A 104,827-nucleotide genomic window follows, 5' to 3' on the forward strand; every position below is an offset into this window, starting at 1 on the left:
GTGGTGTGCCGTAGAATTATTTAGTCGAAAAAGTGTGCTGCGGCAGAAAAAAGGTTGGGAAACACTAGCCTACATGACTCCATCTTCATTCTATTCATTTACATGACAAAAGTAAATGCATTATACATACTGTGTGTAATCCAGATAACAAATGAAGTGTTGTACTATAATTCCATTAGATATAATATTGATGGTAAACGTCTCACACAAGAAAACATGACTTAGGAAATGAGGAAAGTTAAGATAGCTATGAGGCTAAACTCAGAGTTTCTGTATACTGTATATCACTACAACTACATTGTATTAAGAACACTGCTTGACATTGTTTTGCTTTATTTTATATTACAACCATGTCATGTGTTAGTTTAAATTACCAAAAAGTAACAATCATGGCCCCACTGCTATGGCAGTTTGCTTGTCCCACCACAGCTACTGTAGTTGCATCTTTCAGGTAAAAGATTTGATGAAGGCTCATTTTTCAGGTTGTCCTACAGATTTGAATGAATTGAATCAAATAGTTTGCAAATTATGAGGAAGTCATGGTGTAAATCTGTAAACAAACAGCATTATATGATCTAATGGTGATGCATGTGACTCTCATTGTGCACAAAACTCAGCAAAAGTCCAAATGATCTAAATCTTGTTCCAAATACATAGATAACCAGTCAAGAGATTTTCAGTTTTACAAAATGCTGATAAATGTCTGTTAAAATAAATCTGTGTCATTTGTATTAATGTGAAAAGATAAGTTTGTAAATGATATTTTTCAGTGTAATTACAGAAACTAAGTCAGAATACTTGGTAGCACTTTACAATAAAGTACCATTAGTTAACTACTTTAGTTAACATTAACTAACAAAAGAACAATACTTTTATAGTTTTTGGTCTTATGGAAGGAAATTGGTACTTTTATTCACCAAAGTGTATTCAATTGATCTCAATGTATAGTCAGGACATTAATTACGTGAAAATGTACAATTACAATTTACTTCTTAAACTACGTTAAAGTTTTCTAATAAAATCCTCCACATGCAGCAATGACAGCTTTACAGATCCTTGACCATTTTCAAGCATTGTATAGCCTTAATTCCTCAAAACAATGATTGACTGATGAGTTTCTAGAGAAAGCCGTTTCTTTTTTACATTTTTTACCTAATATTGAGCTTAAGACACGCCAGTCTATTGCATACTGTGTCAACTCAAAAACAAACACAAAGACAATGTTAAGCTTCATTTAATGAACCAAATAGATTTAAACTGTGTTTGATATAATGGCAAGTGATTTTCTAGTACCAAATTATCAATTTAGCATGATTACTCAAGGATAAGGTGTTGGAGTGATGCTGCTGTCTTGATTTTATAAAAAATGACTTTTTTCAAATAGTGATGGTGTTTTTTTTACATCAGTAATGTTCTGACTTTGACCAGTTGAATGCCACTTTGGTGAATTAAAGTACCAATTGCCTTCCAAAACAGCAAAATCTGTAGTTTATTCCAAACTTTTGGCCACCAGTGTATACTGTATGTTAACCTTAGATAATGCACTATAAACTAACAATGAACAATTGTATTTTTATTAACTAAAATTAAAGATGAATAAATGCAGTAAATAATATTATGTAAAATAATGTTTTGTTAGTTCATGATACCTAATGCATTAATTAATGTTAACAAATGGAACCTTTCTGTAAATGTTACCAAAATAATTTTCCTTTTGTAATTAATATGACATTCTTCACTGTATTCCAGAACATTCAGTAAAACCCAAGAGTCTTGCAGAAAAGCTTGTGATGAAATATATCCTTTATATATCTTCTCTGGGGGTTTTGGAAATGTTCTGGGAGGTGGTGGGGGATTCAGGTTCAAACACATCATCTTCCATTCCTTCTTCAATCGGCTTCATAGACGTGGATGCTTTTGGCAGAGTTTTCTCTGTAAAGAACAGGCACAGTCAAAACACTTTCATTGCATTAGAACAGTATGTGCTACTACCAGTCAAATTTTATTACACAAATATCCATTCTTTATTAATTATATTTTCCACATTAGAATAATAGCATATGTTATAGCAAATTGAAGAATGTGAATTATGTATTAAGCAAATATTGTTTATTTGAGCTACTTCAAAGTAGTTCACCTGTTGGCTAATTTATGTTCACTATCCGCTCCAACTCATCCATAAAAAAAATATCACATTTGTTTGGACATTTTCTTGTGAATAGATTGACATGTAGGCACAATTTATATTTTTCAAAAAAATTAATTTCAAGCATTAAAGCAAAATACCTTAGATGTTTAAGATCATGAGAAAACACACACATTTAGTCAAATGTGTCTAAACGTTTGACTTGTAGTGTAAAATGTATTATAAGGTCAAATAAATACTTTGTAATACATCATCATAATAAACAACTATTTACGCAGCATGGATGATACAGAAGTATTTTTCAGAAATCATTCACTTTTTGTACTGTTTTACATTTCTACATTAGCATCACAATAATACTGTGATGGAAGAAAACAAAAATCACACAAACAATAAAATTACAACTTTGTTATATACACTCTGTGCGTGTTATGACAATAAGAAGAACTAAAAATGTGTGGGCTGGGAATCAGTTGAGTTTTGTGCCTGACAGAAATAATTAGTACAGTCCAACATTTCTTATGCAAATTCTAGATTGGTATATTTTGGAGTTAATTTGTTTTAACCTTACAACTCAGGAAAAATCAAAGTTGAATATGATCTATTTATGAGATTTAATAACTGTAACCCATGTTTTAGGAAACACTGCTTTGATTCATTGTACAAATAGACATTTTTAGATGTCTATTAATGGAGGAAGCAAATGTGCTACATTTACTGGAGTCAAAACAGTTGAAATATTGACAAGATGAATTTAGTTGAAATTTATATGAAGATGAATATGGTATTGTGCAAACAATGGGCTCAAATGCAGTTGTTTGGATGTTAATGGTTAACTTCATAACAGGCCTGTTATCAGAGGTCACGTCTGAGCACTAAAGGGAAGTTATTCTACAATCTGGTTATGTTTAAAATGATAATTGGTTCATTTTGGTGGGGTTGGGGAAGAGAAAGACAGTGAGAATAAAAGAAACCATCTTACACCCCATCAGGCCCGATCTGAGGTCACAGCTAGAGGAGGAACAGGAGGAGAAAACATTAGCTGACACTCGATATTAATCATTTTAAATCAAACCAATGTGTTGAGCAACACCACAAATTTAGTGTCTATTAGCAGCTCACACTGGAACAGATGCAGTGCAGAGTGGAGATGAGAAGGAATGAAAATTAGAAATGACATGACTTGAATTTAAAGACCCCATGAAATCAAATTCAAAGTTTTTGGCTTTTAGTTCATGTAGAGTTGAGGAGTAGTTAATCAAACGTAGCAATACAAATCACTTTTTTTCACTTTCATGACAGTAGCGCAGCTATTTTCACAATAGTGTAGCTTTTCCAGCAACAAGCTACATTTTCCAATGATTAGCATCAGGAAACACTACATTTGTCACATTTAAAACGTAGCAATGGAGCTGCCGGAGTAATCAAACATGCTCACCTTACCCGTCCTCCAAATCATGTAAGTGAATCGGTTCTTTTGGAAAGTTCATATACAGTTAATGAACTGGTTAAAATAAACAAATCACTTATTTTTTATGTGCATTTTTATTCAATTAAATGTTCGCTCCATTTTTTGTTTAAACCGTATGAAAATTAACCATGGCTTTACTGTATGAATACACTGATAAGCCAAAACATTATGACCAGCTGCCTAATATGCTGTTGGCCTCCACGTGCCAACGTGACACTACAAGACCCCTGAATGTGTGGTAACAAGACATTAGCTGCAGATCCTTAAAGTCCTGTAAGTTGCGATCTTGAGCCGCCATGGATTCCACTTGTTGATCCAGCATATCCCACGGACGCTCATTTGGGTTGAGATATGGGGAATTTGGAGGCCAGGCCAACACCTTGAACTCTTCATCATGTTCCTCAAATCATTCCTGAACAATGTGTGCAGTGTGGCAGGGCGCATTATCCTGCTGGAAGAGGCCACTGCCATTAGGGAATACCATTGCCATGAATGGGTGTACCTGGTCTGCAACGATGTTTAGGTAGGTGACACATGCCAAATTGATGGCCAGGACCGAGGGTTTCTCAGCAGAACATAGTCTAGTGCATCACAGTCCATCCACCGTCTTGTCGTGCATCCTGGTGCCATCAATTTCCCAGGTAAATGGTGCACACGTACATGGCTGTCCACGTGATGTAAAAGAAAATGGGACTCATCTTCCACTGCTCCAATGTCCAGTTCCAACACTCACATGCCCATTGTAGGCACTTTCGACGGTGGACAGGGGTCATCATGGGCACTATGATTGGTCTGCGTCTATGCAGCCCCATATGCAGCAGGGTGTTATGCACTGTGTGTTGTGACACATACCTCCCGTAGACCATCTGTCAGTTCCGACCAGATGGGATAGCCTTCGTTGCCCTTGTGCATTGATGATTTGATGATCTCACTGGTTTGTACCTCCTTGGACCACTGTTGGTAGGTACTCACCACCACTGACCAGGAGCACCCCACAAGCCTTGCCATTTCAGAGATGCTCTGACCCAGTCATCTGGCCATAACAATTTAACCCTTGTCAAAGTCGCTCAGGTCTTCACTCCTGCCCATTTGTCCTGCATTGGACATTCTCCTACGTTGACTACAATAACTGATTGTTCACTTACCATCTGGTCTACCTACACCTTGGCCTTGTTAAAAAAATTATACAAAAAATGTTCTCCCCTTTTCTCCCTGTAACGTATTCAATGGAAAGGAGGAGGCGAGAACCGGCTTGATAATATAAATGATAGTTTAATGGTAAACTTAAAACAAAGACACAAACACATATGACAGACATGTCCGCTAACGATCTCTCTCTCCCGCACGGCCCTCTGCAGTCACCCTTTAAACCTCACGAGGCATAATTAGCCTAATACAAGACCAGGTGTGTAGTATCACGACCCGGCCCCGCCCTCCGCCCTGCCACACTCCCCAATTTGGAATGCCCAATTACCAATGTGCTCTAAGTCCTCGTGGTAGTGTAGTGGCTCGCCTCAATCCGGGTGGCAGAGGACAAATCTCAGTTGCCTCCACGTCTGAGACTGCATCTTATCACGTGGCTTGTTGAGCATGTTACCACGGAGACCTAGCATGCTGGAGGCTTCACAATATTCTCCATGGCATCCACGCACAACTCCCCACCAAGAGCAAGATCCACATTATAGCGAACATGAGTAGGTTAACCCAACATGACTCTACCCACCCTAGCAACCGGGTCAATTGGTTGCTTAGAAGGCTTGACTGGAGTCACGCATCACGAAGAAATGCTAAAAATCGCTTCACCTGTGAGTGGTCATAATGTTTTGGCTCATCTGTGTATACTGTAGTAATCATGACTGTAGTAACCATGGTTAATTTTGTGGTGACTCTGGTTTTACTACAAATACCATGGTTAAATTATGGTTACTGTAGTAAAACCATGATTAATTTCTGTAAGATAATGTCACCCTAATTCTGCAATCTTGCTGAATTCAGTCATATCATCTAAATGTTACATATCTAAAATATTTTATTCTTTAGGTTTTTTATGCTTCATGTAGTTAGCTTTTTTTGTTATAAGCATGAAGTGTAGTTAACTACCTTTTTAAAAGAGTAACTTGACTGTGGTTTAACTACTTTAAATTATGAGTAGATTGTAGCTTGGGAAGATACAGTGACTACATTTACATGGACACCAGAAAGCGGGTTTTTGTGTAAAAGCAGAATTCCCATTTACATGCACTGTATAAGTGACATAGTAACATAATTTCCCAGAAAAAACATGGCATCCAAAGAAGACTTCATTGTTTTTTCCCACGTTGCATAGTTTTATTTCCAGATAATCCAGAGCTGTTGCTGTGTTTGTTTTCTTAACTTTGTATTGTGACCTGCAGCGGAATTGTGCCACAATAGTGGGGTTTCCCTCTTACATAAAACTCTGATATTCCCTGTATACAGTATAAGCGAGGGACTGTCGATAATTTACACTGGTGTGTATAAATATGTATCATTTATAGTGTATGTGTTTTTCCCAGTGTAGTACAAGAAATATTGAATTCTATCTGCTGTGTTGACATTTTGCCTCCATGCTTCAATCACCCATCAGAACGTCGCTAATGTGTTTACATGGCCACATAAGCCGCGTTCTCTGGGAGAAAACCTGGTGTGTTAAACCACTTTCTCTTTATCCCTTAAACAACGTAAGGAAATTGGCATGCTTGTTTACATGACGTTTCAGAATGCCAGTTTCTGCAAAAATCATGGAATAAACCTTTTTCAATAGTGCATGTAAATGTTGTCAGTTCCAAAGTAACTTCCCCAACACCTGAAACCATCTATCTAGTGTAGTCCTAAACTGTCACAAAATTAACTTTTAGCAGAAATATGCATTCAAAATGTACAGCCGAGTTGCCTTCTTCAATAAATACATTACAAAAGCATTGATGACTCATACTGCACTCATTCACTGTATCTGATCCAGTGTTCTTTAGAACAAAAATTCACCTCCACCTAATACCACCTTACACTGACTAGTGATAGCAAGTAGCAAATCATGTTCATGGCTGTTATGTAAACTAAAGGCTTTTGGCTATTTAAAAAAAGGTGAACAAGTCCTTCAATATGTCCCATCCAACTTCCTGTTTCAATAGGAAATAGGTCAACACTGCGCTTGTCAAGGCGATTCACAGGGAATTTAAACAAAGCTTAGGAGAGACGGAAACAGGTGAGAACTGTGTTCTGGTTTAGATCAGCAATTGTGGTTTTAAAGAGTCTGATATCAGGGTGTATTGGGTGACTTTTGGTTAGTGCTAGAAATACAGCTTAGCACTGTTAGTGATGTATAGTTCAAAAAGAGTTCTGCTGAGACTTACGGTGCAATGACCCGGCCGACCCGCCTCTCAGGATCTGATTGAGCACATCATCAGTGTCACTGGTGCTGGCCATACTGTTCCTCATCTGCATCATAGAGAGCTGAGAGCACAGGCTCGGCTGACGGTCCATCTTCTTCACAGCCTGAGATTCAAGCATCATCATTACACTCAATCTCTAGCACATCAGCATTTTCTCACCACATTTTTCTAGTTTATAAAGCATTTGCAAAAATGGACAAATCTTGTGTTTTTTATTTAGTTGCTGGTGTTTCTAAACTAGATTACAAAGCTTCTAAGCTAAATTAACCAGCATGATTTATTTGCTCAACCACCTTCAACAGAAACACTGGTCTTAATTTAATCCAAAATTAACATGACTAATAACACACTACAACCGGTGAAATTAAGTGATGAGATATAAAAATTCACAAATTCAAAAAAGATTCTCCAAAACGTACAAACTCATATTTAACATAGATACTTCCATAACACTCCCAACTACAATATGGGGAAATGATGTAGCTGTCTCTTCCAACTCTGAGATCTGGACACAAATCTGCAATAATACTTTCTCATTGACCACTAACACAAACTTGCAACTCATACAATATAAAACTATCCACAGAACACACATCACCCAAGACAAAATGTTTACAGGTATTTGTTCACAATGCACTTTAGGTAACACAGATAATTACCTCCATTCCACTTGGACCTACCAACCAGTTCACTCCCTCTGGACAGCAGTAACTAACAAACTTTGTCAGATCTTGGGTTGCAGAATTCCATTATCCCCATCACTCTGTCTACTGGGTGATACTACACAAATTACTCTATCAAATAAATATAAAAACCAGCTACTCGTTTCTCTAACTGTCGCTAAGTAAATAATATTTAAAAACTGGAAAACAAAGAATTCTTGTCACATCACTCACTGGATTAATCTACTCACAGAATATATCTCAATAGAAAAAATAACCACTTATAAAACAAGCAATATATCAGCCTTTAATGAAACATGGAATATATTTTAAATCAAATCCACCCCAAGACCGAAGCCACATACATATCCACAGACCCCAGCTATAACATCCAATTCCCAAATAATATAATACATCATACCCAAGAAGCACATTCACAGACAAATAATTTCCACTTATTACTCTCTTTATATATCTCTTAGCTTATCATTTGTATCAATTTGCTTATCAATGTTGTATTTTCATTTTGTTTTTCCCTTTTAATTTGTTTTCTTTTTAAATTGTTAACATACACACCCAATTCTTATGCACACATGCATACACACATATATACTGTATATATGTACTATTTTGTTTGTTTGCTATCTTATTTTTCATATTTTCATAACAATTGTCTGTTTTGAAACATGTTATTGTCCTGTATGTTCTAACATATACCCATCTTTCCACTACATGTACCTCCAATCTGATTGAAAAAAAAGTTGTCCTCTGAAGAGGGGTGGGGGAAAGGAGAAACACTGGTTTGATTGACCAGCATTCATCCAGGCACTAACCAGCATAAATCAATTCATGCTGGTGTAAGCTGGTATTTTCAGCTAGGAAGTCATCAAAAAATGTTGTTTGATATTGAGTCATTACTGCTGGACTTGTTTTAAAGGAATGTTCCCGTTCGATACATCCGAAGCACAATCAACAGCATTTGTGGAAAAATGTGGAATAACCAAACTCTTTACTAATGTGTTTGCTAAATAAAAATTTTACGATGTGATGCAATTCATACATAAAAACAATCTCAAACTGTTACACATTGATGTTAAAATATTGCTATTCTCATTAATAGCACAACTGATGCCTTTCTTATGGCTGTTTTCATGGCCATGGATTATGATAATTGTGAATTTATGTGCACATGCCACCTATTTAAGAATATTTGAAATCCACTAACACAGGGGAGTTTGAAGCATTTGTGAATCCAGCAGAACGTTTTCAGGAAGGTCCATTTTACGTGCAAGTTACTCTGAATTTACTCATTTATTTATGAATGTGGGTGAGAGGGTGGACTGAATTTCATCTGTTCCCTGTGGTGCTCTGGGGATGACCACATATCTGCACTTCTGTGTTGTAAACACGACAACGCATGTATTTGTCTCCTGTGTGTCAGCAGATGGATGAGCCATTTTTCACTGTTTCACTATACCACCAGTAAGTAGATTATTTCTATAGCTCGTTGTGCCTCATCAGAAGCACATCCTTTGAATTATTGTAGTGTGTACATAAACAGTACTGCTTTTGATTGTGTTTGTGTATTTGTATACTGTTCACAAGCATAAAATAACCATTTGCTTCACTACACCTTTTTCAAGATGGAGTTTCGCAATTTTTTCGAGTGAGCCGTTTAGCCCTGTCTGACAAGCACGAGTGCTGTTTTCTCTTATATACACTTGTTTATGTCAAGCCCACACAGAGGTTCGGTGAGTCAGGTTGAGTTCACTGCACATGAATGGCACTCAAGACCCTTTGCTCATGTATCACCCTCATTCTGTGGGAAGCTGCCGGTCCCTTGTCCTACCACCATATTCCCTCTGTGGATCTTGAGGGATCACATGAGGGAGACGTGCAATTGCGGGATGATGAGATTGGAGATTTTAAGTAGGAAATGTTGCTGCCGCAAGCCTTGCCTGCCTCCTCTTCTCTGCTTGAGCATCTTCACCTGTGGAGTATGCCCGTCAATATCTGTATCCCGCTATTGAGGCACAGGGCTCCATCACATTCGGTGGTTACTCCAGAGACAGGGACGATATGGTATCAGAAGGTGAGGCCTTGCAACAGTTAGTGGATGAGCTCAACGGTGTTTCTCTCCGAGGAGAGGAAGACCATGCTGCAATCTCTGAAGATGAGCCGTTACAGGTACTCATTCGGGTGGTCAAGAACCTCAAACTGGAATGCCATTCTTCCCCAAACAGCATGAACAGCTACCCAAGACAGGGTGTTTGCCATGCTCAGTTTGAATTCTTGTCTTGGGATCACAACCTTCACAACACTGGACCGCGCTGAGCAGCGTAGTTATATGGTTATTCCCCTGGTTAAAGAGGCAGTAGCATCCCACCTGTGCCCCTCCTCAACCCGGAATTGGAAACTCCGGTCCACTCAAGAAGACATAGGCGCTATCTATGTCACTGCTTGGGCTACTAATATCACCGCCCAAGCCATCGGCAATCGTTGGGTAGCCTGGTGTCCTCCAAGTGCCATCTCTGGCTTAACTTGTCAGAGATGCATGAGAGGGACAAAGCCATGCTGTTAGATGCACCGATGTCTCAACAGGGCCTGTTTGTACATTTGCAGCATTTGGGACAAAAGCGTCAACTTGTCGAAGAGCATGCTGACACCCAGTTACCAGATCTCATACCTGAGAGTGGTTATTTTGACAAAATAACATTCAATCCATTCTCCGGTGCTTGAAAACTTTCAAGATGGATGTCTGGCTCAAACTGACCTGGCACATACGTTTTCTGGAACTACTTGCTGTATTTTTGACTTGATAACCTTCATGTCCTGATCTGTTCCGACAACACGGCGGTTGTGGCAATCATACTGTATATCACCAAGGGGGAGTATGATTACGCTCAATGACAAATTTGCCGCATTGTACAAGGAGAATGGAGACTTCGTCCTCAGACAGTTCTGGGGATATGGGATCTGTTCGGGGAAGTTAAAATAAATCTGTTTGCATCCCCGGATACCAAGCATTGTCCCCTGTGGTACTCCCTGACTTATGCACCACTAGGCCGGGATGCTCTCTCACAAATGGCCAGTCCCATCCCTCCCGTCCTCTTGCTTCACCAAGTGCTTCTTACACCAGCACTTTTCTCTCTTTACATGCTCCCTCTGGGTTCCATTATCAATAAGCATGGGATCTCCTACCACTTATGCGCTGATGACACTCAATCTACTTACCAGTTAAATGAAATTATCACATTGCATTACAATCTCTTCTAGCTTGCCTGGAGGAAATAAAAGGTTGACTAGCCAAAAATGTTTTGTTTTTGAATAAAGATAAAAAAGAAGTGATTGTCTTTGGTCCTACAGAACATGTTGATGTCCGTAATGCTGATTGCAGAAATCTCTATGCTTTCCTCTCTCCTCAAGTATGGAACCTGGGTGTCCAGTTTGAAGCCAGCTGAAATTTGTCAAACATATTAGTGCTGTCATAGGTTCCAGTTTCATTCAGCTATGTCTACTCTCTAAAGTTAAACACTTTTTGTTGGAGAAAACGTTGGAGATGAAAGCAGTTCATGCTTTCATCACTTCTCGTCTGGACTACTGTAATTCTCTCTATTGTGGAATTTCCAAATCTCTTATTGCTCGACTTCAGTTAGTTCAAAATGCAGCAGCAAAATTTCTAAAAGGAGGTCGGAAGTATGATCATGTTACCCCATTTTAAAATCACTTCACTGGCTGCCGGTTCAAGCTAGAATTTATTTTTAGATTGTATTGTTTGTTTACAAGTCATTACACAACCAAGCTCCCAGATACTTATCAGACTTACTACATCCTTACAATCCACCTAGAAGTCTGAGATCCGGTGATCAATATCTCCTTGATGTCCCACGCTCGAGGCTAAAGCATTTTGTGAGTCCTATTTTATGGAATAGTCTGCCTATCAATATCAGATTTTCACATTCATTATCTATTTTTAAATCTTCTCTTAAAACTCTTTTCACTGGCATTTATTAGCATTTAATTTGCTGGTCTTAAATTGTTAAATTGTGTGTTTTTATAACTTTGTATTTATAATTTTGTATTGTACAGCACTTTGGTCAGCCTTGATGCTGTTTTTAAATGTGCTATATATTGTAAATAAAAAGAACTTGAACTTACGCAAAATGTAACCATCTCTGGTTTCCAGAGTTAATAGAGCTCTTGGATCTGCTCATGCGGGGGCACAATTTGGCATTCACAACTGGAACTTCATTACCACAGGAACTTCCTCTGAATAGTGCCTGACTGAAACAGAAGGGCTCTCGCAGACAGTGCTCAACACCATTTTACAGGCCACAGCCCCTTCGACAAGACGTTTATACACTTTGAAATGGAATGTTTTTGCTGATTGGTGTTCCTCTCGAGGCAAGGACCCTGTACATTGCACTATACTACACTTTTTACAGGTGCATTTAGATGTGGATCTTAATAATCTTGTATGTCGCAGAAAAAGCAACTGGACATGTCTCCTTCATTAGTGGGCAAGCTCCCTCTGCTGATAAAATTCACACTTGGTCTAAGGCAGTTGAGACTATATCGCCTTGTCATTGTTCCGGTATGGGATTTAGTGCTACATGCCAAAGATTTTGACCAATCCTTTCAGGGTCCTTCAAACTTTTTCTCAGTCCTTCAAACTGTCGCAGGTTGCTCAGAGGGTCAAGCTGTTTCCAAACAAAAGCTTTTAGTTTGGATCGTGGATGACATTGCGCTTGTGTATGACTTGCAAGTCATACAGTGCCTTATAGGCATTAAAGTTCATTTCACTAGAGGCATGGTCCCTTCATGGCCATGGTCTAATGTTATTTCCCTAGAGGATGTAAAATGGACCTTCCTGAAAACTTTCTGCCGGATTCACAAATGCTTCACACTCCCCTGTGTTAGTGAATTTAAAACATCTTGCATGGTTTCCCAAATCAGTTAACGTCATCGCCATGTACGTATATCCATCTATGCATCATTTTGCTCTTTCCTTCCAATGATGATATAAAGATAAGACTCTGTCTGTGCTTTTAAACTACCAAGCTATTAGCTAGTAGGTATTGTTTGGGCATGTGAATATATACCAAGGTGTGATGGTATACATTCCCTATAGCATCAACTATGATGCAGCATCTAAATTAAACAAAAAGTGAATGATAAAATTACGATTGTAACCCTGGTTCCCTGAAAAAAGGGAATGAGATGCTGCGTACGCTTGGCACGCTACATAATCTTCACTGTGATGGCTATCACTCTGTAACCTTTAGTCGAATATTCTGATCAGATAGCAATGCGCACCACCGTATATACGACCGATGACTGTCAAAGACTTTCAATCCTTATTTTGGCCACTAGGTGTTTTTTACCATTCTTGTAAATCGTCATTTGTTTCATTCGTGTCTTATTTTGCCCTGTGTATTTAAGTTGGCTTCCTCTGTTGTTACTCTTTATTTAAAACTTTTTGATAAATTTTTTGTGAATGTTTTTCATAGCTCTGTATGAGTTTTTTAGCTTAGAATTGAGATTTTTTTTTTTGTCCTCTACTAAGAGAGAAGATATAAAATCACATATACACTTTGAAGTCATCATTGCCTTTGTGATGTCTCTGCATTCTGGGTCCACCACCTCTCCAGTGTCTCACTTCGAAGGCGATCAACATACTCGGATTCAAGCCCGGCACTGACAGATGACATTCGTGAAGGGGGCTGAGCGCAAGTGCTACCTACCCATTAAATTGCCTTGATTTTAAAGACTATCAGAGAATGTCTGTGCCTGCGGAGAAAACCCCATAGTATCACCTACACGCCGTAACAACGATCGTGCCAAATTAACAAAATATTTTAAAAAAGAGAGGAAAAGGTTCTCCGAAATGCCGTAGCTTGGTCCTCAGCCACTACTCCACCCTCTTATGGATGAAAGCCACGCCTCCCCAGACGGATCGGAGGCAGTCCTCCGGCCCCTGGTGGACGGAGGGGTGGATGGTAGCGCAGAGAAACCCACTACGGCGCATCCCTCCTCCTTTCCGGGTTTCGCCACCAGTGTAAAGGGTTTAATGGAAAGGAGGAGGCAAGAACCGGCATAACCACCCTTATAAATAATAGTTTAATATATAACTAAAAAGACAAACACACACACAGGTGTCGGAAATGCTGTCCGTAAATCTCTCTCTCTGTCGCAAAGCCGTCTTCGGTCGGCCTTTATCCCTCTCCAGGGCTAATTAGCCTGATTAGGGGCCGGGTGTGCGGAATCACGACCAGGCCGCCCTGCCACACAGTCCTAACCTTCTTGTACCTATCTTGTACAATGCAAGCCAATAGGTTCCAAAACTTGCAAGCTTCAAAAGAAACAAAGACAGCATAAAAGTAAGCCATCCAATTTGAGTTGTGTCTTCTGAAGTGATAAGACTGGTTTTGGATTAGAAACAGACCAAAATGTAAGTCCTTATTCACAATAATTCTGGCTGTTTGGAACCCATGGGAGGCATCAAGAGGATAATGCTTTGATATTCAATCCCTTTAGCAGTTTCATTTTCTAGTGTTTATCATCAACCTAATTTTTTGCAAAAAAACTGAAATGTGACTATTGTTAGGAATAGATTAGGTGCACTTTCACAATGCACACTCCATCCACTGGGGAAAGTACTGCTTCATCACTTGCGATTCCCTATAAACAAAGGCAATGTGCCTATTTGAGACAGGACTATGACCAAGTGAGAGGCCGATCCGGTGGTGACGGCAACAGGTGGTGATGGTGAGAGACGCTCTGAACTAGGAGTGAACAGTGCCTTCGGGAAAAAGAAAATTGTTTTCCTCTCTTCCCCCATTCTCTGTTGTAGTGAATGTATAGGACTATGGGACTTTAATTCTCCCATTTGAACTGCACATGACGCTGGGGCTAGCCAACACCGGAGTCCTCATTTGGGCTTGCCGGGATACTAAGGTAAGATGAGCGATGCTCCTCCTTTCACAAATATAAACATCAGCAATATTTTCATACATATCACTTTCATGATATGAAGTGTGTGAATGAGCTTCTCTCATGAACGTGGCAAGGCGACTGCGAATGTCAAGGTTTATAGTGAGTATGGACTTAAATTGTTTCTCACACAAAGCTATCAGAAGACATGAATTAAACCACTCGAGCCATATGGATTACTTTTGTGTTGCATTTAAAGTATGTCCTTTTTGGAGCTTATTCAGAAATAAGAAAGTCATACGAGTTTGAAATGGCATGTAATGAGATGGTGAGTAAATGATGCGAGAATTATAATTTTTGGGTGAACTATTCCTTTGAATTGTTTCTTAAAGTAATTTCATAATGTGGAAGAGTTGATGATATCTGGAATATCTCCAGAATTTGAGATTGTCACACATAGTTACGTCATGCCACTTGAATTAAATGAAAATAGTCTACAAACAATGAGAAAAATGTTCAGTTGTAATAGAACCTTTTGATGTTCAACATTACAGCATCCTAAATATGATCATGAATGTGTCATTTGCTTCAAGTGGTTGTGTTTTTTCAGTAAATTGTTCATTGTTTTCCAATCAATTTAGTACCAGAGAAAAGTGAATATTGTCTAACCTTGTCACTCAGTGTTGGATCATTGAGGGAGTAAAGCTTGTTGGTGATGTCTTTACCAATGAGATACTTGAACACCTCGTTCAGAAAAGAATCTGATTCCAGGAAGTACGTCAGACGCTCTCTGGACCAGCACAGAAGCTTACAGTTCTCTTCAGCAGTTATCGTCACCTGTTCATTCATTTACATAATACATATGACTATATTTGAGATGTATTCTAGTGTACTCACAACATGAAGGTGTATATACATGATGACATCATTTACATTTTTAACACATTACCTGGAACCTTTCTCCTCTGTTTATCTGAGTTGACCTGAACTCTGGAGAGTCGATGAAGGAGTTGGTGTAAATATTATGCAAGAAATGACCTCGGTAAGATACCCTCATCCTGTGTCAAATGCATAAAGTTGGCCATTATATTCAATAGTCATGCAACATACAGGGTATAAAAGGTATAAAATATATAGATATACAGTAATAGGGTACCAAGAAACAGAATTGCACATACTTTCCTTTGAGAAGAACGCTAAGTCGCTCATCCACAGAGGTCTTATCTTCTGCTGCATACACCTGGCCCTTTTTTAAGGTTTGGATTGTGCAGAACTGGCCGGTCAGCTTCTGAAACAGAGCCTCGCGTACATGCAGGGGCTCGAACATGCGCTTGTATACTGATTTAAGCTCCCTGTCAATCTTAATCTGAAATTAAAGAATATAATCAGACATATTGAGTTCAGCAAATTTCTCTGAATGACCCCTAATCATGAAGACATCAAAGACAATGACAGATATGAGCTGGAAAGACATAGAAATGAAGCCTCTATTTTCTCACAATCATTTATGGTATTTAGTACCTCTGATGCAGTTTAAGTATCTCTTAACCATGAATACAGAACCAGGGTCTATCAGTATTATATAGCATTTTATGTCTTGGTGTTGGATATAGTCTTGTACTCACCGGTCTGCGTTTATAAACCAAGAAGAAAAAATGCATGAAGTTCACCAGAAGGAAAACCACATTCCACACCATTACATCCAGTGTACATCTGTATAATGTGGCCCATGCTATGAACAGAGAGCAGCCTGAAATACAATCAAGACGATGTTTCAAAACCAGAAAAGCTGAGAGATGTATTTCAGCACAACATCAAAAAGACCAATTTTGTCTTTTAAATATTCTGTTACAAAGCTATTATTCAGTATTTTGTCTTGCACAAAACAAGATTGCGTATGAATTGTAATTTTCATTTTAAAATGAAGTTGAGGAACTATAATACTTTCAAAATTTTGCAGTGTTAAAATATATATAAAACATTTTTGTACAGTGACTTTACCCATTTAGACTGTTAAAATATCAACAGTGATATTGTTACGAGAAGTAAAGGAAGGACCCAAAGATGCGGAGAAACTGGGAGAGAGAAACAAATAAAAAAACAAGACCGACTGATGGGAACGACTGAAACGCTGACATGAAACAACAACCTGGCACTGTACACGATAAACGGAGGGGAATAAATAGGCAGGGGAAAACGAGGGACAGGTGGAAAGTTAAATTGTTACATTCTTTTAAAATCTTAATTTATACTTGTACATCCCCATACTGTATATTCACTGTATTCAAAAGTACCTGTTAAGACACATCAGTGACACACACACACACACACACACACACACACACACACACAGACACAAATCCTAATGTTTCCATTAGGAATGAACGGATAAGGTTACAAAAAAAACAAAAAGTGTTCAGGAGCCCGTCCAACCGTTAGATTTGAACATACACACACAAACCCTCTTCAGCTCCACTCATTCCAGCGAAAAAGCGGTGTCTGAGCGGTATGTGTGTGTGTGTTTATCCATTTAGAATTACAACATGTACATGAACACTCCCCATACTAAACTATAACTTTCATTTTCAATTAAATTAGAAGTATTGTGTTTTTATGTATGGGGGAGAAGTGTGTGTATGTTTGTGTGTGTGTGTGTGTGTGTGTGTGTATGTGTGTGTTTATGTGTGTGTGTGAACATGTGTGAATGTGTGTGTGTGTTTTTGTGAATGCGTGTGTGTGTGTGGTGTGTGCGTGTGAGAGTATGTGTTTGTGCGTGTGAGTGTGTGTTTGGGGAGCGGTAGTGTAGCGGTTAGCGCGCTTCGCTACAAACCTGGTGACCCGAGTTCGAGTCCCGCTCATGGCCAACACCAGTGACGATTATCTGAACCGGTTCCGGGCCTCCCCTAGGTCGACTCAGCCTAAAATGAGTACCTGGTGCGGTGTGTGCCTATAGGACTTTTTGAGTTCTAAAGCTAGGTCTGGGGTTAGGCACCATTCCCGTTTTCTGGGGACAGTCTCCGTTCAGAAATATCAAAACAGCATCCCACACGCCATCACGTACTGCCACCCCTTCCCCCTAGTGGCCTTTCGTTACCTTTAAAATTCACCTTTAGTACCTTACAACATACAGATATTTGATTGGTGTAACTGTGTTAAACTGAGCGATTTGATTGGTTGAACTTTGACTTCTACGTGTGGAAGCAGCTTTGATGAGACAAGGCTCACACCTGGACATCATCTCAGCAGAAGTGCATTCTCTTTATCAGATATAACTCTAGGTCTTGTTTGCTTGTTTTATTTATTATAATGTGCATTTTACTATAAGTTATTTTATATATAGGCTATATATAATACTTTTTATTTAAATAGGTGTTGACAGTTCTTTGACAATTCAATCATGGAAGGTAAACAAAGTAATCAAACATTCTTAATAAAGGAAAAGTTTTTTTTGAAAATGATTTATAACAGATGCAGAAATAAATAAGGTGTTGAGGGCTGCATGACTGTAATAATAATAATACAAATGATAGTTGTAATAATAATAATAAAAAAGGCTACACCAATTGCAAATATTATCTTTGAATTGTCTGCTTAGTAGCTGTTTTAATCAAACTTTGTGCTTACGCCTATGTGGAATGCTTAGAAATGCATGTGTAAATGAAGGATATTTGTCAGAAAGGATACTTTGATATTACCTGTTAGTTGATTCCTCGACTGTTCTGTTGTTACTTGTGACAGAAATTCATTCATTAATTCATCAAAGTTGCACGTGCTGCTATTGAGTAAGGATTGTGCGCATACATGCATATCGGGTCATTATATCGAGAAAGAGTGCACAACCACAGTGACAACATTCATAGAAATAAACACAGTTCCTTCTGCTTGGTGTTTTATGGTTAGAAATTAGGAGTTTTTTTTTTAACTAAAAAACGACAAACAGAACGCAGACATATAGTCTCTAACGCAGTTGTAAAAACTTACTGCAACTTTTTTCTTTCACTGGGAAAATCTTTAAATATATATATGGTTTACCCTAAGACTGATAGAAAAACAAAGCCATAAGTCTAACCAAGTTGTGTTCCATATTTTGGATTGATATAAAAAATTACGTGCATTTAAAATTTGTTTAGGCGCCGTATGGGTGACTGTAACCCGCACACACAAACACAAGACGAGACAGTCACAATGTCGGAGAAAACTGCTTTATTCCAACAAAGCAGGCAACAGTACAAAAACAGGGCAAATCCAGTGAAGAATGGTCAGGGTGAGCGTTAAATCGAAGCCGGGGAATCAAGATAGGGTAAAGGGGCAAATCCAGGAGAGAGTGGTCAACGAGAGCGTAGGGGGTCAAAGCCGGGGTAATCAGAATCAGCGAGACGGGACTAGAGGGAGCAAAAGACAGGGGAACAAGGGGAGCTCGAAAGCCGGGGAATCAAGAGGAAAATGACGAGACTGGTGGGAGCAAAAGACAGGGGAACAAGGGGAGCTGGCAAGCTAATAGGTGAAGGAGAGGAGGTCAAAACTAGACGAGACTAGCGGGGGGCAAAGACGAGGGAAACTAAATACAATAACCAACAACCGTGAGACGAAAGGGTAGTGATATATATAGGGGCGAGTGCAGGTGTAAACCATGACAGGTGATGAGACGAGTGCAGGTGAAACTAAGGTGCAGGAGTGCAGATGACGCGAGTGCAGGTGGTCATAATGTTCTGGGGGATTGGAAACTCCAGGAAGGGAGATTGCCTACGAGCATGTGAGCGAGTAGGAGCAAAGTGGGCATGAGGGCTCGAGCGAGCAAAAAGAGCGTGCAAGCTCGAGGGGGCGGAACGAGCGTGGGAGCTCGAGGGGGCGGAACGAGCGTGGGAGGGGGCGGAGCGAGGGAGCGGGGTTCGTGACAGTGACCCACAAGTTCCATTATTGATAATGATTAGTTTATGATTTGTATGTTTTGAAACATAGGTAAACAAACTCTACTTGCAAATTAATTAAATTACCGTTGTAATATCATTTCTATCACAAAGCAGCAGTAAACTACATTATTAGACCGTACCATGTTTTTTTAACACTGTTGCATCTAGCTATTGCAGTTGTTGTGTTCATTCATTTAATGTTTACTGTAATTGTTAGTTGAGGTATATTACTTTAAAAAATAAAAATATTCAGTAGCTGTAATTATCCCATACATTATTATTTTGTACATTTTATTATTATTTTTAAATAAAGTTTATTATTAATAATGAAAACACATTAGTATACTATGATTATAATTATATTCACTTTTGATTGGAGAATGACAATAATAGATGAACTGGATGAACAGAATCATGTATTAAACTGATTTGTTTACATTCACATATATCTTTGGGGTGCCATTGTAAGTGTTTTGTTAAGCTCACATACTCGGTTAAAAGAGTACTATATTTGTTACAATAGCACAGGTGCAGTGTTACATATGGGGCTGTACACATGGAGTGGTATAATATGCATCACCATTATGGTGGCAGGAGTCAGCATGGGATCATGGGCACACACACTTGAGTTTTAAATACCCCCCACTGTGTACATATCTGACATTGCTGGACGTGTTGCCAGACAGGTGAACAACTGAACACAGCAAACGTTCTTCCAGCCACATGATGGAAGGGTGTGTGTACAAACCGAGGCCAACATATCATTGGCATCAGCAGGGAAGTTGACTCTAAATCCTGAGTGGGTCAAAAACATCAAGATGAAATCAAGACTCAACCAAAAATACTCAACAATGGACAAATTCTCTTGCCCACACCACATCAGACTGCATCTCTTTTTATGATAGGTTCCAGCAAAAGAACCAGAAGCGTCCAGAGGAGAGATTGCGCAGTCTGTAACTGATCCCTGAACAGGCTTCTCTAGTAAACTCCTCAGCAGCTGAGCAAGTGAACAGAGAGCTTTCCTCAAGCCATTACTCACTATGCAAAATGAAAGACACTCATTACATGTGTTCACTGCACCTGTACTTTACATCTACACAATGAAAGTAACAATTCCTCCTTGAAAGAAATGCAAAAGCGAACAGCAGAAGTCATGCACCTAGAAGCACGGGCCAAACTGATGTGTGGTCAAACAGGCAAAGGTTAAATATGAATTAATGTATATCTAGTTTAATAAAGATGGCTGTTATGAAATATCTGGAGTAGAGGAATGTAAAGCATGGTGATATTATATTGACATAACTGGAAGAATGTAAAATAGCTATTTAAAATGAATTGCAGAACCACACCCAAGACCTAGTGAATTGCAATGGAGAGATCCACAAGGCCCGGCAAAAGTGGACAGTCTGCCAGAGGAAGGGAACAATTATTTAGTGGCAATGTTCTCAAATGACCAGAAGCATAAGGTAACAAGTTTGCAGGTTCACACCACTGAAACCCATTCTACAACAAACATAACAACAACAGGAGTACCAACATACTATTAATAGTAATCCATTGTACTTTTTCCAACTTTAGGAGACAATCTCTAAACTCTATGCAGTAGAGAGGAGAGAAGACGATGTAATTGCCTGAATTTCTCCCTATGCCATCTTGTGTCTGCGGGACCTAAAAAGTGTTCTCCCACCACATCTCTTGAGAGACACAAGTAGTACAGCAATGCCATGGCTAACAGATAAAGTAAGTAATACATGTTCTAAACCATTCTTTTTACAATACACTTATCATAACTCCCTGATCAAAAATATAGTTGACTCTGTATCAATTCTATGTTAAGTCATTTCTATTAGTATAGCACTTTTGCCAACACATAAAATTGCAAAGCAGCTTTACTGAGATTCAATCTGAAATGGGTTAAGCCCACAATGCAAGCCAAAGGTGTTCATAGCGTAGAGTAAAAGTGGAGAGAACATAAAAACCCTTGAGAAGAACCACATTCAGCCCATCCTCCTCTGGCTTTACAATAAATGTATGTAGTATTTACTCATAAAGTATGTGCACTTTAAATCATGTGATCATTGAAATGATTAATGCTATTTTTGAAGCTGTTTCAACAAGAAATGTTTTAAAAATGAAAGGATAATGAATGTACTGAATATGTCTCCCATGACAGAGACAGGAAATCAAAATAAATGATGTTACTGTGGATGATATTCATTATATTATGAAGCATAATTTAAAAAATACTGATAATTGGTTGCAATTCTGGCAGAGCTGTCTAACGCAGCATAACAACCAGATTGAGAAATACGTTTGGAGCATTTCAGGCTATAGGGATTGGCAGGAAGGCTAAATCCGACTTTAGAGACAAATAAGAAAAGGCTCTTTCTCTCTTTTCATATTCTAGGCACTATCAACTGGCAAGATATCTTTTGGAATACATCTTTCCACATACATTTGATTCCATGTGCTTAACAAATATGTATGTTTTTTGTTTTAAAGGCTGTACATTTTTGTATTGCTCAAATTGGAGAAGAAACCAAAGACGTAAGTCATTCACTTCTGAACATGTACCTTATTGGTAATATTTACAGTTTTTTTTTTTTCAATAAATGTTGACGGAAGTACTATTGGTAATGTTATTTAACGCTGCATTACTTTGTTCGATTTTCTGGTTCTGGCCTTCAACACTGACATAGCACAGGGATTTGCTGGCACAGGGATTTGCTGAATGATAAAACGGTCTCAGATTTGCACTTGACAGTTCATGAGGTATTTTAAAAAATGAATCCTGTTTATGCATCAAGAATAATAGGTTGACATAAAAGTCACAGTCAAATCAGTCCTATTTGTTTCATTTCAAAATGAAACAGAGAGAGAGATGTTGGTTTGTTTTACAAATCTTTGTGCTTTTTCTTGTTCAGAGAAGCTTTTAGAAATGTTGCCTCCTTGAATGGTTGGACTGTGTCCAATCCACAGCAATGGTGAAGAAATGACTGTTTCTGTGGAGTTGTATACACACTCACACACACACACACACACACACACATACAGGTGAAACTCGAAAAATTAGAATATCGTGCAAAAGTTCATTCATTTCAGTAATTCAACTTAAAAGGTGAAACTAATATATTATATAGACTCATTACAAGCAAAGTAAGATATTTCAAGCCTTTATTTGATATAATTTTTATGATTATGGCTTACAGCTTATGAAAACCCCAAATTCAGAATCTCAGAAAATTAGAATATTACATGAAATCAATAAAAAAAAGGATTTTAAATACAGAAATGTCGGCCCTCTGAAAAGTATAATCATGCATATGTACTCAGTACTTGGTTTGGGCCCCTTTTGCATTAATTACTGCCTCAATGCGGCGTGGCATGGATGCTATCAGCCTGTGGCACTGCTGAGGTGTTATGGAAGACCAAGATGCTTCAATAGCGGCCTTCAGCTCTTCTGCATTGTTTGGTCTCATGTCTCTCATCTTTCTCTTGGCAATGCCCCATAGATTCTCTATGGGGTTCAGGTCAAGCGAGTTTGCTGGCCAATCAAGCACAGTAATACCATGGTCATTGAACCAGGTTTTGGTACTTTTGGCAGTGTGGGCAGGTGCCAAGTCCTGCTGGAAAATGAAGTCAGCATCTCCATAAAGCTTGTCTGCTGAAGGAAGCATGAAGTGCTCTAAAATGTCCCGGTAGATGGCTGCGTTGACTCTGGACTTAATAAAGCACAGTGGACCAAACCAGCCGATGACATGGCTCCCCAAACCAACACAGACTGTGGAAACTTCACACTGGACTTCAAGCATCTTGGATTGTGTGCCTCTCCATTCTTCCTCCAGACTCTGGGACCTTGGTTTCCAAATGAGATGCAAAATTTGCTCTCATCAGAAAAGAGGACTTTGGACCACTGAGCAACAGACCAGTTCTTTTTTTCTTTAGCCCAGGTAAGACGCTTCTGACGTTGTTTGTTGTTCAGGACAACTTTCGACATTTGAAGTCTCAGTCCACTCCTTGTGAAGCTCCCCCACACATTTGAATGGCCTTTTCCTGACAATCCTCTCCAGGCTACGGTCATCCCTGCTGCTTGTGCACCTTTTTCTTCCACACTTTTCCCTTCCACTTAACTTTCTATTAATGTGCTTTGATACAGCACTTTGAGAACATCCAACTTCTATTGCAATTACCTTTTGAGGCTTTCCCTCCTTGTGGAGGGTGTCAATGATGGTTTTCTGCACAACTGTCAGGTCAGCAGTCTTCCCCATGATTGTGAATTCAACTGAACCAGACTGAGAGACCATTTAAAGGCTCAGGAACCCTTTGCAGGTGTTTAGCTGATTAGAGTGTGACACTTTGAGCCTACAATACTGAACCTTTTCACAATATTCTAATTTTCTGAGATTCTGAATTTGGGGTTTTCATAAGCTGTAAGCCATAATCATCAAAATGATATCAAATAAAGGCTTGAAATATCTTACTTTGCTTGTAATGAGTCTATATAATATATTAGTTTCACCTTTTAAGTTGAATTACTGAAATGAATGAACTTTTGCACGATATTCTAATTTTTCGAGTTTCACCTGTATATATATATATATATATATATATATATATATATATATATATATATATATATATATATATATGATATAATTTTAATAGGTAGCAGAGATGGAAGCCAAAAATATAAGAATGCCTCTGGAAGTGCTGCACACTGAACAGCTGGGCTACCTTTGCTTTACCATACCTCAGGTTATTTTTATTCTACTTTTACTTGGAATTTCCACCTGAGGTTAAGACCCAAAACATCGGTATGGCCCAGGGGGGTTTTGATTTTCAAAAAAACAAACAAATTATTCTTTCTGCAGAATAATGCATCCACATGTCAGGAAACTGTCCTGGATTCAGTGTGACCTTTGTGAAAAATGGCTGCATACAGACTGTGCTGGCATCACAGAGGAAATGTCATTCAGCTGTGGATATGATACACAACATGTGTATACATTTTAGAAGTATGCATTATACCGTAGCCAATTATATATACAGTGTATATATATATATATATATATATATACAGGTCCTTCTCAAAAAATTTGCATATTGTGATAAAGTTCATTATTTTCCATAATGTAATGATAAAAATTAAACTTTCATATATTTTAGATTCATTGCACACCAACTGAAATATTTCAGGTCTTTTATTGTTTTAATACTGATGATTTTGGCATACAGCTCATGAAAACCCAAAATTCCTATCTCAAAAAATTAGCATATCATGAAAAGGGTCTCTAAACGAGCTATTAACCTAATCATCTGAATCAACACCTGCAAAAGATTCCTGAGGCTTTTAAAAACTCCCAGCCTGTTTCATTACTCAAAACCGCAATCATGGGTAAGACTGCCGACCTGACTGCTGTCCAGAAGGCCATCATTGACACCCTCAAGCAAGAGGGTAAGACACAGAAAGAAATTTCTGAACAAATAGGCTGTTCCCAGAGTGCTGTATCAAGGCACCTCAGTGGGAAGTCTGTGGGAAGGAAAAAGTGTGGCAAAAAACGCTGCACAACGAGAAGAGGTGACCGGACCCTGAGGAAGATTGTGGAGAAGGACCGATTCCAGACCTTGGGGGACCTGTGGAAGCAGTGGACTGAGTCTGGAGTAGAAACATCCAGAGCCACTGTGCACAGGCTCCAGAAACAGCGGCAGAAGCGCCTGACCTGGGCTACAGAGAAGCAGCACTGGACTGTTGCTCAGTGGTCCAAAGTACTTTTTTCGGATGAAAGCAAATTTTGCATGTCATTCGGTAATCAAGGTGCCGGAGTCTGGAGGAAGACTGGGGAGAAGGAAATGCCAAAATGCCTGAAGTCCAGTGTCAAGTACCCACAGTCAGTGATGGTCTGGGGTGCCATGTCAGCTGCTGGTGTTGGTCCACTGTGTTTTATCAAGGGCAGGGTCAATGCAGCTAGCTATCAGGAGATTTTGGAGCACTTCATGCTTCCATCTGCTGAAAAGCTTTATGGAGATGAAGATTTCATTTTTCAGCACGACCTGGCACCTGCTTACAGTGCCAAAACCACTGGTAAATGGTTTACTGACCATGGTATTACTGTGCTCAATTGGCCTGCCAACTCTCCTGACCTGAACCCCATAGAGAATCTGTGGGATATTGTGAAGAGAAAGTTGAGAGACGCAAGACCCAACACTCTGGATGAGCTTAAGGCCGCTATCGAAGCATCCTGGGCCTCCATAACACCTCAGCAGTGCCACAGGCTGATTGCCTCCATGCCACGCCGCATTGAAGCAGTCATTTCTGCAAAAGGATTCCCAACCAAGTATTGAGTGCATAACTGAACATAATTATTTGAAGGTTGACTTTTTTTGTATTAAAAACACTTCTTTTATTGGTCGGATGAAATATGCTAATTTTTTGAGATAGGAATTTTGGGTTTTCATGAGCTGTATGCCAAAATCATCAGTATTAAAACAATAAAAGACCTGAAATATTTCAGTTGGTGTGCAATGAATCTAAAATATATGAAAGTTTAATTTTTATCATTACATTATGGAAAATAATGAACTTTATCACAATATGCAAATTTTTTGAGAAGGACCTGTATATATATAAAGTACAATGTATGGTTGTCTAATGAAAATTTTACGTTTACAGAACACTAGCATTCTTGAGGCAGGGTTTTTTGGTTGACATTCTAATAGAGTATCAAGAGATCTTGGAAAATAAGACAGTAAACAATTTAAACAGCTATATCATAACTACATCATTTTGAATCTGTTTATGTGCAAAGAGGCAGTCTCTCATGTTGCATGGTCGTTCACATGGTTCCTGTGTCATAGCATATAGCATTGCAATTTGATAACATTTAGAGAATTATTTGAAATGGTCTATTTATTTCATTTAGTGTTTGAAAGTTCACGTTTAATATCTGACATTTGCAACTGACACATTGCAGAAATTACACAAAGGCTTGAGAAATTGTAAATCCGAACATTTGCTAGCTGCATTGAGACGTCACACAGGTCACATAAACAACAACACATAGAGACTGTATCACCTAGATAACACATAGAGACTGTGTCCGTTCCTCGAACTACCAAAACTCTCCCTAAATCATTTAGAAAAAATTTGATTAAGGTCAAACTTGAACAAATCAAAGAACTTAAAGATAAACATCATATAAAGGTATGACTACTAAACAAAGCACTTTCAAAAAAAGCATTAATTGTAAATGAAATTATTACAGATCATAGATTGGATGTGCTCCGTTTAACTGAAACCTGGTTTATACCGAATGGATATATTAGTTTAAATGAATCTACTCCCCCAGGTTATTGTTATAAACATGATCCTCGCCTGAAGGGTCGACGAGGAGGTGTTGTTGCAATTTACAGTGACGTTTTTGGTGTTACTCAGAGGACAGAATACAAATCTTTTGAACTAATAATGCTTAATGTGACACCGTCAGATATAAATAAAAATACGATGTTATATTTTATGCTTGCTCCAGTATATAGATTACCCGAGCCGTATTCTGATTTCCTTGGTGAATTTGCCAATTTTTTATCAGATCTTGTAGTTACTGTAGATACACCCTTAATTGTTGGTGACTTCAACATTCACATAGATAATGAAAATGACACATTAGGATTAGCATTTATCGATATTCTCAACTCTCTTGCAGTCAGACAAAATGTGACAGGACCAACTCATTGCCATAATCATACACTAGATTTAATTCTGTCATATGGAGTTGATATTGATACTATAGAAATTCTGCCTCAGAGTGATGACATCTCAAATCATTACCTCGTCTCTTGTTTACAGCGATCAGCTAATGTTCCTCAATCTACACCACTCTATAGTTCATGTAGAACTATTCTTTCGACCACTAAAGAGAGCTTCACTAATAATCTTCCAGATTTATCTCATATACTCAGTAAACCCCAAAGTCCAGAAGAACTTGATGAAATAACAGAAAAATCATTTCTAACACTCTTGAAATTCACACCCCTTCGAATAAAGAAAATACAAGAAAAAAGCCCTGCACCATGGTACAATGATCACACTCATGCTCTCAAGAGAGCAGCTCAGAAAATGGAAGTGGAAGAATACAAAATTATTGTAGTGCATACACTATCCTTCAATGCACTGCAAAATACCTCTAATTCTGTATTTTGTGAGGAAAATAACGAGACACTGTTTTCTGAGGTGGTATGACAGATGACTGCATAATTCCAATTTTATTTCTGATTATTTCAATTTTATCAGTAAAGAAATGTATGAAGGCATTACTATTGTGCTGTGGTGGAATATCTGTTTCAGTCGAGGCTTTATTCCAAACCAATTTAACCACAGTACTGAATAAACACCTAGGATTGTTGTGATTATTTTTTATGAGTTTACTAAAATATGCTGACCTGGCAACTTTTAGTGCCTTTCTGTAGCTACATATAGCAATGTAAATCTGTATATTATCTTATATATTAGAGCCCCTACAACTGTGTCCATACTCCAAAGGGTCCAATAAATACAATCATTTAAGTTCAGGTATGTCATTTTCATGGTTTGTGCTCAAAAATGTGGGTGCGTATCAACAGGTTAAATTTTGTATTAATTTAAATATTCAGACTACGTACAAAGCTTTGAATGGTCTAGCTCCGCAGTACTTAAGTGATCTTCCACCACGCTATATTCCATCATAGTCATTACGATCGCAACATTCTGATCTGTTAATAGTTCCTAGAATATCAAAATCCACAAAAAGAGGAAGATCCTTTTCATATTTGGCACCTAAACTATGAAAATGTTTGTCTCAACCTCGGGACTCCTATCCTGCGGTCACCAAAACCGGCTTGTCCAGCTCCATTCATGCTTCGTGTTGGACTCCACTGCTACATGTCGCTGTGTGATGATGACTAAATGCAGCCGGTGCCAGCCAAACATCACTTCAGTCTATTATGATGGACTTCAGAGGATGAACTGATGCCAACTCCAACCATAAGACATGGGATACTTCATATGCCACTGCAAGAACCTTGGACTTAGGACAGACCTCACCACAAATACCATCCAGGTTGAACTGTGATGCACCTCATTGACCTCTGCCTGCATCACCTCAGTCTACTGATGGACTACACTCTTGAAATGGAATACATAGTCTATATTAATTGGCAACAAAAGCCTTCATCAGCCAACTAACAAAGGTCAATTGCATCTATGTGAACTTCTGCAGTTAATCCAGGATGAACTTCAGAGACATTAATCATTAATCTTACAGTTCATACAAAATCTATGTTTAAACACTGACCCTTAACTCTTACTTAGTTTACTAATTTTAAACTATGACTTGCACTGCACACAAATAACTAATATTCACATTATATTCATGATGTTAGTCAGAGGGGAACTGGCCCCCACAGTGAGTCTGGTTTCTCCCAAGGTTATTTTTCTCCATTAATCCACATCTTTTGGAGTTTTGTGTTCCTTGCCACAGTCACCTTCAGCTTGCTCACTGGGGTTATTAATACAATTATTAAATACAAATAAAATTTAGTATATCTAAACACACACACACAAAACATAAAAACATATAACATAAATATAGGCTAATTGTTATTAGGCATATTACACACATGTCCAAGCCAATGATCCAATTAGTTCATTTCATTTATGGGATTAACTTTACAGTTTATAGGTAACGGTTAATATATTTATTGAAGTAGATAGGTAAAAAAATATATATTTATTCCAGACCATAAATGAATCATATACTTGACATAATCATTGTAATATAATCATATTAATTACATAATCATTATACATATATTTTCAGAGACAATGAGTTCTGTTGAGTTCTGTTGTTCTGTCTTAAAATATACTATTGTTTGCTTTCCTGTTGCTCTCTTTAGTGTTTTAGCACTGTGCCAACAACCTCAAATGCACAACATAACTTAACAAAGGTCAATAAATATGTCATGGCTTTGAATTCATTTATTTAAGTAATTCAACTTTCATTTGCACCTTGTTGGGCTATTTGAATGTTTGTTTCTCCAGAGATATTCAAACAAGAATGAACATTATACATTAGGGAAGTCACATGATTTTGACTTTTAGTAACTTTCTCGCAATAAACAACTATCTGGTGTCCATGTAATGACCATACTGTGATGGATCAAGAGGGAGACGCAAAGAAAGGTAAAACAACCATTTCATATTATTAGCTTTATTGCTACTTTTTGAATAATGTATTTTTATACAGTAGTTATATTTTTCTGTCTTCAATTTCACACACCCATTTGAATAGAGCTTTCATGTTAGCTGGACTTTTATTTTGACAGACCCTTGAGTTCCTCCTGTTTTTCGGGTTAGTTACATCATGCTTTCATTAAGGCTGGGATACTCCTGTCATGACTCTCGAGCTGAAATCTCCAAGTGTTAACAGCCAATTATACTCTAAATACACTATGAAAATAAAGCACCAGCAGTGTGTGTTGAGTTTGTGTGTGAGTGTGTGTGTGTGTGTGTGTGTGTGTGTGTGTGTATCATATGACAAAGAAGAGCAGCACCTCTTGTTCATTCTGTAGCGTGCAGCGCATGTGACTGTATATTATTTTATTTAATGACATCCTTCTGCTGTTTAAAGATCACTCTATGCCATATCCAGGTTTTTTATTTTATTTTATTTGATTTCATCTCAAAACTGTCACATCTCATATAATTGTGCTTGTTTTGGTGTTGAATAAAGGCATTGCACAAATGTAACTCTTCATTTTCATTTTTAACACAAAAATGTAGTTGCATTAGCTCAGGTAAGTTGTCAATAATTTCCAAAAACAGGTAAAAAAAAAAAAAACCTGTTCTGGCTACTAGAAATCAAGTTGAAAAAAAGATTGAATGCAATATTTAATAATAATATAATGATTATGTGAGATTCATAAACCATTGAAATCAGTCGGTCCTTTTGACCCGGGAACACAAGGACTGGTACCAATGAGGAACACAGCACAAGTGTTAAAACTAGTTCTGCAGTGAGCTGAAAACATATCCTCTAAACTTTTACATCTCTTATTTCTAATTATTCCAATTTGAAGTTGCAGTTCCAAATTTCAATACAACTGCGTGACATTTTCTTATGACCATGAAAAATCATGACTCTGAAAAAACTATGTTTTAACTTCATCTTGGAGTTTATCAAGCCAGGTAAAGAAATGAAACAAATTCCTACATACTGTAACATGTATCTGTTCTGTTGAGCATTAGATGGCGCTCTGTACCTGTCATCAGCAGCAGTCTGAGGAAGATCATATGAAGGCCTATTGTAGTTGGGATGAGGAAGCCCAGACCCAGACTCAGGTTGGCCAGGTGGAACAGCAGGTGATGGGCATTTTCCCAGTCCTGACATAATGTGATGTTTGCCTCCAACCCTAAATCACTGGAGTTCGGAGGAGATGGTGTTGTGTAATAAGTGCCAGACATTCTGAGGTGTTTAAGCTGATGGGGAAAGAATCCAAAGAGTAAAACTGTTAGAACTGCCACTTCACTCATAAGTAAAGCAAAGGGACTGAACTCAGAGGAAAATTATTTTATCATCGTCAGTAGCAACAAGAAATGGAAGCCCGTTTACACCACATGGAATTATATTGTGAGTCAACATTATGAGATACTTATTCATATTTATGAGATAGAGAGGTGTGGTGTGAAAGTGCGAGCATGAGGTACTTGGGTAATATAATGTATACCATCCGAGTAACAGCAGCCGGTGGAGTTTCTGGTGCCCCCCTGTGTGCCCTACACAGACTGTGCTATATGCGTATAGGGAGCGGCGGTACTTCACACATCATCAGGCCACTATGAGTCTATGCAATGAGAACAAATCAGATCTGCATACATTTGTAACTCATAACTATGACATTTAATCTCATAATTATGACTTAAGTATCTCATCCAGTTAATTATAATTTTGGTCATATTTATGATTTACTTTCTCAGAATTTTGACTTGTTCTCATAATTATGACTTTTTTAATGTCATATCACATAATATCTCATAATTATTATTTATTATTTCATAATTTTGGCTTGATCTCATAATTAAAGTGCAAAGTTTTATTTCATAAATATGACTGATGATCTTAAACTTACAATTTTTATGACAAATATAATTGAATATCTAATAATTATGACTTCTTATGTCATTATTATTTTTTTATGATATATTAAGTGTCTCATAATTGTGATTTAGAATTGTATAACTATGATTTACAATCTAAAAATGTTTACTTTTGTGTCTCAGAATTATGACTTTTAATGACATAAATATAATTTTATATCTCACAGTTATGCTTTACCATTTAATAGTTTTGACTTTATCACATAATTCACTTTTTATGTCATAAATATCACTTACTATCTCATAATTATGACTTTGAGTCTCGTATTTATGATTTAGTATCAGATATTTTTTTACTTTATTTCATAATTGTGACTTTTTTTCTAAGAAATATGAAATGTTTCTCATAATTATAACATACTAAAACACATTTGTTTTTAATGTGGTGACAACAGACTTACAGTTTTGCATTTGTTTATTAAGCTCTTAAAAATAAAGGTTCCAGTAAGAATCAGCTACAATAATTTTATACTCTGATATCATTGGAAAAACTGTTTAAGTTCAATAAAGAACGTTGAATATATAAACATATATAAACATCTATGTGCGTCTGTTGCTTTAAAGAACTAGGAACTGATCTGAAGAACCTATAGCACTTTTGAATTTCCAGTGGACCATTGTTCTGCTTATAAGGTGCTGCAAATACCACTGAAACAACTTTCTCGTTAGAGTTCACGTGTCATCTACACTGATTCGCAACTTCATTCATTTCTACATTCAGACTGCAAGTGAAATATCCAACAATGCTCCACACTCCACAGAAAATAATCCCAGCGACGCAGACACTAACCTAAAAGAAACTTTCTATAGAGACCACAGACACTGCTTCATGATTTATCTATTATTGCACTCTGAGTGAGGCTCAAGTAGTTTGAACTACTTGAGCCTCATCATTGATATCCAGCTTGACTATAATATCATTGTGTACTCACCACCAACGCTGTCGATTAAAGCAGTTATATTCGCTGTGAGCAGGACTGTGAAGAAAGAAGATAACAGCACGTGTGGTTGAGTTGAGAGCTGCAGTGTGTGAGGAGCGCATTCCAGCCAGATGACAGGCAATGACTTAAAATGGGCACAAACCGAGCGGCCACTCCTCTGCGCACTGACAGCATTACACCGCTAGAGGGAGACATTCATGCGATTCACAGTGATGCGGAGAGTTGTGCTCGGATCGAGCGGTCATATCTAGAGGTTAAACTGTTTGTTTGGCTTTTTTTCGATCGCTTCCAATTCTTCGAGTTTAAGTTGCGGTTTGATATAACCCCTCCACCCCCACCCCGCTTATATCAGTATTTAATTGGAATCAGTGTTAATGAATGAAAAGGTTGTATTAACATTTAGTTTGTGTAGGCTATCCATAGCTTACAAATTATACACACATGTAAAGCATAAGAGCATTTTCAGGTTAGCATAGCTGGTGTTCTGGAAGAGTTTTGGATGATATTACATATTGAGTATGGTGTAGCGAATCAGCAGATCATTTATGTTTTCTTGAGGGTACCTGAAAGTGCCATGTCTGAATAAATGCTGTCTAATTTATAATAAAAAACAATGTGTATGATCCAGAAATACACACGAAAGCAGGTGTATGGACACTTAAGTCACACTTTTAAAAATTATGAATTGCAAACCTGCGACATTTTTGACACAAAATAAAAAAAAAGTGACATTTATTTTAGACAGTACAAGCACATTTTTCAAAAACATTTCACAAAAATAAGTTTGTTAGGTTTAAAATAATAAAACAATAGATTTACAATTGTTCAGAGTGCAGAAAAAAATATTCCGACTCCATGTAGTTTACAAATGTTAATGGAACATGTTCATAGTCAGGGTTGGTGGATTACTTTTGAAATGTGTTCCACTACAGATTACAGAATACATGCTGTAAAATGTCATTTGTAATGTATTCTGTTAGATTACTCAAGGTCAGTAATGTATTCTAAATACTTTGGATTACTTCTTCAGTACTGGTAGATTTTTTCACTTGTTTTGACTATAAAAACTCTGTCAGTACAGTAAGACAAAATACATTCTCTGAAAAACCCAAATATCTTATGCAGTGTTGTTTCTAAAACAACATCAATCAAACTGATATTGTTTTAAGGATTTTTAGATATTTTTACATGAAAACAATACAAAAATTACTATCAAGAATATGATTTTTGCCCTAATATCAAAGATCTTACTAGAAAAATAGAAATTATGATCAAACGTGAATTTTCTTGATAAAAAAAAATGATTATGTGTGGAAACATGTGCATGTAAAATGGCCAGAAATAGCATTTTATCTTAGCGTAAAGCTAACAATTTACACAAGGTTTATTTCTATTTCTTCAAATGTACTTCTCTGTCTGCTCGTATGAATGTAACACATCATAAGAAAGTGTTTCACCGCTGTTCAAATGCACTTTGGATCACATCATTTATATGTATAAATGTTTTCACCTGAAAGAACTGAATATTAAAGGAAACAAATGACAATAGTAATCTCTTCAGTAATCATAATACTTTTTGAATGTAACTGTATTCTAATTTCCAATTTAAATTGTAACTGTACTGGAATACAATTAATTATATTTTGTATTTTAAATACGTAATCCTGTTACATGTATTTGATTACTCCCTGACCATAGTGAATGTGCTGAACTCAACCTGCGACAGTAACTCTGATATGAACTGACTTCATCCACTAAAAAGAACAAGACCTGTCTCTAAAAATCATTAGAAGTTAGTTCTAAGAAAAGCTCCAGCATCATTTGTTTGCAAATGCAACGGCATTCAGACAGTTTTAAGTGTGCCACGTGTCCATATACTTTTTTGGGGACACTGTATACATTGAAGATGACAGTAAAGGGCTGTTTTAATACTTTGTATTATTATAGTAACATAAGTGTAGACGTAGGGTATATAATGGGACTAAAGTCCCCCTGTGGTAAATGGAACTTTTGATTTTATTTTCTCCCAAAACACTAAATAAAAAAAAAAATAAAAAATAACCCAGCACTTTCTTAAACACCTATTTGTCACTATGCACTACAAAATATTCCAGATCCATGAGGTTACCTCATGTAATACTTATGGCTGTAACCACAATACAATTTAAGGGGGACAACCTGGACAACTCCCCTCCAATAATCAGATATGCAAGATTGCTGTTCTGCTGCAGTCCATTATGCATCGCTGTCTAATTGTCACTAATTTGATGCAGGAATAACATAATGGTTAAAAGAATATATATTTTTAGTGTACTCAGTACTCTAACACTGCTCGTCAATGTCATTTGAGATAGCCAATTCATAGCTGTGAATGTGAAAACATTAATGGAGTAGTTTTCAGCAAATCAGGCTTAAGACAGAGTGAATGTGTGTACATTCGTTACGTTACTATATATGATGCACTCGTTAATTCTAATCCAATACACTTTTTGTCAAATTCTGCAAATATTCCCATTCTGTGGGTGGGCTACAAAAAACCTAGAATTTGTACACAGTCCTGGCTCTGTAAATGGGACAAAAATAAAGTGGATCAGACCGATCCACACAACACTACTCCAGCCAATCAGCAACAGGGTGTGGTTCTTTTGGTCAGCAAACCAAACTGTTATTATCGTTCCCTTGGCAATGCACATGCATGAATTTGAGAGGGCGGAGCTTCCAAAGGAGCACTGAAGGGAGTGGTGTGTTTGTTTTGGCAGTTGAGTTTGAACACCAACAGTGTTTCTCAGGAATGGCTGAGTGCACCTTTAACTCAGAAATAGAAATATTTGCAAGTTGACAAATGTTGCCTTATACAAGTGGGGTGTAAAAGGCCCCTTCACTACCTTTAAAAAGGGTGAGGTCATTAAAAATCCCAGGGCACTTCGCATAAAGAGTAGGGGTGTAACCCTGGTGTCCTGGCCAAATTTCCCCATTGGCCCTTATCCATCATGGCCTCTTAATAATCCCCATCTATTCATTGGCTGTATCAGTCCACTCACTCTCCTCTCCACCAATAGCTGGTGTGTGGTGACTGTTCTGGTTCACTATGGCTGCTATCGTATCATCCAGGTGGATGCTGCACACTGGTGTGGTTGAGGAGAGTCCCCTGTTCACTGTGTAAAGCGCTTTGAGTGTAGTGTCAGAAAAGCGCTATATAAATATAACATTCATTCATTCACACACGCACGCACACACACACACACACACACACACACACACATATATATATATATATATATATATATATATATATATATATATATATATATTTCACATAACTTATGTAGCTCCATCATCATTCAATTAAAAGACACTTTTTAAAAATCTTGATACATTTTCCAACCGAAAAAAAAAAAAAAGACATTGAATCTTAAATGTATCCCTAAAATCCATAAATGGGTCCAAAACTGACCTGGCCATCAATAAAAAAAAATGTATGAAGTGGTCTTTTGATCGGACACTCCAGGTAATCCTCAATTGAGGTGTGTTTGACCATGTGAACTGAATTTTTAATAATTTAATTGACCATTTTTTTTATTATAAGAGAGTTTGCATCACTACCCCTAGAATGCATATGCGTGTTTTCTATTGTGTTCAGTGCAGTTAACACTGGTATTACACTTGAAATACATTGTAATAATTTTTCTTGTAATGTAATTAAATATGTGTAAAATATCATTTTCAGTCTTTTCAGTTATTTGTAGTATGCAAATGCTGCAAGCTGTCATTCAGCTGGTGCTTTTATCTAAAGTGCATGACCTTTTGCCTATTATAGACAAGTCCACATGTAGCAACCTGAGGTTAGATGCCAGTTCAGAGCAAGGACAAAATGTTAATAGCTAGACCACTTTTTAATATGTCTAAACCTACAACCTTTCTTTATTCTGTAAACCTCACCACTCCGGACAACAAAATACAGCTTCATGGAGAAATATAGAAATAGTATAGAGTCATACAGCATTATGGCACATAAGGTTGTCATTTTACAAGTTTGTAACTAAATATCTAAAAAAGAAACAAAACAATACAAACGTTTGATCCCAGTCTATACATGTGTTTGTGTAGGTAGGATTGTTGAAAAAAAAAAAAATATATTTATTGGCAGACATAAAATTGTTCACATTGCTTTTATGCAGCCTTTTTTACAGTCACCCAAATGTACACTTAAAAATTTTAATTCTTAATAAATATATCATTACAGTTAATTTCACCTGAAAATTAAAAAAACAAAAGTTTTATAAAGAAATGTAGATTTAACCTAGGTTTTGACCCACATATGCATTATATGGGGCTATAGTAGAATTCTATGGTTAAATATATACAGCACTCAAATATAGAAAAATACATGACAAAATAAGGAGCATTATGTATCAATTAAGACTTCTAGGATATAGTTTGGAGTCCCAATCAGAGAGTTCAGTGATTCTCAGGAGTCTCTTTCCGCTTGCTTCGTCGCACTCTGTTCCAGAACTGGCTGGGATGTGTTTTCTATTTCTGGCGTCGGCCCTTGGCAGAAGCTCGGTAACCGGAGATCATAGCGGAACCCGCGGCTGTCGAATGCCTTGTCGTTCAGAGAGAAGAGTTTATCCGTGATGTCGTTGCGCACCAGCAGCGCGAAGATCTTGGCGAGGTAGCGGTGCTGCGCGAACAGCAGATAGAGTTTCTTGCGTCTCCAAGACACATACCGACAACGATTATCTGCGCGCAACGTCACCTGGAATAACACAAGAAACGCATTGTTTCAACGTATAGCCTAATGCATATATGCTGACCCCCCATTTTACCTGAAAAAAGCCCTCTTCCGATGGTCTGAGGGAATCCCACTCGGGTGAATCCAGGAACTGAAAGGGGTAGATGTAGTGCAAAAACTCCCCGTTAACCGTCACCCGTATTCTGAAACGAAGTGTATTTGTTCAGTTTAATCACACATAACAAATCTTACATGGGCTATTACAAGTGACAGGTGTCCGTTGACTCACTCACCTGCCCGAGAGGAGAACTGACAGTTTGTCGATGGAGGTTTTGCCCTCCATGGCGAAGCAGTGGTCTTTCTCAATAGTAAGGATATCCCTCTCACAACATTCCACGATCTTTCCAAAGTGAATCAAAGACACTCCCAGCTTTTTGAACATATAATCGTAGAGATCTTGGAACTCCTTATCAAACGTGACACTTCGCAGGCGGTATGACACATGGACAACTTGCGCCGAACACAAGACGAAAAGCGCAAAAGTCCATGAAAACGAGTCCGTTGTGCAGGGATCGGACCACGACCAGATCGAGTAACAGAAAAACCCGAGGGTTAAAAAACAGAACATGTAAAGCAATCCATAAAAGCCGCTGCCTCCCATAAATCCTAAAACAAGGAATATATGGGCGAGATGAAACATTGATCCTTCAGGATGTTCTCTCCATTCGGAGCACACCGGGTATTTGCTCAAATTTAAATTCAGATGAGTTGATGGATCCATAATAGATGAGAATAATCGACCAGATGCAGAAGAATATATTAACGTATATAATTCAGCTCATAAATGCAGCGTTTAAAAAGTCAGTCCACATGAAATGTGTTTGTCAAGATCATGTGCACTGACAGCTCATAGCACAGTCACGATAGACAGTGGCGGTTCTGGCTTACTTGGTGCCCCCCCCACCGCCCCCAATTTTGTTTTACTTTTTATATATGGAACTATTCTTCGGCACACAAAATAAATAAAAGGAATAGTTTGAATGTTTGAGCTGGAATGAAAACAGACCTTTTCTATGTGGATTGTACGCCGATATGACTATGCAAAGGTACTCAGAAGGCAGCTTTCTAAAACAAATATTTTTATCAAAGTATATTTGACATTATTATTATTATACATTGTCAGTATAAATAAACATCAGTATTGTTTAGTATCAGTCAAATACTGACTATTTTAATATTGACAGTCAATTAGGGGCAGGTTGTAAAACAAGAAGCATTTACACCTGTAGAGTCAAGAGATAAAGAGCAGCAGCGGTGTTACACTGTATTCTGCTAGAAAAGTTCAGGGGAAACTTTAATTTTTTTATCCCCTTTTCTACCAATTTGGAATGCCCAATTCCTTGTGGTGGCACGGTTACTCACCTCAATCTGGGTGGCGGAGGACAAGCCTCAGTTGCCTCTACTTCTGAGACCGTCAATCTGTGCATCTTATCACACAGTTCATTGTACATGACACCATGGAGACTCACAGCATGTGGAGGCTCATGCCACTCTCCGCGATCCACGCACAACTTACCACGCTCCCCATTGACAGCAAGAACCCCTAATCACGACCATGAGGAGGTTACCCCGTATGACTCTGCCCTCCCTAGCAACTGGGTCAATTTGGTTGCTTAAGAGTAGAGCCCGAAGCCATTTGTTTTGAGAATAATGGCTGGCTGATGAAGTTATTGGCTGGCTAGCCGGCTCAGCCAAAACCTAAATGGCTGCTGCAGCCGCCAAACTTTTCATAGCTGCAAATGGCTGAAGCTGCCACTTCATGTCTACAGATGTCTATGTTATACTGATTTACTAGATCCCAATATTTCCAAGCAATGCATGGCTTACACTATATTTCTACAAAATGCAATACAATGTAATAAAGAAAACACCAGATTTTACTTTCACAACGTATGTACATATTTGCTATAGTGCTAGGTGCATTCAATAGCCACTGTAACGTTAGTGAATAATGTCCCTGATGCTGTGTAAGAATGCACACTTGTCAAACTTCACGGAGTAACGTTATGCATATATTTATGACATGTACAGTCGGGAAGTGTGTCAGGTTCTGAACCAACAAGTAGGTTGAGTGGAGGCTCAACTCGAGCAGGGGTGTGCCGAAGACAGTCAGTTTGAGTTCCCAGAAGCGGGGCAATGGTTGGAATAGTCGTATCTACTTCGCTAGCAACCTGGCATGCTTGGGGAATGGTCTGGCCAGATATCATGTGGTGTTGAGCGACTACATTCACAAAATGCATGACCTGCCTTTTCCCAATCCCTACGGACAGGGCACACAACCCACTCGCTTTGAGAAGACTTTGTGGTGACCCCGCCGAAAGGATGCGGTGACTTTGCAGTCTTTTCTGACCAAAGCACTACAAGCGCACTGCAAGCTGGTGTCACTATAACGTTGATGTGCATGCCTCCCACTATGTGGCTGTACAGGGTTAAGTTTGTGTTCTTCAGTGAACAAAGGAAAGACTTGTGGTCATGAAATGATTTATGAATATCAACCAGCGGTGGCTGTGGGCTTGCAGGTGGCATAGTAGTAACCTGAGCCCACATGTGTCTACAATGGCAGTCACTGAGTGGAGCCAGTCAGTCCAGTATGTTCTGGCCAATTAACAGTGGTTCCATATTAATGGGACATATGTAAATGGGGTGTACCAGTTTCATCCCTTGAAATGTAATATCGATCCATGTCCATTATGTGATAGACTACCTATCTTGCATGTAGCTTGTGATGCTTACATTGCAGGTCTCGATCTGTAATGGTTTGCAGAGGGAGAGCGTTACTCTAGCCACCTCTGTGAAGGTGTTGGAACACATCAAACTTATTTTGGAATCAGTGTTGAGTAGTGCATGGGAGCTGATGCGCAAACCTTGGTGTCGGTATGACCGTGGGTCATCCGAGTTATCCGAAACACCATAGTCACTCAGATCGCTATTGTGATGAGGAATTTGTTTCCGGAGAGACATGTTCATCTTCAACTGCTGCTCAAGCATCACTCAGCAGGCAACAGGTAACTCCAACACATAAATCTCTTTTCTACATGTTTCAATGCAAATGTCTCATTGAACCCCTTCGTGATAAAGGGAAACCAGCTTACATTAGCTGAGTGTTGGTTTATGTTAACTTTTCAGCTTAATCAAATGATTTCAGTAGTTCACCCAAAAATGCTATTTCTCTTGTCATTTGACCTTCTCACCCCTTAATCCTTCTCTCATTTGAATTTCTGTCTGCTGTGGAACACAATCCAAAATTTCCACTCAAGTCATATGGATTACACTGATGCTGCCTTTATGGATCTTGAAAGTTTTTAACCTCACTGACTTCATATGGACAAACACACATCATATATCCATAAAAAATCTTTGTATTCGTTTGAAGAAGGTCAAATGAGTTTGACATGACATAAGACTGCATAAATGATGAGACTAAAGAATCCTTATATCAACACGTGTAAGTTTGTAAAAAAGAGTCACATTATAAGTATAATACAGTTGCAATATGTAGCAGGGTTTGCAGTGGTTGAAAATAATCTCATTGTGAATCTTAAATGTAAACTAGCTATACATGTCTACATCTATAACTGAAAGAAGAGTCATCAGAGGTTTTCAAGGCAAAAAAAAAAAAAAAAGAGGGTAGGAAACACATTTGGATGACATTATTCATATGTTTACAGCACCATTTTAACTAGGGAGAACGTTGTTGCCGGTGATGTCTGGTAAGGACCTGCCTTACAACAGGCCTACAAGCCCTCAGTCCAGCCTCTCTCAGTCTACTGTGGACAGTCTGAGCACTGATGGAGGGATTGTGTGTTCCTGGTGTAACTCGGGCAGTTGTTGTTGTCATCCTGTACCTCTCCCGCAGGAGTGATATTTGGATGTACCCATCCTGTGCAGGTGTTGTTACACGTGGTCTGCCACTGCGAGGACGATCAGCTGTCCTTCCTGTCTCCCTGTAGCACTGTCTTAAGTGTCTCACAGTATGGACAATGCAATTTACTGCCCTGGCCACATCTGCAGTCCTCATGCCTCCATGCAGCATGCCTAATGCATGTTCACGCAGATGAGCAGGGACCCTGGGCATCTTTCTTTTGGTGTTTTTCAGAGTCAGTAGAAATGTCTCTTTAGTGTCCTAAGTTTTTATAACTGTGCCCTTAATTGTCTACCGTCTGTAAGCTGGTCTAAACGACTGTTCCACATGTGCATGTTCAGGAATTGTTTATGGTTCATTGAACAAGCATAGAAAATTATTCCTATCATTTTTTATTATTATTATTACAACTGTCCCACAGTGATGGCGTCATTTACAACACACCAAACAAATTTGCCTTGTATAAAGTTTTTATTTATTTTACATTTTTTAAGTTAGTGTACTTGTTAACCAAGTGGACAAATGTGTCAGTGAAGAGCATGCATGAGATGAAACAAGTTACGTTTAAAGAAAACTGTAATTAGTTCAATGGAAAGGAGGAGGCGAGAACCGGCTTGATAATAAAAATAATAGTTTAATATAAAATTGAAGCAAAAGTCAAACACACACGACGGACATCTCTCTCTCTCCTCGCACCACCGTCTGCCATCGGCCTTTATCCCTCTCGGAGGCTTAATTAGCCTGATAAGGGACCGGGTGTGTATAATCACAACCAGGCCCCGCCCTCCGCCCTGCCACAAAAACTAAGTAAAATCAAGAGAAATATCACTTATAATATTTTTATTGGGCATCATTTACATTCAAGTTGTAATTTTGCCAAGAATGCAAAAATGTTAAAATAATTACATTATTTAATTGAATGTATTTAGGATACATCAAATGTTAGCTATAAAATTAGCAAGACTTAGGAGTTGGCCATTTTATTTCCGAAATGTAAAACATTTCTTTAATGTCATTTTCAGCACAACATTCTATTAAACACAATACAGAATTTAATATGTGCTGGAAAATACACATTTGAACTGGATTTTACCTTCTAAAAATTCACAAGACTGAAAGTTCCCAAAGTTGAAGAAATACCCGTATGCGGCCATCAGTTGAAACAGAACAAATTTAGACTATAACACCTATTCTACATAAGGTTCTAATTAATGTATGTATGGAAAAATCTATTTTACTCTAATGCCAGTGAATGAAGTTAACTATCATATTGTCTTTGAGCAATATTGAAATTAGACTGTGAAATTCTTGTCTATTATTCAATGCAAATTAGATTCAAGTCTAACTGGGTCATCATGGAAGAGTTAAAAAACAAGGTGAAAGACATCTCCACAGTGCATTAGTTTTTCCATTGCTCAAGGGGGCTCAGATGCAGTGCTCCGTACACTAGGCTATGCATATTTATCCATGCATGCTACCAATACAAGAGGCTTACAAATAGCAGCTGTGTGAATATCAAGGCAGTTCAAGCTGAGAGACATGAATTTAATCCTGAGTTAGTTTGTATTATTGCACTTTTCAAATGTGGCAAACTGTCTGTCTAACAAACGTCCAGTCACAGAGCTTCATTTTGTTACTGCTTTTCTTCTTTTGCTGATACAAATTACAAACACATAAAACATTTGACCCACTTAAAGAAAACTTGTGAAACATCTCTCTGGGTATTAGGAAATGTAAAGGCATTTTACACTTTGTCCAGGAGTGCAACAATTAGGTTTTATATTAAATTTAAGTATGACAATTAAAAGGAATGGTTACCCAGATATGAAAATTCTGTCACCATTAACACACCTTCAAATTAAAATCATATGGGATTGGAACCACATGAGGGTGTGTAAATGATGACAGAATTTTCAGTTGTGGCTGAATACATGAAAATAAAATAAATAGAAATTGAATGGTTTTATCCATGACTTCTGAAGTGATATGATAGCTTTGGGTGAGAAACAAATCTTCACTTCTGCACAGTTCTCCTATTTGCATTCATGAGAGAAGCTTGTGCACACACCGTGTGCTTGACGCATGTGCAGAGCGCTGTACACAAACCAGACACAGTTGCCAGGTTGACATGTTTCAGGCCCAATTAGGATATTTTGAAATTGCAGAAGCAAGTTAAAATGATTGATAAAATGTGTTATTTTACAGTTAAAATAAAATAAAAATTGTATTAAAGTTGTGGGTTGAGGTTAGTTTTTGAGGATGCTTTTAAAATATAATCTGGTTGCCAAAAGGTTCATAATAAACACTAGAAAATGTAACATCTTAATAATGTACAATAATACTGGGGATCGATTACTTGGCAACCACCTGCAGCATACAAAAATTACAATTTTTAAGCCTGCACTAGTGCTGGGCGATATATCCAATATTTATGATATTATCGCAATAATCCTGGTGATAAAAAAGTAAAGATATCATGAATATGGGAATGATATGGCAAGCACTTTCTGTTTTGCTACTATGTTTCTATGTTAATTTCACAATGCGTTACGGCTACACAAATTGGGGGGTGGGGTGGGTGGGTGTTGGAATGGCCAATTCCCAATGCGCTTTTAAGTCCTTGTGAGGACGTAGTGACTCACCTCAATCCGGGTGACAGAGGATGAATCCAAGCTGCCCCCGCATCTGAGACCGTCAACCCACACATCTTACCACGTGGCTTGTTGAGCGTGTTGCCACAATGACATAGCGCACATAGCGTGTCTGGAGGCTTCACGCCATCCACTGTGGCATCCACGCACAACTCACCCCGTGCCCCACTGAGAACAAACCACATTATAGCGATCGCACGGAGGTTACCCCATGTGACTCTACCCTCCCTAGCAACCAGGCCAATTTGGTTGCTTAGGAGACCAAAGTGAACTTTCAGTGTGCAGCCCAAATAAAAGCTCCAGGTGAAGATGAAGTAATATGCTTTGACAAATATATATTACTATTGTATAAAACAAGTCTTAACATAATAATAGTAATAACTCAGTATTATACAGTATTGTAATTACAAACAGGAAATTAATAAATAATCTTTAACGGGGTTCCAAAATAAATGTGAGGGAAGTTGTAGTTTTTGCACACCCTGTTCATTCACAAAAAAATATATATAGGGAAATATAGCTTTTTTATTACTTTATTGTTGTATCGGTGCTTATCAATGATATTTCTTATAATAAATGTGTTCATCTTGTGGTCATTTAGTGAAAAACATGACTTCATTATATTTAACTAGACTTTTACATTTTGAATCTTCTTGATTAAATTATGTTTCCTCTGATTTAAACTCACTTTTTTGTCATTTCTGAGCAAATACACAATTATCAAAATACAGTATATATTAAGTATCATCAATAGGCTGAAAAATATAGAGATGTGATTTTTGGAACCATATTGCCCAGCCCAATCTTGACATATTGTGTCCCAATCATGTAATATGTCAAGATATATAGTGAATATGTATTTCAAGTTTGATCTGTTTCATACCAAAACCTCTCATATTCTTCAAAATACATGGATTAAACCACTCAAGTCATATGGATTACATTTATGCTGCCTTTGTGTCATTTAAGTTTAAAATTGTTGCACCCCATTGACTTGCATTGTATGGACACAAAACAACACCTCATACATTCTTCACAATATCTTTGTTTTTGTTCCACAGAAGAAATAAAGTTATAAAAGAATGAATGAGAGTAAATGATGAGAGAATGATCAAATTATTTTAAAAAGGGTTGAATGAACAATACAATTCCACAGTAAAAAGTATGAAGGATAATGTAGAGGACAGGCAGTGTCCATGGGTAAAAAACCTCCTACTAATGTATGAGTATGTGAAAGCATGTATGATACGGGCCAGCACTCTTCTTCTTGGGACACAAATCAGGGTGTTCCAGCAGTGGCTGTTTTGTTCTGGATAAAAATAAGTCAACGTTAACACCCCAACCCTACCCCCTTACCGCCTGGCAACTGAAGGTGCCTTTCATGCAGCACTCTCTGAGGTATGAACACAAACCTCACCTGAGAGAGAAATTGAGGACACCGTTTCTCGACATACTCTGAAATTATTAAACAAAGAGCTACATTTTAAATAATCAAATGTTTAAGTCTTTTCTGTAAACATGGAGAATATAGTAGGGCAGGTTGCTAAAGCTGCTGCCATGTGTCAGGGGGACAGTTGTGCCTTCAAACAGGCTATCAGACACCCAGCACATCTATATATAGATCCAGACCCCAGTTTATCTGTCAGTGGCTGTGTGTGTGTGTTGCATGACAGAAAGAGATTTAGAGCAAAGCAATCAGACTGAGGGTGTGAGGGCTGCAAAATGTTTGCATAACATTCATGGCAATGAAGCAGAATGAACAGCATTATTTAATCCGACTACTGCAGCTGTGTGTGTGTGTGTGTGTGTGTGTGTGTGTGTGTGTGAGTGTGTGTGTTGTGTGTGTGTGTGTGTGTGTGTGTGTGTGTGTGTGTGTGTGTGTATGTGTGAGCGTGTATTTATCACTTTGTGGGGACCAAATGTCCCCATAAGGATAGTAAAACCCGAAATTTTTGACCTTGTGGGGACATTTTGTCGGCCCCCATGAGGAAAACAGCTTATAAATCATACTAAATTATGTTTTTGAAAATGTAAAAATGCAGAATGTTTTCTGTGAGGGTTAGGTTTAGGGGTAGGGTTAGGTTTAGGGGATAGAATATAAAGTTTGTACAGTATAAAAACCATTATGTCTATGGAAAGTCCCCATAAAACATGGAAACACAACATGTGTGTGTATGTGTGTGTGTGTGTGTGTGTGTGTGTGTGTGTGTGTGTGTGTGTGTGTGTGTGTGTGTGTGTTTGACAGATGAAGAACCTGCATGGTCATTAATCTAAAGAACCGCACTGCATTTTAAGAGCAAGGGCACCCCAGCTGAGAGGTGTTACAGAAAAATAGAGCACCACCACGAGAGCTGTGTAAACAAAATTGTTGCTGGCAGGTTTCTTAAATTGTATCTTATTATAGCCCAAAATATTTCTGCAAGTGGATAGTCTTTTGGGTGACTACTAACAATAATTTACTCCATCAAAATTCAAACCTCTTTAGCATTTACATGTAGGCTATACATATACACATTCAATTACAATAAATCATGGGATAAGAGATATAATTATTGGAGAAACAGATTATATTGTGTTACGCAATATTTTAACAATTGGCAGTGTTGAGGAAGCTGTAGTTTGACAAGCTACAAGCTACTTATAATTTTAAGTAGTTAAGCTAGTCACACTACTCTTTTGAAAAAGTAGTTAGCTACACTACAAGTTACTATCAAAAAGTAGCCAGCTACATTGAAGCTACTTAATGAGGCAATATATTTTTATGTTACTATCAAACCAATAATATTAATAACAAAATGAACACTAATGACATTTATTAATTCATGTATTAATTAAATACATTTAATGTGTTTAATTAAATATATTACATGTATTAATAGTAAGATTAATAAAGTTAATAATGGCCATAAAATAAAATGTAAATTATAAAATAAAAAAAGACGCTATAAAAACATATTTGCAAACTTTATTTCACACTTTTCAGTCCTGCTGTGGTCAAGTGTAACCTACTTCCCTAAAGATCACGTTTTTATGACAAACTCTCCTTGGGCTGGCATTTTTTGTTCTTGTCACAAAATAATTTGTGTGGATAATATGTGAATAAATACTCAAGGGTTGTTTCTTCCCTCACCTGGGTTCATGCTTATTGTATTTTCTGACTTTTTTGCCATTGACATGCAAGTGCAGCTTTACAGGTCACATTTACATTTATGCATTTGGCAGACGCTTTTATCTAAAGCGACTTACAGTGCACTTATTACAGGGACAATCCCCCTGGAGCAACCTGGAGTTAAGTGCCTTGCTCAAGGACACAATGGTGGTGGCTGTGGGGCTTGAACCAGCATCCTTCTGATTACCAGATTACCAGTTATGTGCTTGGACCACTACACCACCACTCCCAGGTCACATACAGAGATTGCTCTTCGTTCGCTTTGTTCAGGTCCAAAAAGTGGATGGATGATCATCCTAGATCAGGGGTCGGGAAACTATGGGTCGCGAGCCACAAGTGGCTCTTTGTTAAAAAAGTGGCTCGCCGGGTGTCTCACTATTCACCAACACGTTTAAAACATTCTAGAGATAATTTTCCAGCAGAAAGTGTGGGTGCGATCAATGACACTGTTTTGATTTCCTTTTTCCCAAATTTGTCGTACAGCCTACTCCTGGTGAACAAGGTTTGAAATTAACACCCGCCACATGCAGATTGTTCATGCGGAGTATTTTGCTGATGTACCCGCCACTGTGGAGGGCGACCTGTAAGACTTCTTGGAGAGATATACTGTATGACAAGAAATTAGACACAAAAACACGTGTTTGACGAAACATGATTCTATTTTGAAGAACAGACTAAAGAAAAGCCGCCGATGCGTGTCTGATTTGATATGTGTGCGTAGTGAGCTCTGCTGTTCACGAGTGTAATGAAAGTGCTTCTCCTATGACACGCACATTCATAGAGTTCTGGGCCTTATTTCCCAATAACTATTGATCTTATCTGTTAAGAGCATTTTCTATGAGCGATTTTATGAACGTTCATTATTTTTATGTGCGCCTAGGGTGTGAAATAGCCCCCTCCAAATGCGACGAGGCTCAATTCAATTCACGAGCTCCTTGTCCAAATGTATTTCATGCACAAGTCATTTTGCTCATCTACCCGCAACAGGTGGGTGACCTGTAATATGCCTTGAGTGACACATGACAAGAAATGCTTCTGCGTGATAGTAATTATTATAATAATATATACTGTATATTTATAAATATTATAATAATAATTCACTCGCACAGATGATGAGAAGCTAAATAAACATATTTAGAACAGAAACTATAAACTAAATAATAATAAAAATCAAATAAATGTATTAAATAGTAAAGGTAAATATGCTGTTGTGTGATCTATTAAGAACAAAGTGTCCGAAACATTCTTTGTACATAGAAGAATAAAACGGTGTTCTTTTATTAACATCAGACAATCTCTTCTTATCCAAGTGAGCTGTAGTAAGCTCTCAGTCGATGACGATAATTCACTATTTTTGTTTGCGATCTGCTTATAAAAGAAGAAGATGACTCTCCCTGATTGTGATCAGCAGACAGAAATATGCTGCCAGATCATCGGACGTATTGCCTGTACAAGTTTGGCTTCTACACAATAAGGAAGGCTATTAGTTATAATCTGACCAACATGATGTAGAGTCCCCAACACTGACAATTGGCAATAATAAGGATTGTCTCTTACTCCATGATAACTCAGATTACTGCTAAACTACACTACGCTACACTACACTATAGCTGAGAAGTAGAGTTATACTAACAGCTTCAGCATTACTGCCAATCACAGCTGAGAGTTGTGGCAGACGGAGTAATCAAACACGCTCAGAGCGCTTTCCACAAACTTGAGTTTCTGAGCTGGGGGAAGATGTAAACTTTCAACATGGTGGAGGGGAGTATGGTTTCTGTTGTGAATGGTAGGTTTTATGAATTTTTCTAAATGTAGCTGCCTTGTTATCGCTTGCACTTTCGGTCATAAACATTTACGTAATAGTATCCATTTTTTACATATTGAACAGAGGGGATAGCATGTATTTGACCAAAATTCCATTATCTTGAGCAAGCTGACTGACATATATTACAGGGCCAAAATAAGAGTTCCCCGAGATACTCTGTATATTTAGAAGTAATTTGCCATGTGTTTTCAAATCCAACTTTAAGCATATCCTTAATAAATACTTATTAGAATTTTCACACTTGGTTCAACTGCTTGGTCAAAACCTCGGTTAATTTCCTCAAAGTGTTGGGTTCGAGTCCGAGTCAAGTCCGAGTCTTTAAACAATGGAGTCGAGTCCGAGTCCAAAATGGGCCAAGTCAGACTCAAGACCGAGTCCATAACAGCCCGAGTCCGAGTCAAGTCTGAATGAATCTGTTCATGAATCTCAATTAAAATTGTAACCGTAAACTCAACATCAATATTTTATGCTTATTTTAAACTTCACAACTAAGAAAAACAGTTTAGCAATATAAATGCAAAAAAAACAAATTATTAGTATCTGAACAAACTTCAGAGTGGTTTCAGAATGAAAGTATATGCTTTAGGTGTATGAAGACAAAACTGTCCATCAACACAATTCTTATTGCTTTATGTTGACTTTTCAAATATTTGTTGATTTTTCCCCTCCACTCAAACATACACCAAAGAAAGTGAAAGCTAACCAGAGTTTTTATTATTTTGAATTTTAATTTAGTTTTTATTTCTGCTTCATTTTCAATTTGTCCTTTCAATTTAGTTTACTTTTATCTAAAATGATCCCTACATAAAGAAATATATACTGCGATTTATTTTTTGTCTATCTGCCGACTGGTTTGGGAACACAGTAGTAATTAGCGCTCGCTGAGAAGTTACATCTCATGAATTGACTGCAAATTCTACATCCGAAAACACAGGAAAAGCCCATTGATAATATTAGGACCATTTAACATGGACATGATGGTTAATTCGTGGAAAACATGGGGCAGTTCTACACACTGCTTGTGCACCTTAAACCCTGATGCATCCGTGTGTTATCACTTTAAAAAAAAGAGAGGCATCATAAAAATGTATTTAGTACTAATTTGAAGAAGCTATATGACAACAGATAATCTCATACTGTATATTCCACAAGACAAAATGGTAACTGAATTTAAAGAAATGATCCTGTTCTAAAGTTTACATTCCCTTGGTTCTAAAACTATTAATTTACTCAAAAGTGAAATGATTCAGTCATTGTTTATTCACCCCCTTGTTGTTATAACTTCATATGATTTTCATTCTTTTTCTTAACACAAAGGGGGAAATTGTGAAAAAAAATGTTTTAGCTCATTGATTTACACAATTGCAGTTTATGGAGACAAATTCTTCAAGCCTTAAAAAGACACAAAAGTATAATTCAGAAGTGTAATAAATGTGACTCGTGTCTTGCGAGCTTTAGAGCTACTGGCACGAGAGCAAACCCTTTAATATGGTGTGATGCTTTCTCTATGATTAATGACTGTTTGTGTAATAATTCTCCATTTGTCCCTGCTTTGTCCAGAGCTGTGAAGCTGCCCACTTTTCTTAAGAAATATACTGTTCATTCTTTGGTTTCCAGCATCTTTTGTACATTCGAGTTCTTCCCAACAGTGGCTAAATGATATAGACATCCAGCTTTTTACACTTAGAACAATTGATGGACACATACACAACTATTACAAAAGGTGCAAACATTCATTGATGGTCAAGAACCAAGGGGATGCAAACTTTTGAACAGGATGACTTGTGTAAATTACAGTACATTTTTGTGTAATGTTGCTTTTGAAGAGCAGTACTACATAAAATATATCATATTTTATATCTTATATTTGCATACATTCTGAAAGGGGTGTGAAAACATATAGGCCTCAATCAAAAGGGTTGTGCAAACGTCTGCAGTATATAGTTTGTGAAAAATTATATTTTATTTTATATTTAGTTTTTCACTTTTTAACCACATTTTGGATTTTTTTTGTATTTACAATTTCCACATAGCCTATTCTAGCCATATAATTTCATATTGCTCATGTAATTATGAGTACACTTGTCATGTCAGGTACACATTTGAACACAAAATTCACATTGGAACCTAACATTCAAAATAAATTCCCCACATCTCAACATTTAAAGTTCCGGGTTTAATACAAGTTAAGCTTAGTCAACAGAATTTGTGGCATAATATTAATTATAAAAAAAAAAAAAAAAAAAAAAGTGTTACCAGACACTTACAATGGAAGTCAATGGAAAAACGAAAGTGAATGGGATACATTTTTGGAGAGTTTAAAGACAGAAATGAGAAGATTATAATTGTATAAAAGCACTTGCATTAATTCTTCTGCTGAAACGTGTGTATTATTTGAGCTGTAAAGATGTCGAAATAGTCATGTTTACAGTCGTTTTAGGGTTTGTTGACATCATCGTCATGGTAATGAAGTTATAAAATGGGATATAACTTTTTGTGGTTAGTAAGTGATTTGATCACACTAAAATCATATTTATATGCATATTCTTTATGTCTTGTGTCTATACTTTAGAAACTGTGAGTATTTTCATGTTAAAAAATTGGCCTCATTCACTTCCAATATTAAGTGTCTCGATGTAACACATTTTATGCTTTTTTTTATGCGATTCAGTCACTATTTCATACTCATTCCGTTGTCTGACAACAGAAACAGAATAAATGTGTACATGATAACAGATTTATTGGGTATAAAATACAGTAAGCACAGAAAGCCAGTCGGAATGCAAATACGACATTTTGACATACTGAATATGCGAATTAAATTTGACGTCATCTATCGACTTTTTGAGCAGGCTTTTGCTACTTTTCATTGAAAGTAGTTGGCACCACTGGATAGAACAGTCAATGTTTTACACTTCACGAGGTTAATCTTCCCTCATGGACTTCTGCAGCTACACTGACCATCAGGTTCAGAAACGCAACGTTTCAAACTCCTACACACTCCTTGTACCAGCACTAGAAACACTTCTCCATCGAGAGAATGCGTTAGTCTCTGCAATCATAATCAAGAGTTTCACAAAATGTCAGATGGAATTTAAGCTTTGTATGTTAAACTGAAGGGCAAGTCATGCTAATCATTGCAGTACAGCGGAGGAGTTCTGCCCGCTGATTATGACAATAAATGACGCACAAGGACGACCAAGAACCACTCGACAATAACTTTAACAGGCTCTTCAAACTCCAGTAGCATAATGATGTTATAACTGATTTGTGATGCTGACCCATGTTAAATGAAAGTGTCTTGATATTCTGTCCTGAGCAAAAGAACATGTCATTAAACATCTTAACTTTACACAACAACATACTGAACTACACGACTCGTTGACCATTTCCAGTCATTGAAGTGTATTGTGTACCACCTTGTGGGTAAAACAGAAACTGAACATTAATGAGGTACTTTGCTGTATTACTTGTCACAATACTCTTGAACACAGTTTTGACATAGTTTTTGGATTGGCTAAATGGCACAACTTGAACTCCAACCACCAGTTTCTTAAACTCTGAGCTGTAGTGGCGGAGCTAAAAGGAGGCCAGGGGTGGCTGTGGCCACCATGTACCGAAGCCTGGCTACCCCACTCGCAATTGGTGTTTTAGTCATTTTTTGGCACAATTTAGTTCATCTCTGTACAAATGTATAAACTTAACATGTGCGCACATCAAGGTTGCCAAACCTCTCCGTCCCGGGTGTCATTGTATCCACTCTGTTTTCTTTTACATCACATGGACAGCCGTGTACGTGTGCGCCTTTTACCTGGGGAAGTGATGGCACCAGGATGCACTGTGGGAAGACGACAATCCGGTGGAGGGAGTGGGATGCTCTGGGCAATGTTCTGCTGGGAAATCCTGGGTCCGGCACTTCGTTTGGATGTCCATTTGACACGTGCCACCTACCTAAACATAATTTCAGACCAAGTACACCCCTTCATGGCAATGGTATTCCCTGATGGCAGTGACCTCTTTCAGCAGGATAATGCACCCTGCCACACATTGTTTGGGAATGTTTTGAGGAATAAAATGAAGAGTTCAAGATGTTGCCCTGGCCTCCACATTCCTTCATTTCAATCAAATTGAGCATCCGTGGGATGTACTGTACCAACTTGTCCGATCCACGGCGGCTCCACCTCACAACTTACATGACTTACATGTTGCTAACGTCTTGGTACCAGATACCACAGGACACCTTCAGGGTCTTGTAAAGTCTATGCCTTGGCGGGTCGGTGCTGTTTTGGTGCCACGCGGAAGACCAACAACATATTAATAATGTTTTGGCTCATCAGTGTATAAGATAAATACCGGTAAACAAAATACCATCAGATGCATCCTGTATTTAGACCCAACTGAGTCTGGTTCCCCTCAAGGTTTTTTCCTCGTCTTTTGCTTGTTTACTGAGGGCTTAAAGACATTAAGGCATGATTTTCTGTTTAGCTGCTTTGAAATGATTTGCACTGTGAAAAGCACAATGCAAATAGCAATGACTTGACTTGAAAATACTCATTTTAGACAGTACATTTATTTTGTACATAGATTCCATGGAATGTGTTTAGCAAGAGCATAAATAACAATTTCTCAATGATCAGTTGAAAGATAATAAGCAATAAAACAATGTATTAAAATTTAAAATATAAGGTACCACTTAGAAATAGAATGTTCCAGTGTGAATCAAAACACTGTGTTTCTTTGACCAAAACATTTTAAAAATAATAAAATGACATTTTGCATAATTACAGTTAAAAAAATTAACTTGACCAGCAGCAACAAAATACAAATTGTTTAAGTAAATACAGTCATGCAAGTGTTTGGTAACATGCTTTTTATGTTCCAGCCAGGATAGTTCATGGACAAACATTTCAAGGAAGGAAACTGTTCTCTGCTCTCGGCAGCAATTTTCATTTATGTGCAGACATTGAACACATTATACAATGATTTATATTTCTGCATGAATAGTTGCTGAAATGGGTTCTGATCCATTTTTTTTAAAACAAAAACACACAATATTAAGTGCTAAATGGTTCAAACAATCATTGTTCTTTCATTCTTTGTGATCAGTTTTTGAAGATGTGGATTTTTTAATATAATCACTATATATTTAGCAACAGGCCAAACCTGCTTTATTAGCAACATCTTTAACAAAACACTTGGCTTGTAGCTGTACTGTAATTGGGAAATATTTTGGACTGTTCCTGTAGATAAACTGTTCCAGTTTGTATTTTTTAGGTTACACTATTAGGTATTAATTAGATCACACTATTGAATTTCAATGGGATTGTGCTCCTGACAATGGACAATGGCTAATTTTTAGCTACAACTTAAACTGAATAAAACATTTCTAAAAGAATATATTTTCAGAATCGGGGTGAACTGACAGCACAAAGACACTCACAAGGCAGGTTTATCTACTGTATCTCACTAAGAGTAGGTAAGCAGCATTCTAAATTGTTGTGTGTTTTCTCTGTTAAATACTGTAAGACTTTTTTTTGACTTGGGTAAAATTGAGATCATATTTCAGGAGCCGTTCATGGAGAATTTAAAGTCATTTCTTCATAGCTGCACAGTATGTGCCAACACACACATGCACACACAATCTGTAATTGTTCACTTAACACTGAGCATACAGATTCTTCTCTCTTCAGCTTATCTGATTGCTTGCCAAATAATTATCGCAAAGACGGTCACCACTAGCGACAAGACAAGAGCCAGAATACACATCCTCTTGCGGGACTTCCTCTTTAAAGGACAAAACACAATTATGAACAGCACTACAGCAGGAGCATTATTGAGAAGTATGTTTGTTACTAGCATGTACAGGACTGAATCAGTATGAATGCTGATGATGATCATACCTGATGGTACGCTGCCTGGTGGAGTTGTTCTGCTCCTCTCTCCACATGCACCTCAGCACTCTCAACATTTGCTTCAATGCTGTCTGTGTGTGATGACATGAGGAAATCAGCCAAGGTATTGTTCACCCAAAAATGGAAATTCTCTCATTATTCACTCACCCTCATGCCACCCCAGATGTGTATGACTTTCTTTCTTCTGCTCAACACAAATGTAGATTTTTAGAAGAATTTCTCACCTTTGAGGTCCATACAATGCAAGTGAAAGTTGACCAAACTCCAAAAGTCAGCATTAATCCATACAACTACAGTGGTTTAATCAATGTCTTCTGAAGTGATCCAGTTGATTATGGGTGAGAACAGACCAAAATTCCTTTTTCAGTGTACATCTTGTCATTGCAGTCTCTAGACATGATCATGATATCAAGCTCGATTACACTTCCTAGTGCTGATGCATGAAATGGGCACTAGATGGCACTACATATATATATATATATATATATATATATATATATATATATATATACACAAAATCATAATCTCCAAGGAGACTGCTCTCAAGATGTACAGTGAAAAAGGAGTTCTATTTTGGTCTGTTCTTACCCAAAACCAACTGGATCACTTCAGAAGACATTTGTTAACCACTGGAGTTTTCTGGATTTCTTTTATTCTGACTTTATATCCTTTTTGGAGTTCTGGTCACCTTTCACTTGCATTGTAAGTCATGCTGAGCTGAAGTATTTTTCTAAAAATCTTTGCTTGTGTTCAGCAGAAGATAGAATGTCATACACATCTGGGGTGGCATGAGGGTGAGTAAATGATGAGAGAATTTCTTTTTTGTGTGAACTAACCCTTTAAAATCTTTAGTTCAAAATGTGGCAAAAAAAAGTTTAAATTGAGGTCCTTAAATCAGGTTGATGAGAAGTTATACTTACCTATCATGTCACCTTGGTCATGGATCATTACCGCCAGGTCCTTGAAGATCTGGTTCACGTCCATAATATCTGACTGAACCAGACCAGAATGTAGTTGGGTCATTGTATGAGAAAACATGAAATTCCTTGTTTCATTAAGAAATATACAATTATTATTAGATGATGCTTTTGATCACTTCTTTTAATATTAGGTGATCACAGTAACCCTGAGTTACGAGTCACAATGCACAAGCAAGTACATTGGAGAGCATTTCAATATTAAAGTATAGTTTCTTCATACAACTGCCAGTGTAAATATATGACAAAATATGATTTTCTCAGCTGTTAAGAGTGGTATCACCCAGTAATGTTTTTATGTTGGTCACTTGTACACTCTTAAAAAGATATACAAATTGTGAAGTGTGGACAATTGCAAAGGTTGGACTACTTGGCCAAAGGTTATGCAGGTTTTCACTTCTCACAGGAAGTGCTCACCTCCAGCTGACGGATGTTGGTCTCTCTATCTTTAATAAGCTCCAGGTCTTCTTCTGTGAAAGGCTCCTCCTCTGTCTGTATTTTCCACCCTTCATTTCTGTCCAAATGAAAACAGTCATGAACATTTCTGCTTTCACATTTCTTTCTGGAAAAATACTGTTGATATTTGGGCTGGTAATTTTTAAAGGAATAGATCACCCAAAAATGAAAAAGTAATCATAGTAGTAGTACGATTTTGCACCACATGGAGTCACTGCAGAAGTGGCTGATTAGCGTGTACTTGTTAGCCCCTGCTGGTAAATTATGGAATTACAACATACATCAGCTGGGTTTCCATCCACCTATTTTTTAATTTTTTATTGTGTGCACATTTTAGGATAAACAGTCCTCTATATGGCAATTAAATAAATTGCCTGTGCAACCAAATTTTACACTATGCACCGTACAAAATGTCTGTTATTAGCCACTGGCTAGTAAAAATTCTGAATTCACTTGCCAGTGATTGAGTTACATAGTGGTGAAGAAGAACTTTAGCCCTGAGATCCTTTCACTGCATGCTGTGTCTCATGAGCGCACTCACACTGAAGGAAATGTACTTTATTTGGCTGCAAATAGTTGTGTTTGGATCATCACCATCACTTTAGCTGAGCCATGATATGGTTGCATTTACAGTACATTTAACAACTCTAATTTTGCTTAAACTATTTATAACATTCTGCATGTTACATTTACATTTACATTTATTCATTTGGCAGACGCTTTTATCCAAAGCGACTTACAAAAGAGGAAGAACATCAGCGAATCATCTTAGGGAGACAGTGGTACAAAAAGAACATATTACAAAGTTTCACTATCATCAGAATAGTACACCAAACAGATTTAAGTGCAACAAGAAATGTAAATAAATAATTTTTTTTTTTATTATTTTTTTAGTGACCGGTTAAGTGCTTTTGGAAAAGATGTGTTTTTAGCCGTTTTTTGAAGATAGAGAGTGAGTTAGCTTCCCGGATTGAGTTGGGAAGGTCATTCCACCACCGTGGTATGATGAAACTGAAAGTCCGGGAAAGTGTTTTGGTGCCTCTTTGTTTTGGCACGACAAGGCGACGTTCCTTAGCCGACCGCAGGCTTCTGGTGGGAACGTAGCTCTGCATAAATGTATTTAGGTATGCTGGAGCAGACCCAGTGACTGTTTTATATGCCAGCATCAGGGCCTTAAATTGAATACTGGTCTGTAGCTATGTTACTGCATAGCTACAGACCAGTGTAACATCTGTTGGATAGCAAACTTGAAAGGTAGTAGGTTTAATTTGATAACTTGAACAATAAATATTTGTACACGTAAGTCAATACACATTATGCTAGAAAAGTTTGCTTTGACCTGTTCCGTGTAATATGTGTCTAAAGATGTCCCTTTTAATATCCTTTCTGTTATTTACAGCCAGTTATTGGTCAAAAAGTATTCATTTTCATTCAGAAACATTCATTCTAATCACACATTACATGGATGAGGTTAAAAACAATCGTAACATTTCTCTCTTTAATGTGTGATGCGCTCATTCATCCGTAATCACTTGCTTGTGAAGCTGCCAGAACTCTTAAAGAGACAGTCCCAGTATAGCGCTTGTTATCCATATCAATATAAACTCAATGTAAATACTTATAAATAGTACAAATTATGTATATAAACAAAATATAGTCAGTGTAATAAATGTGTAAATATATTAAATATTTTTAATATAGTAGCACTTAAATTTATGTGTGGAATTCTATTTTCATTATTGGGTTCCAAGCTTGTGAATATTTTGTTAAAATGTATATGAAATTTCAAACAATAACAACAGCTTGTATCATGACATCATATAAATTGACAGAATGTGAAGTTTGTACATTTGAAAAAGCTAAAATGTGATTAAAATGTAGAGACTATTAGAAATGAGAAAAGACTAATTGATTTTCAACAATAAACATTTTAAGACAGACCTACCATGAGCTATGAGGTTGTTCATCAATGGTTTATGCTTCTGTTGAAGCCATCCATCTGTGCTATCTCAACTTTGTTTCAGAATGGTGTTTTATAGTGGAATGCATGGTAAACAACTACATTACCCTTGAACCAGCAGAGAACGCTTCACCAATCAGAGAACTGCGGCCAACAAGAGAGACCGCACACTCTCATAATGCACTATGAATGACTTAAGCAGATTAAGGGTAAAGAGACACCAACTCAATCATCTATTTGTACATATTGGAATATTTTGCAATAAATGTAAAATATATTCTTTCTATACTTATAATCAACAACCTAAAATCAATAGTTTTATATATTTCCATCATTCACAGTGAGTCATGTGACTGTAGTCTGTGCCATCATGAAAGACGGTATCTACACAGTCTTGTACCTTTTCTTCTCATCCAATTTTCAAATACTTTTTTGCCTCAAAATAAATAAATGATGAGAAAAATACTTCCGGAACCCAGATGGCTGAAAAAGTGGACATTCACGGTTGCGCTCTATGGCAAATCTTTCTTCAACGTGTTCGTAGAGTGTTGGCTATCGCGTGAAACTGCTTTTAGAAAGAAATCACCAAAATATGCATACAAAATATATATGCTTGCTTAAATTGGATAAATGTTTTATTCTATAAAGGCATAAACTATGTTTAAAATAAATTTACAGAATATTTTCCAATAGGAATATACATGCGCATTACAAAAGTCAAGCGAAATTGCCTCAACACATCACCAGTATCAAGGCATAGCATCTGAAATGTTGCTCTGTTTATTCTGAAATGCCAAAAGATTTATTCTGAATATCAAAATGATTGTCTACTATGATCTCCCAGAACTGTGACATGCTTTCACTCCCAGACAAAAGACATCTGCTGAACGCTAGCAAACATGAGGTGCGCCAGAGCGTTTTGTCTGTGGTCATAAACGTAATAGTACAGTATATATTACATTTAATAAAAGAGCCACAGTGCCTTCAACTTCCATTTTCATTTCTATTTTGTGCCAATTTCTCTGGAAGTGACAATTTTGTCCTCTTAGACAAATGAGATGGAAACACTGCTTTAATTGCTAATTGTTTTTGTGATATTCTGATTTTGGGTCAAAATTAACAGCTATAGTCTATAGTTTCCCCACTGACAGCTATACATAGTCATGGTTGGTGGATTACTTTTGAAATGTGTTCCACTACAGATTACAGAATACATGCTGTAAAATGTCATTTGTAATGTATTCTGTTAGATTACTCAAGGTCAGTAACGTATTCTAAATACTTTGGATTACTTCTTCAGCACTGGTAGATTTTTTCACTTGTTTTGACTATAAAAACTCTGTCAGTACAGCCAGACAAAATACATTCTCTGAAAAACCCAAATATCTTATGCAGTGTTGTTTCTAAAACAAGATCAGTCAAACTGATATTGTTTTAAGGACTTTTAGATATTTTTACATGAAAACAATACAAAAATTATTATCAAGAATATGATTTTTGCCCAAATATCAAAGATCTTACTAGAAAAAAAGAAATTATGATCAAAGTGAATTTTCTTGATAAACATATGATTGTGTCTGGTAACGTGCATGTAAAATGGCTAGAAATAGCATTTTAGCTTAGCGTAAAGCTAACAATTTACACAAGGTTTATTTCTATTTCTTCAAACGTACTTCTCTGTGTGAATGTAACACATCATAAGAAAGTGTTTCACCGCTGTTCAAATGCACTTTGGATCACATCATTTATATGTATAAATGTTTTCCATCTGAAAGTACTTAATATTAATTGAAACAAATGACAATAAAATGCAAAGTAATCACTTCAGTAATCAAAATACTATTTGATTGTAACTGTATTCTAATTACCAATGATCTAAACTGTAACTAGTGGAATACAGTTACTTATATTTTATATTTTAATATGTAATCCTGTTACATGTATTCCGTTACTCCCCATCCCTGTATACAGTACATTGACCAAGCTACATATAAATCATAAATATGTTATTATTAGGGCTGGCAATCTATTACATTTTTTTATTTGAATTAATTACATGATATGCCAATTAAATAATCAAATTACTCACAATCAATTGCATATCGATATTTACTGAAGAAAAAACTAAATAAAAATAAAATAAATACAATATTTATTTATAATAATAATAATATCCAAATTTGATCACAATTAAATAATGTTAACATGCATATTGTTTGTCTTGTGGCTATAATTTTGAAACGGTGAGTAATTTTAGCATTGATGGCCATCCCCATTTACTTCCATTTAAGTGTCGTTGTTGTAACCACAATTTCTGCTTTATTTTAAAGCTACACTATGTAACTTTTGGCCATCTAGCAGTTAAAAAATAAAACTACATGCGTATTGCGGAAGGACATTGTTTTGGTTGTGGTTCAGCTCAGCTCCTCTGCATGGATGAACAGTGTACACATGAATACAGAACATCTTATCAGTGTGAATGGAAAGAAAAGACGGATATCCAAAAACATGTTATCTGAGCAGATAAGTGCCATTTCTTATGCTACTGTTTTGACTTGTTGGAAACATTGATGTTTTCATTTAAATTACATTACAAAAGTTAGGCAACGTTTGTTAACATTAGACATAAGGATTACTAGTCTGATGAGGTCAAACGTTGTAAAGTTTTTATAACTGCAGGATATTCTGATGAAATAGACCACAGTAGAAACTAATTTATAGATTGTCACTGTTACAAACTAGTGGTCAACATCATTTCAAGACTCACATGTCCTTGGCAAGCCTAGGACTAAAGGATTTATTTATATCAATTATTGCCGTTATAAAGAAAAAAACACACGTGTGTTCACAAGTGAAATGTTCTGCACCGATTACAGAATAATTATTGTATTTCACTACACACACAGACATGTGTATGATTACACAATTAATTGATAAACCATATCAATAAATTATCTTACATGTTAAGAAAAAAGCCATCTCCAGGTCACTTTAAAATTCTTTCAGATCTCGGATATGTCGCCACCTCTGAAAAGCCAAGCCGATGTTGATTCTGGTATTATTACGGACTCTGTCGTTTTCCATTTGTGCTTGTAAAATCTGCTCTGTTTGGTGTTTCTTTGTTTGTACAACCAGTGATTCCCTGGTGTAACGGTTACCCTGTCTTGTTTTTTCCATTGCCCTTTGTTTGTCATTTTTGTCACTTTTGTAGTTCCTTAGTTTTCACTTTTGGCACCCTTGTAGCTCCTTAGTCTTGTTTTCCCTCGTGTTCACTGTTCATTGTTTTCACCTGCCCTTGTTAATTTGCCTTTGGTTTCTGTTAATCACCCTGTCATCTAGTTTGTGTTCTGTTTGTTCATTGGCCCCTTTGTCCCATGTTTTTGTATTTATATCCTGGTTTTTGGTTCAGTCCTTGTCTGTCGTTGAATGTTGTTGTTAGCCTGGAATGTTTCCCCTGCCCGTGTTTATCCTCAGTCTTGTGTTTATTTCCCCATTGAGGGTTTTTCCTTTGTTCCCGTATTTTCCGTGTACCTGCCTTATTTGTTTTGTTATCAATAAAAGTTGAACTGCATTTGGAACCGCATCTCCTCGTCTGCCTTCGCTGCCTCATTCATAACAGAACGACAGACCACTATGGATCCAGCAGTTCAATGGGCAAATTACCACCTGCTCTGCTTGAGGCAAGAGGACCGCCCTATAGAGGACCACATCCACGACTTCCTTAAGCTGGCGAGTGTTTCGGATTTCCCGGACTACTCACTGGTGGTCTTCTTCAGAGGCAATCTGCACCCCGCATTGAAGGAGCGGCTGCCACAGGCAACGCGTGGCTGGACCCTCCGCGACTTCCTGGTGGCGACCCTACTGGTGTGCGACACACCGCTCGTGGTGGGCGTTGCTGGGGGGGACCCTGCCTCGCCGTCCGCAGTGGTGTCTCTTCGGCCACCCCCGGCGCCCCCTGTGACACCAACTCCACCTGTCAACGAGGTCGCCCTCACGTCAGTCGCCTTCTGCGAGCCAGCGCGGCCCTCTTCGTCTGCCCGGAGGAGGGAGAGAAGACGGGCTTCCGCCTTCCGGCCCACGCCTGCCCCGGTCTTTGAGCCAGCGCCCACGCCTGTCACGGTGAGCAAGCCAGCGTCCACGCATGTCACAGTGAGCGAGCCTGCGCCTGTAGCCTCAACCGTCCCTGAGCCAGCGCCTGTAGCCTCGACCGTCCCTGAGCCAGCGCCTGTAGCCTCGACCGTCCCTGAGCCAGCGCCTGTAGCCTCGACCGTCCCTGAGCCAGCGCCTGTAGCCTCGACCGTCCCTGAGCCAGCGCCTGTAGCCTTGACCGTCCCTGAGCCAGCGCCTGTAGCCTTCCGAGCTTTCCAGAGCTCCGCCTTCCAAGCTTTCCAGAGCTCCGCCTTCCGAGCTTCCTAGAGCTCCGCCTTCCGAGCCTCCCGAGCTTTCCAGAGCTCCGCCTTCCGAGCTTTCCAGAGCTCCGCCTTCCGAGCTTTCCAGTGCTCCGCCTTCCGAGCTTTCCAGTGCTCCGCCTTCCGAGCTTCCTAGAGCTCCGCCTTCCGAGCCTCCTGAGCTTTCCAGAGCTCCGCCTTCCGAGTTTCCTAGAGCTCCGCCTTCCGAGCTTCCTAGAGCTCCGCCTTCCGAGCTTCCCAGAGCTCCGCCTTCCGAGCTTCCCAGAGCTCCGCCTTCCAAGCTTCCCAGAGCTCCGCCTTCTGAGCTTTCCAGAGCTCCGCCTTCCGAGCTTTCCAGAGGTTCACCTCTCAAGCCTCCCAGGGCTCCGCCCCTCCAGCCTCTCCAGCCTCCCAGGGCTCCGCCTCTCAAGCCTCTCGAGCCTTCCAGGGCTCCGCCTATCAAGTCTCCCGAGCCACCCAGGGCTCCTCCTCCCAAGCCTCCTAGGGCTCCGCCTCCCAGGGCTCCATCTCTCAAGTCTCTCGAGTCTGCCAGGGCTCCTCCTCCCGAGATTCCCAGGGCTCCGACTCCAGAGCCTCCCTCAGCTGAGCCTCCCTTGGCTCTGCCTCCTGAGCCTCCCACGGCTCTGCCTCCTGAGCCTCCAGAACTTCCCATGGCTCCGCCTCCCGAGCCTCCTACGGCTCCGCCCCCAGAGCCTCCTACGGCTCAGGCCCCAGAGACTCCTGAGCCTCCTACGGCTCCGCCCCCCGAGCCTCCTACGGCTCAGGCCCCAGAGACTCCTGAGCCTCCTACAGCTCCGCCCCACGAGTCTCCTATGGCTCCGCCTCCCGAGCCTCCTACGGCTCTGCCCCCCGAGCCTTCTACGGCTCCGCCCCCGAGCCTCCTATGGCTCCGCCTCCTGAGCCTCCTGCAGCTCAGGCCCCAGAGACTCCAGAGCCTTCCAGGTCTCCGCCCCAAAGCCTGCTACGGCGCCGCCTTCCTCAGCTCCGTCTCCTGAGCCTTCCTTAGCTCCGTCCTCAGAGCCTTCCAGGCCTCCTGACCCGGCCCCTGTCCTGGGGCCTCCTCCCAGGGTCCCTGACCCGGCCCCTGTCCTGTGGCCTCCCCCCGGGCCCCCTGACCCAGTCCCTGTCCTGTGGCCTCCTCCCAAGCCTCCTGACCCAGCCCCTGTCCTGAGGCCTCCTCCCAGGGCCACTGACCCAGTTCCCATCCTGTGGCCTCCTCCCAGGCCCCCTGACCCGGCCCCTGTCCTGTGGCCTCCTCCCGGGCCCCCTGACCCAGTCCCTGTCCTGTGGCCTCCTCCGAGGCCTCCTGACCCGGTCCCTGTCCTGTGGCCTCTTCCCAGGCCCCCTGACCCGGTCCCTGTCCAGTGGCCAGCCCCCCGACCACCTGAACCTGTCCTTGCCCTGTGGCCAGCTCCCAGACCTCCTGAACCTGTCCTTGGCCTGTGGCCAGCTCCCAGACCTCTTGAACCTGTCCTTGCCCTGTGGCCAGCTCCCAGACCACCTGAACCTGTCCTTGCCCTGTGGCCAGCTCCCAGACCTCCTGAACATGTACTTGCCCTGTGGCCAGTTCCCAGACCACCTGAACCTGTCCTTGCCCTGTGGCCAGCTCCCAGGCCTCCTGAACCGGTCCCTGTCCTGTGGCCACCTCCCAGGCCCCCTGACCCAGTGCCCTTTGCCCCTCGTTGCCCCCCGGACTGCCTGTCTGCCCCTCGTTGCCCCCCGGACTGCCTGTCTGCCCCTCGTTGCCCCCCGGACTTCCTGTCTGCCCCTCATTGCCCCCTGGACTGCCTGTCTGCCCCTCGTTGCCCCCTGGACTGCCTGTCTGCCCCTCGTTGCCCCCTGGACTACCTGTCTGCCCTCTGTGCCCCCAGTCAATGGTCATTTGTTCTTCCTGTTTTTTGTTTTGTTCTGTTGATCGTCTGGAATCCGATCCTTGAGGGGGGGCTCTGTAACAGTTACCTTGTCTTGTTTTTTCCATTGCCCTTTGTTTGTCATTTTTGTCACTTTTGTAGTTCCTTAGTTTTCACTTTTGTCACACTTGTAGCTCCTTAGTCTTGTTTTCCCTCGCGTTCACTGTTCATTGTTTTCACCTGCCCTTGTTAATTTGCCTTTGGTTTCTGTTAATCACCCTGTCATCTAGTTTGTGTTCTGTTTGTTCATTGGCCCCTTTGTCCCATGTTTTTGTATTTATATCCTGGTTTTTGGTTCAGTCCTTGTCTGTCGTTGAATGTTGTTGTTGTTAGCCTGGAATGTTTCCCCTGCCCGTGGTTTTCCTCAGTCTTGTGTTTATTTCCCCATTGAGGGTTTTTCCTTTGTTCCCGTATTTTCCGTGTACCTGCCTTGTTTGTTTTGTTATCAATAAAAGTTGAACTGCATTTGGAACCGCATCTCCTCGTCTGCCTTCGCTGCCTCATTCATAACACCTGGAGGTTTGCCGTTTTGAATGATCCAAGGTAAATTTTTCTCATTCATTGTGACAACAAACATTCAGGTTCATGCTACTCCCACACCAAACATGTATTACAGTAGCCGGAGCATATTTTCTCTGTGTATGGATATGACGTCAACATCAGTCAATCGTTGTTTTGAGGAATTAAGGCTATACAATGCTTGAAATTGCCAAAAAATCTGAAGATTTCATACAAAGGTGTAACTACAGTCTTCAAAGACACAGGACAACTGGCTCAAACAAGGACAGAAAGAGATGTGGAAGACCAGATGTACAACTAAACAAGAGGATAAGTACAACAGAGTCTCTAGTTTGAGAAATAGATGCCTCACATGTCCTCCGCTGACAGCTTCATTGAATTTTACCCGCTAAACACCAGTTTCATGTACAACAGTAAAGAGAAGACTCAGGGGGGCCTTATGGGAAGAATTGCAAATAAAAGACACTTTTTAGAAAAGGTTCAAGTGGGCAAAGAATCACAGACATTGGACAACAGATAATTGGAAAAGAGCGTTATGGATCTTAACCCCATTGAGCTTTTGTGGGATCAGCTAGACTGTAAGGTGTGTGAGAAGTGCCCGACAAGACAGTCACATCTATGTCAAGTGCTACAGGAAGTGTGGGGTGAAATGTCACCTGAGTATCTGGACAAACTGACAGATAGAATGTCAAGGATCTGTAAAGCTGTCATTGCTGCATGTGGAGGATTTTTTGATGAGAACTCTTTGAAGTAGTTTAAGAAGTTCTGAAAATTTTTGATCAAATTGTAATAGTAATTTTTCATGTTATTAATATTCTGACTATACATTGTGATCTGTTGAATGACACTTTGGTGAATAAAAGTACCAATTTCATTCCATAAGAGCAAAATCTGTACATTATTCCAAACTTTTGGCTGCTAGTATAAGTATGCAATTTCCCGCAAAATCCGTTCCGACAGCTCTAAAATATAAATCATTATTATAGATTTATCAAAGTGTATTTGGGTAAAGTAAAGACATGGTTTGGAAGATGGATTTTTGTTGCACTCTCTCATTAATAACATTGTTATTTTCTAACAAATAAGAAGTTACATGTGTAGCTTTAAATAAACAAGGGAAGAGTTGAAATAGTTTTTTGTAATCAACATTCTGCCACAAATGCAGTTGATTGAGCTTAACTTGTATTGAACCTGAAACATTCCTTTAATTCATCATTTGTGAACAAGATCAGGGTATATTAACCTACTTTTCAAACGTCACAAGCTGTTCATCTTGATTGCTCTCATCAACCTAAAAAAAAAATGCTTTTACTAAAGAGAGGACTTCAATTACATATCAAGAATCTGTTCCAAAACCTAGTGAGCTGCCATCTGCCTACATAGGCAGCTGTGTTCTAAGGCAGTATCCTAATAGATACTGAGAATCTCATAAGTGACAGCACAGCAGAAAACACATTTCTGATCAGCCTGTCAGGCACAGATGGGCAGCTCTCTGGAAGACAGATGCGATTAACGCATTTCCCAAATTTCAAATTAGATCCTGAAATTTTTTTCAGCTCCGTGTGAGTGCTGAACATTGGCTGGAATAGGCCGAAATCTTTGCGATGTGTCAGGGGTCACTACACTAATGCACCACCACAAACACACACAACAGCGCTTCTGTGTCAATGATCAAGTGATGGAGAAAAGACCTCTTAACCGTAGTTTTTTGTACAAAACAAACACCAATGGGATTTGCGATAAGCCACATTCACATGACCCACTTGTGTGAAGTATCAGCGTTTCCCCAGCATCACATTCGCAGCACAGTGTCAGCACTAAATGCAATACAAGACCATTTCATGTAGCTTTCAAAGTAGCAAAGCATGTAAATGTGGCTTTACATTTGCTGAAGCAAGGTGGATAATATTTTAGGGTTGTATAGTAGACCGGTGCTACTGTAGTATCGTGATACTAAAGCTTCAAAATACTGCCGGTGCCACAGTATTTTTTAAACGGTAATACCGTCAATACGGTAGCCATATGGGGAAACACCAGCAAACCTTATTAAACACCTTTGGACACATCCCACTGCCTCTGCAGAATACACACGGGTTAGTGCAACTTAATTTAAACTAAATGCTTTATCTTAACATTTACAGATTAAAAAATTCTCTGAAAAATTGGACGTTGCACTCGTTAAAATTTGTGTTGTTTAACTCATCGATTACTAATCCTGATGATTCATATGCATCGATCTTGTAATATGATTTTTGAATCGATAATCATTAGTGATAGTCAATGATTGATTTAAACTGGATGGATGGCCACTTTCTCATGAGCAAATGACAGCTCACCATAGCACTCGTCTGAAATATTCAATTTTATTTTGAAGTTGTTATTTTCTTTACGATAAAATAGTGCTATATTACTGATATCATTGTTTAGTTTGGGGACTTTGTGTGCAAATAACATTTAAATTGAAGTCATCCATGACATTGTTAGTTCACAGTACATTAACTCATGTAAACATTTTGATTTTCAAAATAATTTGTTAAAATTGGCATTAACCAAGATTAATAAATGCTGTAAAAGTATTATGCATTGTTAGTTCATGTTATCTAATGTTGTTCACTAATGTTAACACATATACCCTTATTTTAAAGTGTTAACACAAAATTACTATAGTAAAACCATAGTTAAAATATGGTATTTGCATTGTAAAACCATGAAGCCCACTAAATTATGCTTTTTATTACCATAGTTTTTGTTTCCTGTATTATCACTATGATTTCACTACGAACATCTTGGTTAAACTATGGTTACTGTAGTAAAACCATGGTTCATTTATTGAGAGTGTACACAAAACGTATTGCGAAAGAATGCAAATCTAATTCTGAAAACAATTCTCGCCCTGTCCTCTGAGGGGCTCCGTACAAATCGGCGTTTAATCGTGATAAAAAAAATTGTAATCGACTAACAGCACTAATAAATATACATAACAAACACAAATATTGGGTCAAATAGTTTTTTTTTTTCAATAGTTTTTGCTACTAAATGCATTATATTTATACTGTATATTTATCAACATTTCTCTTGCTAGGATGGGAGCATGCCTGTGATACCTTAAAATGCTGCCTCTTTTAGTAGCTCACTTGGTTTTGGAACAGAGCAGCAAGTTACAGCAATAAAGAGCAGAATGTAAAATGAAACACATCATCTACAATTAGAATTTTCCAGCAGTTACCAAAAATCTAGAGCCCCCTCGTGCCCGCGCCACTGACTCACGCTCCCTCTCTGCTGCTCGACGCTGGACCACTTGAAAGTTGTTGAGGGCAGCTGAGAAGTTGTTCATCAGACGGTCTTTCTGAATTCTCTGCTGCCGCTGTGTGAACACCAGCATTTGTGTGACACATTGGGCTTGCAAAAAAAAACTGAAAACCTTGAGCTGATTTGAGGTCTCTGGAGGAGAGTAAACTCACCTGTTCTGAAGGGGACTGTGGCTGAGGTAAAGAGCCCAGGTCTTTCAGGTGTCTGTTGGTCTCTTTTGCCAACTGGTTTGTGTAATGCTGCATCTGCTGTCTGTGTGCAAAATACAGAGATTTGAACCATTTTACTATGATTTATAACACTCTCCTAATTTCAAACTAATATAGTATGTCATTCACATTTGTCTGGACAATCAATGATGGCATCATCTGGCTCTGTGAGGTTACATTATGCATGAACATTCAAGATGGAGCAACTGGACTCACAGTCTGTCCTGGAGATCTGGTGTATCAGGTCTGGTACCCAGTTGGAACAACATGCTTTTAATTTGGCCAGCTATCCAGAACAAACAAAGAGGAGACATTATAACGCTAAATTATGCAAAAGACTCCAAAGGCCTGGGTCATTCCTGGAATTTGGTGCCTTTTGTGTCCCCAATAAATATCATGATCTTATTGGCTTAAAATGTTGAACAGTATCAATTTATAGCTCTCTCTTTAAATGAAAGTTGGCAAAATGAAATGACATCATATCATAAAGCTTCCTTGGAGGGAAAACAACTTGGGAAGGTGAGATCCTCAACTGTTTTTAATTGTCTATTTTTACTTATTTTTTCTTTCTAATCTGATGTGGTCAACCTTAATATGCCCACACTATTGAGTGAAATGTGAAAAAAGTCAGTAGTAATTATCAAAATTAACATTTTAAAATCAATAAAATTCTTTTAATTGATAAACCTTCTATGTTAGTTTCTTCATGGTGCAAATGCCGACTTTAGGTCTTCATTAGTAATGTTTTACATGTTGTCATTAATAAAGTTTATTTTTGGTTTCAGGTTTTGTCCACCCTGTTATCATTGTGCACACCCTGTTATCATTGTGCCCACCCTGTTATCATTGTGCGCACCCTGTTATCATTGTGTCCACCCTGTTATCATTGTGCACACCCTGTTATCATTGTGCCCACCCTGTTATCATTGTGTCCACCCTGTTATCATTGTGTCCACCCTGTTAACCCTGTTATCCCTGTGCCCACCCTGTTATCATTGTGTCCAACCTGTTATCCCTGTGCCCACCCTGTTATCATTGTGCGCACCGTTATCATTGTGCCCACCCTGTTATCATTGTGCCCACCCTGTTATCATTGTGCGCACCCTGTTATCATTGTGCGCACCCTGTTATCATTGTGCCCACCCTGTTATCATTGTGCGCACCCTGTTATCATTGTGCGCACCCTGTTATCATTGTGCGCACCCTGTTATCATTGTGTCCACCCTGTTAACCCTGTTATCCCTGTGCCCACCCTGTTATCACTGTACACAACCTGTTATTCCTGTACCCACCCTGTTATCATTGTGTCCAACCTGTTATCCCTGTGCCCACCCTGTTATCATTGTGTGCACCGTTCTCATTGTGCCCACCCTGTTATCATTGTGCCCACTCTGTTATCATTGTGCGCACCCTGTTATCATTGTGCGCACCCTGTTATCATTGTGTCCACCCTGTTATCATTGTGCCCACCCTGTTATCATTGTGCGCACCCTGTTATCATTGTGTCCACCCTGTTATCATTGTGTCCACCCTGTTAACCCTGTTATCCCTGTGCCCACCCTGTTATCACTGTACACAACCTGTTATTCCTGTACCCACCCTGTTATCATTGTGTCCAACCTGTTATCCCTGTGCCCACCCTGTTATCATTGTGTCCAACCTGTTATCCCTGTGCCCACCCTGTTATCATTGTGCGCACCGTTATCATTGTGTCCACCGTTATCCCTGTGCCCACCCTGTTATCATTGTGCCCACCCTGTTAACCCTGTGCCACCCTGTTATCCCTGTGCCCACCCTGTTATCCCTGTGCCCACCCTGTTATCACTGTGCCCACCCTGTTATCACTGTGCCCACCCTGTTATCATTGTGTCCCACCTGTTATCCCTGTGCCCACCCTGTTATTACTGTGCCCACCTTGTTATCCCTGTGCGCACTCTGTTATCCCTGTGTCCACCCTGTTATCATTGTGTCCACCCTGTTATCATTGTGTCCGACCTGCTTTCATTGTGTCCACCCTGTTATCATTGTGTCCACCCTGTTATCCCTGTGCCCACCGTTATCCCTGTGCCCACCCTGTTATCCCTGTGCCCACCCTGTTACCATTGTGTCCACCCTGTTATCACTTTGTCCAACCTGTTATCATTGTGCCCACCCTGTTATCACTGTGCACACCCTGTTATCACTGTGCACACCCTGTTATCACTGTGCACACCCTGTTATCATTGTGCACACCCTGTTATCACTGTGCCCACCCTGTTATCACTGTGCCCACCCTGTTATCACTGTGCGCACCCTGTTATCATTGTGTCCAACCTGTTATCACTGTGTCCACCCTGTTATCCCTGTGCCCACCCTGTTATCACTGTGTGCACTGTTATCATTGTCCACCCTGTTAACCCTATGCTCACCCTGTTATCACTGTGCACATCCTGTTATCACTGTGCCCACCCTGTTATCATTGTGTCCACCCAGTTATCCCTGTGCCCACCCTGTTATCCCTGTGCTCACCCTGTTATCCCTGTGCTCACCCTGTTATCCCTGTGCCCACCCTGTTATCATTGTGCCCACCTTGTTATCACTGTGCCCACCTTGTTATCACTGTGCCCACCTTGTTATCACTGTGCCCACCTTGTTATCACTGTGCCCGCCCTGTTATCATTGTGTCTGCCCTGTTATCATTGTGTCTGCCCTGTTATCATTGTGTCTGCCCTGTTATCATTGTGTCCGACCTGCTTTCATTGTGTCCACCCTGTTATCATTGTGTCCACCCTGTTATCACTGTGCCCACCCTGTTATCATTGTGTCTGCCTGGGATTTTACATAGAAACTGTCCCAAAAATTGTTGGGGGGAGGGGTATGTGTTGCTGTCCTTTTCTGCATATCGCTGCCCCCTTCGGCATGTCGCGGTGATGTTTTGTGGCACATTCTGAATAACGCAGCGGCTCATTTCAGCTTATTCCCGGTTCTCCCGATGGCCAGTCTGCCCCTGATTGGCCCCAAAGTGCATCAGCTCACCGGGAAAATACCAGGCGTTGCCAGAATACCAATCCAGCCCTGCCTGTTATCATTGTGTCGACCCTGTTATGCATTAGCTTTTTTTATTTATTTTTTACATTAATGTGTCTGTGAGAATGAATCTTTATTTTTTTTATATATATAATTTATAAACTGATAAGCTTTTAAGAGGACAAAGGGACATGGGTTTTCTAAGATAATGTAAACAATGCCTATATATTTAAATCATTAGCTTTTCCAATTGTCATTTATTTGTCCCTAACAGGGGGGATATTTTTGATCCTCTGTTTCATTTATTTTGTTTAATAAATGCTTAAATGTATTTACCTGAGCTTGACCAAAATCTCCACTATCATGATTACACAAAAAAGTGAATTTAAAAACTGTGTTTAATTTTCTAAATGTTATGATGTCCAAAAGGCACTGAATACCAAGAATGGCCCACCTGCAATTATACTTACCCAAACGTGAAAGCATGTTTCTAAGAAAAATAACATAAAGAGAACTTGAGTAATACCATCTTATCTTAATCTCAAGTGAGTGTAAAATATTCACTTACTGTTTTGTGTGATTTTCTGGATGTTTGAGCTGCATGTCTGAGTGAGGTTGTTGAAATCTCTCGGCTGTGAGTGACAGCTGTCCATCATTCCGTAAGACATGTCTGAAAAACAAAACAGATCTGCAAGAAATCTGCGTTTATTTAACGCAGACTATTTCACAGCATTATAACAGTAAATTATATTACAGGTTATATGTTTTCTGATAACATTATATAAAAAAACATAAATAATGAAGGCTCAGAAATTATGAAAATTATGTACTGCGTACGCAACGCAATGAAACATTTCTTCATATGGACTATGTCTGAGCAGGCCTTCCGTCATCATGATAAACTAAGTAGTTAAAATACTTATTTTCATATTGCTATATGTAACTATGCAATTAAAAAAATTTGTATAATATCCTCATTAAAAAATCAGCGAGCTTGAATCACTAACCTGTGTGATGCACTGATGCGGTAAAGAGCTCTCCTCTCAGAAATTATACACGCATAGAATGGCAACAAGATTACACGAGGATACAGAGTAGGCGGGGCTTGATGGCCCGGATGTTATTTTGAATAAGTTAATTCTTTAACTCCTCGTCATACTTCTCGTGTAATTTCATTTCAATGGCTATTTTGAACGTTGTCAGTGTCATTATTCAAATTTAAATTATTGCCCAGAACGCAGCTAAAGCGTCAGATAAACGACACTGTCAAATGTTACCTGCTACTTTTCACAGCGCTGGTCAGAATGGACCAATCGATGTTATTTGTGATTACCATATTAACCGATTTTAATAACTCGTTTAAAATAGATAGTTGGGGCAGAGTATAATTGTATTTTGTCGGGTAGCATTCCTTAGAAATAATATATGTATTATATTGTTATATTATCAGCGTATATATATCTTTAAAAAAAATTACGAATCGGCTTTCTGAGGCCTCATGCGCTCCTGCTGGTACACTGGTGTATATCTCATAATAACTGCTAAGCTACCAGTGTTTGCCACACAATGTTCCTTCTAGAATGATGCTTGGATTCACATTAGACTCAAATCATGTGCGTCACAGTCTGACAGCAAACATTATGTTTTAATCTCTGCATATGTTTAATATTTTGTGTATGTATCCTCTTTTTTTTAAATAAATATCATGCCAATATAGTTTTTGGTTGTGAATATGTGAGATTCCTGTGTCGTTCTTTCCCTTTAATAATAAAAAAGGCCTTATTTAAAATATGTTGTAAGGTACATTGTGTCATAATTTTGAGTATCTGGATAGGGAGGGGAGGAATAAAAGCTCAAGGGCAAAGTCAGGTTCCTGTCTCATGACTTTCATAAGACTCAGATTGACCTCAAACACTAACTCTGGTCACATGACTTCAGTCACACTGAGGGAGGCTCTAATAGTGGAAGCTTGTACTGTCAGCCTAAAATGTATTTGTATTCAGAGCACTTTAAGAAAAAAATTATTAAAGTTTTTTTTACGTTTTTTTCATAACATTTTGTAAGCAACTCAAAAGAGATTCTTATTTAATGAAGGTGCAGAGGAATTTATTTATTTTATTATATCTCCTTTTCTCCCCAATTTGAAATGCCAAATTTACACTACTTACTAGGTCCTCGTGGTGGCACGGTTACTCACCTCAGTCTGGGTGGCAGTTGCCTCCGCATCTGAGACAGTCAATCCGTGCATCTTATCACGTGGCTTGCTTTGCATGTCACTGCAGAGACTCCCAGCATGTGGATGCTCATGCTACTCTCTGCGATCCTAGCACAACTTACCACACGCCTCATTGAGAGCAAGAACCACTTAATCACAACCACGAGGAGGTTACCCCATGTGACTCTACCCTCCCTAGCAACCGGACCAATTTGGTTGCTTAGGAGACCTGGCTGGAGTCACTCAGCACACCCCACTTTCGCTGAGCTACCCAGGCCCCCATTATTTTAAATACTCAGTCATCAGATTTTGGTGCAGAATCAAATATTTCCATCAGACCATACAGAATATTCATGCAGTCCACTTTATCAGTTGATTTGTGTGTTGTTAGACCAAGGTTCAGTTACAAAATTTACAATCAAGTGCATGACAGTTTCAACCAGATAAGAACATCTCTACAATACATACTTGTGTGCATCTTTAAAAATCACAATGTGGTCTGCTGGTTTTTGCGAAACAGTGGATTTGATTGGTTGGTTGGATGAAAGCATATAGCGAACTGCATCCTCTGGCAGTTTTTGATGCAGTTAACATGGTGCAAACTATGGAGTGGTGGTGGCGTAGTGGCTAAAGCACATAACTGGTAATCAGAAGGTTGCTGGTTCGATCCCCACAGCCACCACCATTGTGTCCTTGAGCAAGGCACTTAAATCCAGGTTGCTCCGGGGGGCTTGTCCCTGTAATAAGTGCACTGTAAGTCGCTTTGGATAAAAGTGTCTGCCAAATGCATAAATGTAAATGTAAACCAGCTGCTGATTGGCTGAAAAAGTGAGAAGCTAGTTTTACTGTAATATTTGCAAAAGGAGCCAAGTAAAAAGCTTTCTAGTTATTTTTAGAGCCATGTGGATGGCACTTCCACAGTTATGGTATATTTCCTTACCACTTCATGACCTTCATTACTAATTGCTACAATTGTAATCAAAAGTACTAATTACTTTTAAGTTACTTTCTAAGAGACTATTCACAGAACAGCTTTTGTTTGTTCGCTCAACAAATTCAATTTAATGTCTGTATTTCCTTCAGTCAATGAACATTAATTTGTTCATTGACTCGTTTCGGGCACATGCCCTTAAGATGTCAGAAACACAAAAGGATGTAACGTATGTAATTAATGTTTTAAATGTATTCCACATATATAATATTATTTTAGAAATACTGTATGTGCAACCCAAGTAATGTACATAAAGTTAGGGGTTTAACTTAACTGAAAGTCAGTAAGTGAAATCTGATGCCCTACACTTTATTATTTGTATTATTTTTTAATATTGAAGTTATTAATTACTTTGTAATTAGATTACATCCAAAACTGTTCATCATTTAGAAGTGTAAAATTGCTCAGGAAGAATGCACTTACCCATTCAAAGGCAAAGGAAAAAAGTAAACAATATGGAAATATATTATTTTTTGCATATGTACTGTAGTTAATTTAGTTATCATCCCTTTGTTTACATTTTTTAATCTCAAACCGTTTCCATTTGCAGTTGATGGTCCTAACCATGAAGACCATGGCGTGCCGTGAGTCAGTCCTTATCTTGTAATACAGATGGCCTTTGGGGTCATTTCATCAAGGACAAGTGCTAAGACATAAAGCTGATTTAACATTTCATTCTGTCCAGCACTACAAAGGAATCCAGTACATATGAAGTAGTTATATTCTGCATCCATGGGTCTAATGTCCTACTGAACCAAATAACCATTAACCAAACCAATCAAACGTATAATAGCATGAACCAAACCAGCCAGCTCTGAAGTGAATCACAACATTAAAATCTTTGATAGGAAGCACACAAAAAAAATTTTTTTGGGGGGCAAAAATACTTTAATACGAAAATGAACTCCCAAGTCTCAAAAAACAGATTAGCTCTTTTGTGCTTCAGCCATTCCTACTCTATCCTAATCACATATCAAGGGCAAGTCAATTTTGGGACTGTACCTGAGGCGGAAGATTTTCTTCAATACATTCAACTCAATGTCCACATGGCAACTGCCGATAACGCCACATCATGACCAGAAATGAGTGAGGTGGATGACACCCCACCACTGTGAGTAGTTATGCTGCTTGTAAACCCATGAAGTGTCGCCCTTCAAATAGATCCTGCATTAATTGCGCATAATTTAGAATCTGTAATTGACAGTGACTTTTTTCGGAGAACCATTTGTTTTTACAAACGTATTGGATTAAGTTAATAGTTAGCCTTTCTTTAATTTTAGGAGATATATTGCAGGTTTATTATTATTATTAATATTATTAAGTTGGTTGATTTGGTGATGTTTTATTATTCATTTGATTTTCTCTGGACTGACACAATGGCCTTTTGTAATGTGGCCGAACATATATCTTTGCTTTTCATTCAAATAGGTTACAAATACAACTTTTTATTTCTTATTTGAGAAATATCACATGACTCAAATAAAGGAGTGGGAGAGTTATGGAGGGTTGCACTATGGTGTGGTGCCATTGGCATGACTAATATATGCTGTGCACACCATACAACTTTTGAAGACCAGGCAGTTTGCTTTGTTGTATTTCTAGTTTTGTTGTTTAATTTTTTTTTTCAATGATATTTGTACTGTACTGCCAATATTTTTAGAGAGACATATTCTACCATCTAACTACTTTCGCAAAACTCCTGAAAGTGGGCTCACTTATGTAATTCCTCTATACACCCATGTATATGCAACATAAATATTATTAGTTGGAATGTTCGAGGAACGTATTTCCTTGTAAACATATTTCTCTCTTTGTTTCAGTAGACGCACATAAAAGCACAGGAGGCTCAAAGGTTTAAATTCAAACATTACAAAATCATAGCCAGTTTATGTGCATCTAGTAAAACAAAGGGAGCACTTATCATAGCGCAAAGAAAATTGCAGCTCCGGGTTATTGAAAGTGGTAATGATGGCGAAGGGAGATGTGTTTTTCAATTGCTCTTTGTTAATTATGCAAAAATTTGTCTCGCTAATATTTACGCTTCTAACGTTTTTGATAGAAACTTCCTCCTATTTGTGCGACCCTATTATGTTACCAAAACTCATGCTGCGTTGTTACTGGAAACTTTAATACCACGCTATGTCCAGAATTAGACCTCTTCACGGGTTCACATGATGCTCTTTTTTTTTTGCGAAGTCGATCTTTGGGGTAAATGATAAAGTGAAGACCTACTCAATGTATTCTGGTCATTTGCAGCTTGAGGCATTTTCCCATGTTTCCATTGATCATAGTATAAATAACTTGTGCGGGTTGTAATTGCTTGTTTTGATTATTGGGGAGGTTGCTTAGTTTCCTGGCTCATGCATTGAGTATTGAGGATATCGCAGCATGTAGCTAATATCAGAACCAGAAGCTTTTTTTCTTACAGGTTGAAGGGTCCAATCCACCACTTAAATTGATCTTTATATATATCATCTAAAACACCTTAAAGAAATATTTTTCAGTGTTTCCATATGCACTTTAATGTTTTTCGTGGTTATGATGTTTAGAATTTCTTTAGAAACACAGTGCCGGTGTCTCCATCAGACAATATATCTATACCTCGACTGAATATTATCTATATTGGATTATTCTGTTAATTTTTGGTACTATATTTTAGGGATTCTTGGGAAATTGGAGTCAGAGTCATGTGTCTGATGTAATTATTCAGTGTAAATGAGGTAGACATTGCTGTGTTATCGTGGCTACCAGCTTTTTTTGGCAGCCCCTCACTGCTCTTTCTCCCTCACCGTGATTTGGTGAGGCAACTGCGAAACTCTTTAAAGTTTAATAAGAAGTGATTAGTGGTAAGTTGGTTTTAAGGAGACCCCCTCCCCACAAAAGTTCTGACACAATTCTAACACTGGGCGCAGCTGAATCTGAACACATTTAATTACACATGCTCAGTCATTACCAGTAGTTATATTTTTCTACCTTGTATTCTAGGGGTCTTCAACCTTTTTTCAGGCCAATGCCTTTTGGTGGGTAGAGAGACCCTGTTACATATTGTATAAAATCGAGGTTGTGTTTTATTCCTATAATAACATGTGTATGATACCACATTAATATATGTATATACATTATGATGTTTACATTGCAAAGCCATTAAAATAATAATGAAATGTACAGCAGAAGTCTGCAATCTGCAAGTAAAAAACTTTGTAATGACTTCATCTTTAGTTATGTTGCTTTGAGAGTCACTGCCTTGTGTGTGTGGAACGTTAAGAACCATGTAGTCTATTCCAGGTTTAGAGGGTTGAGTGGGTTCACGAGTGATCCTATTTTGTCAGTTCCCTTACGACTCAGTTCACATGACATTGCGTATTAACGCATATGGGGAGTGCCTTCATACACTACCTATTTGAAACCTCTCTATAATAACACCAATATTTTTATATAGGCTATAGTGTTTGAGCCCCGCCTGTTTTGGTGCGAAACTGACCGCTATAAAAACAGGTGCATATGCGTTAATACGCAAGGTCTTGTTCCCTTCATCTCGGGGAACCGAGGTCACGTACGTAAACGAGACATTTTGTGTCCTCTCATATCAATAATGGAAGATCAGGCGAAGTACCTCACAGACAAGGAAAAACCTGCGGCATATGTGAGTAAACATTATAATTCTGACTCTGACATCGCAGCTGGCTGATTCAGCATTGTATTCGGATCACCCGAATTGCTTGTGGGCACAGAAAAGTGGAGAGACTTGCTCCGAAAAGAAGTGTATCGTAAGCGACTCATTGGAATGCCGTTGATGAAGTGCACACCTTTGTGCAATGGTAAAATATAATTTTCTTAGTTCAATTACTGGGGTGCTTGTCTTAAAATATTTAAAAGTCTCCAGCATACGCATGGCAAAGTGCTTCTTCGTTCTTGGAAGCATATGGAAAGGACACAACGGAATATGTGTGTCTAACAGCTGATTCATGTTTGAAGTGCGACTGTCAGATCTGAAGCCAGCAAACATGCTCGCTCTGATCCAGTATCAACAGCGGTCCATTCTGATGAGTGATTCAGATTTCTTTCTATAGTTTGGTTACTACATTTCTGCATTGTTTGTTTTTCTCCATAAAAAATTGCTGCCTCTGAATGTTGACTTATAATTCTAATGCAGATGGCCTCACAAAATATATGTTTGTCTATAATTTCCATGTGTATTCTATATATGTTTATATGGAATGATATTCCGGACATTATTCAAAAGGAATAGGAATTGTATTTGCAATTGCGTTTTCAATTTGTGGACGCATAAAATGTGACATAATCCAAACGCAATTGCAAATCGCGCATTACCGTTTGCATTTTCGTTTAAGCGAACGCACAGTGACTGCCAGATTTCAAATGGAAAAGCAAAGTCCGTTTGCAACTGTGTTTCCCATATCTTACGAGTTTTGGCCCTGTCATATTTAAATAGCAATTTCAATTACCACGTCTGCTTTTTCACTTTCTCAGCGTCGCGTATGTAGCCAGCCAAAACTCAAATGGAATACTAATTCCCTTAGTATTTCCATTTCCCATGCCTTACACGGAAACCTGTCAATCAGGGTCAAGGGTGGGATTATGCTATGGGGCGTGTTTGTCTTGGGAAGTGACATCACTCACAGTCTATCAGGATCAATAATTAACACTGCACTTTATTCATCTATAATCTCACACTGGACTGTCAACATATTCTCCTCAATATACTACTTCATATACATATATATATTTCATATACTCCTACTTATTGTATTGGATATTGTATATTCTATATTGTGTATATTGTATATAATTATTGTGTTGTGTAAGTATGTGTACATTTGATTTGTAAATTGTTTTGTGTAAATATGTTGTTTGCTGTAATTGGTATATGTCTCGTCACTGTCATGACTGCTATGTTGCTCGGAACTGCACACAAGAATTTCACCTACTGTTGCACTTGTGTACATGGTAGTGTGACAATAAAGTGATTTGATTTGATTTGATAAACCGGCGTCTGTTCAGGGCATCACCTCTTGACCGTCGACTGTGAGTGACGTCACTTCCCAAGACAAACACGCCCCATAGCATAATCCCACCCTTGACCCTGATTGACAGGTTTCTGTGTAAGGCATCGGAAATGGAAATACTAAGGGAATTAGTATTCCATTTGAGTATTAGAAAATCAGTTATTTTGAATTCTTATAATAAAGGTGGCTTAAATTTCATTGATTTTGATTCTCTTAACAATACCTTAAAAATTAATTGGCTTAAACGTTTCCTTCACAATCAATCTTCTATTTGGAGTATAATCCCAAGATATATTTTTTCTCAATTAGGAGAAATTCTTCATAAGAGGAAATCTTTATTTCTTGAAAACTGGTTCAATAATGGGGTGATATTAGTAAACCAGCTACTTGATAGTGAAGGTAATTTATTTAATTATTCCGATTTTGTTTCAGGATACCAATTCCCAGTATCTAGTAAAGAATTTAATATAGTTTTCAAGGCCATCTCTTTGGAAATCTGTATGCTGTTTAGAAACAATAATAGTGCTACAGTGACTTCTGTTTCTCCCCTAGCCCTGAATCTACTGTGGTTGGTTCTATTTGTTTTTCAATACATAAATCCAATTATAAAATTAGCTCATTATTTTTGGACCCTGTTACTTCAATTCCTTCCTCCATTTCTTATTGGAATAACCTTTTTGATGATATTAAATGGTCATATGTTTGGTCACTTCCTCAGAAATTCTTTCTAACTAATAAAGTTAAAGAAATATCCTATAAAATTATTCATAGATTTTATCCAGTTAAATACTTTTTAAAGAAATTTAGAAATGATATTGATACTTCCTGCTCTTTTTGTGAAGCCTCCTCTGAAACTGTTGATCATTTGTTTTGGGAATGTCTTTTTACTCGGTCTTTCTGGAACAATATTGATGCTCTGATTGTCCAAAAGGTTTTATGTAACTTTTCTTTATCATATAGACACATTCTTTTTGGATTTTATGTTAAAGACAAGAATCTAATTAATGCATGTTTTTGTATAAACCTTCTTTTATATATTGGAAAGTTTCATATCCATAAATGTAAATATATAAAAAGTAAACCCCACTTTAGCTTTTTCAAAGAAGAATTGAAGATGTATTTAAATACAATTTCAACTTCTGTTAACAAGAAAGCAATGAAAACATAAACATCCAGAATTAGTGCCATGTTTAATATTCTCTCTTAATGTTTTTTCTTTTGTGCCCTCTTCTTCTTTTTTTTTCTTTCTTCTCTTACTCTCTTTTCTTTTTAGACTATTGTTGAATATATTTAAATTTCTTTCACATTTCCTCTCTTAATGTATTCTGAACCATAATTTCTCTTTTGTTTTGAAAGATTGTTTATATTTCTTGTATGTATCGTCTTGTTCTATTTGTTAATATTGCAATAAAAAAAATAAAAAAAATAGTATTCCATTTGAGTTTTGGCTGGCTACATACGCGACGCTGAGAAAGTGAAAAAGCAGACGTGGTAATTGAAATTGCTATTTAAATATGACAGGGCCAAAACTCATAAGATATGGGAAACACAGTTGCAAACGGACTTTGCTTTTCCATTTGAAATTTGGCAGTCACTGTGCGTTCGCTTAAACGAAAATGCAAACGGTGCGCGCGATTTGCAATTGCGTTTGGATTATGTCACATTTTATGCGTCCACAAATTGAAAATGCAATTGCAAATACAATTTGCAGTTCCTTTTGAATAATGTCCGGAATATCATTCCATATGTTTATTGTCTACATATTGTAACTGGATCAGCTAATGCTGCATATCTGCATCTACTGCACCAGGGCTGGTCTTAGGGATTGTGGAGCCTTAGCCGAAATCATGAAAATGGTTTTCACTGTAGACGTGATGAGCTGATTGTTTTTTATAGAAAACACACAAAAAAAGAAGCACTATTCCAGATAGCAAAAAATGTCCGGCTTCTTTTTGCCGCCGTCCCCAAGCTGTCGGCTATAGGTGCGTCCCACTGGCGGAGATGACGCGTTTGCCGCCGAATTCGTCACTCCCATTTCTTGCGAGATGGCCGCCCGCTTCATTTTCTCTGGCGGTTGCCTCGCGGCAATCGTCCGCGGCCGGCCGGCGGCAAGCCGCTTTGAAATAGCCTACAAGGACAGCTTAGACTCTCAAAATCGACCAGCCATGTTGGCTATTATTATTTTTTGCTCCAAAGCCATTAGGGTTTATAACAGATTCTTGACTCTTGATTCCATGATAAGGTTAGGTTTAGGAAATGACATTTAAATTACTTTGAAACTCTGAAGCGATTATACAGTAATATATGTAAAATATATTGAATTATTTATGCACAGGTGAAAAGTGTTTACATTTCTTTGATTGATGCACATTGAGACATGCAATAAACCAAAAATAATTCCTTTTTGTAAAACTTACTTGGCAATAAATATCTTTCTGATTCTGATTAGGTTTTAAAATAGATATTTAATACAGGGTATGAACAATTTAGCAGAATAAATTGATGAAGTTAGACTTTTCACCAATGCCTGTATCAGTGAACAGTGAAAGACATCTGCAACATGGCCAAAATATCGGGTATACTTTAATTATTTTTTATTAATTTGCAACCATGGTGATATCTATCATAAACATGAAAATCCCTGTTTTGACGTGAAGGATAAACTCAATGAAAAAGCGAAATTATCCTCTGGTTTCACAGTTGCGCAGAAATTTCGTTTATGTCTACATTTTTTCCAACCTCGATTTTTTTTGTTATTTTACCTTTTACAGGTTTTGCAATTATGACCTGTACAAATGTTTAAGAAAGTGTTAAAGTCCCTGTAAAGGCAATAAAAAAATCTAAACGCATTATAAATGTTAAAAATGTATTGCTAAAACACATTACAAAGACTGAACTGTGAAGTTCCGCTGTCGCCATATCTGTTTCCGGTTTACTTGCGCGTCGCCCAAAATGTCTTTTTACTCGATGTCTCCAGAATCTTCCGAAAATACGCGTCAGTGATGTTCATCGCATTGTTGATGCCTGGTCCCCTGCTCCGACAAGCAAGAGGGACAAGGGCTTTAAACTCTACATATCGAGTTATCTGCACAACTACAAGGGTAAGTATTTTAATCTAATGTGGTGTGCCGGCAGATAGCGGCTAAGCTAGTTCGCCACGTGTTCATTTTTAATGTAACGTTAGTATAGAAGCTTGATTTTTCTTAGTTTTAAAGCAGACTGTTTGTTAATTTTTGTGATAATTGTGATATCAATTATATTAACTTGGTCTCCTCTCAGTTTCTAATAAAGATCAGGACACCGGTGAAGTCACTGTCAGGGCATTGTGTTACAGGTCCATGAGAAAATCAGAATCAGAATCAGCTTTATTGCCAAGTATGCTTACACATACAAGGAATTTGTCTAGGTGACAGGAGCTACCAGTCAACAACAATACAAACAATACCAAAAAACAGCAGCAAGACATAGGTAATTAAAAACAAAAAAAGAACACAAAATAAATAATTATACATATACGTACATACACTCACCTTCATACATACCCACATACACACACGTAGTGCAAATCTAATACAATCTGTATATAAAGAACAAAAAACAGTATATTCTGTACAGAGCAATGTAAGTAAAAGCAGATAAACCTCACAGTTTGAGTGTATGGTGAAGCTAGAATTAATAAGACCGCAGTTATAGGCTTGTTACTTTAATAGCCCGATGTTCCTGGGGACTCGGCTAAGGTTATTCATGTTTAATGTAACTCAAATCAAATGAAAACAGTTATTGTAGGCAGGTAAGTTTCCCTAGCTGGTCCACCTGTGTAAAATGCGTTCTTATTCAAGTTTTCAACTCAGTCATTCGTTTAAGATGCAATCTTGTGTTATAAGTATTAGGCTATCATGATTATACAGTGAGCAAGCTATATAAATAAGTATTTAATATAATAAAAGTGTAGAGCAACAACTGAGGGTGTAAGGTAAAGGCTGAATATTGTAGATTTATTACAGTATGTTGCATGTTTGAATTAAAATACCTGTGGATATGCAGGAGCACACACTCTACAAAGGCCTGACTGGAGATTTGCCTGATCTATCCGTCCTTCAGGTGAGTAGGGATACAACAATAGCAAATTTCACTGTACAGTATGATATATCAACCAAAATCTGTATACCAATATTTCATTATTTTCTTTTTCCTCCCCTTTTACAAACAAATATTCTGCTTCAAAGAAAAAAAATGAAATTGATGTTATCATAAGGGTTCTTCATTATGAACTTGTATGCCATGCATAACATAATGTGGATAGAAATTACAGGGAAAGTTACTGGTATGATAATTGTGGTTATATTATATTACTATTATATTTAGTGTATTGCTAATCAATATATTGTTACTTCCCAGATGACAGCGGCTCGCTTCAAGAGCAGGTGAAGCAAGTTGGGACAGTGTTGAAGACATTTGCTCGCACTGGGCAATCAGGTACAACTTGCAAACAACACCTGTGGTTGTTGGTTTAATTCCCACTGGGGCCACCTGTACATGTAGTAGACCTAGATATAAATGTCATAGTTTAGTAGTTGAAGGACCTGGACTGACTACTTTATTCTTGTATTCTGGGAACCCCTGTAGGTGCAGATCAAACCCTAATGCTGCGACGTCTTGGAATTTGGCGATGTTGTGCGTAGCATGGACGACAAAATGCTATGCTGCAACATTTCAGTGCCAATGTGTCGGTTGGATAGTTATCCCTGCCAGGGGATCTGTTACTCCCCCCTAGACACCCAGGAAGATTTGGCGTTGCTTGACAACAGTTTGAGGTCAAACTGTCACATTTTAAATTTATGAGAAGCTTCAGAGAAATGTAATTTGTAACATGTTTTTTTTTTGTATTTTCAGCTTCGATTTTTGGCAATCAAATGTGGGAGGGACCTAAAGACAACCGTGTGGCGAATGCTTCAGAGTATCTTCTCTAATCACCTTTCCATCAATACAACCTGGACTGGTGTAGGGGATAAAGCATGTTTTAGAGACATGTTCCTGAAGACCATTGTTCAAAGTAAGTTGGATATTTTTTTTAGGCAAGGCAAGGCAAGTTTATTTATATAACACATTTCATACACAATGGTAATTCAAAGTGCTTTACATAGAAGAGATTAAAATAAGAATAAAAAAATAAGAATAATTGAAACAGTTTAGAATAAAATAAAATAAAATACAGTACAAACAGTCGGACACACAGTGGCACAGTGCTCATTCAGTAAATGCACAGCTAAACAGATGTGTTTTGAGTCTGGATTTGAATGTGACTACTGTAGGAGCACATCTGATCTCTTCTGGAAGCTGGTTCCAGCTGTGGCTGGCATAATAGCTAAAAGCAGACTCTCCTTGCTTAGAGTGAACCCTTGGTATTTCTAGCTGATGTGATCCTAATGATCTGAGTGATCTGTTGGGTTTATATTCAGTGAGCATATCTGCAATATATTGAGGTCCTAGCCCATTGAGTGATTTATATACCAGTAATAATACTTTAAAATCAATCCTAAATGTAACTGGGAGCCAGTGTAAAGAACTGAGGACTGGTGTGATATGTTCATATTTTCTGGTTCTGCTCAGAATCCTGGCAGCAGCGTTCTGTATGAGCTGCAACTGTCTTATGGTCTTTTGGGAAGGCCAGTGAGGAGTCCATTACAATAATCCACCCTGCTGGTGATGAAAGCATGCACAAGTTTCTCTAGGTCTTGACTGGAAACAAAGCATCTAATTCTTGCAATATTTTTCAGATGATAGTATGCTGATTTAGTTATTGCTTTGACATGACTACTGAAACTAAGGTCTAACTCTAGTGACACACCAAGATTCCTGACTTGATTTTTAGTTGTATGACCCCTAGCGTCAAGGTATGCATTCACCTTGAGAACTTCATCTTTGTTTCCAAACACAATGACTTCAGTTTTGTCTTTGTTTAACTGAAGAAAGTTTTGGCACATCCAACTGTTTACTTCATCAATGCATTGGCACAGGGAGTCAATGGGGCTGTAATCGTTAGGTGATAGGGCTAAGTAGACCTGTGTGTCATCTGCATAGCTGTGGTAAGCAGTTTGGTTCTTTTTCATTATTTGGCTCATTGGGAGCATATACAGGTTGAACAGGAGTGGCGCAAGAATTGAGCCTTGAGGGACTCTGCATGTCATGGACGTCCACTCAGACTTATGGTCTCCTATACTCACATAATAACCTCTCCCTTCTAAGTATGACCTGAACCATTTTAGGACCATCCCAGAAAGCCCCACCCAGTTTTCCAGCCTGTCAAGAAGTATGTTGTGATCAACAGTGTCAAATGCAGCACTGAGGTCGAGTAGTACCAGTACTGATAATTTGCCTGTATCAGTATTTAAGCAAATATCGTTTATTATCTTTATGAGCTGTCTCTGTGCTGTGATGCGATCGGAATCCAGATTGAAAATTGTCAAAGTATCCATTTGAGTTCAAGAATTTGTTCAGCTGATTGAAGTCAACTTTTTCAATGATCTTGCGTATGAAAGGAAGATTTGAGATCGGCCTATAGTTGCTTAATATGGTCTTATCCAGATTGCTCTTTTTCAAGAGGGGCTTGACAACTGCAGTTTTCAGGGAGTTTGGAAAACTCCCAGAGAGAAGTGAGGAGTTTATCACTTCTAGGAGATCTGCTTCTAAACAGTTGAACACACTTTTGAAAAAAGATGTGGGAAGTGCATCAAGGGCACAGGTTGATGTTTTAAGGTGCTGTACGGTTTCTTCCAAAATTTTGCCATCAATTTCTTTGAAATCAGACATAGTAACTACTTTCTCAGGTTTTGGTTTGATTTGAATGACCGCAGCACAACTCAAGGATGTGCTGATCACCTTTCTGATATTATTGATTTTTTTCAGAGAAGAAAGAAGCAAACTCACTGCACTTGCTGTCTGAGAGCATTTCACTGGGAATCTGGCTTGGGGGGTTTGTCAGTCTCTCTACAGTCGCAAAAAGAGTGCGTGTGTTGTTTAAGTTGCTGTTTATAATATTCGAGAAGAAAGTCTGTCTAGCTTTGACTAGTTCCATATTAAAAGCATGGATGCTGTCTTTGTAGATGTTATAATGGACTACAAGTTTTGTCTTCCGCCACATGCGCTCTGCTTTTCTGCATTGTCTTTTCATATTTTGCACTGCTGTTGAGTTTCTCCAAGGTGCTTTTTGTCTTCCACTGTCCTGACTTTCACAGGAGCAATATCATCAATTACACTTTTAACTTTTGAGTTAAAAGAATCAAGGAGAAAATCAACAGAGTCAGCAGATATACTTGGTGTTAAAGATATAGCCTTAATAAATAGTACACTAGTGTTCTCATTTAAGCATCTCTTCTTGACAGACACAGATCTAGCTTCAATGGCAGGAGAGATCAATATATCAAAGAAAACACAGAAATGATCAGATAGTGCTACATCCTTAATAACAATCGATGAAATGTTTAGACCCTTACTGATAAGTAAATCTAGAGTGTGTCCATGATTGTATGTGGGTCCATGTACATGCTGAGTCAGATCAAATGTTTTTAAAACAGTTTTGATTTCTTTTGTCATATTGGTTTCTGCATTATCTATGTGAATGTTAAAGTCTCCAGCAATGGCAAAACAGTCAAACTCTGAGGTAATTGTTGATAACAGTTCTGTAAAGTCCTCAGCGAAGGCTGGAGAGTATTTTGGAGGCCTGTAAATAATGATAAGTAAAATGCGTGGAGCACCTTTTAACACACTACCCAGATATTCGAAAGACGGGTAATTCCCAAATGATATTTGCTTACATTGATAATAGACATCTTTAAGTAGATGTGTATGACCTTATGCCATTCAAATGGAATGACAGATCTTTATTTTCTACAGGAGCCATCCGGAAGAACCCGGCAACACAGGATGCCACTGATGAGGCGATCCAGGTTAACGTTACCTGAAAGGAGCATCTGAACATGAAGCGTGGAAAAAGGCGCCGCACAGCTGAGAGGGACCCACAGCCGACCCCTTAAACCTAGGCTGACTACTGACACCCCAGCATCACTGACAACTGGAACCCTTTCTTTATCCTGCAGTCAGTAACATCAAGACCCCTAAAAAAGCCTGCTAAAAGTGTCAGACTACACTCACCCAATCCACACTGTTCACTGTGGAAATTGCTCTTTTTTTTTTTTTCTCGTGACCCTGCTTTGAGGGCAACTCCTTGGATGAATATGGGATGGTTTGTCCTTTTATACAGGTGCACGAGGAATCACTGAAGATATGCTAATTTGCACTGCCTCATTCTGGAGGTCGGAGAAAACCGGTGATTCTTAGCCCACTACGCCACACAGTCCCCAACCTCTCCAGACATTCTGATTGGCTGTGTTCTCTACAGCCAGATTTTCTGCTGTTAATTATATTTATTCCCACTTGTTGTCATGTGTAAGTTGAATGTCAAAATGTATATTATACCTGTTATCCTGCACATTCCTTGATACCAAATATCTCAATTATTTCATATACAATTTGCTGCTTATTTCATTGTTACAGTGCTTAACTATTCTATTTTTAAATATAGCTTGTAAATCCTAGATTATACATCTAATACTTGATATTTGCACATTATCTGGTATCAAATATTCTACTTACCGTGACTTTAGTATTGGCTTATTTCATTCCGTCAGTGCTTAACGATTCTATTATAGTTTGTAAATCCTATTTCATGCCTGATATTTGATATTGCACATTAAGTAGTACCAAAAATTCTACTTTCATTCCATCACAGTGCTTAACTGTTATTCTATTGTTACATATAGCTTGTAAATCCTTGTGCCACAGGTCAGCATTGCAGTTATAATGGTATATTCTACTCCAGAGCTTTACTCTAAATTATTACCACTTAACCTATTGTTAGAAATGACTTGTAAATATGATGTTATACCTCAATTTATTTGGTATCCTGCACTTTCTTTGGTACCAAATATCCTCATTGCTTGTGTTTACTGGTAATTCTTTTCATCCCAGAGCTGACCTCTTTATATTATTAACAATTATTGTAAGTGTTACAATAGTGTTTTTTTTTTAAAAAAGAAATTGGAAACCTGCATGTTCTTTTGTGTGTGTGTGTGTATATATAATGTTTGTATTTTTCTGTTATTTATATTTCAGTGATCTGACATCTTGTTTCAATGACAGTTACTGTACTTTGAAATGTGGAATTAAAACGCCAAATGGAAATTTGTCTGGTTTGATCAATCATTATTCTTGATAAACTGCATGCTATATATATATATATATATATATATATATATATATATATATATATATATATATATATTACACAATAAGCGGCGGCAGATCGCTCGAAAAAAGCGTTTGCCTTCGATATAACGGCGGCGGAGCGGCGGCTGGCCAGCGGGCCGTCCGCGTATCGAAGGCGGTAGGAGCGGCTGCCGCCGGCGGACCGCCGTCAAACGTGTTTGCAATATCGCCATTCTGCCGCTTCTACTGCCGCCGGCGCACCGCCAGCGGACCGCCGACTTATTGCTATCTGGGATACTGTATAGTTTGGTAGATGACAAATAACGTGACCAATATTTTTTTTCCAGACATGAAGATGTTAGGTTAAAATGTACATGTACGGTATGCATAAGGGTATTTTAGGTGCTGTGACAAGTCTCCATTTTACCATACTACATTTATGTGTAAATAAAATTACATATTTTAAATAGGGCCTATAAACACAACATCTCAAAATATGTATTTGTAAACAAATGTAAAGAATGAACACATACCTCTTAGACAGCAAGTAATTTTTATTTGTATAGCGCTTTTCACAGCACATTGTTTCAAATTATAATTGGAAGATATATGCACTAAATAATGTGTAATTTGTCATGTTTACCACCATACATTCATGGCGCTATTGCTAATGGCAAATATTTTTGGCATACTATAAGTAGGGAAGTACAGATATTCAGATGCAGTGCATTGGTCTTGGAAAATGTTTTATACAACTCAGAGTTTTAAAGTTATCATCCTCAAATTTGAAATAGAACATTTACAGACTTGTGGCTTTAGCTCCATTGTGTTTCTATGGATCAACAATGTCAGTGTCATATATTATTTCTTAAAAACATTTTATGTGGAAAAAATGGCTGATCACTTTACAATACATTTGGCCTTTTCTAAAAAAAAAATCATCCTGACTTTTATTAATTATAAACTTCCAAGTGTCTACTTTCAAAAGAGACCCCAGTTATGTCTTTAATACAATAGAGTATTTTGAGTAGGCTGTATGTTCTTTTTAGGCTGGTGCTCAAAACAAATGGGCGCAAGACAACAGGGTAACAACAACACTTTTGTTCTTGAGACATTTCCTTTATGTCTAGCTTTAGTGCTCTTGTTAACAATATTGACTTGAGGCTGCATGTATTTGCCATTAGATGGCACTAAAGACCTTCAGCTTGAGTGTGTGCAAAGCTGATGGTCCCATTTACTGTAATAGATTTTTACCAATGCTGGAATTCATATAGGGTAGTAATAAACAGAGTTGGAACGGAAAATGAATTTTGCTTCATTGCCGTGTGTTTATTTTTGTCTAAAAACTGAATGTTTTTTTTTTACTTAAACATGAGTATATCACTGTAAACACTTCCAAATAAATTCATAAATGCAATGATATAATTGATGCCACTGTCACCAAAAAGTCCCAATAAGAACATGCATTAGTGCAATTGCATTGTGGTACAGAGTTCCAAACGGCAACATAAATATGCTCACATGTTTTTGTAAAATGTTAGCTAATGTTATATATAGAATATTAATCAGTTAGCAACAACATCTAATTAACTTATCAAATCTTATCTCCTTTGTACAGAAGGTCAGATTTCATTGCTTCCATTGCAAATTATGCTGGATAACATGGATCATCAGGTTTTGTTCATGCCAGCTAACGTGCATGCTGCCATTAATGCAAAAAAGAGGCACATACCAAATACTAAGACAGTCTAAAATGTATGTACATTTTTAGTTCAACCTGTAACTCTTATACTGTTCACAAATGTTTTTTCCCTCTGTTGTTATATGGCAGGATTGTTGGGCATCAGCCAGTTTGTCTCTCTCCTGAGCCTGAGGGGTCAAAGGTCATAGTGCATTCCCACTTTTTTGCATTGTGTCATCCGTAGATAAAGCATCTCGCATCAGTTACCATCTCTCTCTTTCTTGCCGTTCCTCTCCTTATCATCCTCAGTCGTTCATCACCTCTCTTTCTCTTTCAAAGTTCCTTCCTCTGTCATCAATACGACCTTAGCATCTCCCTTTTGACCTCTCTAAAGTCTCCATCCCCATTATCAGGGCTATCAGAATGTATTGAACATGTCATCAGCAAAGCCATTAATCATAGGGCAACTCTCCAAAAATCAGTTCTCTTCTTACAAACCAACCGTTCCTCTGGTATACCAGTCACACTGCACAGCTTATCATGTAAAAGATACACATTTATATACATGAACTTTAATGTTGAGGTAATGTGGAGTGGATGTGGCAGCATTGCCTAATTTCATTGGGCAAGATTTGCAGAGTGTGTATCTGGAAAGTACCCAAAGGAAAAGATAAATCATACTACTTAGGGGATGCATAATGTACTTAACTTGTGTTCTTTTACCTATTATTGTAAATACCACTTGCACAATATAAGTTACTTGGGTAAGAAAGTTTTTTCCACGAACAGTTAAGCAGTGTAGGTGCCTCTTAAATGACTCAAGAATGAATCAGAAAACAGTCCTGTTGGGTAAATCTTTCACAATGTTTAACAGAGCAATGATTCTGAACTGGTGGGTCACAACCCAAAAATGTGTTGCACGTCTGTTCTGATCCAGGGAGACAAAATTCTTAATGCAAATAATAAAATGTAACTATACATTGATGAGCCAAAATATTATGACCACCTGCCTAATATGCTGACCCACTGAGGCATGAACTCTACAAGACACCTGAATATGTCCAGTGGTATCTGGCAGCAGATTAGTAGCAGATCCTTCAAGTCATGTAAGTTGCAAGGTGGAACCGCAGTGGATCTGACTTGTTGATCCAGCACACCTAACAGATGCTCAATTGGATTGAGATCTGGGGAATTTGGAGACCAGGCCAACACCTTGAACTCTTCATCATGTTCCTCAAATCATTCCTGAACAATGTGTGCAGTGTGGCAGTTTGCATTATCCTGCTGAAAGAGGCCACTGCCATCAGGGAATACCATTGCCATGAAGGGGTGTACCTGGTCTGCAACGATGTTTAGGTAGGTGGCACATGTCAAATTGACATCCACATGAATGGCTGGACCCAGGGTTTCCCAGCAGAACATAGGCCAGTGCATCACATTCCCTCCACTGGCTTGTCGTTTTTCCACAGTGGAGCCTGGTGCCAACACTCTCCCAGGTGAATGGCACAAATGTACATGGCTGTCCACGTGTCGAAAAAGAAAAAGGGACTCATTGGACCAGGCAACCTTCCACTGTTCCAAGGTCCAGTTCCGACACTCGCGTGCCCATTGTAGGCACTTTCGACAGAGGACAGGGGTTATCATTGGCACTATGAATGGACTGCGGCTACACAGCCCCATACAAAGCAGTGTGCGATGCACTGTGTTGTGACACATTCCTCCTGGAACCATCATTACAATTTTCATAGATCTTATGTTGGTTTGGATCAGAAGGGATATCCTCTGTTGCCCTCACGAATCGATGAGCCTTGGGCGCAATACACCCTGTCACCAGTTTGTGGTTTGTCCCTTCTCAGACCACTGTCGGTAGGTACTTACCACTGCTGAGCAGCAGCACCCCACAAGCCTTTCTGTTTCAGAGATGCTCTGACCCAGTCTTCTGGCCATAACAATTTGTCCCTTGTCAAAGTCACTCAGGTCTTTATTCCTGCCCATTTCTCCGGCATTCAACACGCTGACTATGAGAACTGATTGTTTGCTTACCATCTAATCTACCCAGACCTTGACATGTGGCATTGTTAGGAGATGATCAACGTTATTCACTTCACCTGTGAATGGTCATAATGTTTTGGCCCATCAGTGTATTATTTTGCATAGTTAGGAAAGCAATATTAATAGGCTTATAATCTATTAAAAGGTCGACGTCAAAGGCTGTGTGTCCAAAAAAACCACATGATTTCACAGGAAATCAACACTGAAAGTTCATGCACCTTTCCCTCATTGCTCGAGCAATCTCTGAGACACAGGTTTTGGTCCAATGGGAACCAGAAAGTAACTGCATTGACAAAAAACAAAAGCAAGCAATTCTCAGCTTGTATTTTCGCTCTAAAATAACATTTCTACCCCATTGACGGTTAGGTTGTTGTTTGTGTTAGAGGTTATATTTTAATAAAATGTGCAATCCTCTAAACTGAACTGCATCATTTAGAACTAAAAATACAGTTTCAATTTTAAAATGAATATTGGTGCACCACTGCGGACATTTCACCCAAAAACTCACACATGCCAATCCGTTCAACAACACTTCCAGCTTCGGCCTCAGGGGTTAGTGATTCAAATTTTGGTTAAGCACAGACCGATTTCAGTTGAAAAACGTACAACCTACTGTTGCCGAATTCAGAATCAAACTACATGTTTGGCACAAATGAATCTCACTTACTAGAAGTTGCAAATTAGACAGATGCCAACATGGACAGACAGGTAGCTTAAAATTCCATGAACAAAGCTACACAAGGTAAAAGAAAATATGACCCAGACTACATTAATCATTGGGTACCCAACTTTTTGCCATGCAAATATGGGACGCTAATTGCATTTTGAGCGCTTCAATAAGGGATGGGGTCCCTTCACGCACTTCACTGTCCGATCGGTATGGGGGTTCCTCAATGCATCTCACTGCTTATATAAGGGATAATAGGCATACCATATGGGACGTGGTCATTTCGGCCAAAATACGGGACGTCCCAGCCATTACAGGACAGTTGGCATCCCTAATTAAACATGTTCACTTGCAACCTCACATTGGCTGCTGAGAGCATTTAAGCACAATATCAAAATTTTGCCCCACAATTAGAAACCAAAATTGTCAATATTCTGTTTAGCTGATGTCATGTTTATAATTTTGCAGTTCATGGTAATATTAATACACATTTAATTTTTGATTGTAAGAATAATTTTGTTTACTTTTGTATGATGAACAATTTTGGCACACTCTCGAATCGCCACTTGATGTCCAGTGTAAAACCTTGGTCTTGAAACAAAACCATTTAAGAAATATTGTATTATATTTTGGGGCCTATTATACGCAGCTTCAATGAGAAAATGAGTTGAAAGTTGGGCCCTATATATTTGTTTATAAGATGTTGGGAGAGGAAGTCTTGATCCCTGTTGAAGGGAAGTTACTGGAAGTTAACTCTGCAAAGTACCCCACAAGCAAACAGTAAGACAGACATAGTAGTTTTAGTGAGGATTCAAATGTTTGCAAAACCACACCTTTGGACAAACAGAGTCAGAGCTTACCTTCCTGTGGTGGGATCAGATGGCAGCAATTATCACACCCCCACTCCCTCTTGACAGCAGTGCGGAGGGTCAGTCACTGGTGGGCGACACCACTGGAGCCATCATCACTCTTCTCATGGCATATTAGGCCCCTAACCTGTACCCTCTATTCTCTGTGTTTGCGACTGATTTTTTGTGTGCTATCCTTATGTCAGTTTATATGTATGTACACAACACGTTTGAACTTTCCAATCCTGACCTGAACAGTCCTCAAATAGGTCCTGTCATCACCGAATGAAGATAATCTCATACAGATATCAATGTAAACGATATAAAGGAAACACAAGAGTGGATGTTTTAAATTGTTTAATAAAGTTCTGATATTTCTCTTCTAATTCTTTAGAAGACGGCACTGAGTGAGGCTCTCAGTCTCACTTGTCATTGCTACTCCATATCGGCATGGAGCCACATGTTTTTTGACAATCTTTACAAATCGAATCCGCTAAACATCACATTATCCACTAAGAACATACGCTGATGCGAGTGAAAACACTGGAGACCGGAAACGGAAACATGCTTACATTAGTAATCATTTAACTTCCGTGTTCAGGGAAAGGGTTGATCAAATCTGAACAAAGGTGGATAGCTCAGATCATTTGATTTAGGAAAAATTGGATGAGAAATATTTTATTTAATATTATGATCTTTGACCTTTGATTGCAGACTTTTGTATACTGAAAACAGTTCCTCTACTCCAGAGACACTTGAGATTACTAGGGTTCATTTTCTTGGGAAAATAATTTCCTGTTTTTCCTACAGATTACACAAATTATTTTCATTATGCACTGGGACATTTTTGATTTAGCACTTTTGAAACACTAAATTTGGTAACACTTTACATTCATGTTCCCTTTTTTAAATGATTTGTAAGGGGTTAATTAAAGACTAATAAGCGATTTATGAACACATTATAAATCATTTATAAACAGATATAGCAACATGACTAAAAAGGATGACTTTTAGAGAAAACCTGCCAAATAGTGAGAATTTCAATTTACATGTTATACATGCTTAATTACATTTATTAATAAAAAATATATTTGAATTCATAATGATTTGTCACAATGAAGCAAACCATTATAGTGAGATTAAAATGAGGGATTATGTCATTTTGCTACAGTGTGTTCGGGTCTTCATGAACAATCACAGCATATATTATAAAATAAACCCTGATGATCATTAAACCATACTGAAGTTTATGTGCATAGGTTTATTATGTTGGCAACACCTTAATAAATGTCTTATAAGTGTTCAAATTACATTAAGGTACATTTTCAGATGTTACTAATGTTGGATAAGTGTTATTAAGGGATAATATACAGTCAGCCCATCTCAAAATAAAGTCTTGTATCACCCTAAACGGTGATTATTTTATGGTAACAACTGGCTGACTGTACTTTATCAAGCTTATTACATGGATTCTATCCTACTAAATAATTAAATATTCAAAGCATATTGATTTGTATTCAAATTATGTGGGTAAAAAATCGCTGAACAGCGGATTTCTGTTGGTGTTTATTGTCTGACTCATTATCCTGCTTATTACAAGACTACTTGCTAAAAAGATAAATAAATGGACACAAAACTTTTTGCATTAAAATTATGTCATTTTCTAAAAAGAAAGAAATTGCTAAACAGATGAATTCCAAAAGATTCACCTCAGAGATGGTTGGTTTGCATCATGACATTTGCGTTTCATGGACATGCAACATTGATCTGAGCTGAAATGATTTTAGAAGCTTACTTGTAGAGATTGCACAGTGATCCAAGAAGTAGGAGAGATGACCCACAATAGCCAAATGACCGGTCTGATATTACTTAATAGCTCTGCAGTTGTTATTCAGAAATATCAGACCGCAGGATGGTGCCATTGACCAATCAGAATCAAGTAATCCACAGACCCGTGTAATAAGCATGTATAACATGTGAGGTAAAATGGCTCACTATTCGGCAGGTATTGCATTAAATTAATCCTTTTGATGCATGCTGTTGTTATAACAATATATAACTGATTAATAATCCATTTGTAAATGAATTATTAGTCATTAATGAAACCTGTTATAAATAAAGAGGTCGTTTATGTGAAGTGATACCCAAAATGTAGAGCAATAGCTTTGAAAAAATACTAAATATACTGTTGCAAATGTAATAAAATCTCCTGGGGATAATAAAACTACTGTGTAGATGTAACTATTTGGGAGAAAAGGCACATTTCATTGGCTAGACGAGTGGAGAATAGAGAGTGGAAGTCAAATCCCACACTGACCTTTGGCTATGCTTTAATCTGATCAAGGGTCAAGGAGGGGTCAGGCCAATCATAATGACTTCCTCCTAATACAACTTTGATAAATGTGCTGTTCACAGCACAGCAACCCTGTCACAAATTAACTATCCTGAATCCTGTCAAAACAGAAGTGATCAGTACAGATCTAGAGTGATGACAACATTGTGTACTTCTGCTTCTAATCAGGGACAGCGGCTGATGAAACACATATAGAAACATACACAAAGATACACTTAACACCCCTCAGAGCAAACAACAGCAAACACACACATGCATACTAAGCACTACAGCTCACTCCGCTATAATGAGCATGACATGGGATTTACAGTTGTGAACTTTTATAGGTAAAGTCTCGCTAAATCATTTTTCACAATACCTTCATTAGCTTAAAACGCATATATCTTAAAAACACACATATTTTTACACTTTCCGCATCATTTAGAAAATGTACAGCTTGATGAAATGACAGCCAATAAAAATGTTCTGCTCACAAGTGATATTTACCTTTTTTTACAAGCACACTAACAAGTACACTCATTTTTGAAAAAACTTTATTAGGGGCAAAACTGTTTCGTGTGGTGGAAGTGATGCCACAACTATGGGACAGTCGGGGGAAAATGTTTTCACAAAATACTTATTGAAATAATTTCTGTTTATTTCTCTCTTTGTTTAGATGATCATATTTTTAAACATGTATTGATTTGTATTTTATAATGGATTGTCATAGTTTAATATTGAATGTCTGGGTCTGGGACACCCACTAATGAGTAGCTTTTACTGTAACAGAGAGCTCTCTCTTAATCCTCCAGTGGGTGGCGACAACAACTGGCACAGACACAGACAAAGAAACTGTCTTCTGCCAGTAGACGAGGATCATCAGACCTATAGGAGATTTCATGCAGGACCGTTCTATTCTAGTGTAGTCACAATGCTTTATAGTCACAACTACGACTCACAGTTTTTTAATGTCACTAGAGCGTCACACGCACACACACACACACACACACACACACACACACACACACTTCAGCTGGGAATAAAACAGTGTCACTCTCCAGTTCCACTGTTTGGGAAACAATAACTGCTTTCCAAACGTGTGAGAATGTGGAAGCTGGATGTGAATCAGAGATGGAAGAGAGAGAGACAAAGAGAAAAAGAGAGAGGGAGGTCATCTGTTTCCTCTCTCTGTTACACACTTGTGGAGAACAAACACTTGTGAAACTATTTTCTTGGCCTCAGATGGGAAACTTTCATATGCTTGGGAAGTTTGCACTACATTAATTCCATCCTTATAATTATTTACAGAATATTTATCAGAACTCTCTTAAAAAAATTTGGCCAAATTCCAGATGATATTAAGGCCAGTGCGGGGGGGCGCTAGTCCTAGAGTTGTTCCGAATGAAAGTTTGCAACTGAATCCCTTCATGAAGGGCGCTTTCACGAGGCTCTTACTGAAGTGTGACCAGATCAGAGTGGACATTGTACATGACCAAAATCTTCCTGAGATAAAAAAAATATAAAGGATTTAAGAATTTGAAGAATTCTTGCTGGTTAAAGTATAAAAGCATGGCAGGCAAACCAGCACAGCCTCCAAAACACTACATATGTCACTACATGCTGGTGAACAGCTAATCTAGTCTTTGAACAGGGTTGATACTAGGTCTAAACTGTAGATCTCTACTTTAATTTGAAGCAGATGAATATGGTAAATTAATATCACAGTTTGAGAGACAGCTTAAACAATACAGAGTTACACAAATTTGATAAAGTAACTGGTTAAAATAGTCCTGGAGTGTATTAAGGTAAACAGATTTGGAGTGCTGTCCATAACAGATGGGCTCAAGCATGGGCATCACACAGGAAGTCGGCATGTTGTTTCCGAGAGTTCCATTAGCCTTCCCTAGAATTGACCACATTATGCCGACTCACTGACTAGCGCCTATCAAACATTTTTGCATCTGCTCAAATGTGTTTATAAATGGATTGGTTACAAATGGATTATAAATAATTAATGTGCAATTCTAACTTCTAACAACATGTGTGTTTACCTTCCCTTGTGGCACGACCGAAAGCATGTTGCATCAGCAGCGTGAGAGACACTGGTTCGGATCCCATGTTGAAACCAGGAAGTAATCAGTGACAAGCATGATTCAGAGGTTGCATTTTCCCCTCTAACATTACATTTTACTCCACTGACGGTTAGGTTTATGTTTATAAAATATGCATTCCTCTTCACTGTAGTACAGCCTGTACAACTGAAAACAATAAGAAGATGCAGCTCACATGTGCCCATACGTCCAACATCCCTTACCGCTTTGGCCACTGGGGGCAGTGTTTCAAATTTTGGTAAGCACAGACAAAATTTAGCTAAAGAAAAGTCAACCTACTGTTTCCAATTTCACTGTGAGATCAGTCTGGCACAGGAATGGGCTTAAGCTCTCAGATCCCCCTGCACTGACTAAAGCAAGAAATATAAACAGACAGAGAATATTGAAATGATAAATGAAATAGCTGCTAAGAAATATAGGTGGGGATGTGGAGGTGGATGAATGTCGGAAGAAGCGCAAAAGTCAAAAAGTCTCAACCTCAGAGTTGGTTGGTTGAGTTCCTGGGTTACAACTCTTTAATAAAGGACTCTTTTATGAAATCTATATGGAAAATAAATAATGGGAACAATTCTTCTGGAACCCAAGATGCCTGAAATAGTGGGCAGTTGTTTATTGTCACCAGAGTAAGGGAAGCAGTCACTTAAATAAATAATAATATTACATACATATATATATATATATATATATATATATATATATATATATATATATATAAGTTTTTAAAGATTTGCTTATTTAAATTTGAATTGTGTGATCTTTAACTAAATTAATAAAACTTTCATTTAAACTTTTAAATGACAGAAATCATTTTTTTTTTTAAAGTCAATTTGATATCAATTTGTTATGATACAATGACACCCGGGGTGGAGAGGTTTGGTGACACACATGTACAGAAATGATTTCACCTCTAAAGAACTAAATTGATCAAAAAAATGACCAAACAAATGACTAAAACAGCAATTGCGAGTGGGGTGGCCAATGGGGTGGCCAGGCTTCCGGTCCATGGTGGCCACAGCCACCCCCACTGTATTATTCACAAAACTTGAATAACTTCAACAGACAGATAGAAACATGAACTTTACTGCCACATTATGAAGGTAACATTTAATTTCACAAAATTTGACAGTGACATGTGACTTCATATAGGGTGATGTTATGCCCTGCACCCTTCAGTGTGTGCTCACTTCAAGTGAGTATTGAGAGAGAATGAATGAACCAGACTGATCACATTGCCTAGGTTTATTTTGTGCTGATGACCAGCTGACTGTACTCTACATTATCACAATATGTGAGATAGAACAATGCATATAAACCATAGACAGCTTGTTCTCTCTTTCATCTGAGGTAATTGATCTCTTATCTTACATACTGAGGAGATTCTCAAAATGTGATAAAAGAATGTCTTCCTGTGATTTTCACTGTGATCCATACTTCTCTTTTCCTGTTTATCAGAGTCAGTGTGAATGAATATTTACTCATCAGTAGCAGTTTATCAGTCTGTCTCGCTGCAGTTTAGCACAATGACAGCACTTGATCTAAAGGTGAACAAGAGTGAGATAAGTTCTGAATTTACCACCCACAAGTACTTTTAAGTGTATTTGTTTACTTTGGCAGCACACTCGGCTGTGTATGGGTATTGATGTTTAAATTATATAAAAGGCAGTTTTATTTTGTTTGTTTAAACGTATAACTTGTATACTGTAGTTTTAAATGATATAATTGTAATTTCAGTACCTCTGCTTAAGCTATATAATAACAATTATTTCATTTTGTTTTTGTGTCATTTCACATCTTATAATAGTTTTCTCCCCCACACGTTCTACTTCATATAAAAACACTATAAACTAAAAATATATGCTTATTCTGTTCAATACTACTTTTCTGTGTCCCATAAACAATGCACTGTCACTTTAATTCAGCGGAAGCAGCGCTGCAAAAATAGACTTAGAGCCGAAACACTCACTGCACTGCAGTAACGCTCCTTCTACACTCTGACAGTCTGATGCAATGTGACACAGGCCCCAGGAGAGCGCTTTTGGCGTGTTTCACTGGTTTTCAGCCTCATAAACACCTCATTGTTAGGACGCTGTGTCAAGGAAAAAGTAGTCTTGAGATCCCTGAATTCTGTTGTGCTTTGTCCAGCTGTCAAGAACGCATCCTGTGTAAATGGCTTTTATTCTGTGGCTGCGCTGCTTGTGAGGTTTTGTTGATGCGCGCTGACTGCCCCCTGCTGACACAGCACATAAAAACATTGCTTGAATTGCTCTGATGGCAGCAAAATACTTACAGTACTTTTATTTACAGAATTTACACACGGTTCACTATTCGTGATTAATTGTGTTCATTTTTAAATCCAATACTTTTAATATAATTAATTGCTCAAAATTAATTTGTTGAATCGACAGCCCTAGTTTGCATACATGTTCATGTACAGACAAAATTGGCTGTCTTTACCAGACCCGACCTCTTACACAGTGAATTATTTTCCAATTTTCCACAAAAAATATCTACATAAGATACATTAATACAGAACCCGATCACATGAAAAATCATACATATTTTCAAATTAGCTATTTCATATGATTTCGTACAATTTCTTTTGTATAAATTCGTACAATTTCATCACGTGCAAATTCCCGGATGTCTAATGCGGAAGTGTGAGTTCTGTGCATGAGGCGTACTATATGACATACTTATTAATATTACGCCCTTACCCAAGCCCCTTATCTAAACTTAACCAATCAGTAGAGTGTTGTGTGTGACAGAAGCAAGTAATTGTCACGGATTAGATGGAAACGATATCCAATGACGTCATTGGCTGTAGTAAAAGTCCACATGAGTGCAGTTGTACAAATCCTTATGATTTCACAATGACAGTGTGTTGTTAAAACAAGAGACATTCACTTGAGATACATTTTTCTCTTGAATAAGTTGTTAAACTGCTCAATGAGGACTTCTTACCTTCTTACACATGAATATTTTCTGTAAAGCTGCTGTAAAATGGTGCTATACAAATAAACATTACTTTAAATGTTCTTATCCCATTGGAAAAAATATTAGATTTATGTTTAAAACAAACAAACAAACAAACAAACAAAAAGTGCCAACTAAATTCAACATATGTTCTCTGAAAAATCTTATGCTATAGCTTACACAATTTTGCTTCTCCAGTAAAATAATTTAGTTTAAGAGGTTTAGATTGTTTAGGCAAACAAAACAAAATTACAGATATAGAAAATGCATTTTTGGAACGTTTCGGAAGAGTTTATGTAGGCAGTGGTGGACGAAGTACACATACCATGTACTTGAGTTAAAGTAAAGATACTCAAGGTAAAATATTACTCAAGTAAAAGTAGAAGTGCTGCCTTTAAACATTCACTTGAGTAAAAGTACAAAAGTATTTGCCTTCAAATGTACTTAAGTATCCAAGTGCTATGATTTTTTATGGCCATAATGTCCTATTATAATTTGTCACAAGACTCTTGCTTAACTCAGTCTACATGAAGACTAATGTCACTCTTGGCACACCAATCTATTAATAAAATGAAATTAATTAGTCAGATGTATATATATATATATATATATATATATATATATATATATATATATATATATATATATATACATATATATATGTATATATATATATATAAATTGAATAAATATTTGTGTGTTTAATTTTGGAGGGAAGGGACTGTTCCCATAAGGTATAATACATTTACAGTATTTACTGTATATATTTTTCTCGAATGTCTATGGTCATAATTATTAACATCCTAATGTTATGATACATTCACATAAACCTGCACAACGCCATTAAATATATACACACGCACACATATATATACACACACACGCCTCGCACACACATACATAGAATATATATATATATATATATATATATATATATATATATATATATATATATATATATATATATATATATATATATATATATATATACGGTATATATATATATATATATATATTCTATGTTATGGGAGCAGCCAATTTCCTCCAAAATTAAACACAAAAACATATTAATGCAGAGTTTCTGCTACTCCCCAGAAAAAAAATGCTATTATATGCAAGTCATTTTAGTGTCAACATAATAAGCAATGTACATTATGCGTCAATATTTACCGATAATTGCTGCAATAATAGCTGCTGCTCTCTGCCCCGCTTAAAATCATTGGCAACGCAATTTGTTTGGAACTATTGAGAGCTACACGAATCACGTGACCGCGCAGCGGCGAGATCACTGTCGCAACCGTCTATGTTCGCAACTCTCATATTTAACGGCTCTGGGGTGCGTTTCCCATACAACGACGTAACTTGCTGCTCCACTACCTTAGTACGATGCACTGTTGAAGAAATCAACTTGCTAGTCACGACTGTTTCCCGAAACCATATTGTCGCAAATTGGTTGTTCAACCACGTTGGTTAATGATGTCACACATGTGGTGGAGTAAAAACTACTTTTAATGAATCTGTTTGCGATCGAATTAATGCTAGATGTTTTGCTATAAATTACGGACATGTCATCTGAGGACTATCTCATATTTTTCTCAGTTATTTGCTTTATTTCCAGATTCAATCATAGGCTCGTTCTTACGCACTAGAGCACGTTCACACATGCGCACTCTTCAAAAACGGTGCTTTAAACCTATTGACAAACTAAAAGACATAAAGGACATTTGTATGTCTTCTAAATAAAAGATACTGATTGTACTGAATGTCATCTTGCTTATTTGGCCCAAGATAATAATTTATTAAGCCCACATGTTATAATAACAAGAAACTCTGCTTCTAACCACAGGTCGAGAGCTGTCGTTCCAACCACACAACTCTGCGATGCTGTTTGCGAATGTTCGTTGGAACGATGGTTTCGGGAAACACCGACTCGTTGAACTATGATGATAACGACGGAACTTGCGACCATAGTTGGCTAACGATGCTTTTGGGAAACTCACCCCTGGTTCGCGCTTAGTAGATGCCGCCAAGGCAAGTTCAAAACAAAGCGTGCACGCGCTGTACTGTGATTGGTGGCTCGATTGACCAGTTACGTTTTTATCCACTCATAAATAAAAAGGAACGACTGATTTTGAAAATGTAGTAGAGTAAAAAGTACGATTTTTGACTTTGAAATGTAGTGGAGTTAAAGTAAAAGTCTCCCCAAATTTAAATACTTCAGTAAAGTACAGATACGCAAAAAAGCTACTTAAGTACATTAACGAATTACATTTACTTCGTTACTGTCCACCACTGTATGTAGGACAATGGGTTTGATGATTGCGGACAGTCTGGACAGATGTTTGTGTGAACCATTTTCTGCATCATTTCAGAGCATATATTCTTTATTCCTGAACATTTGTGGCAGACCCCAAAAAATGAAAGCCTGACCCACTAAACCCACTTAATATACAACACCACTGAAGTGGTGCATTTTTCACTGTCTTTCTCTCAGATGGAGGGGCCGGAGGGGCCCGTGACTGTTCAGTGTCCCTTTGCACCCAACAACTCCTCACCCACTAAACAGACACTAATTACTGGCCTACATGTTTGTATGTCTGCAGGATCTTCTGACGACAAAACAAAAAACCACAAGAAACGTTTTCCACTGTTTTTACAGAGCTCTGATGTTATTTATAGGCCTGTTTATTAGTCACTATGAGACAGAGAGAGAGAGAGAGAGAGAGAGAGAGAGAGAGAGAGAGAGAGAGAGATGTACGTGTGGATATAATTGTGTTAGATTCTTGTTTTTGGTGTCGTTGTTAGACGGACAAATCTTCTATGTTTGATGGTGTCTGCAGTTTTTGGTATGATATGCTGTGGATTTATTAGCATGTGTTCACAATGTGTGTTTTAAGTATTTTCTTTCTTTTTTTGGTTTTGTTATTATTGTTCATATTTAGGTTTAGGGATTTGTACAAACCCATAAAGTGTTAAACTTAGGTGTGTAACTTGTCCCTCACCTCTCTGCTACCGACTCATATGATACCTCAAAAACCAC

At 38.2% G+C, this 104,827-nt stretch overlaps 3 protein-coding genes across 6 annotated transcripts; all 3 read right to left on the reverse strand.

The window, feature by feature from the left end:
* Positions 1–1,069: 1,069 nt before the first annotated feature.
* bves (blood vessel epicardial substance) lies at positions 1,070–32,792 on the reverse strand. 2 transcript variants are annotated; one of them, XM_052143758.1, is made up of 9 exons: positions 32,652–32,792; positions 30,825–31,041; positions 16,248–16,372; positions 15,801–15,988; positions 15,572–15,680; positions 15,292–15,459; positions 6,989–7,130; positions 3,129–3,157; positions 1,070–1,932 (listed from the first exon to the last, which is right to left on the reverse strand). In XM_052143758.1, exons 2-8 carry the CDS (start codon positions 31,024–31,026, stop codon positions 3,135–3,137), a joined length of 957 nt encoding a protein of 318 aa, XP_051999718.1. In that variant the 5' UTR covers positions 31,027–31,041; positions 32,652–32,792; the 3' UTR covers positions 1,070–1,932; positions 3,129–3,134. The 2 variants fall into 2 exon arrangements, with proteins under 2 accessions (XP_051999718.1, XP_051999717.1); XM_052143757.1 differs by lacking the exon at positions 3,129–3,157.
* A 3,754-nt stretch (positions 32,793–36,546) lies between these two features.
* popdc3 (popeye domain containing 3) lies at positions 36,547–38,296 on the reverse strand. Its single transcript, XM_052143759.1, has 3 exons — positions 37,686–38,296; positions 37,487–37,595; positions 36,547–37,416 (listed from the first exon to the last, which is right to left on the reverse strand). Exons 1-3 carry the CDS (start codon positions 38,171–38,173, stop codon positions 37,129–37,131), a joined length of 885 nt encoding a protein of 294 aa, XP_051999719.1. The 5' UTR covers positions 38,174–38,296; the 3' UTR covers positions 36,547–37,128.
* A 15,253-nt stretch (positions 38,297–53,549) lies between these two features.
* On the reverse strand, positions 53,550–72,754 carry stx12l (syntaxin 12, like). Of its 3 annotated transcripts, none has more exons than XM_052144245.1 (10): positions 72,634–72,754; positions 72,195–72,314; positions 68,837–68,906; positions 68,564–68,663; positions 68,329–68,466; positions 66,350–66,393; positions 56,266–56,362; positions 55,792–55,864; positions 54,860–54,942; positions 53,550–54,743 (listed from the first exon to the last, which is right to left on the reverse strand). In XM_052144245.1, the coding sequence occupies exons 2-10, from the start codon at positions 72,292–72,294 to the stop codon at positions 54,651–54,653; spliced, it is 798 nt and encodes a 265-aa protein (XP_052000205.1). In that variant the 5' UTR covers positions 72,295–72,314; positions 72,634–72,754; the 3' UTR covers positions 53,550–54,650. The 3 variants fall into 3 exon arrangements, with proteins under 3 accessions (XP_052000205.1, XP_052000203.1, XP_052000204.1); XM_052144243.1 differs by having other exon boundaries at positions 72,195–72,296; positions 72,634–72,702; XM_052144244.1 differs by having other exon boundaries at positions 72,195–72,345; positions 72,634–72,665.
* Positions 72,755–104,827: the final 32,073 nt, after the last annotated feature.

This window comes from Xyrauchen texanus, chromosome 15 (genome assembly GCF_025860055.1).
Source record: "Xyrauchen texanus isolate HMW12.3.18 chromosome 15, RBS_HiC_50CHRs, whole genome shotgun sequence".
Taxonomy (NCBI): domain Eukaryota; kingdom Metazoa; phylum Chordata; class Actinopteri; order Cypriniformes; family Catostomidae; genus Xyrauchen; species Xyrauchen texanus.

Bases quoted from the DNA above. Each gene is read 5' to 3' on its own strand.
- bves (XM_052143757.1), bottom strand. From the start codon at position 31,026: ATGTCTGGCACTTATTACACAACACCATCTCCTCCGAACTCCAGTGAT. The intron at 15,681-15,800 runs GTATGTGCAATT...CATTTGACACAG, and splicing joins AGCGTTCTTCTCAAAGGAAA to GATGAGGGTATCTTACCGAG. The intron at 1,933-6,988 runs GTAAGTCTCAGC...TGTTCTTTACAG, and splicing joins GTCGGCCGGGTCATTGCACC to AGAAAACTCTGCCAAAAGCA.
- popdc3 (XM_052143759.1), bottom strand. From the start codon at position 38,173: ATGGATCCATCAACTCATCTGAATTTAAATTTGAGCAAATACCCGGTG. The intron at 37,596-37,685 runs GTGAGTGAGTCA...ACTTCGTTTCAG, and splicing joins TCAGTTCTCCTCTCGGGCAG to AATACGGGTGACGGTTAACG. The intron at 37,417-37,486 runs GTAAAATGGGGG...GTGTTATTCCAG, and splicing joins CGGAAGAGGGCTTTTTTCAG to GTGACGTTGCGCGCAGATAA.
- stx12l (XM_052144245.1), bottom strand. From the start codon at position 72,294: ATGTCTTACGGAATGATGGACAGCTGTCACTCACAGCCGAGAGATTTC. The intron at 68,467-68,563 runs GTGAGTTTACTC...GTGTTCACACAG, and splicing joins CACAGTCCCCTTCAGAACAG to CGGCAGCAGAGAATTCAGAA. The intron at 66,394-68,328 runs GTAACTGCTGGA...TTTTTTTTTTAG, and splicing joins GAGGGGGCTCTAGATTTTTG to GTTGATGAGAGCAATCAAGA.